The sequence below is a fragment of the Marmota flaviventris genome, chromosome 12 (assembly GCF_047511675.1).
Source record: "Marmota flaviventris isolate mMarFla1 chromosome 12, mMarFla1.hap1, whole genome shotgun sequence".
Taxonomy (NCBI): Eukaryota; Metazoa; Chordata; class Mammalia; order Rodentia; family Sciuridae; genus Marmota; species Marmota flaviventris.
Genome location: NC_092509.1, coordinates 107,812,458 through 107,952,870, shown reverse-complemented (window position 1 = coordinate 107,952,870; position 140,413 = coordinate 107,812,458). Strand labels below are relative to the sequence as shown.

Below are 140,413 nucleotides of genomic sequence, written 5' to 3'. Positions count from 1 at the left end.
GTGTCAGAGTAGTGTGGCTTGGAAACCACGGAGATGACACAGGGACTGAGTGCCGCTACTCGGGGCAGATGACGGGAAAGACAGACGCCTCCCGGGAGTGTCTGCATGGACTTCTGCTGAGTTCTCCTGGTTTAATGGTCACGGAATGACAAGAGGTGGGCAGCAGAGGGTCATCAGGTCCCAGGTGAGGGTGCTGATGTCTTTGGAGAGGGAAGGGGACTCTGCCAGGGTCGTTCAAGTGGACATGGTACACTGCTTGTCCCCTTAGCAGCCTGACAGCAAGTGAAAATGCTAAGGAGGTGGGAGAACGTGGTCAGCAGGACTGTCCACTGGCGAGCTGACTGCAAACAGGAAGGAGAGTCGAGGAGGAGCCGAGTGAGTGGGTCCCCCGCCCACACAGCGGGCGCCGAGGTGGGCTCGGGTGTGTAAAGCCGTCCATCAGCCGGCCACGCAGCCAGGGGGCGCCGGAGGTCAGTCAGCAGGAGCCGCCGCTCGCAAAAATGGTGAGGAAAAAAGAAGGCCGAGCTGAGAAGTTACCTTGAAGTTTTTTTGAGGCAAAAAACTGAGAAGGAACTGAAGGAGGCTCAGAGCTTGGGGCAGATACTGTTGGCCGGCGACAGAGGGCAGTCCTCCTGGCCTCTGCCTGCTCTAATGCCTGGGGCCGGGGACAGGCGGGGCCCGACCAGGAGGAACCCCGGTCTAAGGCAGGCACGCAGCCGAGCAGTGGCCTGAGTGAGTCCAACCCAGTGAACTCTTCCAGGGCCTGGGAGAGGCTGTCGGTGACCACAGGACCGTGTGACCACAGAACCGTGTGACCACAGGACGTGACTCACCCCCAGGGCAGCGCAGAGAGCGTGTGGACCGCACTGCCTGAGCCCCGAAGAAAAGGCTGAATTCCCAAGACGACACTGCAGGTGACGGAGTTCATGGCTGTGTCACTAGGAGCAGGGGTGGCCCTCAGAGCTGACACGAGGTCCCTAAAATAGGCAAGGCAAGGTGGCCCACGCTGTTTGTGGAGGGGCAGATTGGTAGTGGGACCGAGGACAGAGGCCACGAGGTCCATGGTTCTCCGGGGTTGGACCTGTGAATGAGAAGGGACGGGGCCCAGCGGCATCTCTGGAGGACGCAGGTCCAGTGTGCGCTTCCTGAGTGGCCGGATGGAGCCGGGTCTCTGAGGGGACGCCACTGATAGCACCCACCTGAACCTGAACCCTAGGGGCCCCTCAGGGGTTTGTGGACGTCCTTCCAGCTGCTTCAAGTGGTTTCAGGTGGAGGGTCCCCTGGTGACAGCAGGTGAGTGGACGGGAGGGAGACACCTCCGTTGTCACCAGCAAAGCCAAGCTGGAGGACTTAGTTTAGTGACCAGCCAAACTCCTTGCCTGGACCCCTGGGTGGTCAGCGGCAGGCAGTGTGGACGAGGGTGGGCTGCTGTGGAGTGGAGCAGACCTCTCCCTCCCTGCAGAGCTGGAGGAGGAGCTGAGACCAGGACGCCCCGTTGTCCCCTGCCCATCAGGTCAAGCCCCCTCCTCTCCTGGGCAGGCCAGCGAGGCGTCCACCTGCACGGGGACAGCGGGAGCTGGAGGAGGCCCTGCGGCCCTCCACGGCGCCACCAGCCCCACCTGGCCCCTGGTTCCTCGCCTGCCTGCTCGCTGGCTTCCCTCAGCCGCGCTCGGCTCCTGGACGGTCTTCACGAACGCGGAGGGTCTGTTTTAGAAGTACCCACTTTTGAACCACTGATTTTGTCCTGGTGAGTCTTGGCTGCTCTGATGTCCTCAAGGGCCCCGCCCACGGAATCAGCGGCCTCCGTGGCTTCTGAAGAGGAGTCTAAAGGCGTCACTACTTGGCTTTGCTTCAAAGTCGAGCTGAAATCTACAGCAGCGAAGGGGATGGGAAAACGAATTCGGAGAACCCCACTAACAAGGTGTGTGGCCTCCAGGGAGAGGAGCTGGCCGGTCCACCCGGGCCGGCCTGGGGGATGGAGCGCTGCGTGAGGCACGGTAGGAGAGTGCTTCCTGTGGTTCAGGGGACACGTGGGCAAAACAGGCCTCTCTGGAATGCCTCACCGGGTCACAGTCACGGGCGGGTGGCCCCAGCAGGTGCAGGTCGGGACCCAGGCTCTGCCGCGTGACCCTGGCAGTGCACGTGGACTTCACGAGATGCTTCCTTGGTAGTAAACCAGTGGCAAGGGGCTCTCAGGTAGATGCCCACCCTGCCTCCCTTTCCTGGGGCCAGTTACCCACATCGGCAGCTGTGGCCACCATCTCAGTCCAGCCCTGACCCTAGGGGCCCCTCAGGGGTTTGTGGACGTCCTTCCAGCTGCTTCAAGTGGTTTCAGGTGGAGGGTCCCCTGGGCCGCTTGCCCCCAGGCTGGATACTGCTGTCTGCTGGGCTGGCCCCGTGGGTGTGGTGGCCTTGGTCCAGCCTGTCACTGCCCCTTCAGTTACTGTGAGCCAGGCTTTCTGAATGCCCTGTCCCCGCCTGCCTGGGAGGGAACAGATGAGCGACTGGACGTGGTAGTGTTGTAGGGACAGACGAGGCCAGGCACCCAAGACAGCAGGACACAGGGACAGACGAGGCCAGGCACCCAAGACAGCAGGACACAGGGACAGACGAGGCCAGGCCCCGAAGACAGCAGGACACAGTTTTATGTGGCTGCAGCCAGGTTCAGAGGGCACAGCCTTTGCTGTAATCAGTCAATCCCCTGAACCCCGAGTTCAGGGAGTTTCAGAGTTCTACACCCAGCGTGCAAGGGGAGGGGCTCAGAAGTTCACAGTCTGCAGAAGTTCACATAAAAGCAGCTTTTGCTTTCACTGTTCTGGGAGAGTTAACCCTTCAAGGACAGCTCCTGAGGAGGGGAGAGCTTCTTCTCCCCTTTCTTTCCTCCCCTGCCAGCTGTTACCATGGGCCCAATTGTAACTGATCTTAAAAATGTAGACCTCTCTGTGAAGCCCAGCTCAAGGCCAGAGGCCTTGTTCGCACATTTCTTCAAAGTACTATACTTGGTACATTTGTGATAACTAGTAAGGGGGTGTCCAGCACCTGGAGTGCAGGTATCTTCTCGGCCAGTGGCCAAGTACACAGGGTGACATGAAAATAGGAAGTCTATCTACAGTGGACTCTTTTGCAGAGACTCTTTTGCCAACATCCTAAGATCAGCCCTGGTGAGGATTTCTGGAGAACCCAGTTCAGACTTTTCAGTGGAGAAAGGGGTGATACTTCCGTGGGGGGGTGGGCTTGGATAACGTGACCAGTGCTGTGTCTGGCGCTGTCGGAGCGGGGAGTGGGCTCCCGCCCGCTCGCAGCACCTCCCCAGGCTGTGTCCCTGGTTTTGAGAGGAACAAGCATCAAGAGTGAGCGCAGCAGGACAGGCCGCAGGACGGTGTGGTGCTTTTCTCCGCGTCCTCACGAGCCTCCTCTCAGTTAGCTACTGTGCCCACTCTCTGCTTAGTCACCTCAGGCACAGCCACCTGAGTGCTGACCACGCCGAGTGCTGACCACGCCGAGTGCTGACCACGACTGTGATTCCACGAGGAGTCGAACCACAAGGTAAAGTGAGCAGAGGCCGCAGGAGAGGAGTCCTTGGATCGGGACCCATCAGAGGAGTAAAGATGATGTTGAGAGTGGGCGGGGTGGGCTGGAGGCCAGGGGACACAGGCTGAGATCTGGTCCCGCAGGGCAGACCCTGGGTTTGGCACAGGCGAGGAGGACTGTGCCCGAGGCCCCTCCGTGCCCTGCGTCAGGCGGTCACTCAGGCAGGCTCAGGTGGTGGGCCTGTCCACAGGGCCCCTGGTGAAGGACGTCATGGGTTTCCACACAGAGCCCCTGGTGGGGGGGTCTGCCCGCACGGCCCGAGGCCCGAGTCGCACAGGACCCCCCTCGGAGGGAGCAAGCAGTGAGGAGCAGAGGCTCTGCCGGCCCCACGGGGCATTCCTAACCGGTGTGTCTCTGCAGCCTGCTTTGTGAGGACGCCTGGTGGTACAAGAGGACGTGCATGTCAGCAGGGGACACGTGGCTAAAGGCACAGGTACAAGGCAGGCCCAGGCCCTCCACACTGTGGGGCAGCAGCCGTGTGTGGTGCAGTGCCCTGGCCGCCCACCCACTCCTGGTGCCATCCGGCTGCAGCAGGGTTGGCGGGGCCAAGTCCTGGGCCCAGGCTGCTACTGGGGGCAGCACTAGCAAGGTGGTGGCTGCAGTGTGTGGCCCTGGGGAGGTGACTGGCCAGTAAAGAGGAGGGACAGCTAGCGGTAGCTCTTCCTGTTCACTTAAGACACAGTCATGTGAGGCCTACCCCGACTTGGGGAATGGTATTCAAGTCGTGATGCCACCTGTTCCTTGTGCCTCCTGCCCAGCTACAGCCAAGCTCAGGGGAAGCATTAAAACACCACTGTAAGAATCTGCATTTTAAATCAGCCAAGCTACACAAACTCAATTGTACGGAGAGTTACAGATTTTTAGAAAAATCATTTTGCAAGAACTCTCGGCTCTAGCTGTACTCAACCTTATATCTTGAAGTAATTTATCAGAAATTCATCCCAATGCAGTCACAACCTATGGAAGGCTCTTAGCAGTTTTGGTAACAGTTGCATCAGCAGAAAAATCTTTCAAAATTAAAAATCACCAACAGTTCCTCGTGATCTTGCATCTGTGAGAGGAGAGGTTGCCTGCGATCCTATCAACAGAGAGCGAAGTTGCTCGAATTCATGAGAAAATGCTCAACCTCAGTACCACCCAGAAAGTGCAGACCAAAACCACAAGGAGAGCGTACCAATCGCTGGCAAGGAGGCAGAGACAGAGAATGCTCCTGCCCCGTTGGCGGGAATGTGAATTAGCGCAGCTGATGTGGAGAAGGCGGCGTGAAGGCTCCTCAAACCACTAAAAATAGACCTATGGATGAGTCAGAAATCTCACTTTGGGGGTATATCCAAAGGAAACAAAGCCTGTCAAGAGATACCCACATGCCCACGCTTATTGCTGCACAATTCACAATAGCCAAGAGGTGGGATTAACCCAGATGCCCACCAATGAAAAGATGGCAAAGAAAATGGTATGTATGCACAGTGGAATATTATCCAGCCATAAAAAATGACACTCCATCATTTGCAGGAAATTGGATGGTGCTGAGGACATTATGTTAGTGAAATGTCAGACATGGAAGGACAAGTTCTGCTGTGTTCTCAAGGTACAAGGTGAAAAGAGTGTGTCTGAATGTAGGACAGCAATTCCTAGAGGCCGGGGAAGCAAAGAGGAGGTGGCAGATGATCAGAACTAAAACACGGGACGGGGTGCCAGGTTCTGGGTTCTGCGGGCCACCAGGTGACTAGTCTCCATACCTTCGTATCTTAGGAATAACAGAAGAGGAGCGCCAAGCCCCAAAGCAGGAAGTAAGCAGAGGGAAGCGTTAATGACCCCGACTCGATCAGAACACACAGTGCCGTGTGTCAGAACCGCCCACCGCAAATGCACAGTCACTGTCTCAACCAAAAACCAAGGGATTCAAGGAGATGCTAACTAGCCTGACCTGGTTATTACTAACTTTAAATCTTAGTGTTAGATTATCACCCGGAACACCATAAATATATACAATTAAGATAATAGTAAAAAGATGCTCTTTTATATTAAAAGAGGAAATGAAATTCCTTTAAATTTTGATAACTTAAAATAAACGAATTTCCAGAAAAGTAATCCAGGAAGTTGAAAACAGCAGTAAAGTATCCTATCAGTAAAGTGTCATTCATTGTGTTTTATAAAATTACGATTCCAACATATTACACTTTTGCCATTTTTAAATCTATATTGGGGCACATAGGTCACTACCCGCCTATTACGCTTCAAAAGTGGCCCAGTCTTTAAAGAAGAGGCTTCACCTCCCTGCTTTTTGAATATGGACCTGACACTTCTTGTTCTGCGCTGACCCCACAAAATGTAGCTTGCTCTCCGTCCACGGCTGCCGCTCCCCTGGCCTTGGGCTCTGCTGGGGAGAAATGGTCACTTCTCATCTGCTTGGTAAAGGCATGCAGTAGACTCTTAGGAAAGAGAGAGCTCTGGGGACATCTGTGCTCTGAGAGGGGAGCACAGGAGTCCTGAACCCAGGCCTGGACTAGTGGGCGAAGGCTGTGCAAGGGCAGGGGCAGGGACTGCCACACTGAGATGGGAGGCCATGTTGCTAGGAGAGTATGCGGAACCTTCCGGCGTGGAGGTGAGCCAGACGGGAGGAGGCCACGCTGTGCCTGTGCCCACCTGGTTGCCCTCCAGGGCTTCAGCTCCCCAGCTCATTCTGGGTTGTGAACGTGGCTCTCATAAGATCAGTGTTCGGGGGGAGGTCCGGGATGCGCTAGAGGAAACAAGAGCAAGGGTCTGGTTTGTTCCGACTGTGAGGGAGGTGCAGGTGGGTGCAGCCTTCAGACGCCGCCCGAGGCTCACCTGCCACCCTCCTTCCTGGTCTCCTCAGGGTGGCGTCCCTCAAGATGACTGCAGAGCACGGCCCGGGCCTGCAGGGCCACTCGAGGCTGGGCGTGAGGCTGGCCTTGCTTGGCTGAGCGTGCTCCTGGGCCCAGGCCGCGCTCTGCTCCCCTCCCCATGGGCGGGACACCAGCCCCTGGCCTGTCAGTCCTTTCCTCAGCTCTGAGCCCTCAACAGTGAAGCCTGCTGCTGTTCGTGGTGGGGCGACCGGAGCCTAGATCAGAAAACGCGTGGGACGCACAGCCCGGCTCTCCGCTGCTGGCCTGCTGTAACTCCCGTGCGGCCGGCAGGTCACTACGAAGGCGGCAGAATGGCTGGTCCAGACGACAGCCTTCAGGGAGAACTGTTCCAAGTGGGGCTGGAGCCTGAGCCCAGGGTCATTTTCTCTGGGCTCGGCTCCTTAACTCTCTGTTTAGACTTCATTTTACTGTGGTGAAGACCTGCGGTGGGTGATGGGGTGCTGGTGACTGTGGCCGTGGTCCCATGCCGTCTCTTCCGAGTCCAGTTGTCTCCTCGTCAGTCTAACAGACATCTCCGAGGCTTTTCTGAACTCCTCGTCCCCAAAGCCAGTTCCTCCTCCCATCTTTGCCATTCCAAGGAGGGGCCCTACCACCGGCCTGGTGGCTCCAGCCTCGGTCCTCTCTCCCGCTGCCCTGCACACGAAGCTCGTCAGCCCCACCCTAGCCTGTCCGTTTCTGACCAGCTCCGCCACTGCCTCCTGTTTCAAGCTGTCACTGTGGCTGACCTGCAGTGGCTGACCTGCTGTGGCTGACCTGCAGTGGCTGACCTGCTGTGGCTGACCTGCTGTGGCTGACCTGCAGTGGCAGGCGGTGTCGGTGCCCTCTCCTGTCCCTAGACCTTCCTGCCAGTTTCCTGTCTGCTATGTCTCAGTGCCACCTCAGAGAGTGCTCCCCCTCCAGCCCGCGCTCTGCCCGCCTGCTGCAGCTGGTGCGCGGGGATCAGTACCCAGTCTCCAGCAGTGAGCCGGTCAGTGCCTCCGGACCCCCGCTCCCTCGCCTTTCAGGGGGGACCTTGTGAGGAGTGCTGGGCCGGCTGCCCTGAGTGTCTCTGCGGGGTTAAGCCCGGGTCAGGGTGGCACCTGGGCTGAGAACACACCTCGGCTGCTGTGCCCTGCACTGCCCAGACACACACCTGCTCTGGACCCTCTCGGGCTTGGCTCCTGGGTGCTGAAATAGCCTCTTATCCCCTACAGATCTCGCCTGCACATGAGCCAGACTTTAATTCTAAAAGTGTCAAGTAGATCTGTCTCCCCTGCCCACCTGCCTCCGTTCCCTGTGCTCCACTTAGGCTGGTGTCCCAGTCCCCTGACGCAGCTCGGAGGGGTGCCTCGCCGGCCTGCCCCGGCCCCTCTCCCCTGCACTGCAGACACGGCCTCCCTCCTGGCCTGCGTCTTGGACACGCCACCTCGCTCCTGTCCCCCCGTCTGGGCTCCTGCCTTCTGCTGGGGATGCAGAGCCCCTGGGGCTGAGCTCCCAATCACCTTCACCCCTGGAGGCACCCTGAAGGAGCTGGCACTTCCTGCCACCGCAGGGCTTGGGACTGTCTTGACATTGGTGTGTGTGGTCTGTCTTCCCCTGTGGTTAGAGCGCAGCCGTGCCTGGTGGCACCTAGGACAGAGCACTCATCAGGGGCTGGGCGGACATGCACTGAGTGTGAGTGAGTGCACGGTGCGATGGTGTCAGATGACAGTCATATCCATTAATAATTATCATTTGTACTATATTTCATTTGAAATGTATTTAGAAAGACAATTAAATCACCACTAATAATAGAGACTCATGCGCTCGGTGGTCACTGGTATCAGAGATGAGCCAGGTGCTGTACCAGGCCCTGGAGATAAGGACGGAGGGGATCACACCTGCCTCTCACGGAGGGGCTTGGGCCGAAGTGAAGCCAGGACACTGACAGGACCGAGGTGCCCTTAACGACGGCCTGAGGGCGCTCTCACTGCCAGGTGCATTTGCTTCTGCGCGCACTTAGTGGGTCCTGCGCAGGGCTCCGTCGCCCACTCTGCCCCGAGACCCAAGTTTAAAAGGTGGAGAGCCTCGCCCAGGCTCACAGCTGGAGGTGGCAAGGGCCGCTGCGTCTCCCGCCAGCATGCAGCCTGGGCCTGGAGCAGATGCCCGTCGCCACTGTGGACGGGAAGAAGGGTGGTGACAGCACCACAGCGAGCACTGTCCCTGAGGTCTCCCGTGGGTGGCTTGATCAAGGGATGTGGCCTGGAATTTCTCGGCCACTGCGGGGGGCACATTCACTGCTGGGAATGACTAGCTGATGTGCTGCGCACCGGCGGAACCCACCTGAGGTCTAGTGCCATGTTCGAGGCACCACCAAGGAGACACCCTGCCTCCTAAGCCATCGGTGGGTGTGGTCTGCTCAGGCCGCGGGCCGGAGCGGGAGCCCCTGGCTAACGCCTGTTGAGAAAGTCGGCCATTCACGGCACAGGACAGGGGATTAATGGGCTTCTTCTTAGTTGTAAATCACAGATTGATCTTGTTCACAAAGCTGAGCCTGTGATTTACCACCAGGGAAGGAGTCCTGCTGGGCGGGGAAGCCTGCTGGGGAGCAGGAGGTAGTGAGGGATGGGGGTGTGGCACATGTCACAGGGACATGTGAGGTCCCATGGGGGGCAGTTAGACTGGCGGGGGCCACTCTCCTCTATTTTACCCCCACAAATCCAGACTACATCTGATAAAGAAGGAGCTGTTCAGCCCTGGGAGGACAATCACAGACCGAGCGGCCTCCGAGGAAGGGGCTCCGTGGTCCTGGAGTTCGGGCGATGGCCCTGTGAAGGCTGTGTCTGATGTGGGCAGGTGGAGAAGGGCTGTTGCCAGAGGATCCGTAGCATTTCCGATCACATGAGTGAGACCCAGCAGGGAGCTTGGAATTTTTATTTTTCAAGACCAAATGTTCCATCACATATCTCATATACCCTGTGTGCCCTGTTCCGGCATCCACCCCCCATCCACAGACACCTGCGCTGACTCCATCGCTTAGCCACTGTGGATAGAGCTGCCGTCACCTGGGTCTCCCTGACACTCGGCCTTAATTCCTTTGGATGTAGGCCCAGCTGTGAGGCTGCCTGGTTCTTGGAGGAAGCCCTGCTGTTTTCCATAATGGCCCTATTAATTTGCCTTCCCGCCCACTGGGCGTGAGCGTCCCCTTTCCCCAGCTCTCACCAGCATCTTGCCATGGCGTTCTAACTGGGAGAGATGACCTTCCATGCGGTTCTGACTGCATCTCCCTGGAGTTAGTGATGTGCGTGCCTTTCTCTTTCAATGCTGCTGGGCATATGTGCGTCCTATGGAGAACTTCTTCAGGCCATTCACCCGTCGTCAGTAGGATTACGGGGCGTCTTGTCTGTCTGCTGTGGGGCTGCTGGGCTCCTCACGTACTCTGGAAATGAGTCCCTTGTGGCGCAAACATCGTCTCCCATTCTCGAGGTTGTCTCACTCTGGGGACAGTTTTGTTTGCCTACAGAAGTTTGTTAGTCTCATGTAAACCACTGGTCAGTGTTTGCTCTGGTTTCCTGTCTTTTGGCATCATATGTTTTTTTTAAATCTTTGTCCAGGCCGGTCCTGAAGCCTCTGGTTTTATTCTGACAGCTTTGTAGTTTGGGGTCTTGGTCAAGCTCTTGATCTACTGGTGGCTGGTGCCAGCTGCAGGTCTGCTTTCTTCCTCCTGCAGGTGGGTATCCAGGTACAGGTGAGACTCCTCTCCCAGGTTCTTGCCCTTCTGTGGAGACTCAGCTGTGTGTGATGTGGGTTCAGCTCAGGCTCTCTGGTCTGTTCTGCTGGCCCTGGCTGCTGGTTTTTTAAAAATAATTTTTAATTGTTGATAGACCTTTATTTTATTTATTTATATGTGGTGCTAAGACTCGAACCCAGGGCCTCACACAGGCCAAGCAAGCGTGCTACCGCTGTGCCCCAGCCCCGTCCTGTGTGCTGTGTTTTGGGGTCACCTGTCCATGCCACCAGCTCTGTTCTTTCTGCTACTCAGGGTCTTCCGTGGTTCCTGAAGCTCTCAGGAATATTGTTTCTATTTCTGTGACGAAGATGATTAATATTTTTTGACAGGGATTGCATTGAATCTGCAGATTGCTTTGGGTAGTGTGGATATTTTAACAATACTAATCCTTTCAATTCATGAACATGAGATGTCTTTCTGTGTTTTGGGTACACTTCAATTTTTTCATTATTTTTAAAGTAAACTTTATCATGGAGTTCATTCACTTCCTTGGTTAAATCTGTTCATAGTTTTGGGTTTTTCTTTTTTTGGTAGCTGCTATGAGTGGGTTTGATTTTTTATTTCTTTCTTAGCAATTTAATTATTGAGGTATTAAAAACACCCACTGAGTTTTGTATATTGATTTTGCATCTTGCAGACTTACTGAAGTCATTTATTCTGGGAGAGTCTTTGTTTTTCTACATATAAAACCATGTCATCGGCTTGTAGGGGTAATTTGACCTTCCTTCGTATCACATGACCTCCTTTTCTTTCTTTTGTCTTATTGCACTGGCCAAGACTTAGACTGTTTGGTTGAGTGAGCGTGCAGAGAGTGGGCATCTGTTTCTTGTTCTTGCTCTTACAGGAAATTATTTCAGCTTTCCCCCATTCAGGGTGATATAACAGTAGGCTTGTCAAATACAGTTCTTGTCATGTGGAGTACACTCCTTCTATACCCAGTTTTTCAGGGTTTCTCTTGTGAAGGGATGTAGAATCTTATAGAAGGCTTTTTTCTGCATCTGTTGAGAGGGTCACGTGGTCTTTATTTTTATTCTATTGAAGTGACGCTTTGCATTTATTGAGCTGCATATATTGAACCATCCTTGCATTCCTGGGGTAAATACCACTTGATCACGATGCATAATCTTTCTAACGTTCGGTTAAATTTGATTTACTACAGTTTTGTTGAGAATTTTTGCTTCTGTGTTAGCCAGGGGTACTGGTGTGTGTGTGTGTGTGTGTGTGTGTGTGTGTGTGTGTGTGTGTCCTTGTTTGGTTTTGTGTGAGGGAAATGTTGGTCTTGTAGAATGAATTTGGAAGGGTTCCCTTCCTTTATGTATATTTTTGGATTAGATTAAGAAGAATTGGTATTAATTCTTCCTTTAAAATTTGGTAAAATTCAGTAATGAAGCCATTGGATCTTGAGTTTTTCTTTGTTGGGAGAATTTTTTTATTATTGTTTTAATCTCATTACTTTTTATTGGTCTGTTCAGGTTTTTCTATGTCCTCATAGTTCAAGTTTTGTCAAGTTTTATGTATCCAGAACTTTGTCCATTTCTTTAGGTTTTCCAATGTGTTGGAGTATAATTGTTCATCGTCATCCCTAATGATCCTTTGAATTTCTGTTGTATCATTTGTAGTATGTTCTTTTTCTCACTGATTTTATTTATCATTTGGGTCTTCTCTCTTTTTTCTTTTTGCTTTGTTTAGCTGAAAGTTTGTTAATTTTGTATATTCAAAAAAATAAACTCTCTGCCGCAGTCTGGCTGGGCACAAATCACGAGCCAATCAAACAGGAACAAACTTTATTTCCGAACTTCCTCGAACGCCCACGCACGCCTTCTCCCGGGACACACCACACACACCAACCGGAAATCCCTCCTCCGGCACTTCCCCAACCAACTCAAACTCCCCAGGAATCCCCGCGGGAACTCCAAAGTAGCCGGGCGCCTGAGGCGGACAGCAGAGGTCTATATACAATTGAATACACAGCTTAACATAACCATCATCATCTCAATGGCTTGCTGGCTCACCTCTCAACCTCTCCATTCTGGCAAAAATGCCATGCGTCATTCAACTTGGCTATGGCTCTCAGCACTCTCATTGTTCTTCTTTTGTAGTTTTACGCCTCCATTTTGTTTATTCTCTGATTTTTATAACTTCTACCAGTTTGGATTTGGTTTTGGTTTCTTCTTGATTTTCTAGGTCCTTGAGTGGCATTGCTGGGTTGCACATTTGAATAGGTGTGCCCCTTCATGGCTGCAAACTTTCCTCTTAGGACCGCTTTTGCTGTATGTTCTGTTTTCATTTTCATTTATTTTGTGAAATTTTAAAATTTTCCTTTTGGATTCCTTATCAATTCATTGGCCGTCCAAGAGATGCTGTTTGATGCCCATGAATCCGTACAACTTCTAAAGTTTCCCTTGTTGATTTCTAATGTATTCCGTTGTGGCTAGAGAAGACACATGCTGGGTTTTAATTGTTTGGACTTGTTGAGACTTGTTTTGGGGTCCACAATGGGTCTGTCCTGGAGGGTGCTCCAGGTGCTGATGAATACATCTCAGTCTGTGGCTCACGTGGTCTGCAGTGCGGGTTGGCTCTGCTGCCTCTTTGTTGAATGATCTGTCCACTGATGACAGTGGGTGTTGAGGTCTCCACATACTCTCCTGTTGGCGTCCATCTCTCCCTCTAGATGGCCAGTCCTTGCTTCACGTAACTGGCTGCTCCAGCACAGTGCAGCTACCCTGCAGGTGCTATTTCCTCATCTTGAGTTGGTCCCTTTGTCCTTGGTGACTTTTTTTATCTCTTTGTTTGGATTTAGAGTCTTGTTTCATCTGATGTGAATGTGGCTGCTCTGCTGGGTCTGGTTCCCATTTCCGTGCTGTGTCCTGCTCCATCCCTGTACTTCCAGATGACGCGTGTCTTTACTGGTGACGTAATTATGGGTAGCACATTATTTATCCCTTCAACCTGTCTGTGTCTCTCAATTAGGAAATTCAATACATTTGCGTTCAAGGTCATTTTTATTTTTTAAAATATTTTTTTAGTTGTAGTTGGACACAATGCCTTTATTTTATTTATTTATTGTTTTGTGTGCTGAGGATCGAACCCAGCTGGAATCTCCCACTGGTTTTTATAGATTTGTTTATTCTCTTAGTAGTTGAGTCAGATTTGGCTTCATTTATTTTGAGAGTAAATTACTAAGCACATAAAAATTTCTAAGTATCATGTCCTGCTGGTAAATTAGACACTTCGTCATGACACTTCGTCATCTCTGTCAGGCTCGCCACCCTCAGGGAGATGCTCACGACCTCCCCAGTCGGCATCTGCATGGTGTTTCCTGTCACTCACCTCAGCCTCCAGTCTCCATGCTCCCTGGCACCTCCTGTGACGAGGACGTGGCTGTGGGAGGCAGCTTCCGCCTTCCTCTGCAGGGGCTGACCTCCTGGATGGCAGGTGAGCTGGTCAAGGCTGGCATGACAGCGGCCGGCTGGGGCTGGTCTCACTGAGCTTCCCTTGTCCTCCTGCCTCAGGTCCCTCTGCCCCTCTCCTCTTCCTTTAGATGGAGTCTAGAATCCATTCCCTCCTCCGTTGGCCTCGGGGAGACCACGACACTGACTTATGGCCCACCACTAAGTGGACTTTCGCCCTCTGCCCTGCAAGTGCAATGACCCACGGCCCCCGCTCCGTTGGTCCCCTCGCGGCTCCCTTGCTGTGGGGTCGGGTATTTCCTTGAGCATATTTTGGACTCACGAGACAAGCTCATTATTGGTGCACACAGCTGACCTCACACGAGTACTTACTGTTTTGTTCCTTGTCTTTTCTTCACCCCTCTATGTCATTTCATCTGGGACAATTTTCTTCTGCTCCAAATACTTGGAGGCTTCTTTAAACGCCTGTCTGCAGGGGACACTCTCCTGGCTGGTGGCCTGAAGACGCTTGACTCTGACCTGGCTGCTGTTTTCTGCCCTTGCTGAGCCTCCTCATCTGCTCCCCCAGGCTCCTGGGCACTCGGGGTTGCCTGCCCCCTTCAGGCTGCGGGGATGTGGGAGCTGTGCCCGGTGCGTCCTCACGGTCTTCAAGGTTGTAAGTTATCCCACCGAGGTCAGTCCCCTATCGCCTGGAGCTTCCAGAACTTGTGAAATCAGCACGTCTCCCGAGGAGAGGCATTGGTCTCATTCCCTCTATGTCCAGTCCTCTAGGTCGCCACCACTAGCTCCCCCGCGCTCCCATGCCGTCACCCACCAACCCTGCCCCTCCCTCACCTCTCTCTGCCCTCCCTGCCTCCCGCTCTCCCCTTCCTGTCTGCCTTCCACACCAGGCCAGACACAAGACACAGGGGCTCCCTACGGGACAGGGGGACATGGGTGCAGCCGCCTGTCAGCCTGTTAAATCTGGACCGAGGCACCTCCGGCCACCAGTCCCCTAATCCAGTGTGACAATAAGGCTGCGAGTGAGCTAAGAGGGAGCCGGGAGGAGAGCCTGGCATGTCACCTGGTGACACCAGGGAGTTTCGCATGAAGAATCTCCACATTGACTGGCAGGTTTTCTCAGATGTACAGAATCCAACTTCTCAAGGCTGCTCCGTAATTGAAGCACAGCAGATGTTTTGGTGGAGAGCCTTCCAGTTCATCAAACTCAGGTTGAGGGGCAGAGGGGACCACAGTTCCTTGGTGCCGAGCAATCAAGATAAAAACCATAGAATTATATAAAATCACGTGTACCTAATGGAATCATTGTTGACAAGACATAGATTAGTTGTATTGAATTGTTCTTTACAGAGAAACACCCCTCTCTCAGCAGAAAAGCGCAGGCACTGAAAACCGTGCACAGCAGGCATCGGACAGCATCGCCTGCTGCTCACGGTCTTTGCTTTTCTTTGAGAACATTCTCATTCATCTTTCCAGGCTCCTCCTTAAGAGCAGGAAGAAGGAGAAGGACAGGAGAAGGGGGAGGGGTTGGGGGAGAAGCCAGGAAGGGGAAGGGGGAGGGGCTGGGGTTGGGGAAGGGGGAGGAGAGGACTTAATTTAAAACTGATTTCATTTAAGTGGCTTTAGTTGACTCTTTCAAAATAGCGAGTCTAAGATGACAGACGTGGGACCAGCACCCTGAGCTTCCCGCCATTGGAGGGGCTGGTTCTGTGGGCCCAGATTCCAGGACAGGTCATAAAGCCACTTGAGGGACAGCCACCTCTGCTCCTGTGACACATCCTGTCTCAGGCAGTAGAGCCCAATCTGCAGGAAATGGAGCGTCTCCAAGTCTAATTTCCTGCACCCGAGAGAAGCGCGTAGCGTCGTTCTGAGGATAAGTTAAAGGAGATGATGCAGGTGACAGGGCTTTGTCAATGGCAAGAGGGACTGGGGACTGAAGGGGTGCCTTGGACTTCTTCTGTTTCTGGTCATGTCAGCTCTAAATTGCACACGAGGTTCATGGCTCCAATCAGCTTGCTCTGTGGTGTGATGGACCTCGGCGAGTCTGTGGTGCTGCCGGTGCAGGATGCTCAAGGAGGTGGCCCACCCTTAAGAGCCACGGAGGCTAGACAGCAAGCTTCTGCCCTGCAGCGCTGGTGAGACTGATGGGCAGGGGGCCGGCTCCCACCCAGCGGCTCACTTCCTGCCCGGGCCTCGCCTGATTGGGTTACTGGACATTCTGGAGCTCTCCGCACACGTCTTCATCTTATTAGCATCCCTTACCTACGAGCTCTGAGAGGTCACCCTGTGTCCTCTCCCTGAGGAAATGAGGATAGCTAGCCATGCATAGTCCCTGGGCTCCTTGGGGACTTGCTAGATGTTGTAGCAGCGGTGTCAGGGCTGCCGTCTTCCTCCCCACATTTACCATGCTGGGCTAGGGACGAGAGGTCCAGGGATCACTGCCCACCACAGACCTCCTCCTGGAGACCAACCCAGGCGGCCTCTAACTCCCTTGAGCCTTCCATGTGGACTGTACCACCGGAATCTGCCTTCTGGGTGGGTGGGTGTGGACACCTGATCTGGGGAGGCAGCTGGGAGAGGCAAAGTGGATCCTTCTCTGCTTCTCTGGGCAGTGTACGCAGCAGCGGCCACTCTATGCAGTTGGTGGAAGTGAATGTCCCTTTTGTGGTAGGATCAGTTTGGGTCATTTCTGGAGTCCCTGTATGATGTGGCCACCGATCAGAGCCAGGTTCCTCATCAGCCTGGTCGAGTGGAGAGATCTCCCAGTCTCAGGCCAGAGAGGGCCAGCTGGAAGGGTGGCACATAAATGCTCTGGGATTCTGGGGTGGACACAGCTAAAGCGGGTGCTGGAGCTGGAGTCCCAGTGGGGAAGGGCTGTGAGCTGCTGGGGAGTGAGGGACTGGGGGGCCTCCGTCAGGCCTCCTCCCGGATGCACGTCCACCGTAGCAGTGCCCCCCGGCGGCCTGAGCCGAGGGGAGCTGTCCGTCTCCGCTGCACGACTTCGCCTTTCTTCTTAGAACAACGGCTTGCCCCCTGCATTCTGCTAAAGGTCCCGTGTGCACAGTCCTGGGTTTCGAATTTGTTATTGTCCTTTTGAGTTGGTTGCTACCTACAGATAAGGAAACAGGCTCAGAATGGTGAAGTAACTTGCCCACGGTCAGCATCTCATCTCTGCCTGACACGGGAAAAGTGTTACTCACTTATTCTCCCCACAAATTCTCTCTGAGATACTTACCACCTGTGAGATGGAAATCCCTAGATGCCCACCGCCCCCCTTCATTCAGACTTGGCTTCGTGTCTCTTCATTCTCCCTTCGTTTCTTGGCTCTCGAGAAGCCCCTACACAGGTAGCTATGTTGCTTCAGCAAGCCTCGGAGGAAGGGGACCTCTCGGGTTTTCTTCCAGAGCATCCAGGGCGTTCCTCAGGCTAAGCCACGACCCCATGCTCCCACCAGAGTGAAGTCCTCCTAAGAAGGGGCAGTGACCAGAGCAGTGGGAACTCTGAGAACAGCTGTCCTTGGGAGAAGACAGCTGCTGCCCGTGGGGATCAGCTGGGGTCTGAGACAAAGCTCCCGTCTCAGCTTCGCCACCACCGTGGAGTGGCCCGTTCCAGGTCTCCGTGTGGTGGCCCCAGCACCCGGCCACGCCCAGTGCTGCAGAAGACTCCAGCAGCTCCCTGCCGATTTCCTCTGGGCTCCTGGACTCACAAACCCTCACAGGTCAGCAGAGGACAAGAGGGCAGGAGAAGGATGGTTCAAGTGTGAAGAACAGGAACAGGACTGCCCCAGGGAGGAGCAGGTGGCACCCGGAGTGCGCCAGTCCAGGGCGGATGTAGCACTCGGGTCAACGGTGCTGGTCCCAGCTCAGGCTAATCAGGGTCTGGAAAAACACCAAGGCTGTTGGTCAGCCCTGGAGTCTGCACTTGCGTTCAGGTCTGCCCCGTTTCTGTCCCCCCACTTGTTGGAAAGTGGGAGGTTGAGAAGGAAGAGGATGAGGGTGTGGGATCCTGGGGGGTTCAGGGCTGCGGCGCTGCACTGGCCCTGCCTGCCCAGCTGCTGCACCATGACGGGTTGGAGTCCTTGGTCCGCCTTGGCCCTGGCTTGCTGTGCCTCAGGCCTGGGCCAGCAGGTGGCTACTGCCCGTGCTTCCTGCCGTGCTGCAGCCTGGCCAGCCGATGCTCCCCAGCTCTGTGATAAGGTCTCGGCTTCAGTGAGATAGAGCCACAGGTCAAGGTGTGAGAACCAGCTGGGACTTCTAAGGCCAAAGGCTTTCCAGGAGGGGCGGGGGAAGGGCCATCTCTCCCCACCGTGAGCTGCTGGCACACCAGAGTCTCCAGGGGTGGTGCTGTGGTAGAGATGGCCGGGGCTCTGAGGGCCAGGGGCCGGCCCTGCTCTGCACCTCCCAGCTGGGGCTGCGCCCGGCAGGTGCTCAGCTGGTAGGATCCCTTTGCCTTCCCAGGCCCTGGTCTTCCTGCCTGCTGTGTCTGTCACTGTGACACAGCACGCCCAAACACGGTGGCTTGAAGCCATCGACTCACCATCTCTCCCCCCAGTGTTGGGGCATGGAGCACCCGATGGGGAAGTGGCCCCAGCCAGAGACCTCAGTGGCACGCTGGTGGCAGGGAAGGATGAGGACTGCAGCTTGATCCTTAGCCAGATCTTGGCTCTGCCACTCGCAGGCTCGGTGGCCCCTAGAAACCGGTTCTCCCAGGTGTCCCAGCTGCTGCTGCTGTAAAAACGTAGGTGACAGTAGAGACACCGTACGAGTGGACAGAGGGATTAGAGGAGACCATCGGGCCTGGCACACGGCAAGAGGTCAGCAAGTGGCCGGAGTCCTCCGGCTGTCTGGGTCCTGCCTTTTCAACGTTTCCTGAATCACCGGCTTCTCTTCATCGGGGCCCGAGCTGCGGTCAGCGAGGCTCAGCTGTACCAGTCCTTCCTGGTGGGGATCCCTGCAGCCACAGAGAAGGCGCAGAGACCCACTGTACGTGACACCTGCCCAGGCCAGCCCCGCGCCCGTGTCCGCAGGAGAGGGAGCGGGTCCCGTGCCTGGGCAGAGGTTCTGCGGCCTTGCCCCCTCCTCTCCAGCTTGTCCCTCTGTCTCCTTTGCTGAGCTTCGTCCACTTCCTGAGGGACGGCACTGTCCAGTGTGGCCATTGAAAACCTCCCCAGAACCCCCTTTGCAGTGTCCTCTATGGCTCTCATCACTGGAAAAGAAAGGGAGAGGTGAAGTCGGACACAGGCGTCTCACCAACTCCCTTCAAGTGTCCCCCAGGCCTTCAGAGCCCCAGGCTGAGTGGCTTCTCCCTGGTCCATCCCACTGTGGATGGAAGAGTCTCAGGTCTGATCCTGGGCTTTCCTTTCCTCAGTTGTCCCGGGGGGGCTCTGGCTCTGCTGTTAGCTCTCGGGTTCGCGTCACTCCTCACCTGTCCCTGGGCCAGATGGTGAAGTTCGCCTTCTCCTTCAAGCAGTGGCCTTGGTACAGTGACGTGGCCCAGGGTCAGGCTAGCTCCACGTCCTCAGTGCCGAGTGACGTAGGAATCGTTAGGATCAGGACTTCCCAAGTCCATGTGCTATGAATCATCCAAGGGCCGCCAAGACCGTCTGTGTGCTAGTGTTTTAGTCCTACTTCAGAAATGGAGCAGAATCATGGCATTTGCAGGTAAATGGATGGAGTTAGAGAGGATAATGCTACGTGAAGTTGGCCAATCCCCAAACACCAAATGCCAAATGCTTTCTCTGATACAAGGAGGCTGATTCATAGAGGGGTAGGGAGGGGGAGCATGGGAGGAATAGACGAACTCTAGATAGGGCAGAGGGGTGGGAGGGGAAGGGAGGGCGCAGGGGTTGGTTACTAATGATGGTGGAATGTGCTGGACATTATTATCCAAAGTACAGGTATGAAGACACAAATTGGAGTGAATATAATTTGTGTACAAACAGAGATATGAAAAATTGTGCTCTATATGTGTAATAAGAATTTTAATGCATTCCATTGTCATGTATAAATAAAAAATTAATTAAAAAAAGAACTTAAAAAAAGAAATGGAGCAGAAATTAAATTCTTGAGTGTGTTTAGCATTTACTAAAAAAAAAAAAAAAACCTAAGATATCCAGAATTCCTATTTTCAACAACAAATATTTATTGAGCGTTTTCTATGTACCAGGAGATACCAAAATGTGAAGTTAAATGTGACATGGTCCCTGGCTTCCTATTGTCAGGGGAGCTTTCACTCAGGAATTAAATGAGGTATTGAGCAAACATTTGTTAAATGGGTGAATAAATAATAAATCTGAGTATTTAATCTTAAAAAAGTCAGTGCCTTTTAACTTTATAATTGTTTAGAGACAACTGAATGTGTCTTGTTTTGAATACAGAAATAGCTGCAGGTTTCTGGGTGGGAGCCACTAACCTGCCCAAACTGTGGAGAAATATTATGGGCCCTTCAAGTCCAAATGAAATGCCAACACAAAAGAGCTATTTGCAGTGCAAATGATAAGTCACCAGGCTTTGTAAAGAGCAGCCCAGGAAACCAGCCCCCAGCTGCTGTGAGGAGGGGGCTTAGCAGTGTTGATGAATTACAGAGGCAGTGAAAGTCCCAGAACTCATCTAATTTGTTGAACTGCATCAACTTGTACCTGGGAAGGGCTCTTAGGCCACTGGCCTGTTTGTAAACCGACCAGTTTCTGCCTACAGATCAGTGATTTTGAGCCTTTTTTGGAATACATTCCCTTTGGAGAACCTGCTCAAAGCGGAGCACCCTTTGCATTCATGTCCAGGGACAATTCCTGGGTGCCCAGAGTTGCCTTGCAGACTTGGAGCGGCCCTGCATGTCCATGAATGGCTCCCACGATGTTGGAGACAGAACGTGCAGGCAGGCAGAGGAGGGAGAGGTTGGGCACCATTGTGTACCGTATGTCAAAATGCATGCTACTGTCGTGTGCAACTCTTGAGAACAATTTAAAAAACAAGGATGCATGTGTGGGGAGCGACTGCAGGGGGACAGAGTGCCCGGGGTGCGGTCGGTCGGGCACCTGCTGGTTTGGCTTCTGGTGCACGGAGGGGTGCACGGGGCCGGGGGTGGGGTGCAGGCTTGCTCACGCGCTAGTCACACGGCTTCTGATTGTTAGGTTACACTGGGACCTTATTTGTTGGAGCAAAGAGACCAGGGACTCAACCTGGAGAGGGCCTCAGTCCAGATTGAGGTGGACGCAGTGTCTGCGGGGAGCACCACCAGCCAGATTCAGTGAGAAGGAGACCCCGCTGCAGCTCCTGCCTCTCCAGGCCTCTTCAGTTCTGATGCTCCCTGGGGAGGCCACGGCAGGAGAGCCACATCTCTCTGTCCATCAGCTCCCAGGCCTCAAGAGCTGTCGTCTCTATTTGCACCCCTGTTAATCACACCCGTTTCTCCTCACCCCTCCTCAAAGGGCCGAGCTGAGGTCTCCTTTCACCTGCCTCCATCTCGCAGGTGTTCAGGGTGCATTTCCCCAGCTGTTTGGTGGTCAGATGTCGGCCACCCTGGGGGTCACTGTCTCCATCAACCCAGCCACAGCCTGGCTGGCCCCGTCCTCCTCCTGGCACTCACGGATGTGCCAGGAACGGTCAGAGGTTCACGGACATGTCACTGGTCGCTCTGTGCCTGATGTCTTCAGTCCCTGGATTCCCTGGGAATTTTCCAGTCTGACTCAAAATGCACGGTGGCTTCTGTGACAGGCTGCTCCCGGCAGACCCTGACACCTCACTCTGGGTGGCGGACCTTAGGCCAGGGTGAGAGAAGGCTGCTACCAGCCAGAGCTGCCAGGTCAAGGCCTGAGACGTGCCCTCCTGGACTCTCAGCCCCTGGCCCTCACCACTCACCAGGGTACCTTCCCAGGGCTTGATGGAGCCCAACTTTTACGCTACGAGTGCTGCGTAAAACTGGCTGTTTGAAATATATTAGCAGCTGCTGCCAGATCCAGCTGCAGGGAGCCGGAGAAGGAGATCAACTTGGCACCTCCCCAGCCTCCCCACCTCCTTTTGTCCAGTTGATTCTGTCCAGTGGGTGCCCGAGAGTGCGCGTCCGCTCTTTGCCAGGACCCAGGCACTTGGAGTTCTCAGACACTTCAGGTGCCTGCCCAGCCTCTGCCAACTCGTGGACAGACTCTGGGAACCCTGATGTCATCCTTGGAGAAAGACCCTCGTTGCCCAGTGTGACCCCAGTGAGTGGGGGTGGTGGGGCCAGGGGGAGGGGCGTGGTTGCCAACATCCCAGTTTGGCTTTTTAGTTTCAGAACGTAAATGATGAAAGCCAGAGTGACATGCCAACCGTCGGGGACCAGCGAGTGCATCATGGACCACGGTTCTCTTGGGTTCATGATGGTAAAACCACAACTTTCCATGGAGAAGGTCACAAGTGTCCGAGGGCTTCGCACCCAGAGACCTACCACTGCCATGCCAGGAGCCCGTGTCCCCTCCCCAGCCATCTTGCCAGAGTGTCCCTGCGCCAGGCCTGCGAGGTCCCCAAGCTGGCAGTGGTGTAGGACTCACACGCCAGGCTGTGACCGTGTGGCTTCAGGAGGCGGCTCCAAGAGCGCGATGGTGCTCACCCATTCATCCTCGGGCTCCTGCGCTCAGGGCCTTGCTAAGCTATTGCTGTTTCCACAATGGCCTTTGCCCTCTCTGCCCTCGAGGAGCTTACACCCCGGGAGGAGGCAGGGGAAAGGGCAGCGACACCACCTCCTGCCCGTTGCTGTTCACCCTGAGCCTCCATCTCATCAGCGAAACGGAGGGAAGGGAACAGTCTCACAGGGGTGCTGGGGTGATCTAAGGCTTGGCCCGTGGGAAGTTTTACAAGGGGGAGTCAACTGGGCCTCCAGGAGGCCTGAACTTGGGCAGTCCGGCCTCCCACCTGGACATCTCTGGGACCTGACTGCTCCCTGCTGGGATCTGGGGACCTGCAATGTCAGGGCCGAGGTTCAGAGCCCTGAGCTCACCACCTGGTTCTCTGCCTGCCACACCCACCTCTGGGGACGAGTGTGCTCACCTGTGCGGCTCATGCCCTCTCCCTGCCAAGGGGTCCAAACCCCGGGGACAGGAGCACCCACAGGTGACGTGAAATCTGCAGAGAGCCTTCCTCTTACTGGTTTATGATTTGTAACTTTTATTCTGGAAGTTTCCAGACATGTTCAAAAATAGAGAAAATACAGGTAGGTGGACTAGCCCTTATCTGAAATGTTTGGAACCAAAGCTTTGTGTTTTGGAGTTTGGGTTTTTTCAGGCTGGGACGTATCTGCGTATACATGACGCGATACCCTGGAGGGATGGGACCCAAGTTTAAGCACAGGATTTCTTATGTTTCATATACACCTTGTACACACAGCCTGGGAGGTGATTTCATATGTTAATAATTCAAGGCAGGAAACCGAGTTTGCTGGTGTGGGGTTCCCCATTCTGCATCAGGTAGCTGCTCAGCGAGCTCTGGATTTTGGAGCATTTTGTGTTATAAATTTTAGATTAGGGATGCTCACGTGCCCATCCCCAGTGCCCACAAAAGTTGCCGACCTATGTGCACCTGGTTCTACTGTACACACTGCTCCTCCTGATCCTGGGTTACTTTAAAGGCGGTACTTCTTTCTTTAGGAAACATGATGGTATTATTGTGCTAGAGTTCTAAAATGTCCGCGGTAGTGTCAGGGGCACGTTTCTGTGGCTGTCGTGCAGGTCTTTATGGGGCGGATGTCTGCCATCAGGACCCGCGCAAGGCCAGGGGTTTTGGGGTCCTGGGCCTTCTGTACGCTCATTGGGGCGACCTGGACGGGGGGAGGCCGCCCAGGCCTCTGGGCTCTGGTGCCCTCGGGTGCAGGGCAGGAGTAGGAAGTGGACCTGAGGGAGGTGTGGGGACGCCCTCCCTCTCAGCCAGCTGGAGCCCGCGTGGCCTCACAGGCAGGCGGGGAAGGCAGGTGGTGCTCACCTGAGGGCTTTGTGCTCTGCAGAGTGTGATGGGAACAGAACTGCTTTGAGCTGGGGGCCGTGAGGACGGCCTGGTCACCTTGGCATTTGATACAGAATGAAAGCAAGGGCCAGAGGAGAGACTGGCCCTGGGTTCCAGAGCGAGGGCCAGGTTGAGAGTGCCCTGGCCTCCTGTCTCTGAGGCGCTCTGTGCTAACCGTGACCGCTCATAGGGGAGGACCTGGGCTCCTGGGCTCCTTCTAGGGGCTCCGGGCTGGCTCTGCTGGCTGACAGGGTGCCTGTGTCCCCCAGGGTCATTTATATCTCATGATTGGCTTGGGGGGACTCTGAATCCTGGGCAGCATGATTTAAATTGGAGAGCTTGGTGGGGAGGGACTTGGAAGAACAGAACCTCAGATTTAAAGAGGAATCTCCAGGTGGCCCCAAGATCCTGGCCTGGTGCCTCTGCAGCACCTCCAACCCCCCCATTAAAGGTCATCCAGCTACGTTTTGTATCGCTGTAATGACTGGGCACTTGTCACCTCTCAACAGTGTTCCCTGCTGTGGGCCACCTCTACAGCAGGACAACAGCAGACTGATGGGTTGAAACCTGCCTCCCTGTGATTTCTGCCCACAGGCCTGGCTCTGCCTGGGGAGCTGGTTACAGGAGACTGGAGACTCTCTCTCCTCCTGACAGCCCTTCCATTACATGGAACCGCCTCTCAGTGTCCCCTGCTGAGAAGTGACGCTGGTTCTGAGCTTGGAGCAAGGAGGGGAGGGGAGGAGGGAGAGAGAGGGGAAGACACAGAGAGACTTCATAGGACAAGCCTCTCATGTTTTGTCACTTGCTGTGTGGATTCCAAAAAATGCACTCTGCTATCTCTTCCATTCTCTATTTCTTAAAAGTGCTTTCTTTTTTTATTTCAGTTCTCTAAAATAAAACTCTCGACGACACCTGGCTTCTCTTCCACGAATCTTGCCTGCACCCCCTTGGATGCCAGGCACAGTCCGGAGCCTGCTTGGAGGGGACATGCTGCTTCCTTCTCCTGGGGGTCCCACAGGGAGCTCCCGAGCACCAAGCAGGGCCTCCTCCGTGGCTCCTTGGTAGAAAATCAATAGGCGTCTTTGGCTGAACCCTTGACCTGGTATAATTATTTCCCAAAGTGCCAGCAGTCCCCAGGGTGCATGGCTGATTGCAGAGGCGCATGGGGGAGCTGCCCCTGTGGGGGGGTCTGCTGCTGGGCATGCAGGCCTCTGGCTGGTGGTGTGAGTGGCCCCTGCAGGCTCTGTGAGGGCCACTTCCTCCTAGGCTGAGTGTGCGTGAGCAATCCCCATCAAGGGTGGACTCCCCCAGTGTTCGTTATGACCACTGTGGCCAGCCTGATCTATGGGGACAAGGTCATGTTGGGAAGTGACGTCTTTGTCTATTTATTCAGCTCATCCCCTTGTCAACACCTTCTGAGCCCTTACTATGTGCCAGCCTTTCTGCCAGAAGGCATGAGCTAACACCGGCATGAGCAGGACAGCTGCGTCCCCAGAACTGCTGACGGGGCAAAGTGACAGCCCACTGTGGGTCGAGTGTGCTGCCGCCCGCGGTTCCAGGGTGGGGGGAGCCTGCTTCTAGATGGAAAGCGGGGACCTTCTGGGAGATGGTGTGTAGGACACTTTAGCCTCAAGACGGGGTGTACCTAGTCTTTGGGAAGTGGCGGGCAGAACCAGGCTGCAGGACCCCCCAGGCCAGTTGGGGGACCTGGCTTCTGGACCCCCTCCGCCACCCTCAGGCTCACTCCCTCACTCCCCTTGAGCACTGGAGTTGGGCTCCGTGGACTGAGGCCCAAGGTCAAGTTCACAATGCCATAGGCTCTCAGCTCTGCATTGTTCCTACACAAGCTGAGGAGTCCCCACTTTCAACCCTCTTCACACCTCCCCAGGGCTGGACGGGTCACTTTAAAATTTCAGTGATGCAAAATTTTAAATGAGGATATTTAAAGGTCCTAAAGGAGCCAAGGATCTGTGCCTGGAACCAGAGATGAGGAGAGTTGGAAGTGGGTCTGTGGGTGGCACTGTCCCAGGAGAGGGCTGAGGCTCTGGTTCAGGCTGGCCAGGAGCTGCTGGCACAGTGAGTGGCAGAAAGGTGGCCCTGGAGGTGGGCATCCCGCCTGCCTCCCCACTGGTCAGGACAGGAAACGGTGGTGACTACCCTGGATAGACTCTACCTGGAACGGGGGAGTCTTCCCCAAAATAGCAGACTGACACCAGGGGCGGGGGTGGGACTCCCACCCCTCCCACCCCCACCCTAAACACCCTTGCAATCTACCTTTAAAAATAGCGGCAGCTCATGAACAACCTGTGAGTCATGAGGGGCCCCTTCCAACAGAGTCATGAATAAAACATCCCGCCCGCCGGCCCTAATGGCTCCGCCTTGGATGTTTTATTGATGGATTCCCCCTGAGTGCCAGCTGCTCACAGACTGAGTCAGGGCTCACCCCAGGCACGCCGGGTCAGCGGGCCCGCCCTTGCTGGCCAACACACTGCAGCCACTCTGCTCCACACAGGTGGGCGGCCTCGGGTCCCCTGGGGACAGAAGCGCAGTTGAAGCACATGGGAACCCTGCCTGGCCACTGAGCGGGTGGGCCCCAGGCACAGGTGGACCTGGAACTGCTGCACCCACCGTATGCTTCCTCAGAGGCGGGGAGTGTGTAGCAATGACTTCCGGGAGCCCGGGCAGAGCATTGCCCTGCAGATAAAAGCCCCTCTGAAGAGAGCTCCGTCTGCCCCAGCGCTCTGGGCGCAAAGCTAGGCCCATGCACAGGAGTGGCCACGGGGGAGGCCCCCAGTAAGAGAGGTGAGGGCTCCCTAGGTAGATGGGCTCTGGGCAGCAGCCGGGGACCCTTTTAACAGACAGCCCAGAGGCTGCCTAGGGACATTGCTGTCTGCACAGGTGTGGAAAAAGGAGTGTGTAGGGGCAACTTGCGGCCTTTATTAAAAATAAACCCTATAGGAAGGGCAGTTCCCATGGTGAGAAGGGGACACTGAGAGTAGACTCCAAGGCATCAGGTTATGTCTTGACAGAGGATGACCTTGACCTTGGTGGGCTGGGAAATCCACTGAGAGAGCAGGTGGCCACTGTGGTCCATCCTGGGACTCTGAGGGACTATTGAAGGATGTGGTGGCTTTGGGGTGGGACATGGGGACCCTCAGAATGTCTCTGACTTAGATCTCAGGTCATGTTTCAAGTTTGTTGAGAGAAGTCGTTGTAAGAAGAGAGGGAGAGAGGACGCATGGCACGAGGCCAGCGTTTTGGGAACCCCACAACAGGACGTGACATGAGGGGCCACAGCCCTTCAGACCCCAGGACACACTGAGGCCACAAGGAGCAGAAGCTCGGCTGGAGAGCCCAGGGCAGCCGTGGGGAAGCGGAGACGCTGCTGGAGGGAAGGCCAAGGGGCCTGGAGGGCGCAGTGGGCATCCCCACAGCTGGCCGGCCCCCCAGAGTTCCCAGTCCTAATGTTGGCTCCCACGCCTGTGGCTCCCATGTAAGTCCCCCTGATTTGAAGCTGCTCACGAGAATCTGGGTCTCAACAGAACGGTGGGTGGTGTGGCCACGAGCCCAGGCCTGGGCCTGGGTCAACCTGGCCACAGGGCCAGGTTCCACTCACTAGCTCTCACTGAGTGCATGTCCACTATGGGCCTCAGGCCGTGGAATACAGGGGGAGTCAGACCCAGGACTCCTCAGGGACGCCGTCTTACAGGGTGGGGATGGAGAAGCAGGACACGACAAGCCCGGGGTTCTCTGGGGAAAGCCCGTGGCTTCTGGGCAGGGAGGGTGGGGACTGCAGTTTTAGTGGGAGTGTTGGTGGAGGGCGCCCCGTCACGAAGGCTGTAAGGATTCTGGCGGTGGAGATGTGTGGACAGCGTTCCTCTGGTGAGCGAACTCCCGGGGTGGGGGGGGGTCAGGCGCCCTGCTCCCCCACTTGGGATATTGTGCAGTTTCCCCAGGAACTTGTAAGGTAACTTGTACTCGTGCAAGGCCCAGCTGCTGTGGCAATGCCCTGCGTGAGGAGCTCTGTGCTGGGGTCTTGTCAGCCTCGACCGTGATCCCAGACACTCAGCAATGAAGGGCCTCCCTGCTGGACGCCCCACTGGCTCACCAGCTCTGCTGCTCCGAACCTGCTCCCAACAGTAACTCTGAACAATGGACTTTCCTGAGAGCCACAGGAGCTCCCAACGATGCACACTGCAACTGTAGAGTGTGACTGAGGAATAAGCGGCACAGTGTTGCTGACCCCGTAACCCGCTGGTGACACAGGGAACACTCTGCACTCCTGACGCCTGTGACCTATGGGGCCTGCTGCTGTAAACAAGCTGGCAGCTTGCCTCTCTGCCGTCCCGCGTCCTGCCACCTGGCCTCTGCACCGTGCTCTGCCTGCTGTTGCTGTTTTTACAGAAGGTAACATTCTACCAGAGACCTGGGCATGAGGAAGGGTACCATGTTGGAATTTGGGGCCACGGTGTCAGAAGAAACAGCTGGGACAATGGGGGGAATGGAGTACGGTAGTCCCCCTTGTCTGCAGGGGACATGCTCCAAGACTGCAGTTGGTATCGACCTCTACGTACACTATCCTTTCTCCTCTTCACCACCCACGGTCAAGGGTAAGTTACGAATCAGGCACAGTAAGAGATCAGCAATAGCTGATGACAAAGTAGAATGATTGTACCCACAGACGGTAATAAGAGCTAATCAGAATTTATGGAACGTGTTATGGTTTGCACAAGTGGTGTCCCCCCAAAGCTCATGTGTGAGACACTGCCACAGTGTTCGGAGGAGAAACTGCAACCTAATCTGAATTAATCCACTCGAATGGCTTAACTGGGTGGTAACTGCAGGCAGGCAGGATGAGGCTGGCTGCAGGAAGTAGGTCACTGGGGGCGTGCTTTGGGGTTTATATCTGTCCCTGGTGAGCAGAGCTTCTCTGCTTCTGTTGCCGTGTCCCCAGCGGCCTTCCCCCGCCTGCCCTTCCACATCATGTTATGACTTGTCCTGGGCCCAGAGCAGTGGAGTCAGCTGACCATGGACTGAACTCTGGAACCATGAGCCACGATGAACGTTTCCTCCTGTAAGTTGCCCTTGTCTTTTGGTCACCGTGACACAAATCTGACTACAACAAATGGTTTATTTCTGGAACCTTCCATTTAATGTTTTCAGAATTCAGTGAACTGCCAGTAACTGGAGCCTTAGAAAGCGAAAGCACGAGTAGAGGGACAGGTGTGTGGCACTGTGGGCAGCTTGGGGACACTAAGGCAGGGACCTCTATAAGAGGTCATGAGGACAGTGTGTGCCTTGGAGATGGAGTGAGAGGACCTATCAAGATGGCCTCGCTGCTGGGTGACGTTGACAACCGAGAGGTCAGCGCAGCTGGTGACCCTGTTACGCCTGCTTCCAGCTGAGCGTCTGCGCTTGACCTTGGACCCCGAGTGAGCAGCACGGGCAGCCTGGCCCCGAGGTGAGGCGGGGGGGGGGGGGACGTGCTTCCCACTAGGAGGTCATGGGCTGGGGGCTTTCAGGACACAGGGGCATTCCCCTCCTCCCAGGGCCAACAGGAAGTGCAGATGAGGTCCCAGCTGTGAGGACTTTGAAGAGCTCCTCCTCCCACCCAGGCCCTCTCTGGTCCCCTGTCCCCATCTGGTCAACTAGAACGCCGGGCTAGGGTCTCCAGGCCAGGTCCACTGTTCCCATCAGGATGCAGAAAGAGGTGACGAGAGGGGGCAGCTGAAGCCAGCAGGAGCTCCTATCAACCAGGGCAGCAAGGCCAGCAGAGTGAGTCTGTCCCCTCGGGTGGGCCAGACCTTTGACGGCCCTCTGCCAGAAAATTGTCACAAAATGGGTGAATTATGGCGTTTATGGTGTAAACGCTCCCTCAGGTTGTGCAGCGCGCAGACCGTGGAACTCACACGGTGCGCGGGGCCAGTGTGGGAGGGAGGGCTCTCGCCTCTGCAGCTGGCTGCCCTCCCATGGCCTTGCCACTGGGGGTAGGAGCAAGGGGTCTTTGGGAGGCGGTGGTGCTGTTAATGGGGTTTCCTGGGGCCCTTGAAAGGAGACCGTGCATGTGTCATTAGGACGTGCGCACAGCTACGGCCGCGAGTACGGAGTCTTGTCTGTGGGTGCAGGGGCTCCCTCTGCTCTGCTCACCCCAACCCAGGGCTAGTCCCAGGCCCAAGCCTTGGTGTGAGCTGAGCTTCAGGGGAGGCGCTGGCCAGGCAGGTCTGGGTGGGCGGGAGGTCGTGGTCGCAGGTCCGCATCGTGACACCCTTGCAGGAGGGAGAGGGGCTCATGGAGGTCTTGTCCACACAGTCCAAGAGCCTCCAGGACCGGGTATCACCACGACCCCAGGGGGGGCCACCTGCCAGGGAGGTATGGCAGACGGGGAAGGCCAGAGGGGGGCCAGGTGGTTGGCCTTCACCTCCATCCCTCTCAGAATCAAACGGAGCCTCCTTTCCCTGGCAACGTTTTCCTGGTCCTCAGCTCCCCTCTGACCAGGAGGTGCCCAGCTCCACAGTCAGGTGGCCCCGATTTTAAGTCCTGCATTGGCGCTCTCCCTGTGTGCTCCCGGTAGGTCCCCACAGGTGTCCCTGGGGAACGTGGCCATCCTGTGGCCCGGCAGGGTTGACCACAGGGTGAACCGGGGAACAGGGGCAGCTGGCCCTCAGCACACTCACCAGGAGAGCGTCATTGCTTCTCAAGAAGATGGCACAGGAGTGGCACGAATGTCACCGTGCCCTCGGGGAGTGAGTTGAAACTGTCTGCAAAGCTGCTGCACAACTAGACATCATTCTCGCGTGGCGAAGGGTCTCTAGGCTCCTCCTTGACCGTCCAGCTTCCCAGGCCGCCTCTCCCTGAAGGTGGAGCGTTTCCTCCCTGTTTTCCGGCTGACAGAGCTGCCTCTGTTGCATTCCTGTGTTTTTGGTTGTCGCACCTTCAGGATTCTAATGCGACATCTCTAGCCCCAGAGCTAACTTTGCAGGAAACATGATTTGAAATGCTGAACCAAGGAACCAGCACTCCCCATCTGGGCTTCACAAAGCACTTGTTCCCTACGTCCCCGGAGCCAGACACGGCTTGCTGGCTGGACCTTGAGTGGCCGCTGCTGGGCTGGGTGGTGGCTGAGGGGCTCAGCTGGTGCTGAGCTCAGGAGGAGCGAGAGACATGGCCGGCCACGGTGGGCTTCTGTGGACGGCACCACAAACAGCACCATTGTTTCTCCTCCCTGGGGCCTGACCTACCCCGGTCATTGGGACCGTGGACAGCACATGTCACAGCTAAAATCTCACTTTGGCAAAAGATAAGCAGCCAAAGCCGCTGGGTGCCCAATGTGGCACCCGTGAGACTCCTGCAAAGGTCCAACCTGCAGGCCGAAGTACCAGTGACGGGAGCACGGCCACGGGGGCCGTGTGGCACACTTACCTGCCCGCCCACAGAACCCACGGCAAAGGAAGTAGCTCCTCCGGGAGCCTCGCCCAGGGCTGATGCTTCCTGCGCACCTGCAAGGCCAGCCCAGAGCACAGGGGGAGCAGTGGGATACCAGCGCCTGCAGTTTGAGTGCACAGCAGAGGCCGGGCAGTGCCGGGGGCACCAAGAGCACAGCGCAGTCATGGACATGGCCTTTCCGTGCGCACTTCTCCTGATTTTTCCCTTCCATCCTAGAGCAAGGACGTGTAGCTCCATTTAAGACCCACCTTGGAAGGGTTGGATAAAGTACTTCCACAGGGAAACGGGCCACCCAGCCTCCCTTCTGCTGTAGATGGATGGGCAGAGCACTCAAACGACCCCGGGTGAGCTGGCCATTTCTACTCCAGCCACTCTGGGTCCCTGTGGTTCTGCATCCATTTGGCCAGGTCAACCACAGGGCCTTTGCCCGGCTCTGGAGCTCCTCTTGCTGGCAGCCCTCCAGGTATCTGCCCATCACATTCTCCTCTTTAGGTCTGCCTCAAGGCTCTCTAGGGAACCCCCTGACCCGGTTTAAGCCCCTCCTCAGTTTGCCTGCTTACTCTCCTCCGGAGCCCGTCTCACTAACGTAGTCTGCATCTTCCTCACTAATTTTCAGATTGATTCGCTTCCTGGTCCCAGGTGGAAGGCAGACTCCTGGAGACAGAGTGACCTCCATATTCCTGGCGCTCCTTGGTCTGCTACTGGGTCCACTCTGTCTGAAATTCTGCCTGAGAATGAGACTCAGCCGCTTCCTTCCTTGTGAGCCTGGACCCTGCAGAGGTCTTTTTCTTGGGGTGGTTTGTCGAATCTGCCCTGGAATCCTGGTGGGTGGAGTCCGAGAGGCAGGGGGACGACACCCTGAACACCAAGCTGGGTGCTACGTGTCTTGTTCCACGTCCCCTGCCCTGACCAGGGAGAGGAGGGCAGGCAGCGTGTGGCCGGCGTGAGGCCTGCCTTGCTTGATGGACGACTAGCCGTTCCCTTGGGGAAGCTCAGCAGGTGGGAAGCTACCCAGGCCCTCCCTGGAGGGCGTGTGCCCCTCTGCCCCAGCTCAGAAGTGTCCCCCTGACCAGCGTGGACCCAGGCTTCCTGTGTGCTCCCCAGGGACGGGGATGGCGCAGAGGAAGACCAGGCCTGGAGCAGGGACCGACAGCCCTGCGCCCCGCGACACGCACAGGTGCACTCACATTGCACTCAGGGTGCACGAGGGTGCTCACCAGGGCTTCCTCAGCACACGTCGCGTACTGACCCGGGCCTTCAGAGAGGATCTGGGGTGGGCCGCTTTGAGTCCATTTGAATTAGGTAATTAGTTTATAGACAGAAAATATCTACAGTCTTAATTTTTTCAACTTGTGTAAGAACTGCTTTAGGAGTTGTGTGTGGTGTGTTATAAAAATATCTCCTTTTAATTGTGTTTATTTACTAGGTGAATCCCACGGGCAGTGAGTAGGTGAGCCTGGCCACGGCCTGCAGCCTTGCCCCCTCGCCTCACGTCCCCACTCTGCCTGTGACCATCTGTGATGGAATTTCACGTCCTGCCTTGACTTAGGTTTGCAGGTGGCCGTCTAAGGTTTTGTCCACCTCACAAGAGGCCAGGCTGGCTCTCAGTTTGGGATCTCTGGCTTCAGGTCTTGAGCTGTTTGCTGAGAAAACCCTACAGTGGATTCGAGGGCTGAGCTGGGCTCCTTGGTGGCACTCCGCAGCGTGTGGCCTTGGAAATCACTTGCCTTTCCTCAATTCAGGAAATGGAGCCTCCGCAGGAGTCCGGATGGCAGGAGACCATGCCCTGGTCCTACCTGGGATCTACAGACTGTCGGTCCGAAGGCTTCAGGGAGCAGGAAGCCCACTGGTGCAGACGGGGTCAGAGCGGGATCAGGCAGCGGCAGCCCCCCGCAGCCATGGCCCTGTCTGCCCCTGTTTCCCTCCCGGGACGCTTCTCCGCACACCCGTGGTCTCCTCATCTCCCTCTTCTGTCTACCTCCTCCCGCTAGAGTGGAAGCTGCTCGGGGGTGGGTTTTGAGTTTCCCAGAGAACTGCTTTCGCTCCGCAGACCACGTGGGTCTCCTTCGTCGTGCACATGTAGAGCTGGGGAGAAGGAGGGCGTGTGGGTGGGGGGACCTTCTGTAAGAAGGGGCGCAGCTCCTCTCCCCAAGGTCTGAGGTTACTCCAAGGGGCCAGAGTGTTAAAGGAAGGGCTTAGGTCTGACCCGGTGTGACAAGGTACCTGTCCCCTTGGTGTCCTGCTGTGGGCCTGGGGTGTGTCCTGTCCAACACCGTGCGTGACAGGGGACAGCTCAGGTCCTGGGCACCTGGCTGCGGCAGACCGCTGATTTCTTGCAGGGGGCGGGCAGGGAAGGCAGAACAGGCAGAGAACCATTTCTTCTGCCTGGAGTTCTGACTCTGGTGGAGTGCAGGACACAGTTTTGGAGGGATCAGGTAATTCGTTTGGAAAACAGAGAAAACACGGCCACGTCTGCAGCCCCAGTTGGCCGCACAGGCGACAGACACCCTTCTGCATGGAGTGAACAAGAAGCATGAGCTATGTTTGAAACTGTCTTTGAGCCTCCAAGTAAAATACAGGCTTTTGGTTTTTTAAAAATCAGACACGTCCTTGTTCTCTCTGTCGAGTCATTACAGAGCCAGACCCGGAGCTTTACAGTTTTCTAACCAGGGAGAAATCCTGGGTGGATTTCCGGGGTCCCTGGGCTGCCGCCCCATGCCCCAGGCTCACTCCTGTGCAGAGCAAGTTGTGTGTGCTCCCGCCCTGCAGCCGCGCCCAGTCCGCAGGGCTCCTTGCTTCAGGTGAACCAGCAAGGGAGAAAGCACAGACGCCTCCCACACCTGAGGTCACAGTCCCTATGCAGGGACACGGGGCTCCCTTTCTAAAACTGGCCCACGGTGCTGCTTCCTCCAGGGCGGAGCGTGGGCTGTGCGCCCCGGGAGGGGGGCACCTCAGGTTGTTGCTGAGTGCGTTTCCCCTCAGTGCACGGCGCGGGATTCAGGCCCTTTCCTAAATCTTCTTTGTGGACACTCCTGTTTGTTATTCTCCTTGCTCCCTCTGGACTGGTGTGTACGAGAGTGTGTGGGGAAGAGAATCTGAATCAGCAACTGCCCATCCTCTTAAAACTGCGGCACAGCACCGCAGAGGGTCTCGTCTCCGTGGCAAAGGGTCAGGGCAGAGAGCAGCTGAGGTCTGGGCAGCACCAAGCACACCCCAGCCAGGCCTGCTGTCAGGGTGGCGGGGTGGGGGGGGTGGGTCTGGGGGAGGGTGGGAGGCAGAGGCCTGGCGGGCTGGGGACAGCACAGCGGGGGCTTCCCTCCTTCCCAGGTGCACAGGATTCTCAGAATCCCAGGCCAGGTCAGGACCTCCCTCCAACCCTGTCCTTCCCACGCCCGCCCGCCTGGTGAGGTCTGGCCTTTTAAAAATGCAACGCTCAGAAAGAGACGCAAGAGACCAGGCCCACGAATGGACCTGCCCTCAGGAACTCTGACTCTTCAAACAAACGCCGGGGGCCATCAGGCAGGAAGTGCTGAGAGAAAACACCCTCATTCAGGAAAGCAGAGCAGAAGGTGGCCAAGGGTCCCAGGGAGGAGGGCTGGGGAGGGGCAGAAGGCCAGGCGCACCCTCTGCATCTCCAGGGCATTCTCGCCCATTTCACAGCACCCAGTCATGGCCTAGGGCGGTGTCCACTATGCCGTCTGTGTCCCCTCCCCAGGTTCACACCTTGAAATCCTCATCCCAGGGTGATGTATGGGGGGCTTTGGGAGGCGTAAGTCCCCGGGGTGCAGCTCTCCTGGTGGGATTAGTGTCCTTGCAGAAGAGGCCCCAGGGAGCCTCCCCCGGACCCCATGAGGAGGCAGAGGCTGTCCACGAAGTCGAAGCCATAATAGGTGCTCACCAGACCACCCTCCAGACCTGTGGCCTTGGACTTCCAGCCTCCGGAGCTGTGAGACACTTCTATTGAGGGTATGCGCCCCAGGTTGTGGCCTGGTCAGCAGCGTGGACTCGGACAGCGGTGGGTCAGGGAAGGGCCAGGACCCCTTTCCTTGCCTCGCTCTTGGGTGTCAGCCCCTTTCTCTTGTAGGATTGCCTTTGGACCAGACCTGCCGGCGACAGTCTCTCTGGGTCTCCAGAGCTTGCCTGGCTGGGAGGGACTCTCTGCCCCGTGGGCTCCAGGGCTGGCCTGTGCCCAGGGCCTTCCCCAGGATTTGTGGGAAATCAGGCACTAAATCTTTAAGGACAAATTAAAGAGAAAAGACACTTGGTTGTGTTGAATACATACTGTATTTAACTTTTTGTCTTTAATCCCAGAGAAGTGAAATGCGACATCTGTTTGAGTCTATGCAACGTCCAGACCGACGACCCAGAATCCCTAGTGAAGTCGTTTTAAGGCACTCTGCAGGGCCGGCTTCGTCTCTTCCTCCTTGGGTTTCCTCCAAACTGTAGCGGGACACCTGGGGTCTCCTTCTTCCAAGGGATACGCACATGCTCACGCTCTTCACCTGCGGGTTCGTCCCGGCCACCCTGAACACAGCGCAGCTCCAGCCGGGGCCGGGAGGGGAGGGAGCGTTGGAGGCTAGAGGCAGAGGGACTCGCAGGTGCCTGGACCCAGGGGGCAGCACAGAGGGGAGGGCGGGAGGAAGCTGGGCGGGCGGGGACCAGATGGCTGATGGCCTGTGCGAGGACAGACTGCTTCCCATGAGGTTCAGACTAACTTAGCCCGTTTCTGGGCTTTTCTCTTCCACTTTAGAGATGGGGCCGGTGCAGGGACATCTCAGAGGAAGGGAAGTGTGCTTGGTGAGTGTGCTTCTGCAGCTGGTCTCAGGACGGGTGTGACTCAGGGCTCTGAAATGCCCTTCTGATAAGAAGTAATCTCCCTGGCTGGCCTGAAGTTCCCACCGCTACAGCCACTCCTTCAGATTAAGGCATGATTCGTAGCCCCTGTTAAAACAAATGCTACCTGTGAAGCGTGACTCTCGACTCTTTAGCACCCACTGACTGAATGTCACCTATCAGAGAGCAGGACCCTGAGAGACGGGACTTGGGGCAGGACATGCTATAGCGGGGAGAGAAGGCTTGGAGGTGCCAATGCAGGCAGGGGACGGCTGGGCAGCGGCGCCGTGTCCTTGCCGTGGGAGACTGAGCCTGGGGGCCGCCCCACACCACAGGCACCCTAGGCTCTGGGTGTGTGGGGTGGCCGAGGGTCTGTGCCTATTACAGCATTCTCTGTATGTACCTAAAACGGAATGCACTGGTCCCTCGTGAAAATAGGACAGCAGATCCCTGTCGAGTCAAAGGTGACAGAAGTCCCCAACTGTCTCGTGCAGATTCTCATTACCATAAAGTCAAAATCCGGAAGCTCTGCAGGTCCAGGTCTTATGTGCAGACAGGGTGTGCACACATGCACACACACACTCACACGCACACTTGCACACACTCAGCAGTCAAGGCCTCGCCAATGTGAAGGGCGATGTCTCTTCCCGGCCATCTAGGATTCGGATGCGTGGTGGCCACTGCAAGGTCGTTGGGCGAAAGACTGGCTTGGGGGTGTCATGACCCTTCCTGGTGTCAGTTAGACCCTCTGCCAACTCAGGTGGCTCTGTGGAAATGGCCTGGCTTTGCTTACGGAGACTGGCGTGGCCTTGCTGTTAGGATTGGGGCCTGGAGACAGGGATGTCAAGACTGTGCCCTTTAAACCTTTGGAGTTTGGGAGACTGGGGGAGGTGCAGGAGGAGAGAGCGGCCAGGCCGGGAGGGGCTTCGGCTCCTAGAGAAGCTGAACTCGGGGAGCAGGCTCAGGCAGGGCCGGTGCCAGCCTCGGGGCATGACTCTGGGACTGCCCAGCTCTCCAGACATCTGCTCAGGCTGGCTGGGCTGGTGGGAATGTTCAGTGGGGAGCCAGGCTGGGGGGACAGAGGGGACTCCAGAGGAAGCCGGGAGGCAGGGACCTGAGTGGTGGGAGGGGCAAGGGGAGAAGACCCTGGAAGAACTTCTCGGCCCTGTTTTCACAGCGGAATCACCTGGTAGGTGAGGGACACCATGCCCGTCCACCGTGCGGGGACAGCCTGCCGCGACTGGTTTGGGTGGAGAGCAGGCGCGGATGCATCTGGAGTTAACGTGCTACGTCAGAGCAGCGTGAGCACCATGCTCCTCGTGGCCGGGTGGGAGCTGGGCAGCCAGGGCCTGCGGAGTCAGGAAGGAGCTGAAGGGGAGGACAGGTCAGGAGGGCCCTGGGGCTCCTGTCCAGACGGGGAGCCTCTGTGACGTGGGGTCCGACAGCCTCGCTAGCTGGTGTTTTCTGGTGGGAAATCTGGCTGGAGTGGGGGTACGTGGGCAGAGGGAGAGAATGTCTCCTCTTTTCTGTGGCTTCTGAGAGGAATAATTCACTGTTATTTGGGACCTACAAGACAAATTCTGGGGCTGATGCTTCAAAGACAGAAGTGGAGCTCCGGTATCATACATACATATTGCATAAATAAATAGGTCAGCATGTATGCCAATAAATAAACCAATAAATAAGAGCACACCCTCTAATTGCGTGGCCTCGGGTGGTTCCTCCTCACCCCACTGACCCTGGTGACACCAGGATACCCGTGGTCACAGAAGGCACCCATCCTGGCCATGGCAAGAGGCATGACTGTTGGCCCTGGCTCTCCAAGAGATCGTGGATGCTAGCTACCCGCGTGGAGGAGGGAGGAGGAGGGGAGACCAGGCGTGCGGGCGGGAGGCAGGGCGTGGGAGCCAGGGCCGGGCTACGTTAGGTGTTGGGGGTCCAGGCTGACCAGCTCGTGGTCCTCGGGGGGCTTCCCTGTAGTCTGGATGAACCCAGTGTTTCCACACAAAAAGATACAGCAGACGCGGTTCGCGTTTCCAAGTACTCCCCACAAGCCAACCAGCCGGCCCGCTGGCCTGTGCTGGGCAGGAGGTACGGTCGCCGGACAGAGGGTGTGGGAGGCAGGCAGGAGGGCGCCATCTGTGGGGTCAGCTGTCCGGGACATGAGCTCCTGGGACACCAGCCATGCTCGTCTCCTCCGCGGCTCTGCCACGCAGCTCTGCTTCTGGGCTTGCCCTGTCCCCCTAGGAGACCTGGATGTGGACACAGAAATGTGAAGGTAGAGTGGGCGTCAGAGACCAAGGACACACCAGGCCCTAAGCAGGTGTTACAATCCGGGCTGCACAAATAGGTCAAGGGGCGAGAACTCTGGAACTTCATGCGAAGTCCGAGTATTTATTTTCACATGCACTTCTACATAGAGTCTGCCGTGTTTATCTGGTTCTTTAAAAAAAGATCAAAAACTAAAATGACATTCAAGGATTCCAAGCCACGTCTATGTGTAGCTCACTAGCAAGGTGTGTGCAGAAATGGGTAGGATTCCAGGTCCTCCATGGCGTGGCTCCTGGGTGTCCTAAGGCACAGGAGGTTGGCAGGCGTCTGACTGACCACAGCCAGAGTCTCACGGAGCTCCTGTTGGGGGCTCACCCACCAATGGCGCTCAGACTTGCTTCCTGAGTTCCTCTCAGTACTATTCAGCCTTAGGTTGTCCATCAGTTTCTCTTTAAAAAGAAACCATGCTGTCACTTTTTCTGGGGCTAGCTAGTTGTATATATTGCTTATGTAATAGATGGGTCCTAAAGAAGTAGGTGAAATGAATTTTTAAAGTTAAAAACAAAAAGATGTCTTTGAATGCACAAGAGAGCTGTTCCGGGGGAGCCAAGCCCGGCCCTCCTCTCCCAGGATCTCTTCCCTCTGGGTATCTTTGAATTCGATGTGCTGGGTTTGCTTGTAAGGACCAATTGCTACCATGCAGCAGGTTTTTACAGCTGCACATTAGGTAACGCTGTTGCCTTTCCAGATTGGCTGCATGGGTTCAGTCTTACAAAGAAATACCCCAAAGTCTTACTCAGGAGGTCAAAAACCCCTTTCCAGTTGTCTGAAGTTAGAAGTCAGTCTCATCATACATAACGGGGGACAGCCTAGAGGACAATCCAGAGGTGCTCCTCTGCCCCTCGTGCCCAGCGTTGCCGCCGTGCTCTTCTGTGTCAATAAATGCCGCTTCCCCCTCCTGCCGTATGAGATGGTCAGGACTGGTCAGGGGCACAGGCTGCGCTGGGCTTTGCCAGCCTTGATCCCTCGCCTGGCACAGTGACAGATGTGGTGGGGTGGGGGTGGGGTGCACTGTGGGTAAACAGGGGCCGAGGCCTGAGGCCGGCCTCCGAGTCTGCCTGCAGCTCACAGGCCATCCTGGGGAGATGCCCCCAGCAGGTCACGTCACCAGGATAGGGTGACTGCTATTACACCACGGAGTCGTTATTAGTTTGATTCCATGTTCTACAGAGCAGTGATGCCATGGGTCAGCACGATTTTGTACAGAAACCATTTTAACTGCATGCTGAATCCTGTGCATTCACTTCTCTAAGGCAAGGCGCGGTTTCGGTCTTAGAAAGAAATAGGGGGCTCAGAGCGGTTCCTGTGTCGTCAGGAGCCTGAAATCTCTGAGGGAGTCAACGTGGCACTGGGAACACGCCTTCTTCCCATTTCACGGTTGGAAAGCGAAGGCCCCAAGGTGACTTATAGGGACCTGCGTAAAGCCAATTCATAATCAGGCCTCAGAGCCCCAGGGCCCCTGTCAAGAGGCCACCCTGAACCACACGGTGGCCTCCTTTGGTAAGGAGAGCTGCTTGGAGATGCCGCTTTCCTGCAGCTGAAAGCAGGTACTGCCTGGCTGCAGGAGGGTGGGATTCACAGCTCTTATTCCTTCACAGCACCCACTGTTCCCTGTGAACGTGCCCCAGGAAGGCGTCTGCCTCTGCTCCATCTCAGGAGCGGGGTTGGCTCTGTACAGGAAGACCCAGGAGTCCTCAAGGCCAGACCGAGGCGCGCAGCTCCCTGGTGCGCAGGGCAGGCACACGGGCAGGAGGGGGGCAGGGGCGGGGGGCTCCGGTCCCGTTCATCTGATATGCAGGCGCAGTCTTTCTTCTTTCCTAATTAATTAAAAGTAATAGCTTTCCATAGTTTCTGGTGTGTGAGGGAGTGAAGTGGGAAATAATTTAATTGGCTGTCTTGCTTTCAAAGCCCAGTTTAATGAACTAGTTCTCAGCCTGAAGTGCGTGCATTATCTCTCCTGTTATTCTTCCAATTAACATTTCATTGGCTCACGTCTGTGCAGAAGATTCTAATTGGTTTGAAGGGTGGGGGTGAAGGGACAGGAGCAGATGGAGAGAGAGCAGCAGCCTCTCCTGTCCCGAGTGCAGGGTGTACACTGACGTGGCTGCAGGGTCCTCAACTCCCTTTCCTTGGAAGAGCTCAAAGTACTAGAGATAAGTCCTGCCCTGTCACTTTACCCTCACGGGCCAGAAAGGGGCCAGGCCAGGCCCTTCAAAGGTGGACTGGCTGCTGGACGGGACAGAGAGAAGGCTGAGGGGCACCTCCCAAGGCTCTGGGCTTCCCTGGAGTGTGTGGCCCCAGCAGGGAGGGGCCCCTCAGCCTCCCGGGAGACACCAGTGTCAAGGCTCCTTGGAGAGGGATGTTCAGAGGCTCCCAGGATGCCCTCCTTGTCCTGTAGTGTCCAAGGGTAGGTGGAGCAGGGTGGGGACCCAGGAGCCGAGCCTGGTGCCTGGTGAAGCTGAGGAGGCTTGCCCTCGGTGGGGCACATGAGACCCCGCTTGGACCTTGTGTCCCAGCAGCCTGACCTGCTCACCTGAGTCCCAGGCCAGGCAGGAAGCAACAGCACCTGTCCTCCCATCTCTTCTCCCTCCTGGCCAGCTGAGGCCAGCCCACATGGCCATCCCACCTTCAGTGCGTCCCTGGTGCTGGGTCATGCCCTGCCCTCTGCCCTTAGCTGTGATTCTGAAGTCCATTCTTCCTTCCCCTGGGCATCTTTGGCCCAGCGCTGGTTGGATAACAGGAGAGATAATACACGCATGTCAGCCACGGGCCATGCCACGGGCCAACACGGGCAGAGACACAGGAGAGACACTATGTGTGAACCTGGCACAGCTAGGAATGAGGCCCGAGTTGGGGCGGGGGTCAGGGGACCAGCCCAGGAGTCCTGTGTGCTGGAGAGGTAGGACCGTGACCAGTGTGACCAGTGTACCTCCTGTGGTGGGACAGCTGGGCTGGTTGGGGGCAGAAGCACCTCCTCCTTCCCTGTGAACTCGCATGTTAAAATCTGCAATGTCACTTCAAACCATGGGGTCCCAATGCTGTAGGGACAGACGGTCCAGTGCAGACCCACGCAGGAGTTTGAACGCATATATCCCCTCTGGGTCTCTGGTCTGTCATCACCACAGGAAATGCGCTGGCGGAGAATCGAGCTGGGATTGAGACCTGCCCAGACCCGATGCTCAGCCCCCTTCCTCTCCAAAAGGCCTCTTGGAGATGGCTTCCTGCAGGCTCAGGCCTCCGGAGTAAGACGATAAGACGGCAGGGGAGAGTGCAGATCCTGAGCCAGGCCTTGATTGGCAGGAAGGGTGGGCTCCCTGAGATGCTTTTGGGCTTCCACGTAGGTGGGGCCTGAGCGTCTGCAGCTGCTCCCGGCCCCGAGGCTCCCCAAGGCATCTCAAGGTTGGTGACGGGATCTGCCCCAGAGGAGGCTCAGTTGACCAGGGCGCAGGGCCTCCCCGTTGACCCAGATGCACTCCCATAAAAGTGCCTGGGAGTGACCAAGTGACTTTGACTGTCCTCTGGCTGCAGAGATGGCCATTCTCGGGAAGGTTTCCACAGGCAGACGTCCCACCAGGGAGATGGGAACCAGATGTACTCAAGATCTCAAAAGAAATTAATGGCAATGACTGGGGTAAAAATATCTCCGACTGAGCTTGCTCACCCAGCTCCCTTTCCATCCAAGGATCACTTGGGCTTAATTATAGAGTTCAGGCGTTCACTGGGTTTTTGATTAATTTTCTTTTCAGCTTGAAAAGTGTGTGAGTGTGGTGGGTCTTTGTGTGTGTGCGTGTTTACACCGTTCTCTGCAACTCCGCTGGGAGCCGACTCTGGCGATGCTAATTGTGCCCTCGGTTATAACGCGACGACGACGTTCAGCATTCAGCCAAGGGGGCTGCAGGCCATTGTTCATCACCTCCTCCCCTGGGCTGCTCCTGCCGAGCCGCGGGGTGGCTGGTGGTGGGGCCTCACTGCGGGACGCATGATTTCCTCCAAGTCTTTGTACTTGTGGTGTTTAAGGGACTCTGAGACCAGGGGAACAGATTTCCTACCCTGCTAATTACGAGTACTGTGCTAAGAGCTGCCAGCCCTCCCACACCCAGCCCCTGACAGGCATTTCCTGGGCCAGCCTCCCCGGGAGAAGAAGGTTCTCTGCATGAGACAACGGGGTTGGATCTCCTGTTGTGCATAAGGCCACTGGGCAAAGAGGTAAGGGCTGCATGGCTGCTCCTTTCTTCTCTCCTGTGGGATTCGGAGCTCAAAGGCCTAGAGTGGACCCTGGCCCTGACCTTTTCTGCTTATGTGTCTAGGGTATGCCAATTCACCTCTCTGGTCTCAGTGGCTCTCTGTAACAAGGTCACAGTGATGATGCCATGGCGTCACACTTCCTGTGAGCCTGCCTGGGAAGGGGACGTGCCCGTGGCGGCCTGTGTACAAGAGTCTATAAGTCATGGTTCTTTATAGGATTGCTGCTTAGAGCATGCCTGTGACCTCGGAGCATCTTTCCTGGCACCAGGAGAGAGGGAGTCTGGAAAGGCCCATACTTGGAATGGCTGCCAACCTTCCCAGGTGCCATGGGTACCACAGTGACTTGGGGGTGTGAACGCAGGCTGCAAAGGGCCCGGGTCAGGGCCCACCTCATAATGGCCGCCACAGGAACTTCTGTTTTCCGACTCCACAGTAACAAGTGTTCACTGCTGTTCTTTAAAGGGTGGACCAGGGGTCTGGAGCTTCGGCCTGTGGGTAGATAGTTCTGGGGCGGTGACAAGGCTCTTCATGGAGCCAGGGAGAGCTGTGAGCCGACTAAGGCGACTGCTGTGTGACCAGGCTGCTCCTGGCCTCAGGCTGATGTGGGATGTGACCTTAATAGACGGCATTGCACAGAGACTCAAAGAGATCCTTCAAGATCACAGTCTAAGAGGTCTCCAAGGTGACCTCATCTAAGAACCTAGGGTCTGACGATCTCTTCTTTCACACACAGGAATTCAAGACTTGTGCCTCCAAGAAACCACGCAGTGCACGTAGAATCCAGACCCAGCCCCTGAGACCACCACCTGACCCTGAGGGCACCGAATGGGCCCTGGTAGCTGATGGCACCTGGCGCAGACCCAGGCACTCTCTGGGGAAGGAAGGCCCGTGGGAGGGAGGGGCGACCCCACAGAGGTTTCCAGGCTAATTCTCGCTTGTGAGAGTCTTTCATCTGGTAATATCCTGACTAGGCTGGAAGGCAACATCCACAGATCCTCATAAAACAAAGACGACTTCCAGATAATTGGCTCCAGGCGACAGAGTGTTCTCCAGGCTGACCTCAGAGACTCGACTGAAGAGTCTGGGAAGTGTCACCGACAGTGACCACGATGCATATCTGCAGAACGCCTTAAACTGTTATAAGCTCTTCCCCATATATTTTTCTTGTTTATTTTTCTATTACATAATTTCCCAGAAACTGCTGGGAGACTCCAAAAAGTGATTTTATTTTTTTTTTAAATGAAGGCACTGTCTATGCTGCCCTTGCTGTATAAATACACACATGCCTTTGAAAAAAACCACATTATGTGTAACTCTAATTGCGTAAGTCATATCTTGCTTTAATGGGCTGGGGAAATTTGAAAACTGAAACCTTGCAGAGGATTTTGTAATATAAGCCCTTGCTCATTAACCTGTGGCCACACTGATGGATTTTTAAATATCAGGTTTTCTTAAAGTGGGGCGGTTCTGGTTGGACTATAGGATCAGAATCCGCTCCCCAGAATCCCACCAAGGTGGCATCTACTTCAGTCCAAGAGAGAGGTTGCTGTTTCTGACACTGGTGTGGAAACAAGCAGCTTTATCTCAATCATGGGAAGGGACGGAGGAATCCAAGGGTAATGACTGAACCACTTCTACACCTGTGTCTCCAGGTCTCTGTGAGTCACCATGTGTGTTACTGTGCTGTATAAAAACCTGCCATCAATAGCTAATCTGCAAAAGAGCAGCTGAAGATCAGGGTGTGAGGTTGATGCTCCACAGTGTGGAGGGGGCCTGTTAACACTCTCAAGTATCCAAGAAACGTATCCTGTGACTCAGACCTGAACAAATCAGGCTAAACTGCATTTTTAATAAACTGATAAACAAGTCCTCCTGTTTTCTCTGCCGCTCTGGTAGAAGGCAGATCTTTGGCAGCAGCCGTGGGACTGTGACTGCTCTGGACTTGAGTGCACTCACCTCTGGAATCAGACTTGCCGGGCCGACCCACTAAACACACAGTGACCCTGTGGCATTTTATAGCCAGTTTGCGTGGGAGTTTGAAATGATCCCCCTCCCACAACCACAGTTTCCATTATTGAGAATAAAGGCAGAAGCTCTTTTGGTGTGTGTGGGGGGTGTGGCTGAGGTTGGAAGAGCTAGAAACATTCTCATGTAAAGTGTGGACACTGTTTAAAAAGTTTCAGAGGGCCCTGATGGAAGGACACTGGGCCTCCTGTCCCTGTGGGCTGGGTCTCAGTGACACGGGCTCGCTTAGTTTAAACCGCTCAGATTTCCATTAAGGAGCTGACACTACGCCCTGGGAAGCACTTTTCCACAAACGCTCCAAGTGGGCCTCTGTGAAGCTGAGCTAAGTGAATGTTTGTGGAAAACAGTGTTGTCACTGTGTGTGCGGAGGCCACGGTGCACGGAAGCAGGCGCTTCCGGCAAATCGGTCACATGCTGTACCCACGCCTGTGCATGTGCGTGTGTGTGCTTACGAGTGTGCATTCGTGTGTGCATTGTATGTGTTCAAATCATTCAGAGGCTAAAGAAAACCACACACCTGAAAACACCGTTCTTGCCTGTTGAAATGTTGAAACCCTCCATGGCTTCATGGCTTATCAATCTGTTTTGTAAAGTTAGGGCTGGTGATGGGAGAAGAATAAGCAGCTGTAAACAAAATCAGTTTGGGCTCCACTGAAAACACGCAGGGCCCAAACACAGGGCTGCGGCAGGCGGGACAGCACGTCCATTCTGCGGGGAGGAGGCCGGGCTCCGCCTCCTTGGAGAGGGGAAGCGGCATCTCCACCGCTTAGCGGGCCAGCACCCTGGACAGTTCCCGGGAGCTCCCTCTTCGGGTGCAGGAGCGCTCCTGGATTCCTCGGCTGGCCAGCGTTCCCTTCATTCCAGTGCGTGTCCCAAGCCGAGGTCAACTGACAAAGCACATCCTCTCCCCCACCCTCTCCTCTGCCACCTCTCACACCTGCTTCCCCAGCCCCTCCATCGACAAGGGACCGTGCCTCACAAACACTGGGGCGGCTGTTTGCACTCCATTCAGCTGGTTGGGAAGCAGCCCTCGCCACCACAGGCACTGCTTAGTTCCACTGCCGTCCCCTGCATCTCGCAGGGCAGAAATGGGCAACAGTCAAATGAGAGAACCATCCTGGTCCGCGCCGAACCATGGCTGCGTGGAGACAGTCACGGCAAGTCTGTCAATCAGCCACTTACTCCTAAGAGGAAGGGCGTTTCCTAGGGACCCTGCCGCCGAGGGGCGCTGGCTCTGCGCGGCGGCTGCGGGGGGCTGGCCGGCCGGCTGAGAGGTCTGCTTTGGCTCAGAGACCAGTGTGGCTCCTGCCACCCTGGCAACCTCGCAGAGTGCCTCGCGGTGTGTGCTCCACAGTCAGGCCGTCTGCTCTACTTGGGAGGGATCACGACCAGGGGTGGCCCCCGCTTGGGCCTCCACATGAGGACCTGGGCGTCGTTGGCGTTGGGCTTCACTAGTGCGTTGGGGGGGATGGGTTCCATCCGGCTCAGGATCCGGGGCTGCTCCTGCTGAGTCCTGCCCACCAGCCGCGCCCGCTGCCCCAAGAGCTGAAGAGGGTCCACCTCTATGTCCACCCGCATCCTCCACTTGATGGTCTGCAGAATGATCTTCTCCTTGGTGGTGGCGTTCATGGCCACCAGCCAGGTGGTGAAGCTTTGGTCCCTCTTGATTCTCGTGAGCAGTGGCACATTGCTGTCACTCACTGGCACTGCCCACGTCACACTGGGGTAGAAGTTGTCATTCATGCTGACGGAGAACCTGGAGATCTTGTTGGTGGGGCCGACCAGGGTCACGGTTTCCGTGGTGTTCCCGTACCAGGGGTAGCTCACCCCATCCGAGTCGCTGATGGCCTTGACTCTCCCTTCCCTCAGGTCGGGCAGCTCCCAGCTGGACCTGGCAAGGCACAAGAGAGAGGCCGTGTGAGTTTTTCAGCCGCTGAGAGGCGCCCACCACTTACAGACCCAGACAGCTCGGCACAGTGGCCGCCCAGAGGGGGATCAGGCCAGGAAGTTCTGCACTGTTTCAGGATCGAGTGGGAACGCAACAAAACAGAGAAAAAAAGCAATGCCCACACAGGTTAAACGAGAGCACAGATGACCAACAGAAAGCTTAGAGCTCAAGAGACAGGCATCCACCACAAGGAGGCACCAGGCAGTGGGGATGATGGTGGTCAGCGGCTCCGGGGATCCCCTGCAGGACAGGTTCCCCAGGGTCTGAGGGTGGGAAGGGCTGTTGGGGGGACAAGGTGGAGGCTGAATTTGATGTACTTGGAGGAAGGCTCGGGGAAGGAGGGCAAGGAGCCAAAGTTTCATGTCACTGCTGTTAGGAAGTCACACTAGGGGGCCTCTCTTCAACCAAGAGGGTTGTTCACACTATTGCCACCTGCAATCCAGCACTCAGCAAGTGCAGCCCTGGGAAAGGACAACTCAAGGAGACAGCAGTCACCTGGAGGCCACCTGGCCTGTGAAGCCGCACAGCTGCTGGCACCCAGTCTGACGCCCTGCTCTCCTGGGCTTCGAGGTCGGCCTGGCCGGCTTGCTGTGCAGGGTCACATCCCACCATTCTAGGCACCCCCAACCTTGTACAGAAGGACTTCAAGGACCACGTTTCCCCCCACCATGGGCCGCTGCTCGTAATCGTAATGAGAATGATAAATAGCCATGGCTGGCACCTACGGGGCACCTGCTCTATCCCAACCACCCTGCTAAGTCCTTTGGCTCAGCTAATGTTCAAAATATTCCACGGCATACACGACTCTCCTCTCCACTTTCCCAGGGAGAGCTGAAGGCTGGATGTTACGGTGCGTACCCAGGGCCCCGGGGTTGTAGAGGTGGAGCTGGGCCCGAGCTTCGCACCACCACATCATGCTGGCCCCACTGCCCCTACAGGGCGTTGGCGGAAGGCCAGGTGGAGGGACTCGGGATGTCCTGTGAGCTGGTTGCCCCAGCTTTGAGGAGTGCACTGGACCTGAGGGGGCACTCTTTGTATTTCTATCCCCAGATCCAGGGATGACACTGGGTAGTGACCTGGTAACTGCCAAGGACTTAATCATCACAGAAGAAACCAGACGGCTCCATCCCTCAACTGGGGAGGGGCTGGTCTGACATAAATTTCTCCTTCCTGGGAAGTGACAGAGGATCCTGCAGGGCCTTCTCCAAGTGGTCTGGAGTGGCCGTCAAGGGGACACTGACAGGCCAGCAGCCCTCGCCTGCGCGCTCTGGCTCCCGCAGCTGGCCCACAGCACTTCCTTGCAGCCGAGCCACTGGAGGCAGGCAGGGCTGGACTGGGGAGGTGGCGAGCCCCAGGGCACAGGCCTTCCCCTGGTCTTCATGCCCTCGTGGTCAGCAGGAACTACCACAGGACCTGAAGCGGAACCAGCGGAAGCTCAGGTGTGGCCATGCCAGGGCACCTTCCACAGAATTCCGTAGCCATTTCCTGCGGCACCGAGGAGCAACCATGGAGTGACAGCGATGCAGTCACACAGGTCAGAGGCTGGCTCTGATAATGGTTTTCAGAGAAGTCCCCGAAACGTCCCCAGGATGGTAGCATATTGGAGTCATTTGACCAAGGGAGAGGACTGCTGGGCGCGAGGCACCTGAGATGGCATGTGGCCCACAGTGAGCTCGTCTCTCCTGCCCTGAACCACGGGCGCTTCCTGGTCTCTGCTGCACCATCTTCCCGGCCAGAAGAGTGGGGTCGCCCTGGGCTCTTCCCATCCCTCTGCTGGACACCCATGGCCACCGAATCACTGCATCCCGGGAACCGTACCCATAAACAACGCCTGGATTTATCTCCTCCTCGCCATCCAACTGGGCTGACTTTGTTCGATCCACGCCCTCAGCTCCTCTTACCTGCTCCACTGTGCTATCCACAGCCCGTCTCCACATGGATCCCCGTCCTCTAGACTCACCTCTTCGGCTGCACAGGTGTTCCCCCTAGGAATACGGTCAGGCCTTTTCTACGGTAAAACCCCTGCGAGATCCCCCTGCCTGGCCAGCCCTGGTGTCACTGCGCAGGACAGCTGAGGCCCTCCCATCCGGCCTCCCTGCCATTTCCCACCCTGCCCTGGCTCAGGCCACGTCTTCTGCCTGCCCACACATTCTCCTGCTCAAGTGTCCCTGTGACTAAATATGTGTCCTTGGAGGGTCATCACGGGGCTCTACCCCTCCAGAAAGCCTTCTTCTGCTTGTGCCCATGAGTATGTCCACACCTACAGGTGACAGCTTTTAACGACTGGTTTATGTGTCTGTCCTGCCACTGGATCATGATCTCCTTGAGACAGTGGCTTATTTTGAGTCCTTGGTGTCTAGCACGTTGCTGGGACCTAGTAAAGCCTAATCAACCTTTACTGAAGGGATATCTTATTTGAACCAGCTTTGCACCCAGAGCTTCGTCACCTGTACATGACCCAGTGTTCATCCTAGTCCTGGACTCTTCCTGGAGCGTGGGTTTACAGGCTGCTCCCCGATGGAACAAGGGTGTGGTCTCCCTGTCCCTGAATTCCACACCCCGCCCTGGGTCTACCCCCCACGGCACTCAGGGCGCCAGGTCCTGCCCCTGTGGGAGGGGAGGACGGTGGTGTTGTCTCCTGGGACCAGGACACGGACCAGGCTCATGGTGCCTGCAACCACTTGCTCCTTTCTCTCTCTGTCTCTTTTGGTGTCCTCTGCCCTGCTGCTGTCTCAGGGCCGTCTTTGCTCCTCTCCTCCTGTGGCCTCACACTTCCCGGGTGACTTCCTCTGGGTTCGTGATTTCTACACTGGGACAAATGTCCAACTTTGGCCGGGATTGCTTCCTTGGGCTCCAGAACCCCATTCCCAACTGCCTGCTGACGAAAACCCTGGAGTCTCTCCCGGCCACTCTCGCGTCCCGCACACCACCCGCCGGCAAGTCCTCTGGACTTCAGCACCTCCATCACCACTGCCCGGGCCCAGCAAGGCCGTCTGCGGGATGGTGGCCATGGCCTCCTAAGGATCACTTTGCCAGTCCTCCAGCTCTGCTGCCCGGTATTTCCACATGGCGGCCACGAGGTCTTAACGTCTTTAAAACCATGTCACTCCCCTGCTCAAAAAGTCACCACTCCACATAAACCACTTAGGAAAAGTCCCAGTCCTGGAGATGGCCGTGTGACACACCCGCTCTGTTTCCCGTTCCCCCCCCCCCCGACCCCGTCTCCTCTCTGGCCCACTCTGGCCTCTGTGCTGTTCACTGGACACGCCAACTCCCCCCTCAGGGCCCCTGCACTGACTTTCAATTTGCTCGACACATCCTTCCCTCAGGTCCCTGAAAGTCCTGCCGCTTGGCCCCCTCAGTGCTGACGAGTTCCACGTTCCCAGGGCCACCTTCCCAGGTGACCTCAACCCCTGGCCCACCCCACAAGACACGGGAAGTTCCTGACTTTGCCAATGTCTGTCTCTCCCCACCCGCTGCCCAGACGCAGTCCCTCTGCAGCAGGGACGTCATAGGTCTCCAGGGCCACTGCAGCAGCCAGCAGGAGGAGCCCACATCTGCTGAGTAAGTCAGCACTGAACTGAAGCCGGAGACGTGAGGAGGCTGCGGTTCCTGCGCAGACAGGACCGCTCTGTGCGGGGGACCAGCCAGACGGATGCTGGCCGGGAGGTCCCTGCAGACTTGGGTCTAGAGCTCAGGAAGGAGTTGGGGCTAGACAGGGACACTGGCCAGCCACCCGCTGCAGAGTGGTGGGCACCGGCTGGATGCCGGGGGGCAAAGGAGCCCCAAGGAGGCTTGTTAGACGGCCAGAGACGCAGAGGAGTCTGAGAAGCAGTGAAGGGGGTGGGCTGTTTCCAAGTGAAGGGATTCCAGGGAGTCGCCTCGAGGAACAAGGTGGGGTGTGTTGATCATGGACACAGCAGTAAAGAGGAGCTGGCACAGGCCTTCTGTGAGGAGCCACGAGGGAAGAGACCCTCCCGGGAGGCAGTAGGGAGTAGGGCAGGAGGGGAGAGCGTGGAGGCTCAGGGCTGGTTGCGAGCGCGGGAAGTGGGCTTGGGAACCTGGTGCTGCCCCTTGCTAGCGTGACTCAGACACGCCACTTGCCCCTTGGCACCACGTTCCCCACCCATAAAACAGCATGCTAGCTGGGCGCAGTGGTGCCCGCCGTCATCCCGGCAACTCCACGGCCGAGGCAGGAGGATCTCGAGTTCAAGGGCGGCCTCTGAACTTGTGAGACCCCGTCTCAAAATAAAAAATAAAAAGGGCTGGGGGTGGCTCAGGGGTGAAGCACTTGCGTGGCATTTGGAGCCCCTGGGTTCTGTGCCCAGCACCAGAAACACAACCAAACAGAGCTGCTGACCCCAGGCCACCCCCTCCCCAGCCTCAGGTTCCTTACATCAAAACCAGAAGAGAGCCAACCCCAAGCCAGCACTCAGAGCTGTCTGCAGGTGATGAGGCCTAAGAGCTGACGCCCTGGAGCCACCCAGAGAGGTGCTGTCAGGTGGCCGTCACTGCACCCCCTGCCCCCACCCCTTCTCCACACTGAGCTAAATGGCGCTTTTGTCTTAGACAACTGCCCACTGACCCGAAGCTCACAGATAAGGGACTTGCCAAGGGCCCGGGGATGGGCCAGTCATTACTGCATCCCTCAGGCCTTCCTGGCCCCACGGTTAGGAGCAAGAAGCAAACCTCAGCCACACAGCTGGCGTGAAGCATTTCATTCCAGTGGCGGCCCCTGGCTTAAGGTCCGAGCTCCCCCAGACCCAGCCCGTCCCAGCACCCATGAAGGGCAGGGCCACCTCTCCAGGAGGAACCCGCTTTGCTCCTCAGGAATCCTGCAGTCACAGGGAGCTGGGGCGGGGACAGGACGCGGGGAGGGTGCTTGGCAGGTGTGAAGGAGGGCGGGAGAGAGGGGGCTGCTGGCTTCGGGTCTGCAGAGCGTCCAGGGCAGGCTTGAGATGTGGGGGGTCCAGCTTTCAGCCCCACGTGAGAGGGGCCCTGGCTGGCCTCACTTTTAAGGGCATGCCCTCCCACACTGGGCCAGGGGTCTGTGGCTGAGAGATGTGCCCCTCCTCCTAGGCCACCTCAGGGTACCTGGGGTCTCAGTATTCCCAGCCCCAAAGTTTCTGAACCTCCTGACCCATGCAGGCCTTTCCCCAGGGGTGGCCAGGGGTGGCTGTTTGTTGGGGGTTCGTGTGGAGCGTGGGCATAAGTATTGGGTGTCCACAGGCACGGGGTGCCTGTCCACAGTAGGGCACAGGGCTAGGGCTGGGAAGGGGCCATGGGCCGAGGGCCAGCGGTCCCTACGTGGCCACGTCCTGGCACCCCCTTTTGGGAGCCCGAGAGCCTGGCCTTCAGGGGATGGAGTGCTTGTCTCAGTTGGTGGATAAAACTCCATGTGGTGCCCTGCTGCTTGACCTGGGCCTCAGTGTGGACAGCACGCGCCAGGCCTTGGCTCCTTCCTCTGGAGCCTCCACTCTGACAGGGGCAGAGGCGGGGTGGGCACGGCGGGCTGGCCACTGGGCCCCTGGCACACCAGTCCCCAGCTGGGCCTAGTGCGGGCTCCCCGCTGGCTTGCCCCGGCATTACGACTGGGTTGGAGTTTCCTCATTGCTGACAGACCCAGAGGAGCCTGTGCCCAAGGCCCTGCGGCCTCCCCTGGCCCTCCTCTGACCGTCCTTTCCTCTCAGCCCTCGGGGGGCAGTCCCGCCAGGCAACCCTTGTCGCCACCCTCCTGCTCCACGCAGCCCGAACTCCAGCTCCCGATGAAGCCAGAATTAGACAGGCAGTCGGTGCAGATGGGCAGATGGAGTCAGCTCGGACCAAGGAGGCCAGTTTTGGGTGAGTCCGGGAAGTTGCAGACTGTCCCCTGGGGACTGAAATGCTGATTCCTTCAGAGCCCTCTCCACCCTTATCCAGAGCCTGCCCTGCTCCAACCTGTTGCCAAGGTGACCTGTCCCGGGAGTTGCCCTCCCTGCAGGGAGCTTTAAGGTTGTTGATGGGTCCTGGGCCGCTCCATCCTGCCCTCCCCCTCAGCCCACCCGTCTCCCACCTTTGGGCCTCCCACCCAGCATCCCTGGGCCTCCCTGGGCCTCCCTGGGCCTCCCTGGGCCTCCCTGGGCATCCCTGGGCCTCCCTGGGCATCCCTGGGCCTGGTCTCCTGGGCAGGAGGGAGAGAGACACGGGGCGGGGGGAAGGCAGGAGAACAAAGGAAGCCTAGGACACATAAAAAAGGCGGGTCGCTCTCACTTGCTGGGACACCAGGACACCAGCTATGGCCCCCTCTCCCCCCTGGGAGAAGACTGTCCCCCCTTTTTAGATAAACCCTGCTCTATACGCTTGCCTCCCTGTCCTTCTCTAATGTTAGACCTCAACATGTGGGGAAGCAGGACTCGTGCCCGATGACCGGCGTCTCACCGAGAGCCCTCTCCCTCCATTCTCACCCTGCCACATGGCGGTCAGCCGTCCAGCTGGGTCTGAGGACTGCACACGTCCTCCCACTGCCCCAGCTCTGCTCGCCCAGCCCTTCGGCCATAAATGTGGTTTATCAAAAACACTAACTGGACCCTGCTGGGTGGCCCGAGAGGTCCTGTGAGGGCCGCCTCGCACCACGACTGCGGCCCATCGGTTCTCCAGCCTCATGGCCACCGCATCCCTCCTGGCTCTCCAGGCACCAGCATCACGAGCTCTCTGCTCGAGTCCTGCCTCCTGGGGGCCTCTGGACTCGTCCCCTTCCTTTGGCACTTTAAACACCCGACACCTTTCTGCTTAACTTGCAGCTCTGAGTCCCCTGTGCTGTGTCTGTGCTCTGCAGGAGCTGGTCCCCACGCCCCTCCCTGCCCAGGCCAGGGACAGGCCTGGCCACACCTGCAGCAACACTAGCAGAGCCCAGAGCAAGTGCTGGCTCAAGCTGCTGAGATGGACGGGCCAGGGACCCTGGCCGGCACACAAGGCTCCCTGTGGGGCCAGATCAAGAGGGCAGCAGTGGGCACAGCCCTTCTGGAGTCCAGAGAGTCACAGTGACAGCCACCGGGGCTGGTGCAGACACACGGGGACGAGTGTCCCTGGGTCCCTGGCTAGGTGCTGGCACCAGGCCTAGCGGAGCAGGAGGGGCTGCAGGGCCAGGCGGTGGTGCTGGGGGCACGCGGGGGGAGACCCCCACCCCAGCCTGTGGAGCTGACCGACGGCAGGCAGAGGGAAGCGGCGTTTGTTGTGTTCTTCGTATTTCAGAATCCCGCTGTCGTACGCAGAAACTTGGCTGAAACGGCGGTTCTATGGGACAGACACACGGGATGAGGAGTGGCGATCTACCGTCATGGGTATTTTCTCTTTTTGTAAACGTTCTCACTAAAAATGATCAATTTGTACTTATAAGAGAGAGTGACGAGCTATCCCACAGAATGGCAGAGCATGGTCATGAGGCACTTGGGGAGAGGGTGGGCAGAGCAGGGCAGGCTGGGGGAGACCTGACTTGGGGAACGGCGTGCAAACTGGACGTGGCCACCTGCTGCCCACGAGGCTGTGGCAGATGTCCAGCCTCTCTGGGCTTTGTTTCTCATATGAACTCAAGTGATGATAGAACATGCCTTAAGGGTTGTTTTAAAAAATAAGTAAGAAAACCTGTGAAGAGCAACCTACCCTGACCTGGCACACAAGGTGCTTTATTAATGACAACTGTCATCGTGACATTGCTCTCTGGGAACCGAGCTTCTTCAAATGGATGGTCCCTTCCTTCACGCAGGAGACAAGGTGGCTGGGGCCGTGGTGCAGAGGGCCACACTGCCCTTACAGTGAGAAATGGCCCACTTGGGACACCCCCCACAGGTCCCCTTCACAAGGCTTTTCTGAACACCTGTTGTGTTCTCAACATTGGAGATGACACAGGACATAAGATGCACATGCGCAGCACAGCACAACCGAGGACCTAGGACTCACACGTTCTGCTCAGGAGCCCACGGAGGCTACCGTGTAAAACACCTGCTCTGGCAGCCGGCCACCTGGGCTCCTGCCCACTGGGAGGCCCCTGGACCACCTGCTTCCATGGGAGCCTGTGCACAGTGGGCCGCCTCCTCTCTACCCAAGAGGGCAGAACAGGCCAGTTCACAGCGGGGCCAGGGGAGCTCCCCGAGACTTGTGCCGCTGGTGTGGGACCTGGGGACCGCAAAGCCAAGGAGTCCATTCCCCAGGGACAAGCTGCTCCTCCCAGAAACAACCCCACAACTGGTGTCCCCAGGCCTCAGGACAGCTTCCCTGGGCTGGTTTCCTTCACAGCCCCTGCCCGGCTCTGGCTCCTCCCGGCTGAGTCTCTGGGCCACTTGGGGGCTGCTGCAGAGCATGGGCAATGCAGGGAGCCCAACCCCTGCCACACCTTGCCTGGTACCGGCTCCAAAGTTGGGCCCCCAGAGTCTCAGATCCGAAGCTCTTGTGACCATGAGGGGCCTCGGCCCGTGAACACATGGCCCCTTCTCTTCAGTCTCCTACTGCGGCGGCCACAACTGGGAGGAGGGCACTCACTCATTTCCTTCCGAGTTAACCAAGGGGGATTCCTGGCATGGAATCTTCTGGTGGGCCCCTGGGAGGACATCCCAGGGTCCTCTCTCCCCGAAGTGGTCTGCTGAGTCTGGCTGCACCCTCTGCACCTGCGGATGTGACCACTGTCTAGAGACAGGAGTAGTTTCTCAGTCCTGTGGTGGCGCATGCATCTGATGGTGACGGTGAACCCTGACAGTGGCCCTCCGGGGCCTGTGTGGCCCTGAGTACAGGGACACTCTGCATCCCTTGACCTCTGGACTTAGTGGGGGGTGTGCGTCAGGGCCACACACTCAGGATCCCTTCAGATCTGCCCACCAGCCTGCAGCTGTTACGATCTCTCCCCACCTGATTTGAAGCCATTAAGGGGAATAAATCTTCAAGGTCAAGGAGATATTGACAAGGACAGATCGTCAAAAGCTCTCAAGGTGCACAGGGAGCCACTAGACTTTGTCAGCTGAATGGGGTGAATCAGCGAGAGCAGGTGTCGGCCCAGCGTGGAGCAGGTGTCCGGGTGGCCGCAGCTCTCGTGCCCTCCTCCTGCCCTGGGGTTTACTGAAGCATCAGTGACCCAGCAAGGTGTCCACTGCCATCATGTTCAAACCTAGCCCCTCTGACCACACTGTGTGGGGATCACTGACCCTTAGATACTGCCCAGTACGGGGAAGAGAGGAGGCATGGCTTCTGCCCCTGCCCACCCCATCAGCTGCCCTGCGGAAGGGCCCAGGGGGCGCAGGCTGCACGGGCATTCGTTTTAGAGGACTGGGGTTGAGGAGGGGACAGGTAGAAAGGCTGAGGGACCAGGGAGGAGGGTGACAGACCCTGGATCTGGGCCACTGAGCCCAGGGAACAGCTCAGAAGGGACCCAGGTCTGAGCACCTGGGGTCAATGCAACCTGGGCTGGGGCTCCTTGACCTCAGAGGTCTGCGGAGGTCCAAAGCCTGGAGCCCAGGAAACAAAGCCAAAGTCAAAGAGACCTGCAAATCGGAGTGGAGCAGGCCGGGGCCGCAGGCGAAGCAGGTGCTCTCCAGGTGGAGGTGCTCCAGCGGGCAGAGGGCGGGGATCTCAAGCCAGGGCCATCGGCAAGGCCATTACTGCAGTGGCTCTGTGCCAGGCACCCTGCTGGGTGCCCCATGCCGCAGCCTCGCGGTCAGCAGATGTGGCTCCCGCTCTTTGCACAAGGGAGATCACTCAGCAACGTCACAGAGCAAGTGGTGACAGAGTGGGAGGAAGCCAGCCCGGCTCTCCAGCTCTGCGCCCTCCCCTTGGTCAGGACCAGAGGCCGCTGCAGCCCTTACTGACCAGGGCCCCCAACCTGACCCCCTACTAAAGCACTGGTTCTCTTCACAGTGACATTAGAACTGAGATATGACCCCTGGGGAGGCATGTGGCAGAGGGACAGGCTTTGCCAGTGCCACCAGCCGGCTGCTGGGAGCAGCGAGTGGCCCTGAGGTGAGAAGGTGGATGCTTCCCAGTTCTACCACAGAGCAGGGACGGAGGCGGGAGGGCCGGGTTGGTGAGCGCCGACACGGGGAGGCAGACGCAGGAAGACCAGGACGGGGTGGTCTAGTGGCCAGATGCTGAACTGAGTCTGTGGTCGCCAGTAACGTTCCACTCTGTTCCTGGCTGCCACGCTGAGCGCACGAGAGCAGGCAGCGGGTGTGAGGAGCTCCTGGCGGCAGCTGAGCCGGGGGCAGGAGGCTTGGGGACGCTGGCAGCGCAGGCTGCCCTGGGGACAGGACCCTGGCAGCGTCTTACTAGCACACAGAGGTGCCTGTCTTCAGTGAGCAGAGGTGGCCACTCGGACACACACGCAGACCGGGAGAGCCACAGGCTCCAGGGTGGAGCAGAGAGGTGGCAAGGTTTCCAGGATGCCTGAAGGTGGCCACCTACACCAGGTCCAGGGGGGATGCCATCGGCCACCGTGGACACAAGGGCTCACATACCTGCCGGTTGAATCACCACCCCCCGCTTCTCAGAGGAGGAAACGGAGTCACAGGGAGCTCGGGAGACGCCTGGTTGCCAGCTGCAGGGAGCCGCGGGGAGGTCCTCCCGGGCAGCTGCCCTCGGTCCTGACCGACACTCTTGGAGGGAACGGCTGTTCTTGAGCTCTGGCTGCCCTGGCGCCACACTTTGCTTTCTGTGGGTGGCTCAGGTGGTGGCCCCACGTCCTGGAGGGTGGGCATTGTCAGCCCACCTCACAGACGCAGCGACTTAAGACGGAGAGAGGTTAAGTGCCTGACTATATTTGCCCAGCTTGTAAGTGTCTGATTCCCACTCAACCGCCCTGTGCCTTCAGTTCCTAACAGTGACATTAGTCACCCCCATCTACTTTGCTTGGTTGAGGCTAACCTCTTTATAAGCAAAGCTGAAAGTCCTATGTGGAGGGACACAGACGCCCCGACCTGCTCCTGTGTGTGCGTATGCCACACCTGAATGGCCGCGGTGCGTGGAGGAGGAGAGTGCCCGTGGGGCCAGAGGACGTTCTGGGCAGTGGGCATGCAGATGGCCCTGGTGTGCTGCTGCCTGGCTCTGGACCCTGAGGTGGGGCCCAGAAGTCCTCTGCTGGGGGGGGGGGGAAGCAGCCTGAAGGCGCTCTGAGCCAGCTCTGCTCAGAGTCCCTTATCTCCTTCAAACACTCCAGGCGCTGGCTTTTGTCCCTGTGTCCTCTGCTCTGAGGCTCTGGTGTCAGAGTGAGGGCCAGCAGGAGAGTGGTGAGCCTCAGAGGCCTGCAGAACTGGCTTCAGATGTTGGGGTGCACAGGAGCCCTGTGAGTCTGCCTGAAGAGGGGAGCTCTGCAGCTGTGCGAGCCCCGAGGGTTCAGGAGGGATGGCACCTGAGTGGCACTGTACTCCGCCTGGCCCAGCCCCTCCGTCTGCCCTAGGAGCACCTCTCTTCTGCAGGTCCTGCTGCGTGGGGTGGAAAGAGCCCTGGCCTTGGGGTCAGAAGACCCAGGTCTGCAGTCAGGTCTGCCACTCAGCCACTTGACTGTCACTGAGGCTGTGGGGGCTCAGGCTGCAAGCTGTGTGGTGCCGGACAGTGCCTTCCCTCAGAGCCGCCGTGCGGGCCACCCAAGAAGCAGGTACAACGAAAGGTTTCCTGCATGGAGACTGCCCCAGGCTTCACCAAGTGGCACCAGCTCCAGCCAAGCCTTCCCCACCCCTTGACCCCTGAAGGGCTTCCTGGTTTCTGGAGGGCTCTGGGCTGCAGCAGGTACCAGCAGGCAGGTGGACACTGGCTAGCCTGGGGCTGGGTTGTGCCGGGCAGTGCACCCCAGGGCACAACCCTGAAGGACTTCCCACTGCGGCAGAGTGCAGCCACGCCCTGCTCCCCGCGGGCTGTGTGATCTGCCTGACTCCCGCCTTCCTCTGCACCTTCCCGCCCCCAGCTTCCCTGACCACTGGCCGGAAACACCAGAGTCTGCCTCGGGGCCGTGGCCCACGGTGTGTGGACAGTGCCCAGCCCACGAGCACATGGCTGACTGTGTCACCCGTGGGTCTAAGTGTACCACTCCTCGGGGACACCTTCCCTGACCCTGGACGTCCATCCCCTCACCCGCGGACTTTCCCATGGAGCCCTCTGTTTCCCGGGTCCACACGGCTCGCTGCCATTTGAGATCACACACCTGTGAGTCTGCTCAGGGTCTAGCGGCCCCCTTCACGCAGCCGGAACCCGTTAGCCCTGATCACTGCAGCCCAAGCCCCTGCCCAGGTGGTGCACGAAGGTCACAGGGCGGGAACGGACGGACGTCTGTGGGAAGGAGGGCAACAAGAGGCCAGAGGACGGAGGCCAGCGGGAAAGCCACGGTGCCAGTGCGGTGGGGTGGGCAAGGGACAGCAGGACTCGGTGGACCCCAGAGCGGCGCCTGAACTTGGGGCTTCAGAGGAGCAGCCATAGCTTCAGGGAAGGGCCGGCGTGGTCTTCTGGAGTCCAGTGTGGCCGGCTGTCCAGAGAGCACTGAGGCTGGGCAAAGGGCGTGAAGAAGAGGGCCCCAAGGCGGGCCCCAGGGTTGCCCATGTCCATGTGGGGGTGGCTGCCCTCCAGGTGTCAAGGGGCGTGCTATCCCTTGCTCTCAGCAGGGAGCTCTCTGGGGGAGAACGTTAAATAGCGCCTCTCCCTCTGTGGTCAGGGGCGTGGGCTCCGGCTGTCCCTGAGCCTCCCTGAGCCTTTCCAAGTTGAACAGTGAGGCAGGAGGCTGATGACCGCCCCCTGCAGAGGAGCACAGGCCAGTCAGGAACACCAGGCCCCTCCGCCCACAGAGACTCAGCTCCTTCTGCCCACGCGCCCTGACCTCACGTCCTGACCTGACGGCGCTTACACGAAAGACCTTGTGAAAACAGGGAACAAGAATCCCTGCCACACACGCACCATTCTTCAGAGCTCCTGCACACAGGACCATGAGTGACCGCTCTCCATTGTCCAGGCCACCGTGACCGTCTGCCCATGTGTCGTGGCCCTGCCCAGCCCTGGACAGGCAGAGCAGTGGCTCACCACTGACATGGTGCCCCTGCTCATCAGGACTGGGCTGAACAGTGTGTGGGCAGCGGGGGGGCATGAGCCAAAGGAGAAGCCACTTCTTGGGGGACAGCATGGCAGAAGTCACCCAAGGTATCAGTTCCACCCGACTATGGTCACGTCTGACCACCAAAGGGAACGCAGCTCAGCTGAGATCAGCAGCAAAGAAAGCCAGGTCAGAGCCAGGGCCCACGTGACATCATGTCGGACACAGGGCCCACGTGACGCCAGCTCAGACACAGGGCCCACATCACACCACGTCGGACACAGGGCCCACGTGACGCCAGCTCAGACACAGGGCCCACGTGATGCCACGTCAGACACAGGGCCCACGTGACGCCACGTCGGACACAGGGCCCACGTGACACCAGCTCAGACACAGGGCCCACGTGACACCAGCTCAGACACAGGGCCCACGTGACGCCACGTCGGACACAGGGCCCACGTGACGCCACGTCGGACACAGGGCCCACGTGACACCAGCTCAGACACAGGGCCCATGTGACACCAGCTCAGACACAGGGCCCACGTGACGCCACGTCAGACACAGGGCCCACGTGACACCACGTCGGACACAGGGCCCACGTGACACCAGCTCAGACACAGGGCCCACGTCACACCATGTCGGACACAGGGCCCACGTGACACCAGCTCAGACACAGGGCCCACGTGACACCAGCTCAGACACAGGGCCCACGTGACACCAGCTCAGACACAGGGCCCACGTCACACCATGTCGGACACAGGGCCCACGTGACGCCAGCTCAGACACAGGGCCCACGTGATGCCACGTCGGACACAGGGCCCACGTGACACCAGCTCAGACACAGGGCCCACGTGATGCCACGTCGGACACAGGGCCCATGTGACGCCACGTCGGACACAGGGCCCACGTGACACCAGCTCAGACACAGGGCCCACGTGATGCCACGTCGGACACAGGGCCCATGTGACGCCAGCTCAGACACAGGGCCCACGTGACACCAGCTCAGACACAGGGCCCACGTGATGCCAGCTCAGAGATTTCTTGACCGAGTGCAGGCGCTGTCCTGGTGCAGGGGACGAGACTCATAAGGCGGACTCCCTGCCCCGAGGGAGGACCTCTACTTAGATCTAGACTTAGATGTTTGGAGACTGAGATGCCCTCTTGGGCAGCAGCACAGCCCCGGCCAGCTGGGAAGAGCAGGACGGTGGTGACAGTGACAGCCAACGTTTACTGGAGGCCTGCTCTGCACAGGTGTCCTCCATGTCACGCCACACACACTGAGGGACATCACAGTGACCCTGTGAGGTCAGCGCTGATGTTGTCCCCGCGTTAAGGGGAGGTTTGGGAGGTGAGGGAGCGGCCTAGGGTAGCACAGGGCTGGAGCCCCGGCCAGCTGGCTCCTGCGCGGACCCTGACACGCAGAACGAGCGGCAGCGGAGCCTGGGAGAGGGGCCTCCAGGTGGGTGTCGGTGGGAGGGAAGACGTGGTTTCCATGCCTCTTGAACATCAAGCTGGGCCCAGAGAGAGGGAAGAGCCGGCCCGGGGAGCTGGTGGCCCTGACAGCCCTGTGGCTGGCCGGCTGGGTGGTGCAAGGAGGTGGACCTCATCGTGAATCACCACCTCCCAGCGCCACGAGACGCTTTGCCAGCACTTATGATGGAATGAACGGAGGAACCCTCACCAGACACTGACCGGGTGCACTTCACAACGCCCCACGGAGGGGACAGCGTGGCCTCCACTCTGTAGGCCAGGAAGCCCGGGCTCAGGAAGGTAAGTGGCTTTCCCCAGGTCCAGCAGTTGGCGAGCGAGTGGGACAGGGCTTGAGCCCGCGTCCACACTGTTATTCCCCTACCACACCCCTGCTTCCCTCTGAGGCAAGGCAGCCGGGGACCTGGTCCACCCGGGCAAGTCATCAGTGCTCAAAGAAAAGAAAAAAGAAGAAAAAGGGCGAGCACCTTATGTATCAAAAGTCTATTTTTGCAAAGAATTTTCCAGAACTTGGCTGTCAGGGAGAAGATCTCCCTGATCTGCCTATAATAACACTTGGTAAACAGGAGCCAGAAATAATTATCTAATGAGCTACATTAATGCTAATTATCTGTGCCGATGGAGCTGAGCACTGATATGCAGAGTAAGAAAGCTGGAAAGCCCCTGGGGGGGGGGCCCCTGGGAGGGTGGCCCCCGGGCGGCCTGCCCCATGTGCAGCCTGGAGTCCCGCTGCCCCTGCCCACCAGGGGCTTTCCAAGGGGCCCTGGCTCTAGGCCTGAGTGCTCTGAACGCCCCCTCCTCCCACCGCTGCCCTGCCCTGCCTCTTCTGCCCTGGAGAGCCTCACCTCGAATCCCACTCTGGCTCTGTCTGCCGCCGTCTCCAATCCTCAGGCTTTCTGGAGCAGTCTCGTAGGATGCACACCCTGAGCTGTGAGCCGCCCTTGCCCACCCAGTGCTCCACTCCTGCCCCTTCGGACCCCAGGGCCTGGCTCCTGGGGTGAGCTCTGTAATGCTCCCCAGATTTTAGTTCAGGTCCCACCACCCCAAACAGACTCTCTTAAGTTTGACGCTTGTGACAAAGGAAGGAAAATGTGACCCCATCCTTTCTGCGGCATGGTTTAGGTGGAAACGTCATCGTCCCTAGACAGGCTCACTGGACAGGAGACAGCGGAACTCACCTCGAGGAGGTCAGGCTGGAATGCGCTAAACCTGGCCCGTCTGACCCCACCCCACACTTTCAGATCTACTTGTAACTCCAGTGACAGTTCAGGATGTGTCGGGGGACAATTCAACACACGCAGATAGCACACCTCAAAGGAGTCTTGCAGAGAAGCCCCAGAACGGGAAAGATTTATAGGTTATGTAAATAAGTACCCTTTAATTATCCCTGCTTTGTTTCTTTAAGACATCAGGTCCATCTGTCTAAATCTCTCTCTATGCCCTCCTGTGAGTCGACGTATGTATCCACGTCCACTATGTATGTATGTACGTCTCTGCCATCTAGCTCTGCTTTCTCCAACAGGGGGGCACATCTGTTTGTGAGAAGGGTCTCGGAACAGGTATTAGGCGGCAGGTGGTGGGATGCCATGGCCGGTTATGCCTTAATTCCAGGTAGAAACGGGGACCACAAACTGCAGGAAAGATGCAGATGAGCTTCAATCCTCTTAAATTCTCTTCAATTCCAAGCAGCTCTTCAGTCCCCCCCATTCCCACTGCTCCCATGAAGGTGCACGGAGCTAAAAGGTCTCTTCTGGGCCAAAGGCAGCGCAAGGGCTGAACACGCTGGCCCTGGAAGACCCAGAGTTCCTGGACCCCAACTCGAAGGCCTGCTTTTACATGCAGTCTTTCCCTCGCTGCCCACTTGCAAAGGTTCCGAGAGTGAACCTGTGCCAAATTAATAGAGCACAAACTCGTGAGAGAAAGTGTGTCGGAGCAATTCTTGATAGAGTGAGAGTCCTGATCAGCAGTAGCTTCTCAGGGCCGTGAATGGCAGACAAGAGGGTCACACGGGCATCGCTCTTTATTATGTTAAAGAACGCAGCAAATTAGCAGGCGCAGATGGGGCACTGGAGGTAAGGTAGGCATCGACATTTTAGGAAAGACCTGAATTGTTCCTCAATATGTCCTGCCTGGCTGGGATGACCCAGGACAGGGCTGCTGGGGGAGGGGACCCGCGGTCCAGAATCAATCACTGAGCACAGAGGAGCCAAGGGGCCCAGGGGACAGGGAGGGGAGCTGAGCAGTGAATGAGCACACTGTGTGTGCAGCGTGCGGAGCTGAGTCCACACCTCACGGAGCCAGAGGCCCAGCAGTGGGAGGGAGCAGGCAGGGCTGATCGAGAGGTGGAGGGCTCTCACCCTGGAGCAGAAGCTGGCAGGGGCCAGCCCTAGGGAAGTGCCATGTCCAGAGCCAAGGGGGAAGGGCGGCCAGCAAGGGCAGGACCAGGGGAGCGAGCCCCAATGGAGAGGGAGACCAGAGGTGGGGACAGAAGCAGAAGGCCACCCCGCATGGGACAGGCACACAGTGAGGCCGCGCCCTGTGCTCCCTGCAGGAATGGGTCTCCAGTGGGAAGTGTGCAGGCGACGCTGACCCCTGCACTCTGCCACGGTGCAGAGTGGCATGGTGGGCCTTGTCCAATCCCGTGCCTGGGGACCCGCCCTCGGCCTCCCTGCAGCGCACTGGCTTCAGTCTGCCCTCTCCCTGGAAGACGGACAGTGTGGGAGTGCCCTCCAGTCATGCGACAGATGTGCCTTCGGTTTTCTGCAGGGAACATTCTGACATTGTAGGCTCGAGGCACCTAGGACTTGGGACAGGCACACATGCTGAGGGAGCCCTGAGAGGGGCAGAGGAGGTGGGCACCACGGAGGGCAGAGGCTGCCCTCCCTGCGTGGCAGCAGTCGCAGCACCAGTTACGCAGGCCGTGGAGCGCAGAGTGGGGAGCCATTCCGCACCCCTCAAGCCCGGAGACCTCCACCCACGTTATGTGACGCCCCACAGAGGGAGGCGCGGCTTCCAACTTGTTCAGCTCATGATGGTGCCACCCTGCCAAGGTCCCCGTGGGAGGTGCACTTTGGATGGGCCGTGAGCTCCTCCTGGGCCTTTGAAGGGCAGGGCGATGCCCTGGCGATGCTTGCAGTGGCCCCGCGGGGTGAAAGGCCACCTGGTGTTGGCTGCTGGGTGCGCTACCTGGTGTCAGCTAGGCAGATGCGCTACTGCGTCCTGGGCCCGGACGTTTCCAGCCTGAGGGTGCAACAGCCTAAGCTGAGGAAAGCCAGTGCGGTGCGGGGCTGAGGAGGGGGCTGAGGTGACTTGTCCAGGGGACTGAGTCTCGGGTGGCTGAGCTGGCAGGTCTCTGCGCACAGGACACTCCTGCTTCATTGTGAAGCGAGGGAGCTGAGTGGAGGCCCTCAGGACAGCCCACCCACGGGGGCCCAGGAGGCCCGTCCTGGCACATCTCCCCGATGCTGCAGGACCTGCCCATGCTGTGTGGGGAACGCACTCAGGACAAGCACCCAGGTACCCTCCACGCAGCAGCCCCTCCAGTGCGGCGGGCAGAGCGGTCAGCTGCAGGAAAACGTGGGTAGCCAGAGAACAAGTAGATGCCGAGACCGAGGGCAGAGTGCAGCCTGGACAAGGGGAGGTGGTGGCAGGTGGAGAGCTGGTGCACAGGGGCCAGGGCAGCTGTGGCACAGCAGGCGGAGGGTGCACAACCAGGCACCCGGCCGTGACAGGCCTGTGCGGCCAAAGTCCAGGAGGCCCGAGGCATTCCTCATAGCTGCCCAGTGCCAGGACACAGGCTTGCTAGAGCCTCTGGGGAGGGGAGACTGGGGCTGCGAGGAGCCGGCAGCCAGCACATTGCCAGGTACTGCCCTGGCGAGTGCCACTCCCCTGCCTCTGCCCTGGCCCTGAGCGACCACAGGGACCCAGACCTCCCAGGGTCCTCTCCCCAGCCAAGACGGGAAAAGATGCCCTGGGGGGCGCAGCGAGGGAAGCACGCCCTCCCAGGGAGCCTCTGGGACTCAGGAGAGGAGCCAGGAACTACGTGGAGGGGACCAGTGGCGGACCCAGAGACCACCCGACCCACCCTGCACGCGGGAAGCTGAAGGCAGAAATGTCAAAGGCAGCACCCACCAAAGCTGAGCTGCCGGAGAGCCCAGGAGCCCCACGCAGAGACGCTGTGGACGGAGGGCCAGGCTGAACACAGACGCTCTTCCCAGCAACACAACCATAGGTCTTTGGCTTGAAGTGACATCCGTGCCGTCGTCCTGTCGGTCTCTGGGAGACTCAGGCTGCCAGTGTCCAGAGAGCCTTTGCTGCTCTCCTCCCAGCAGCTCCCACCCCCAGCAGCTCTGCTGGTCGGAGGAATGCACCTTTGGATTTCAGCTCTCCCTTGGTCCTGGGGTCCCCACTGCTGCCCGGGAGCCACTGTTGGGGACTGGCTGGTGGGGCAGTGCTCAGCCTGCTCACGGCCGGCCAGCCCACAGCCCGTGTGTCCATCTGTCTTTTCTGAGAAGACAGCTGTCAGTGCACGACCTCTCTGGGCTGCCCAGCACCTCCTGGGTCTGACTCCTGGTCCTGCGGCCTGGAGTGACCAGGGTGCGTCCCTCAGCTCTTCACGCCTGTTTCTCACCTCAGAGCAGGTAGGGATTTCTGCGCCAGCCCTGGACTAGCCAGAAGTCCTGCTCGGTGTCCTCCCTGCTCTCCCATGCCCTCCGCCTCCTCTCCTTGCCCGGCCTTCCTCCCTGCACGCCTGCATCTCATCATCCTGACCTCTGACACGGAAGCCAGCTGGTTGCCGGGGGAACCAGCCTGGAGTCCTGGCATCCAGAGAAGATGAAGAGCTGTCTTCAGAAGGAAGAGAGCTGGGATTGGTCTCTGGCCTGACTCTGCTGTCCCTGGGGACCACGAGGCCCCAGCTTGGGCTGCTCGTCCTGCACAGCTGCGCATCTCTGAAGTCGGGCAGCAAGACGAGCCGCGCTCGTCCTCCTCTCGCTGGACGGTGCCCTTCATCTTCCCCTGTGGCCGAGGCAGTGGAACTGGGAAGCACTCACTGCCTTTTCGCTCAAGCGATGCTGCCGAAGTGCAGCCCAGCCGTGGACTCCAGCACCGCTTCCTGCCTGCCCACCACGGAAGCAGGGACCGTGCCACATTGTGCACTGCTGGTGGCCAGAGGGGCCAGAGGAGGCTGGGGCTAGGAAACTCTGAATGGAGCCACGCAGAGAAGCCTGCACCCCGGGTTCTGTCAGGACTCTGACCCTCCCTTGGCAGAGAAGCTGTGCACGCCCGAGGGGCAGAAGGAGTAACGGCATACAGTGGCCCCTGAGTGGTGGTCTCAGGCCGGGCGTCCATGAGTCACAAAGGTGAGCACATCCCGCACACACAGCCTGGCTCGGGAAGCCTGTGCCCTACAAATGGGCTCGGGGTCAGAGACGCCTCAAGGGCTGCTGCTGAGCAAATGTAAGGACACAGGAGTCACGGTGAGGGACCACGTGGACCACCACCTCGAGGCCACACCCGAGGCTCTGCGTGAGGACAGGCTGATGGGCCTCTGTGGAAGGGACCTCTTCACACCCCAGACCCGGCCTTCCCTCTCCCCTGGGCCCGGCAGCCATGAGGCCCTGTCCAAGGCCCAGCACCTGCTACTTTCTGCACCAGGGAGAGCCCCAATCAGTGAGTTAGTAACAGGAGCTTCCTCCACACTGAGGGTGGGGACAGGGCGGCAGGGTTACCTGGGGACCTGGTTCTCGGCACTCAGCCAGTGGCCTCTGTCTGAGCTTGGCCCCAGGTTGAGAAGCCTGATGTGCAGGATCTCATCAGGCATGGAGAGAAGGTCAGAAGTCTCCGCTGTGTCTGGAGCGGCCTGCTGGAGGCCGGACAGCTGGTACAGCAGTGACTCTGGCCTTCACGCAGGGCCCCTGCTGTGCCCGTGGTCTATTCTGGAGGCGTAATAAGCCTCTTGCTCTATCTACAAGTAACTGGGCGTCACTTCTTTTTGGCTGCCTGACATGTTAGAAATGTCAAACTCCCAAGGTCAAAGAATGTGTCCTCATAACAGAGAGCCATGGAGCAGTGATGGGACCGGAGGCCTTCTGCACAGGGCTTGGAGGGCATCGCTGAACGTGGGCCACCAAAGCTCACAGCACGATGGCTGGCACACAGCACACACCTGTCCACCTCCAGGTAACACAGCACAGCGAGCCCTGGGGCAGGGCTGTGCTGTCACCTGCGACTCTGGAGGCCTTATGACCTATCCAGGTCATGCGATTTTGCCTGAGAGAATGTACTTTAAGTTCAGCTGAGCGATGCAGGCTCTCAGAGGCTCTATTAGCACCAGGAGACATTCTGATTCTGCAACTCGGTCTGCAGAGGCGGCCGGGCTCTGCTGCCTGACTCTCCTACCTCCACGGCGCTCGGTTCTCGTTCAGCTTAGTCATCCCCACTGTTAAAACAGAAGTGCTACGGTTGGGGTTCCGGGCCATTTATCACCTTTCTATTATCACCGTGCTCACAACCCTGGTCCCTGGATAGACAGACACCAAGCAGACGGAGGCTGAGGGAACACAAATCCGGAGCCGATCCCGCGTCCCAGCGTTCTAGGCAGGCGCTCAGGTCAACGGCCTGCTCCGCGCAGGGGAGAAGGCCCAGAGCTAGGAGGCCCTTCCTAGGCCCTGCCTCTCCTCTGCAGGCCCTGCCTGGCAAAGAGCTCTCAGTGCACAGGCCTCCTGGGGTGTGAGCTCCTGGCTCTGCTCCATCCTCCCCCCAGCCACCCCATCCCCACCACCCGCAGGTGGCTCCACCAGGCGGGCATTGTCCCTGCTCCTCAACCCAAGAGTGGAGGGGACATAGCACCAAGGCCCTGCACCACCGATCCCCCAGCGTGGCACGCCCCACCTGAGCCGAGCACTCACAGCCGCAGCACCTTACAGGTGTGTAAGCATCGTGTTTTACAGATACGGAGACGGAGGCCCAGAGAGGTCAGCAATTTATCAGTCGTATCACTGGCTGAGTCCAGAGCTGGACTACAGACCCAAGCCATTAGACCCTGATGACTGGATTCCCAGGAAATCCACTTAAAGTGCAGCATTAAACTGGCTAGAGGGATGAGAAATTTTTACAATTTTATTTCCTACTTTAAAAAATAAAAATTCAGAAACACAGTGAATTAGGTTGAGTACAGCTGGTACGGCAGTGACACTGGCCTTCATGCAGGGCCCCTGCTGTGCCCGTGGTCTATTCTGGAGGCGTAATAAGCCTCTTGCTCTACCTACAAGTAACAGTGTACACCCTGTCTGAGGGTCACTCAGCCTGAAGGTGGTCTCAGCCCCCAGCCCTGCACAGCCTACCCCGATTGAGCCAGCTGTGGGATCTGGGGGACAGACAAGCAGGTGGCACCTCACCATGTGTCTGGGCCAGACCTGCTGTCCTGGGCCGGGTCCCTGCCAGGGCCCTGTCTCACGGCCTCCAAGGACCTGCTGGGAGTCAGTGCACTGTAGTGACAGGCACGGTCTGCAGGGGTCAAGTGGCTGGAGTCTCTTCACTGCTGCCTGCAGCTCTGTTGGGACCTCTGCCCAGCCCTGGGCTCCTCACGTGTGGAAGGGGCTCTCGGCTACTCCACAGAGCCACGAGGATGAGGGACCGCAGAAGCTCACGTGGACACCTCACCAACGCAGCCGTGAAGTACATGGGGAATCTATTTTCTTCAGCGTCTCTGCCCTCCAGAGATACCCGAGTTTTCACATGTACTAAATACACGATGCCCATGTCCCTGGGATGGCACGTGGCAACAGAAATCCAGGAGTCCTGCTGCCCACAGCTGGCAGCAGGACTGCACAGTGCGCAGGCTCCTCCAAGGCACTGGCCCGTCTCCTGCCGGGGGCCTTCCGACACCCTCGCCCAGCCCTGGACGGCAAGTGCGCCGTCTCTCCTGGCACAGAGCGCTGTGCACAGGCACCAGGAGGCGGGAGCTGGGAGAGGTGGCACAGCCGCAAAACCACAGGCCGTGGGTGGGGGCCGCAGGCTGGAGTAGGCCACAGAGGGTCCCACACGGGCCAGAGGGAGGCTGGCCTCCGAACCTCAGCCCTGACATGCCCACCACACCAGGGGCACGACCCGCGGGCACCTGTTAGGCACACGTATTGCCCACCAGATTCCGGCACGCCCACTTCCCACCGCTCAGGCAAGGCCCTCTGGGGTGGTGGGGTACAATGACAAGCACACTCTGTCCCACAGGGAGCTCGTACGTGGGCGTTACCTGAGGGGATGCTTGGACAACTCATGCAGAGCTCCTTAGAGGTCAGGAGATAGGGCGCCCTGGGGTCCACTTGTTAAGTGGCCAAGGTGGGCTGGAGGCCACTGGGGGTCTTTTTGATTTATTCATAAGATGGTTGGGATTTTTCAGAATTGATTTGGGTAGATCTGTCCACTTTTAGAAAGTTCCGTGGGAATTCTGAACACTGCCCCTCGCACGAGGACAGGCGCAGGGCACAGTCAAGTCCTCTGCACTGATTTTCAAGGGGAAAAGAAGAAATGCACTTGAGGCAAGAACGCTGGGCGGCCGGGAAGGTTTCCAGGCAGGAGAGTTCCAGCAGACTGGAAGGCACGCGGCTGACGGCACTGTGACAGCGGGGGTGGGGGGAGGGGGGCAGAGGTGGCCTTGGCACCCTCTGTGCTGAGCTGGGGTGGCGCTCAGGAGAGAGCTGGCTTAGCACGTCCACGGCCCTGGGTTCCATCACCAGCACCGAAAAAAATTTCCACCTTCCTGTGCTGGTCACCTTGGAGGACACAACCAAGAAACTGTGGACTGACCGGGAGGCCTAACAAGGTGGCCGTCTAAAAGAGATGACCAGGGGCCTAACAAGGTGGCCGTCTAAAAGAGATGACCAGGGGGGCCTAACAAGGTGGCCCTGTAAAAGAGATGACCAGGGGCCTAACAAGGTGGCCGTCTAAAAGAGATGACCAGGGGCCTAACAAGGTGGCTGTCTCAAAGAGATGACCAGGGGCCTAACAAGGTGGCCCTGTAAAAGAGATGACCAGGGGGGCCTAACAAGGTGGCTGTCTCAAAGAGATGACCAGGGGGGCCTAACAAGGTGGCCGTCTAAAAGAGATGACCAGGGGGGCCTAACAAGGTGGCCGTCTAAAAGAGATGACCAGGGGCCTAACAAGGTGGCCGTCTAAAAGAGATGACCGGGGGGCCTAACAAGGTGGCCGTCTAAAAGAGATGACCAGGGGCCTAACAAAGTGGCCGTCTAAAAGAGATGACAGTACGTACAGCTTAGTTTATTTTTTTTCTAAAATCTCAGAAACCCTGGTCACCACGGCCAACACCTTTCTTTCCCATTACAGGGGACGGAACCCAGGGCCTTCTGTGGGCTGGGCTAGCGCTCGGCCACCCAGCCCCCCCAGCGTCTCTGCCGAGCTGGATGACATGTGACTCAGGTTCCCCAGGAGTTCCAGCCTCCCGGGGACAGTCCAGTCCTGTAGGACAAGCTCCCTCAGGATCATCGCGGTGGACACAGAGGCAGTGACTGTGAAATTGTGGGGGCAGGTGAGGGACGAGAGGTGGGGCACAGGATGGCTTCTCAAGGGGGCAGAGGCACAGGCTGCTCACTTGCTTTGCTTATCGAGTGCCGGGGACTGTTCAAGCTTGGGTCACGTGGACGGGCTCCTGCCCCAGGAGCTGGGCTCCTGGTGGGGAGCAGACAAACCCACAGCAGTACGGGAGGGGGGTGCTTTCTAAGACAGAGAAGGGGGCACGTTGTCACTTCCAGCCAAGTCAGGTGAGCTGAGGGAGAGCACCACGCGGGTGTCTGGGGTCAGTGCCCTGCAGGTGTCCAAGACAGCAAGGTCCAAGGACCCGAGGTGGGACGTGTCGTGCTTCTGAGTCTGCGTGGAGAAGATGGGCAGAGGTGAGGGAAGGAGGCGTGGGCGCAGCAGTGGCGCGGACGCCACCACCCGGGAGCCTCGTCGAAAGGCCTTGAGCCTCTTCTACGTGTCAGGCTCGTCCTAGTGTCTGGGGCGTGCAGAACCGTCATGGCCTCTGCCGTCCAGGGCCCCGGGGCAGGGTGGGGGCACCTGGGGCCGAGGGCCAGGGGGGCTTCTGTTGTGCAGCCCCCTGGAGGCCTGCTGTGCTCTGCACCAGCTCCTTGGACCTTCCTGAGTTTCGACTCCCTTCTGCAGGCCCGAGGCACGAAGGCTCTGAAGACACGAAGCCCCCGGGAGCGGCGCTGCTTTCTCCCTCACCTGTGACCTCTGTGCTAGCACCCAGGTGGGACACGGGCTCCGGGCCCCTCTGTCCACCCACCAGAGCAGGTCACTCAGTCTATAAAGGTCCGAGCCCAGGTTGGCCTGGGGCCTGGTTGCCTCGCGCAGTGGCCATGCATGGGGCTCAGGGGGGGCCGCGGGAGGCACGCCCTTGTGCCAGAGGGGCTTCTGGGCTCCGGTCTTCTCCAACCGAACTGGAGAGGGGACCCTGGCGCTGCTCCCAGGGGTCCTGCTCTGCTGTCCGCTGCATTCCCGAGGGGGATGCCACTCCTCCCGACCCACGCGGCCCCCTTCAGAGATGCATTTATCCGCAGCAGCAGGAAGTCCTCACCATGGGGTCTGCCCTCTGTGTAAAGAAGCAAGTGTCCAGCAGCAGAGTGGCCAGGTCACAGTTGAGACCCACGGCCCCAACAATGGGGGCAGAATGACACAGGCCCACATCCCCCACAGTCCCTCAGGAGAGGAGGGACGGGGCCCTCCAGGTAGACCCCAGGCTGGCCGGGCCCTGCAGGTAGAAGGTGAGTGGTCTGGGGAAGATGGGCTCTGAACACCTGAGGGTCACTGTGTACCCTCGAGTCAGGGCCGGGCTGCCAGGGCTTCAGGGTGTCTGAGAAGAGCGAAGGCTGGGTCCAGTGGGGACTGACCGAGTTCCAGGAGCGGCTGGCTGGACGCCTGGCCGAGTGCACAGCTCTGCTCTCCCAGCGGCTGGGCGAGGGCGCGCCAAGGGCAGAGGAGCCAGGCTAGACCAGGAGGGAGGCAGGCGGCGGTGCCCTGAGGCCTCACGGCTCCCGGGAGAAAGCAGCCACAGGACCAGGGGGTCCGGGGGCAGCTCTGTCCTGGAGCTCAGAGACAAGGCAGGGTGTGGGCAGTGGGCCCTCTCCTGGGAGGACATGTGCGGAGAGCCGGGAGCTAGGAGCTGCTGAGGGGCTTCCTGAAGGGAGGGCAGTGGGACTCAGGTCCCCCAGGCCTTCGGCGCTCTAGGGGTCCCAGGTGCTGAGGATTTTTAAAAAGTGGAACCGAAGTAGCTCCTGCGGTGTAGCTGCAGCAAATCACATGGCGAACGCGAGAGCGCGCTCACGCTCTCCCAGGTGCTGTGCCCTGAGGACGAGACGCATACCTCGCTGCAGAGAACTGCGCTGGCTGTCCCCCGTGGGGTCGGAGCTGCGGCCGGCTCTCCACACAGCCTCACTGGAAGGCCCGGCCTGCTGTCCACCTGTCGTCCCGGCTGTTTTCATGCTACATGCCAGTCGAGTGCCAGGGATCTTGTGGCCCCAGGCCTCGAACATCCCCTGACCTTTAGAGGAGACGTTTTCCACGTCTCATCAAATCCAGTCCTCACTTTATAGGAGGGTACCGAGCCCGGGGTTAAGTGACCGGCTTAACAGAGCTGGTGGCTGAGGGATACCCAGGCCTGAGTGTCTCTGCTTCTGGGCTCACAGGTCCCGTCCCCGCTGCCCCGAGGGTCAGCACCCCTTTACATGGTGCCACTTGGTCATCTCACAGGCAGGGTCCCCAGGCAGAGAGGAACGGCCTGACCTGGGCACTCACCGGCTACCCTCACACGCTGGCTGCAGCCTGGCCTGGAGGCCTGCAGGCACAGTGTCCGAGAGCACCTGGCTCCCAAGCCCAGATGGCGCTCGCATTCACCTCCGCTAGCGGCCAAAGGACACCATCACAGCTGTCTGTGGGAGCCCTCCACGGCTGCCCGGGGCCTGGTGGCACCTGCCACAGACAGCAAACCCCGCACACCTGAAACGACAAGATCCAGGGGACTCACTGAGAAGGGAGAAGCGCAGGCCTGTCCCTCCACGGGACACCGAAGGAGCCAACAGCACCTGGAGGTCGTGTGAGAACCCATCAGACCACCGACCCCTGCACCTGCCCAGGAGCACACAGGTGGGCACAGCGCACGGCCCCCTTCCCCCCACGGCCGCCTCGAGGGCTGCTTCCCCTGGCCACCAATGAGCGTCCCTTCTGAATCCCTCTTGTCCCACGCTTCTCTCTTGAACAGACGGGAATGAACACTCAGCCAGGGACTAAACCAGGTCAGCATCCCAACGTGAGTGGCCATGAGAACCAACGACGGTGTCCTCAGCGGCACTCGGGCTCCCCGAGGCAGACGCTGGACATGTGTGAGGTCCCGTGTCCCCAGGGTGCCCACCAGCTCACACACAGCGTGCATTTCAAGGGTGATGTTTTCCAGCCAAGGATGTGAGAGAGAGCGGGAGAGGTGGCTCTCTGGGGGTTGGCCTGCTGCCCCCCTGCCGGGAACTCAGCCAACTAAGGCCGTGTCTTGACAGTTATCAGACCTCTGTCTGTGCCCGGTGCTGGGCTAGGAGCCTTCCACACGCCCTTTCTCCAACCTGGCACAGCCACAGGCCAGCAAGATAGCTCTCCCTTTATACACGTAGCACCCACAGGTCAGAGAGGTCTAGTAACTGCTCCTAAGGCACACAGCAAGTCATTGGTGGAGCGGGGTTCCAGCATGCTGTGCCATCTCGGAGGTCCCATGCCTTGGGTCCCCCAGGGCTGCTGGCTGACTGTGCCTCGTCACTCATCTGGGCACCCGGCAGCTGCAGGGCCAGGCGTGGAGACCCCGTGCCTTCTGTAGGTGGCACATCAGCTGGAGGAGGGGTATTGAAGCAGGAGATCATCTGCAGAGGGGAGGCCGGAGAGTGGACAGGTGCACCCCCACGGGCCAGGACGACAGAGAGCAGCTGCTGCCCCCAGGGGCCCGGCCACATCTGCAGACACCCTGCCTACACACCTGCAGGCCCCCTCCGTCCATGTGACAGAGCGCAGAAGAAGGAAGCGAGGACACAAGGTGACGGTGCGGTCCCTCCTGGGTGGCAGGGCTCCCAGTGCTCCGGGAGGCCACTCACCCCAGGGGGCCGCTCAGGGGAACTTTCTTGTGTGGCCGTGCTGGGCATCCAACTCAGGCTTCCCACGTGCTGGCAGGCCCAGTCCCCCACAAGATCATCGCCCCAGGCCCACCCTGGGGTTCCCAGGTCTGGGCAGGAACAAGAAAGCCCCGGGCCAGCACCGGGGCTCACGCCGGTCATCCCAGCAACGCAGGAGGATGGAGAGTCAGAGCCAGCCTCAGCAACTTAGTGAGGTCCTGAGCAACTCAGAAAGACTCTGTCTCCAGATAAAATATGAAGAATAATGATAAAAGGGCTGGGGATGTGGCTCGGTGGTTAAGCACCCCTGGACTTAGTCTCTGGTTAAAAGAAAAGGCTGCCATGACTAGAGATTTGAAAGTTGAGTCACCCCGCGATTGTTAAACGAGACGTGACGTCCTCCTGCCTTGACAACACTTCTCATCTGGAAGGCCACCGTCAAATTCAGAATCCTGCGACTACGGAGCTCCGTGCTGGGCTCAGGTCAGAGCGGCCATAACACAGGGTGCAGACGCCGTAAGTCCATGGGGAGAAGGCTCAGAAAAGAGCAGGTGGACAAGAGGGGCCACATGCTTATGGTGGGACAGAGGTGTCCACTGTCCACACCTCACCTCCGTCACTCTGGGGCCTCTGAGGGTGCCAGACGCTCAGAGCACTCGGGCAGGCGAGTCCAGGGTCCTGGCTACCACGGAGGAGTGGCCTGGCAGGAGGGACACGCGCATGTCTTCCTGGCCCTTCAGAGCCCACGCTGTGGAGAGGGCCACAGGAGGGGCCGGCGCAGGGCCTCTAAAGCACAGGGTCGGAGAATGGCCATGACGTTTGTGGATACCACGGGGCCAGGACCCACCAATGCCCACTCAGCGCCACGTGCTAATGCTCAGTGGCCCTGAGCGGCCTCTGCATGTCGCTCAGTGAGTTCCACAACACCCTACCAGGAGGTCCTGCTACTGCCTCACCCTACAGGCTGGGACCCGGGGGTGAGCTGCGGCCCCAGGTCCTAGAGGGCTGGCGTCTGGCTGCAGGCCTTGCTCCTGCTGACCACACCACACTCCCACCAGGGCCCACTCCAGAGGCCTAGGGCTTACACGGCAGCTGCAGAGAGCTCAGCCTTGCAGATGACCCCAGCCAGGCTCTGCTGAGTGCCGACTGTATACTCATGTCCGGCCTTCCCGAACGTTTCAACGACCTTCCTGTCAGGACTCCTTTTGCTGGACTGTGGACTGATTCTCAGGTCTGTGGGGTGGATTTGCTGAAGCATCGTTTTGGAAAGTGGGAAGTCGGTCAGGAGTGGCCCCAGCCAGGACAAGGAGGCATCCCCCGGGGGGCGGGGGGTGGGAGTCGCCTGCAGACGGTGGCCGATGCCACAGCTGACCACTGGGGAAGACCCTGCCCAGGGCACAGACCTGCCTGATGCCACAGAGGAGCAGCGTGCCCAGCAGCCAGTGGTGGAAGCTGCCCTTGAGTCGGGGAGGGGACTGGCCGAAGAGAAGAGATCAGGGTGCCCGCCTCAGACCTGCAGGCGCACCCACCGCCCCGCCAGGGGGCAGGCCCAGCAAGGCACAGGGGTGGCACACAGCCGGTGGCCCTGGGAAGCCACTCACCCCAGAGGTCCACAGGCTCCAAGCAGCCCACTCACAAACGGTAAGACCAGAGCAGAGGTGTGGGACGCAGGGCCCTGGCACCCCCCCATGGCCCCGGCCTCCACGCGGTGTCAGGCGTGTCCCCTTGCCTCTGAGTTGTGCTGTCTGTGAGATGGGGTGGAAGCAGCCACCCGACAGGATCCTGTGACAGTCAGATGTGACCAGGTGTGCAGGGCCTCTGCGTACCAATGTCTTACAGACGTCCCTTCCCCTTCCCAGGCCACGGCCAGCCTGGGCTCCTCCCCCGGGGGCTCCGCCAGGCCGTCCTCAGGACCCCTGGAGTGAGCAGGCTGTCAGGGAAAGCAGGTCGGGCTGAGGACTGAGGTACACGAGCCGCAGAGGGGCTACAAGGGACCAGGACCACCCTAAGGAAGGCGGGGACTGAACACGTCTAAAAGGAAGCCTCGGTGGCAGGGAGCAGAGGGCTGACCCCAACCTGGCAGGAGACAGTGCGGCTTGGCAGCAGGCTTTGGCTGCCGGGGGACAGACGTTTCTGGCTGCCGGCTGCCGGCTTTGGGGCTCGACCTTCGCGTCAAGCCAGGATGGCCCCCACAGACCCCAGGGGCCGGCTGGGGCCTGGTGCTGCCAGCTGCAGCAGCCGGCTCCACGGCTCGGCCACCACTCCCCAGCATCTCTCCTCTTCCACGTCAGTCACCCCTGGTCAGGCCTCACCCCTTCTCTCCTGGACAATGGGGGGGCCTCCTGATTCGCACCCCCAACCCCAACCTCTCTCTCTAATCCACCCTCCACGGAGCTGTCAGGGTGACATCGCTGAAACGCACAACCGGCCCGATTTAACACCCTTCCCCAGGCCGACGCCCAGAGGAGGAAACCAAGCTCCCGAGTCTGTGGGTGAGGCTTTTCCACTGGCACGCATCGATGCCAACCTGAAGAAACTCGGATTTTAAGGAAAGGGTCTGTGGGCAGGACACCGGGCTTGTCTCAGTCGGGGGAGAACCACGGGGCCGTCCTGGGAGGGAAGATCACGGGGCAGCTCCCAGGACTTCTGGAGTGGGCCAGGTGCTGTGGTCTGTAATGAGGCGTCCCCCAAAAGATCCCGTGTGAGTCGATGCAGGAACGAACAGAGATGACGTTAGATTACGAGGCTGTCACCGGACGGGGGTTGGTCCACTGGGATGGATCATCTGTGTGTTAACACGAGGGTGCGGCTGGAGCAGGTGGGTCCCGGGGCCAAGCCTCCTGGGTTTATGCTTTGTTCCTGAGGAGTGGTGCTCGCTGCTTCCTGGCTGTCATGTCCTGAGCTGCTCTGCTCTGCCATGATGCTCTGCCCCACCTCCAGCCCCGAGCCATGGGGTCGGCCAGCCACGCACTGAACCTCTGAAACTGTGAGCCAAAATAAACTTTTCCTCCTGTGAGCTGTTTTTGCCTGGTATTTTGGTCACAGTGATGCCAAAGTTGACTAAAACACTGGGGGGCTTCTCTGTGGGGTGAGGAAGAGGCCCCCTGTGGCACAGAACTGCCCGTGTGCCCCCTGTCACAGGGGCAGCTGGACCTGCCCCAGCTCCAGCAGAAGTGCAGGGGGCATTGGGACTGGCCAGCTTGGGCCAGATGCCCTTCCCTCCGCACTGTGGTCCACGGGAGCAGGAGGGTTGAACCTAGTACAGACTGGGGAGGGGAGGGGCCTGGGAAAGGAGTCAAGGGTGGTGCTGAGCGGACGGAGCCAAAGCCCGGAGTGTCCCTGAAGCTGCACTGCCCAGGCTGGACGAAGCCTCTCTCTGGGCCCTGAGCAGGCCTGTGCCTGTACCGTGGTTAGCCCAGAAGAGCACTAAGCCACAGTGGAGACTGGCAGAAGAACAAACACGCAGCACTCACGTACACCAACCTGTGTGGGCACCCGGCACGCGAATTCACGCGCTCCTTACACGGCAGAGACCGCCACCAGCCCCTGTTGGGATGGGAGTACACAGGCTGGCGGCTCCCGCGACCTGCCTGAGCCCAGAGCACCAACAGGAGCAGAGCCACCTCCAAACCCCAGCAACACGGCAACACGGTCTGCTCTCCAGAACCAACCTGGTGCAGCCTCGGTCCACCCCGCTGGTGAGACAGCCAGCCTCACCCCAAGGGGCCTGAGGGAGTCCCCCGCCCAGGCTGGCTGGCAGAGGCCAGCACAGTTCTCCACGGGCAGCAGGAGGAGGCGGGAGAAAAGACCCCGGGGGCCCTGGGTTTTAGAGGCCGTGCGAGGAATGTGGGCAGAGAAGTCCAGCCCCACTGGCCGTCCTGGCAGACCTGGTGCAGGGGACCCGGCCAGCACCCGGCACCCACCAGGTCGCCACAGTGACATCTCCAACCCAGCCATGCGTCAAATTCCACCTCGTCTCCACCTCGAGACTTGCCTGCAGCGGGAGAAGGGGCCCCACCCTGTTCTCTCCAGGTGTGACTCGCTGGGGCCATGCTGGGGAGCACAGGGTGGGTGACTTTCACACGAGCCGAGGTGTCCCCCAAGTCAGCCTCACTTCCGACAGGCAGGCTGGCCTCCGGCTCACGGCCTTTGCCTCGGTGAGCTTTCAGATGATGACTCAGTTTCTCTGGTTACACGGTAAGGCTGACCCCACACCTGCACCTGTGGAAGTTTCCAGCAAGACCTCTGCTGGTCCATGCTGGTCAAAGTGCCTCGCCACAGGATGTGACTGAGGCGTCCCTGGGAAGGTGCACCCTGTGCTAGGACACAACGCGGTCCTGCACAGCGGGGTCAGGCAAGTCTTGCTGTCCGGGCGTGTGAGAAGTGGCAGGAAGCCCAGCCGCGCCAGCCCAGTGCCCGGGTGGTGCTGGGGCTCCCGCCCGTCCATCACACAGACCCAGGGCACCCCACGCGTTGCCGCGACACCAGGGAAAGAGACGTAGTACGTGGGGCACACACAGCTCTGATCTCAGGTAAACCCAAGTCCCGCTCTTCCCCTTATGAAAAGATGCAGCTCACAGGGACTGTGGCCCAGGGTCATGGAAACAGGCCCTAAAAAGGACAAATGGGACGTGAAGCCCCTCTCTGGGGGAAATAAGGCCGTGAGCGACACGTGTGTGCCTTCCCCACAGGAAGCCAGCGGGGCCTTCCAGGCAGGGACGAGGACCTGCCCTTCCCAGTGGTCAGGGTCCTGACGGCGGGCTCCTCTTCCTGTGCCTGGCTCTGCTGACGGAAAGCCTGCCTCCCGCACCGCCAGGCCCCCATCCTGAGCCCACCTGGCTCTGTCCCCCCACGTCACCACCCCGGCCCACGCCCCTTGGACAGCTTGACCATGCGCTCCACGGCTCAGAAGCCGTCCAGAGCTCTCCTGCTGAGCCAAGGACAGTGTGCGAAGCGGCGTCCAGCGCCTTCGCCAACCACAGGTCTCCCTCCTGCGGGCTCCCCACCCGCTCCCCTCAGGCCAGGCGGCCGCCTCGCTGCTGAAGTCCTGCTCAGTCTCAGGCCTGTCCCAGACATCACCTCCTCCACGAAGCCCTCCTGTCTGCGCCCTGAGCCGCTCTTTGTGGCCTTACCTCTGAGCTCAGCCATCCCTCCCGGGGAGTCCCCGTCCAGGACGGACACTGCTGCTCACCTCTGAGACCTCCTTGGCAGAGAGAGGCAGCTGACTTGAGCTCTCCAGGTGAAGCCGGGCTCACCAAGTGACCTGCTGGCCCACAGGGGCGTGGGGTGAAGACGCTGGTCTTACTGCCCCTACGCCGCACTCGACCCAGACACAACCTGCTGGAGAAGCAGGGGAAGCCACTGCCCACAGTCATCGTGGCACCCGAGGAGCCCGCGAGCCGATGCAGCCCACTGGCGCAATTCTACCCCCAGGGGACGCCTGGCCACAGCTGGGAGGCACCGCCTGCATCTGGGTGTCGACCAGGGATGTGGCTGCCTGTTGGACACAGCACAGGACAGCTCATGACCAAGGACTCACCCAGGCCCAAAGCCAAGGTGCTGCCGTCGAAACCCTAACCACGAACAGTAAGTTCGCCTCCCCAGGGAGCTGAGGAACCGGCACACAAACACGTTAGCGTCTTTCCCAGAGGACAGCCAGCCAGCACAGGGGTCGGCCTGAGCCCCAGTTCCCCGATTCCCCGCCCAGCGCTCTTCTCCTGGATCACGGGTCCATCTGTGGCAGGAGCCCAGAAGCCAGGCCTGACAATGAGTGCTGTCCTACTAAGCCTGCTAGTCCTCAGGGGACACGGCTGGGGCCCAGGCAGGATCTGTGGCCTGCCAGCTCCTCCCCGAGCCCCCTGAGTGCAGCCCCTCCTAATAAACAACAGGAAGAGGCCAGGAGCCCAGGGGAAGCTAAGCCCCACCCTAGTAGTCCAGACAAGACGGCTCCGGGGGGGGGCTGGAGCAGCCAGGTGGCCCACGGTGGGGAGGGGTCAGAGAGGAAGACACCTCCCCACAGAGACAACTAAGCCCCCAGCAGAAGCGACTTTGCTGACCCAAACGCAGCAAGTCGGTCTTCCTTGGTCCAAGAGCTGGGGCAGACGGCAGTGCCGAGGGAAGGGCACACCCTCACAGCACCACAGCGCCATGCTGTGAAACCCACCGGGCTCAGGAGAGCACAGAGGTGGCTGGGGCGCTGAGGAGGAGGGCTGGACACCCAGAGGCCGCGGGGTGTGGCCCGCATCCTGGGACCTCCCACCTGCAGCCTGCAGGCAGCAGTGAGCGGGGGCAGGGCTGAGCGGACTGGCCGGAGCTGGGCAGCTGGGGGTCAGGAGCACACCCTCAAGTGTACAAGACCACCTTCAGGGCTTCGGGGGTGAGGTGGGGCTCAGGACAGGCTCGGGTTCCCTAGGAGGAGCATGAGAGCCGTCTAGAGTGGCACCGAGTCCCACGTCACGGGGCTCAGGTAAGCTGGATGACCTCTTACTGGAGACCGCCAGGATCCTGTGAGGTTCTAGGGGAGGGAAAGCACCGTTGGCCAGGGGCTAACTGCAGGCTGTGCTGAGGCCCTCCTGCAAGGGCAGATGTGGCCTGGAGAGTCCCCCACGCAGGAGAGCTCGGCGGCTGCAGGGCCGGGGCCTGAGCTGCAGTGACAGTGGCGCCCGTGCCCTCCCCACTGCGTGGAGAAGGTTCTGCTTCTAATGAGGACAGGCACAGGGCTCACCCTAGCGCTGCCTCCACCTTAAACACCGTCAGCAGATGTCTGCACAGTACGCAGACCACGCTCGTGGTAGCCGCCATTGCCCAACAGGATTTGTCACAGTGTGAGTGACATGTAGGGTGACACCCTATCACTACACCATGGCCACGAGGACCCAGCTGCTCACATAAACAAGCCAAGGGTCCCCGACTCCGCTGATCTGTCACTCGGTTCCAGGACGCCCCTTCCCCCAGCACTCAGCGGGAAGGTGGTGGCACTCTGTGCTGGACTGACATTGCCTGAGCCCTGCCACCAACAGTGTGACCCTGTGCGAGCCGTTCAGTTCTATGCTGCAGTTTCCCCCTCTGTAAAACGGGGGTAAGACACCGCTTGCCTCTGTAGCACGTGTGAGGGCGTGAGACAGCCGCGTGCCTAGCAAGGGGTGGGTGAGGGTCAGTCCTCAAGCCAGGGGCACTCCATACCTCCTGTCCTGCCTCTGCCACCTGGTGCGCCAGGGGAGGTGGCCTGCAACAGGTGAGTCCCCCCACTGCTGTCCTCTTGCCAACTCACTCGGCCAAGAAGACAAGCTGCTCCTCTCACAAAGTTCCAGACCCACTTGCCTCCAGCTGTTTCCTGTGAAGGAACCACTATGAAAACGTGCTCATCCACTGTGTGAACAGTGGCCTGCCCCAGATCACTGCTAGACCAGCCTGTCCAGGTACGGCACAGCTGCTCGCCACGAGTGGACGGCCGCTTCCCAACAGAGACCACACTGAGAGCCCACGGGCAGCCTGTCGGGCAGGGCGACCACCTCTGGGGCCAGCCTTAGGTCAGAGTGGAGGGTGTGTTGGGGGCCCGGAGCGTCCAGCGAGGAGGGAAGTACAGGCTGTTCATTATCTGGCCTGTCCAGGGGATCGCTGGCCTGGGAGAGGCCCAGTGATGCTCTGAGATCTAGATCTCCCTAGGGGCTGCACCCCAGTGCTCTGTCAGCTTCGGGGTGACGCACGAGGGCTGAGCTTTGCACGCTGCGTGCCCTGACCCAGGGTTAACCTTAGGGCTAACCTTAGGGTTAGTGTCACACTTGCCAACCATGTCCCTTAGAGGAACTTCTTAAACAAAGGAACCTGCAATTTGCGTACTCCACCAGCAGGCGACAGCCTAACAAACCAAACTGCAGTGGGGACAGTCCTCACATTCTACAAAGGTTGACCATTTCAAAGACTCACTGAAATACGCGGCATTTAAACACAGCGACCGGCAAAACCGAGAAACCCAGGGGTAAGATGTGACCTGATTGCCGGAGGCTAGAGGTGAATCCCAGCCCTGTCCAATGCCTGCTTAATCAGGACAGGTCCTGGCCCAGCTGTGGGCGGCAGGTGCGCCCTCCCAGCTGCTTCCTCTGGCCACGCTGGCCCTGGTGGTGCTCGGCCACCCCGGAGCCGGGCAGGGCGCTTCGCTCCAGCTGGCCTCATCCTCCCCAGCTCCCACCTCCAGCAGGTGACCCAGCCGCGTCTGAGCCTGACCTCCCTGACACCCACAGCTCTGCTGTCCCCAGGTTAGCAGAAAGGAGTTGGGGGCTTCCCGGGCGGCCAGGAGTCCCCTCCCCTCCCCTACAGGGTCATTCTCTCCTGCCTCCAGGGGGATGGTCTATTCCTCTGGGAAACACGACAAGCCAGCCCCGGTATTGTTCCACCCTAGGGGCCCTGGATGGGTGATGGAGTCACAGACTTCTGTCACCCGCAGGACCTTGAAGGGCACTCAGTCCGAGCCCTCTCTGCAGTAAGAACAGCCAGGCAGGAGAGGTGGTGTGTGCCTGGACGGGGCGCAGCACTGGCCGAGCAGCTGGTGAGTGGTGGCTGGGCGGGAGCCCGACAGCTTTTCCAAACCATTTCGCAGTCCTGAAGGAGCACCCACTTGAGAAATCAGAACACTAAAAACTGAAAATACAAACCACCCCAACAAAACAGGGTACAGAGACTGACTGGCTGAGGACGAGCAGAGCTGAACCATCTCTGCAGGTCAGGTCACAGTCCCCTCACACCTGTGCTGGGGGTGTCACGAGGGGACCCACCGGAGGTCCTCCTTTAGAAACTTAGGACACATCCCTTGTGCCCCTTTAGTCACCAGTCCTACCCGCCACCGTGATCTGCTCTGAATTCGTCCCTGGAGTCTATTTATAACTCTGGCCCTACGTTCCTAGGAGTAATGATCTCACCCGTTTACTACCCACGGTGTAGAGTGATACCTCCTTTTATTTGGCCTAAAACTATCGAGCTCTGGGGCTCTGCTCAGCAGGGCAGGATGAGAGCCCTTGACATCTTTCACCTGAAGAAGTATTTTTAAAGAAGCTAATTAAGTCTACCATGAAAACAGGTGTAACACTAGGCAAACACATTAACTAGGCCAATTTTGAGGTTCAGACCAGTTTCCTGAAAAAGCCTCGTCCATTTGCGAGGCCCCACTCTCCTCACGGGCTTCCGGCTACTTCAGTAGGAGTTCTCTGAGGACAGCTGGCTGGTCATGGGTCATAGCCGACCCAGAAGAAAGATGAGAGAGGTGGGACTGAGGGGCAGGAGCACGTGGAATACAGCTGAACCGTCAGCGGCGACACCGTGAAAATACATTCTCTTGTTTCCCAAGTCAACGCCGACGGCAATTCCTCTTTGGATGAGGGAGACGTTGCGGGCCAGCAGACTCTAGTGCCTGTAGTGGACAGATGGGACAGCAGGTGCCACAGCCTGAAGGAGATGCCCCTGCGACCCCGGCCCCTTGGTCAGGATTCCTCAGGAAAGCTGTGTGGCCCTGTGCGCCTCCTTAGCAGGGAACCCACCTGCTGCCTGACGAGGCACCCAGCAGCAGAGGTGTTGGGGAAGGCGTCCTCCCTACAGACGCAACAGGACACACCGGCACTCTCAAGCCCCTGAGCCACTAGGGAGGAAAGGGCTCCCGGAGAGCCCAGCCAGAGAGAGTTCCAAATGGGACAGTTTCTACCAGGGCCCCAGCCAACTCAGGCCCAGGACAGCCACCCAACACCGGGCTGTGAAGGGGACTGCATTATCACGGAGACATGGCCTGTTTTCCAAAGTTGAATCTCGAGGTATTGAGAAGAGACCTAGTTTCCCCAGGGCCTAGGAAACCCACAGAGGTCCTGCCTCCTCAGGACAGCGGAAGGAATGCGGAGCCCTGGCCAGCCTCTCCTCAGAGGCCTTGCTGAAGGGACCTGCCCCCCAGCAGTCCAGGTGTGCTGAGCACACGACTCCGCCAACCTGGCCGGTGACCTGCCGTCTCCAGGACCAGCTGGGGGTTAGCGCGGGACACAGAGGACAGAGTGGAAGGGGCTGCGAGAATCTGAGGCATGGAGCCTGTCGGGGGCTCGGGAAGAGCTCATCAGTTACGCCTGCCTTCGCAGCGGGCCCTCCTGAGGGGTGCAGGTGACACACCAACCCTGTGGCTGGCCCAGGATGACACCAATCTCACAGAGCCGGGGAAGCAGGTGGGAGGCTGGCCTCGAGCTGTGTAGGGCCCCAGAGCGCTTCAGTGACACAGTAACAGGACAGCCCACTTCAGACGCCTGGCCCCGGCCTCTCAGCCACTGCCACCGTCCCTGGTGGCTCTCACTCCCAGTGTGGTGAACAGGGACTGCTCCCTCTTCACAGCAGCATGACGTCCTGGATAAGAAATGGCACAGCATGAAGGAGCCACTGAGCAGACGAACAGGTACCAGGACCCTCCGCCAAGGGAAAGATGGGCTCACGGAAGGCAGTTAGGTGGCCTCTGCTGCGAGGTGTGACAGCGCGCTCCATGGCCTGCTCCTCCCGGGGAGGACAGAGGACCTAGCTGCCTGCAGGGGCTCGTGGTCCTGAGACCTGGTGGAGGGTGGCCCACGTGAGGTCTCTGAGCGGGCACTGGCCTTATCTGCAAACGATTGCGACCACCTCCACTTGAACACCGGACACCAGCTGGGAACGGAGGAGACAGGCCCAGGAGGCTCCTGGGCAGGCCGGGGCAGCTGCGCACCAGCAAGACCGACTCGCTGGCCGGGTTTGCTGCTGGCTGTCCCTGGAGCCCTGGGCACATCTGGCAGAGCAGGCTGCAGCTGGCCTGAGCCAGACCAGGGACCTCCAGAGGTGCGCCTGCTGCAGACAGGGCAGCCAGGCCTGCTGCAGGGGCACGGGCCACCGGCGTGGCCTTCCAGGGGAGAGTCGACGAGCTCGTGAGGGTCCTGGGCCTGTTGCTCTCCTGGAAGTCCACGGGTTCCGCTCTGGGGTAGAGGCCAAGGCTGCATGTTCCTGGGTGTGAAGCCAGGAGGCAGGCCACTCCCACCTTTCCAGGGTCCCATGGAGGTGGCATGGGCCATGGCCTCGTGGGATGTGGGGAGGGTGGAGGTGTGTGCTGCAGATCTCTCCAGAGACTGCCTAAAGTCAGCAGGAAGCAGCTCAGAGCCGGGTGCTCCTGGTGCCTCAGGCAGGGTCAGACGAGCCCTTCCGGCTCTGGCCTGCACGGCCGGGGCAGCAGCATCGCTCTCCGCCTCGCCAGCCTTCCAGGGCACAGGCAGCATCCCCTCCTTCCCACAGCCCCCCGCCCATGCCAGCCTGTGGCCCCCAGTGCTGCCACCGTCCTGAGAAGGGAGGCGACTCGCTGGGTAGCACAATGGGCCACCAGCGCCCTTGGTGGCCGCCTGGGAGGATCAGGACCAGACAGGGAGTGAGAACACGTAAATCGCACTCGGAACTGTCAGGGCTGCAGAGCGCGGCCCTGCATCAGGAGGCCAGGCAGCGGCCTCGCGGGGCTTGGGGACTGCGGGGCGCAACAGGAACCCAGTAAACCCGGAGCTTGGCTCCTTGACGGAGCTGGAGGTGGGGCCAGGGGCCAGGAGCCACTCTGCAGGAGGCCTCTCTCTTTGCTGGCGGCTGACACCAGGTGTGTGGCCATGGCGTGCCTCTGTTTCCCTGTCGCAAGTGGTGGGACAAGTGGCGGACTACCAGGAGACCGTGAGGTTGCTGCGCTTCTCCATGAAGCTGCTCAATGATAAAGCACAGCCAAGAAGCCCTCTGGGGGCATGACTTGTGTCCACCCTGACCACATGCTATGTCAGGGACAGGAGCCCCCGAGGCCCCCTGAGAGTCTGCCCACTCTTAGAGCAACCCTGCAGGCCGCTATCGTCACAATGTCCCCATTTCTCAGGTGGACAAACTGGACTTCAGAGAAGGCCAGCAACTGGCTCTGAGTTCATGCCACAGACCGCCTGAGCCTGCAGCCTGCTCTCCAGCCACTAAAGCCTGTCACCAAGAGCACTGAGTTAGAGGAGCATGAAGTGTGACAAAATGGGTGCCCTTCCTGCGAGCAGGCAGGACACTCCAGAGGCCCTGCCGAGCTGAACCTGAGTATGAAGGCAGTGGTGGGTGAGCACGTAGACCTGGGCTCTGCCCTGGTGGCCTCCAGTGGGGACACAGGCAAGCCAGTCACGTGGCGGCAGTGAGATGATGGCAGTGGACAGGTGCCCCGCTGCACAAACCGGGAGACTGGGGCGTGAGCGTTTCTGGGTTCTACTCCAGTTGTCAAGCAAGGTCTCCCCGCCACACACCCCAGCAGCATCCTCAGGGTGAGAGTGGAGCCTGGGAGCAGGGTGTTCACCTGCCACCAGCTGCCCTCGTGCCCCTGCCACCCGGTGCCCACTGCACCCACCACAGCCCTGGCTCCACCCACTGGCCACAGTCCTGTGCCTGCTGCCGCTGCACACCCCACCTGCTGGGTGGCCCACGGCTCTGCCTGTGTCGCCTTCACGGAAGCTCGGAAACCCGCACGGCAAGCCCCCGCCTGTTTTTGTAACTAGAGGAAAGAGCAGGTGGGGAGCGTCTCCGTGTTCAAATACCTCGGCAGGGAGCAGCCCTGGTAATGGCTGTGGTGTGCGACAGACTGACTGTGTCCCCCTCATCCTGTGTCTGATGAATCCAACTGGTTTTAAGTATTTTCAATTCACGGGTTTTCTGATGCCACCCTTCTTCCTGACCTCCAGTCCTCCTTGTCTGCTCCTCCCTCCAGTTCTACCCACCTCCCTCCGTCCACTGACCACTTCTCCTCGTCTCCTTTCTTTTGCTCCTTGTTCCAGTGTAACTCGGCATTAAGTCCCTCCACTGGTGTCCACTCTGCAGCCTGCTCTACGTGGCCCACTGACTTCTGCCCTGGTGAGCAGGACTGTGGAGAGCCTCGGCCGGGTTTGCAAATGTGTTGATTTGTGTTTGCCTTCAGATCACCACGATGCTGGTGGTCACTTTCTTCTCTTAAAGCAGCTCTGAGCTTAGCACCCTGAATATGCTGATGGCACGTGGTGACACTGAGACACAGTTCCAGCCAGGACTCACCATAAGCAGAGGTCCCCCCAATAAAAGAGTCAGAGAAATCCATCTCAACAAACAGGCAAAACCTACGACCCCCTAAAACAGAATCCACAGATATGGATGTGGACGGAACCACAGAGAAGGAGTCTAAGCAGCTGATGGCTAGAATTATATGTGAACTAAGAGACATCTAAGAAGTGAACAAAGAGAGCAAGTACATGAGTGAGAGCGCTGCAATAGACAGACCCTGAAGAAGGAACCAGATGAAATCCTGCAACGTTTAAGTGAAGAATTCAATTGGAAGTATCATCAATAGACTGGATCACACAGAAGTCAAATTTTCAGGCCTCAAAGACAGGGCACTCACTCATAAAGAAAAGGAGACTCTGATCACCATATTCACGAAATTTGGGACAACACTAGGGGAAAGAACGCAAGAATCATTGGAATAGAAGAGATACAAGGTAAGGGCACAGATGATCTTTTAAATGAAATAATACTTAAAAGTTCCCAAACCCTGAGAATGAGGTGAACACAGAAGGCATTTAGAACCCCAAATAGACAAGACCAAGAAGAACCTCTCTGTGACACACTGTAATTAAAATGACCAACATGGAGAACAAAAAGCCTTAACAGGAAAATGTCAGTCCACATTTAGAGGTGACCAGTGAGAATGACTTCTGATTCCTGAGAAGAAACTCTAAAAGCCAGACCCTGAAAGAAAACCACCTCTAATCAAGATTGTCACACCCAGCAGAGATGTCCTTCAGAATCAGAGAGAAAGAATATCCCACCCTGTGGGTCTTTCAGTTTTTAAAGTTCTTTTGTCTAAAACCCATTTTCCTGTGGCCACTAGAGTTGAGTGTCCCCTGTGCGCTGGGAGCTGGGCCCATGAAGGTGCTCAATGAAGGTGCAGGACTGACCAGCAGCATCTTCACCACACTCTGAAAGGTAGCCGAGCTTATCCCCGTTTAGCGGGAGAGGAAGGCACGTTCCAGCTGGCAGGGTGGCAGAAGAACATCACGTGGGGAAGGACAGAGGGTGACAGGGAAGCAGCAGCCACCTCGGGCTGTCCCGTGGTGCCAGATGTGCACTCTGTGACAGCCGCGTCACCATCTTCTGCTGCACACTGACAGGGCAGAACTGGACCCGCCCGGCACAAGCCACACACCCCGGGCCTGGAGGACTGGGTGGCTGGTGTGGGGAAGGGCCAGGCAGGCTGGCAGGCGCTGTGGGCTGCCCAGCTGGGGGGTCTCTGCGAGTCTGCAGAGCAGGCCAGCTTGAGAGAGGCCCTGAGCAGGTTCCTCTACGGTCAGACTGACTGGGAGGGAGAGTGCACGGTGGAGAGCAGCCCTGCCGACCTGGGGAATGTCTGCAGGGAAGGGGCCCGCTGCCTCATCCCTCCCCACACCCAGGTGGTCACTAGCGGACCTCTGACAATGGGACATAATCGCTAGGAGTTGGGACTGACTGCACTTCAGAGTGTCTGGTGTCCTGAACAGCTCAGGACTCTGCCCCTAGGAATCTGCTTCCAACCTGGACTTTCCCAGATGCCTGGGTCTCTGGGTCACCTCCCCACCCAGGCCTGCAAAGACTGTGTCACCGAAGCTGGCATGTGGCAGCCACAGAAGCCTGGAGCCCGTGGAGAGGCTCAAGGGCGCAGCAGGCCAGCGTTTCCTGAGTGCCAGGCATGAGTTACGTCTGGCACCTGGTCCTCCCGTCAGAGCTGGGGAAAGACGGGAACATTTTTACGTGACCTTCACCAGAAAATAAGGAAAATGGGTTTGCTTGTGAGTTGAGACATCGCTGTCATCACTTTAGGTGTGTGTATAGGTTTTTCTTTTTTTTTTTTAATGTCCTTAACCAAATTAAAAGTTTCCCTAAAGTGCAGCCGGGTCTTTAGGCTTCTGACTGCACAGCCGTAGACAGAGAAGGCTCTTGAGGTCCATCATTTATGGGGTGATGGGGGACAACGGTTGTGAGGGGGTTGTCGTGAAGTCTGCTGAGCGCCACAGCCCTGGGAGCGTGGACGGCTGGATAAAGGGTTCCTGAGAGGAGGGGCTCCTGCCCTGTGCCAGGCAGTGGGACAGGTGCCAGGCCCCCACGTGAAGGACAGGTGGCTTCTCAGTGCAGGAGCTCAGCCCAGGACAGCAGGGACGTCACAGCAAGAGGCAGGCTGGAGCCAGAGCATGTGAGCCAGGTCCCGGCTCTTCAAAGCTGTGGGTCAGATCACCTCCAGGTCTTTCTCTTCTCTGTAAGGGGCCACAGTACCAGTCACACCCAGCGCAGGCTGCCGTGAGATCAACGGGTGATGCGTGGACTACCCGGGAACGCAGGCCAGCTTCCAACGGGGTCGAGGCTGCGGCCTTGGAGGCAGGGCACCAGGGAGGCTCCCTGGGGACACAGGGGACACACAGGTGTCTTCCAGCAGAAGGGAGGTGACGTTGGCTGGGGCACGGGGGTGAGCAAGGGCCAGGGGCGTCGTGGCTAGGGACTTCCTGTCACAGGGTGTGGCTCTGGTGTGCCACCCGGGGGGACAAGACAGGTTAGAGATGGCCCTGGTTTCCTGCCAGGCTGGGTCGGAGGCTGGGGGTTACTTGTAAGGAGTGTGAATGTCCTCTTTAAGGGAAGGGGGACTTCAGGAGGCTTTTAGTGGGGTGCGTACGCGTGTGTCCGTCAGAATCAGATTTACGTTCTGAGACGCCTGCTGTGCTGTGGTGCAGAGGCCAAGGTGGTGAAGGGCAGGAGTGGGCTCGGGAGGCAGGGAGGCCAGGGAGGAGGCTGCAGCAGGAAGGCCAGTAAGAAGGGATGGCAAGGCTTCACCAAGGAGGTGGACACAGCGAAGAGGACAGGTGTGGGGAGGTCAGGAGGTCAAGAGAGAACGCTCGTCCATGAGAACGCCCCCACCAGCCCTGAACCCCACGCAGGCCCTGTGCTGGGCTCGGTGGGCACAGCCTCTCCACGGTCCTCACCCACACCCTGTGGACACAGGATGGGGAGGCAACGGGCACCCCCAGGTGCTGACGACGGGCAGGCACAACCCGAGAATCCACTTCACTAGGAACACAATGGGAAGAGCCATGAGCCAGCCACGCGGCTGGGAAAGGCCCCCGAGGTCCTGGCCCAAGTCAAGGGTCCAGGGACCAGGGCTCTAAGGGGGAAGGGCCTGGCGCATGCCCACTCTTATGATGTAGGACCCAGACCCCCAACCGCCTGACCACGTGTGTGTGTGAGTAGGTGTGTGGAGTGTGTGTGTGTGTGTGGAGGGAGTGTGTGTATGTGTGTGAGTAGGTGTGTGGAATGTGTGTGGGTATAGTGTGTGTGTGGAGTGTGTGCGTGTGGAGTGTGTGCGTGTGTGTGGAGGGAGTGTGTGGGTGTGTGCGTGTGAGTGTGTGTGTGTGTATTGTGTGCATGTGGAGGGAGTGTGTGTGTGAGTGTGTGGGTGTGTGCGTGTGTGTGTGTGTAGTGTGTGCATGTGGAGGGAGTGTGTATGTGTAGTGTGTGTGTGTGGAGGGAGTGTGTGTGAGGTGTATGTGTAGTGTGTGAGTGTGTGTGTAGTGTGTGTGTGTGGAGGGAGTGTGTGTGTGTGAGGTGTATGTGTAGTGTGTTAGTGTGTGTGTGTGTCCTCACGTGCACCTCATTTCTGCTCTGGCTCTCGGGGGACGAGGGCTGGCAGCAGGGTCTGGTTGGGTCCCACACTCCTCGGGGGTGCTCTTGATGTGTGGTCCCAGGGGTGGGATCAACAGACGGCAGTGAACTTGTCGGAAAGAGACAGATTTCAACCCAGGATTGCAAGAACCCCCAACGGCTTCTGCGCAAGGGGGGTGCAGGAACTGGAGACTCCTTTTAAAGGATCCACTCGTCTCTTGACGGATGAGCTCAGTTCTAAGCTGACTCCCTCCAAAGGCGGCTGGAGGGGGCGGAGGAGGCTGGCGGTCCTCACCTGGCAGAGGAGTCACAGAGTAACGGGTGGGCGGAGAGGGGGCCGAGCGCCCCATTCATCTTCAACTGCCGGTCCTGAGGGACAGGGAGTGGGTGGCTGTTTATCTCTCAAGTCGCAGCTATTTTCTTCAGTAATGAGGTGCGAACTAACTTTCTTGAGGGCAAAATCTCAGCTGCAGGGTTGGGCAGGGGCCAGGGGCGTCAGGTCCCGGGGGAGGGCCTGAGGGCCACTGGCACCTGAGCTCGACCTGAGGCTTCCCTGAAAACCTGTCCCTGAGGGGAGGAGGGTTGGGCTGCGGGCCTCACCACCACCTTCCGGGTTTCGGAATCTAAGCCACGCCAGGGACGACGGGGTGGGCTGTGGGGATGGGAGAAGCACCTCCAACTGGGCCGAGGGCACTGCAGTTGCCACGAGGCCCCTCTGACGCACGCCGTCCCTGCCCCACGTTCCCCTTCCTCCATCAAAGTGCTCCCATCAAGTTCCCCTCCAATCGGAGGTGCCCAGACACCGGCCACGGTGAGACTTTACAGAAGGTGCTTTCGCCTGCCTCCTGTCCTGCGGGAACCAGCCTGCCCAAGTCCCTCGGCCATCCTGGTCCAGGGCCTCCTGCAGGCTGGTGCCCTGCGGCCAGTGCTTCCCGGGACTCTCCACCGGAAGGTAGGTGTCTCAATAGGCAGGGGAGCAGAGAGGGGCCCACAGGGCACGGATGTTCACCTGCCTCTGGGCTGCCTGGGGGAGGGGAAGGGATGAGTCACCTGTGGCTCCTTTACGACTCTGAGACCACAGGGCATTATCTCAGCAGAAGTCAGCGGTCTCGGGTCTGTGCCTTATCAAAGGCAAGCGCAAGCCAGACGGTTCTTGGCACCGAACGGCCCCTCCAGGCAGGCTGGCCAAATGAAAGAGACTAAACACTCTTTCTTGGTTGGCTGCGGTCCTCGTGCTCAGATCCAGAGCCCCGAGGCTCGTGGCACGCAGAGTGGACAAGCAGTGGACAGCAGTGGACATGCCTCACAGGTCATGTCGTGACAGACCTTGTTTCTCCATGGACAGGGGAGAGATGACGACGTCCTCCCTTCCTCCCACAGTGGCTTTTGAGGAGCAGAGCGCTGTGAAGGAATGTGCCCCCCACGACCCTCCTGCTGCAGGAAGACAGGCCACCCGGCGGGGTCTCCAGCGAGGCTCGCCAGGCCCGGGCGCCCTGAGTGCCCCCCAGGGCTACGCTGGGCCACTAGCTCCGTGGTCGGACGACGGTTACGCCCCCCGAGCTTTGCAAAGGCCAACTTCTACTCCTCATCCAGAGTCTTATGGGACTCGGGACTGCGAAGAGCTGTGCGTGTGTAGGACCCTGGGAGTCACCTTCTTCTACCTCTGAATGAATCCTGCTGATTTTTATTGTCTTTGGTGCCCAGAGCAGGGCTGATGTAAAGGCCAAGCCAAGCTATGTTTGTTAAAATAGTGAATAAAGAGCTGCTGGCGAGCTCAGGACGATGGTGCCACCCTCCGGGAAGGAGGGGGCTGTCCCGCTGACTGGTGCCAGGAGATCCTGCAGCCTGCACTGGGCTGCAGGCACCAGGGTCAGAGCTCTACTTCGCCAAGGGCAAAGAGGAAAGTAACTGGCGGACCCGGAGCTGCCCATTATGGGGGCCAGATGATTCAGAAAAGGGGGGTTGGGAGGACATGATGGGTCAGGGTGCCACTAAGCTGATGTTCACATTCAGAACCCCAAAGGCCAGTAGAGTGGACAGCTCGTGGACAGTGAGTCTTAGGAGACCTCAGTCAGCCTGGTGGCCAAGACAGCAAGCCCGTGGAGTGTGGGTTCACTTCACCTGGCAGCGCCGGGTTCTCCTCCTCCCCTGGAGTCAGTGCCCGGGCTCAGTTTGCCGGTTGGTGATAATGACCTGTGACCTGTCTCGGTTGGCCTGCTCCTTGGATCCCCGTGGCATCCAGCTCACAGTCAAAGGCCACGGGGTCCCTCAAATTCTGAGCTCATGACCTGATCCCAGGGCTTCGAGTTCTGGGTCCAGTTCTGTCCTGGCTGGAGTTCAGGAGAACCAGGAGAGAATTCAGTCAGAAAGACCCTCACCTAGGAGAGGTGCTCAGGACACAGGGATGGACACAGGGAAGGGAAACAGGTGGCTGTGTGTGGTGAGTATGGCCAGAGGTCCTAGGGGCCGCGGAGGGCAACTGCTGCCCCGCCTGCCGTGTGCTGCTTCAGAGGTAAAAAGCAGGGGCGGGGCGGGGAGCAGCAGCTCCTGGAGGGGGTCAGGGTGCAGGAAGCGCGTGGAATCCGCTCAGGGCTGCAGTGGCGTGGGCCAGGCCTCTGGGCACAGAGTGCAGAGGATGACCAAGCGGGAACCCCACGGACGCCTCGGGGAGCAGCAGGCAGGGCTCCGCCAGGAGAAGGCTGCATGAAAGGCTTGGGGTCCATCAGGTTCCCCTGCTCAGAGTGAAGCCCACTGAGGACTAAGCTGCAGCCGGCAGGTCCCGACAGGGCTCCCGCAAACCACATTTTCTTCACAGTATGAAAAATTTCCTAGCACGGTTCCTGGCACACACCAGATATCCAGAGCATCTCCCACTGGGTTGTTGCTCATCGATTTTAGAGAAGCCCAACAACATGGTGCCCGCAGTGCAGTTTTAGGCACTTTGTGAATGTTGACTCTTGTAACCTCTAACAACTGCTTGAAGTGGGAAAATGGTCCCCTTCCTGCAGGCGGAGCGGCAGAGGTAGGGAGGTGGCTCTGCTGCAGTCACGCAGCCTCCAGGCAGCAGGCGCAGGACTGGACACGGCACTGAGGTTCCTGAGTCCATGCATTGACAATGTCGTCTCCCATCAGGGTGGCCCTGAATCCATGGCTGTGGTGGCGCTGGGACCTCATGCTCTTCTTCTCCACTGCAGCACCACCTCTGTGCAGCTGACCCTCACCTTCATCAACCCACGGCTCTGCAGCTCCAGGTCCACCCTCGGGACTCCTCAGAGGAATGCAAAGCGCTGTGGGGCCGGAGACCGGGGATGAAGCACCTGCCTGGTGACGGTGGTCAGAGGCACAGAGGTGGCCTCTTTGACCTGACGTTGACCCTGGCATTAAGTTCTGGTTCTAGCACCGCAAGTCTGGGCAAGTCATGTGATCTTTCAAGAGCCTGTTTCTTTTGCACGAGATGGATGCAACCCGGGTGTGAATGAGCTCTACGCAAGTCACAGTTTGTGTAAACACCTAGCCCCTCAGGCCCATGTCCTAGGTCACCTAGTAGGTGATGAAGCAGTGATGGACACATGCGTCAGGAAGGACTCAGGAGGGTCAGGTGGGTGGGTGGGATGCAGCTCAGATTTCTAATGAAACTAAATGGATGTGAGGACAAGACCCCTTCTGTCACTCTGAACCCAGGTGACACTGGGACTCAGGTCCCTCCTCCATTGAGACTGTCATGAGGCTGGGAAATGCGACTCCTGTACACTGTCATTCTGTCACAGAGGAGGTTTCTCAGAAAAAATGCAGCATAAACTTAAATTTGCTGAATTAAATGTCATTCAAAAGCAAGACATTTAAAGATAAACTCCGTCCTTTGAGTACCTCGGCTTTTCGGATGACGCTCGGCGATTCCCTCCACCCTGGCTACGCTGTTGGACGGGGCTCCGAGGTCTTTCCAGCCTCTGAAGCCCCCTCACTTTCTCTTTTCCGTCTGGCGGCCACTTCGCAGTGCGTGACCTGCCGAGTCCGCCAGCTTTCCAGCCTGGCCTTCCTACCTGATCCATGCGGGGAGGGGGTCAGAGGCCACACCCCTGGAAGCACCCTGCAGTTCTGACTGCAGCCAGGCCTCCCAGCAGGTTCTAGGTCTATCTGACCCAGCCGCCTTGTGAGCTCCGTGCCCCGCACAGGGAACCCCACGTCAGTGCCAGGTGAGAGCGGCATGTGTGCCACTGGGGGTCCTGGTGGCACCTTCCCAGGGGCATATGCTCTACCCGTGTCCCCACCCTCTGCTGGTCTGTCTCGGAGCCATCTGGAGGAGAAGGGAATGGATAGGCTACTGACCACCAGAAGCCAGAACCCCAGGCCAGTGCACCAGGAGCCTGGGGCCAAGGCCAGGGACGTGACTCCTGCTGCTGCAGGGAGACACTGAGGACACTGTGCTGCGGGGACCCAAGGGGTCTGCTCCCCCCTCTCTGGAAAACCTCTGGCTCGCCAGGCAGGTTAGCAATGTGCCCAGGAGGCTGACAGAGGCCAGTCATTCAGCAGCGTCCCTTGAAACCCTGGGGGGGCAGGTGTGCCCAGGGCAGAGTGTGCTGCTTGCACTCCCGTGGGCTTGGCCTCATCCAGACCCCCCCGGTGCCCTGGCTCCCAAGAGCACAGTGCTAAGAAACATCAGCTTTTTACCCAAGAGCACTGCCTAGACGGACTGTCTCTGAAAGGCTCACCCAAACCAGAAGCAGAGGCCCCCGAAAGCTTCCTTCTGTCTAAACCGAAGAACAGAAGAATCTAATAAGCAAATCACAGCGAACTAAATACCTTGGACAAACCCTCACTGCACATTTCTTCTTGAATGCATGGTTGAGTCTGGCGGTCAAAAATGAAGAGGAAACTGCAAACTCAAGAGGTAAGTGGGCTCAGCCTCAAGACCTATCAGGCAAAGATGGAAAAGAGCCACAAGCGTCACGAACGCCCGGCCCAGACGGGCAGCTCCAGGGTCTCCTGGAGCCCCAGGAGAGAGCGGGGTGGAGAAGGTGTGCGGGACACCGTCGGGAGCTCCCCACCCCACAGACACAGATTCTGGAGAAGCACACAGAAGCAGACCGGAAGCGTGCACCCAGTGGCGTGGCTCAGACTGAGGTCCATCTTCACCAGTGAGCTGGAGGCCAGGAAGAGCAGCCCCGCACCAACCCAGTCAGCCGGCCTCCGAGAAAGGGCCACCAAGGAGGCTGGAGAGGGTGATGCACAGGGGACCCAGCCCTGTGGGAGCAGCCGCCAGCTCTGCTGGGACTTGCCGTCTCACACCAGCCCACAGGGCAGGACTAGAGGTAAGGGCAGGCCAGCCTTGACGGGCCGGGGCTAGGCCTGCTGTGCTTCGGCCCTGTGCAGCCTGCTCACCTCTTAGGGTCTGCTCTCCTGGACCTTAGAGGCCTAGGCCGCTGAGAGCAGAAACCTCGTTCTTCAAGTTCTCTCCGACCTGCTCTGTGCTGCAGACTTACCGGGCATGAGCCAGCCCCCGAGGTTTGTCGAAGGCACCCCTCTCCTGCCCCCTCCTGGACTCCAAGTCACCAGCTCAGGGGAAGTCTTCCTCTCTCCTCTGGACAGAGTCCCCTGCTCACCAGGCGTCAGGAACCAGAGTTCAGTTGCCATTTTAAGTCACAAGTAGTTTTCTTCAACGATCACCCAGGAGGGGGTTTTCTTTAGAACAGAGTGGCTCCTGGACTCCCAGGAGGGTGGGCGATTCTGCCCGAGGGGAAGGGCCCTGCCACTCCTCCAGGTCCCTTGGCCCTCAGACTCAGAGGGCGTGGTGCACCCAGACAGGGGGCCGGGAGAGCTGGGGTCAGGTGCCTGGCTAAGGCCAGCGGCTTGAAGGGTGATGGGCCCCAGGAAGGCAGAGGGTCAGAAACCGGACAAGGGGACGCTGGGATGGACACACATAGGAGACTGGGACCGAGGCAGGCAGGAGCCTGCAAAACACACCAGCCACTCAGGCAGCAGGCCCATCAGACTGGGGTCAGGAGGCCCGGAAGTCACAGGATTTGAATGGGCCGCGCCAGGAAGTTGGCACAGGAAGGGGGCCCAAGCTGGCCAGGAGACCAAGGAGGCCCTTCTCACAAGGAGGCCTCGAGGGCAGGGGCCAGGGGTTAGGTCCAGTGCAAGTTTCAAGGGAAGGGAAGGCGAGGCTGGGCTGAGTCTCGGACGGGTGGACACCGGACAGGGCCCTGGACTTCCAGGTCCTCCTCGGGAGAGGCGGCCCGGAGTGCACGTTCGCAGCTCTGCAGTGGCCAGCCAGGAGAGGTGACAGGCCACTGGAGGAGCACGCTCGTCCCCGGCAGCCCCTCCTCTACACCTGCCCCAGGCCAACTAGGGCAGGGAACCCGTGCGCTGCCCGGCAGCTCTCCACGGTCTCCTTCAGGGTGAGCAGGGGCAGCTGGCCCAGGTCTGAGGCGAGACACTTGGTTAACAGCAAGGGACGGGCGGGAAGGAGGAGGGCGGGAGAGCCAGCAGGAAGGCTGGAAGAGGGGACTGCACACCCAACTGGAGCCAGGGCAGAGCCAGGGTCCCAGGCGGGGACACCCTCTCAGACTTGTCCCATCTGTTCTGCTCCCGGGGGCTCCCAGCTGAGCCCTGCTGGCAGGGGAGGGCCCCTGGCCCCTCACAATCTGTCATCTTTGACACCACTTGGTCGTTTCCCCTGGGGCTGCCTGTCCGTGGGCAGGGAGCCAGGGGCCCAGGCCTGCCTTTGCACCTGGACCCGAGCGGGGGACGTGGCTCTGGGCTGCCGGGCATCTCGGTGGAACCTCGTTTCTCCTTTTGCCCTCCTCCAGTGGCTGCCAAGCCCCCCACTTCCTGCCGTCTGTGTTGGGGTCTCAGAGAGACCCTCCCCCTTCTAGCTTGCTAATAGCTGCGTATGGACGCTGGGAAAAGCCTGGTCTCTGTTCCTGGCAACTGCGTGGACGTCCCTTGGGCTGATCCGAGTCCCTCTGTGTGCTGCCAAGGGAAGGGCTCGTCCTGCACACAGGACACCTTACCCCAGCTCTCCCGGCCCCCTGTCTGGGTGCACCACTCCCTCTGAGGTCTGAGGTCTAAGGGACCTGCAGGAGTGGCAGGGCCCTTCCCCTAGGGGCAGAATCGCCCACCCTCCTGGGAGTCCGGGAGCCACTCTGTTCCACCCTTGGGTCGGTGGCCATCTCTGCCTGGAGGCTACCCTCGGCAAGTGAGGGAGGGTGGCGGTGGCCCCGTGGTACGGTACTTGCCTGGCCTGTGTGAGGTCCTGGGTTCCACCCCAGGGCCATAAAAACAAGGGCGGGAAGGAGGCGGGGAGGGAGGGAAGGAGGGAGGGGGAGAAGTAAGTTCCATCAAGTCAGTGGGGACAGGGTGAAAAGGCAGAGGGGGTGGGCACTGACCACAGCTTTGCAGACAGGGTGAGGGTGTGGGGCCAAAGGTGACCAGCACTAGCATGGCATCGGGTGGGGGGGTCTGTGCCCTGACTGCCCCACTTCCATTCTTATGCTGCCCTCTGGGCCTAGGCCTGTCCCCATCTGTGAAGTGGGCAGCTGGACCAGATGGTTTCCGGCACCGCCCACCTAACACCCCAGGAGACGCAGAGGCCCTGCTGACCCAGCACTGCGATTCCTAGGGTGTTCTACTCTGAGCCGTGACGGGAGCTGGCCTTAGTCACAGCCTGTGGCAGCTGGAAGGGCAGAGCACTGACTCGGGTGCTGAGATGTCCCCGGGTCTGATCCCACGACCCGAGTCTATTAGTGCCAGCTCCCGACGGGCCTGGTGAGCGGGGTGGTGAGGAGGCAAGCCACCTCCAACGGACTCAGCCTTGGCTTCCCAGTGTCCTCAGCAGAGGAAGCCAGCACTGCACCTCGCTGCCCGACCTCCGAGCGCACGGCACACGCCAGCCACTGAATGCCTTTGATCTGGTTTCTAAATGGGGCTCTGCCACTAACTGGCTGGTGATGCTGGGCTGGTGACCAGCCCCCTTCAGTCCTCGGACACAGGAACAGTGATGGTACACAGGGAGCACCTGACAAGAGGTACGTGCTCACGCATGGTCCTTCCCGATGCTGCAGAGACTGCTGACTGGCCCCTCGGCCAGGCCTCTGACAGCCCGAGTGCCTTGCCGGACCCAGGCCCACCAGGCCTTGGAGCCTGCTGGGAAAGGCCAGGCCCCAGGAGCAAGGGCCAGCAGACCTGACAGACAGGACTGACACAGTACGCCTGCTGACGGACCACGATGGCACGTGGCCATCTTGGTTTTAATCTGACAGCCTGAAAATTTCTCTTTGCATCTGTGAAACACATTTAGATGCACCTGTCCTCTCTCTGGTCTTCAGAGGCCACGGTGCACAGCTCTGAGGATGCTTCCTTCTGCCCCAACTGCCCCCTGGGGCTGTGTTCATGCACTTGGCAGGGCACTGGGGCAGGAGCCGGAGGCTGGGCAACCAGCAGGATGACCCTGAGTACGTGGCCTGTGGGCCTCAGCCTGCTTAGCTAAGAAGGGGAACAACTGTTACCCTAAGCATGTCTCATGTATCGAGGTTAGTTACATGAGGTCCTCTTACAGGGAGAGGAAATTGAGAAAGGGACTTGGAAAGAATAACCTATATTAAAAATAGTTTTGGATACAAATGATTTCAGATGTTGGTCTCATCCATCTCCCGAGCTGGAAGCTCCGCAGCTTTCCTGAGCGTGACAGTACGGTGCCCGGGCCCCAGTATGGCCCCGTCGGAGGCACAGCCCTGGGCACAGCGTAGCGCCTTACCAGAGCCTGACCAAGACTGTCCCTAAGGGAGGACTCCGATGGGGCAGGCCCTCCCCTGAGGGTGTGCCTAAGCTGTAGGCACCGTGCCCGAGGGTTAGGAGCAGCCCAGTCCTGGGTGCAGCCCTTGGCAGAGCAGAGAGGGCGGCTTTGGGTGGGAAATGGTCTCTCTTACCCTCCTCAGTATGAGTGGGCCACAGCCCTGGCTCCAGAGGCATGAGCAAGCCTCTCTCCACCTCTAGCTCCAGGTGGGGACGCAGGGGTCGGGGCTGGCATATCAGGGACCCTCCCCAGTGTTTGAATGCCTCTCTGCCCAGGGAAGCCAGGGCCAGAGCCACAACCTCCCAGAGTTACCCTCCAACAACCGACAAGCTCTGTGGTAAGAAACAGCCTGAACACACACGCACCTCACTCGGCTCCCAACCCTGCATGGGACGCAGGACGGATCTTATTGTCCTGCAAAGAGGACACAGACTTGAAAGGGCTGGCGCTGAGCCCAGGGCTTCTGCCTCCAGCCCCTGTGCTGGGGAGCTGAGTGCGGTCTTCACCTGGCACTGCGGGGCTGTTCCCACTGGAGCTGAAGCCCAACTAACCGGAGCAGACTCCACCCAGCCAAGGTGGTGGCTGAGGGTCCTTGATGAAAGGAGCAGTATGAGGGTTCTGGGGCACTATACAGGGCCAAGGAGCTGGAGAGAGAGCCTGGTTCCTCCCACCACCAGCAGGGAGCGCTCTTCCTCCTGTTCCTCCTCCTCATCTGCTCAGAGTCTGAGGTGCACAGAACTCAGAATCCAGTCCCAGAGCGCTCTGGACTCTACCAGAGCCCATGACTGCCCTTCAGGGCTAGTGTGTGGCCACAGGAAGGTCCCAGAGGTGTAGCCATGGGACTGAAACCCAGAGCCACCTGAGCAGAGACCCCAGGCAAGTTCCCTGCTGTTTCTGCTCCAGCCCTCCCACAAAGACGCAGCTCTGACTGCTGACCTGCCACTCTCGGGAGGAAGAGGTGCACATCCATGATCTCAGCTCCACTCCAAAGGAGCAAGGGGATCGACAAATCAGAGAAAAACAGTCAGGCCAAGTGCGTTATTTTTATTTTGCAGAGCAAGGTCAGGGAGCCTCCTTCTGCCCAAGCCCATTAGAAACAGAGTATCCAGGGGACGGGGCTTGCCTCCTGCCGGGCCTGCTTGCTCAGGTCAGCCACTGACCTTCCCTGGACCTCACGAGTACGTCCCTCACGTGTGGAGGGAGCCCAGCAGAGGAGGCCCGCAGGCCTTTCGGCCCGGCCACCTGTTCTCCTCCCCTCTGCTTTCTCCCAGAGTCCCAGGCATTCCCTGGTGAGGACGACTCTCCAAGAGGGGCACGGGCACACGCCTCTACTGGTGTCCGTGACAACCCCAGGGCCACCCTGAAACACCCCCTTGGTTTGGACTAGTGAGAACGAGAGGCAGTTTGCCCCTAGCTGCCTCCGAGGGACGATGGATGCCCACTGCGGGCACCCTGCTGCTGGTGTGCAGGCTCCCGACCCCACCCCGGGCCCTCGGCACGGCCTGTGCTCTGTCTCCGTGGTGTCCACAGCAGCTCTGTGCTTGCTCGTTCACTGTTCCTTCTCTTCCTGAAGAGTCCACATTACCGGCTTCTAAACTGCAGCCCCTGGTTGGCTGGTGCCAGTGCCACAGCAGTCATGGCCCTGCCGACAACCTGACTGTCCTCGGAGGACCTCAGAGCAGGGAAGGAGGCTGCTGAGGAGGGAGCTGTGACCACCACGTGGGCCTCTGGGCAGCCAAGGCCCTCCCTCAGGAGCACTGAGCTACGGAGCTGGGGCCTGTCTACAGCAGCTGTTCAAACTGAAAATCCCAAATTGGAAATGCTCCAAAATCTGGTGCTGTCTGAGCTCCAACCTGTCACAAGTGGACACTGCCCGATCTGACGTGAGGGGTCCAGGCAAAATGCAGGCTCACTAAAAAGACTCTACAACCACGCCAGCCACGAATGTGAGACATCGTGAGTTTCACCAGCAGACGTGGGTCCCTTCCCCAAGATACCTCGCTATATTCCAAAACCCAAAAAAGTCCCAAGACTGAAACACTTCTGCTCCCAAGGATTTTGGATAATGGACATGCAACGCGACACGAGGCTTTCTAGTGCTGACAGGAATGAAGGGACCTGTCCCTGTCACAGGCCAACCTGGCCCCAGTGCAGACAGGCAGGACACAGGGTCAGAAGCCATGGTGTATAATCCCAGCTCAGCTGCAGAACAGGTATTGGCCTCAGGCAGGCTGTCTGACCTCTCTGAGCCTCTGTAAGAAGGGATGATAATGGTACCTGTCTCCCAGGACGGCTGGGTCAGACGAGATCAAAATACACAAAGGGGAGAACGGGACCGTGCGCCCTACACGGAGCCTGCATTTCCTTGATCAACTGCCAGCCTTCGCCCTTCACCGGGATGCTGATGCCCTGCAGATCTGGCTCCAAGACAGCATCTGCCCCACTGTCCTGCAGGCACCAATGCCCTCTATCCCTCGAGGCTCATCTCCTGTTCTGATGCCCCCTGCTCACCCCAGCCTGGGCAGCTGCAGACTGGCCCCTCAGCCCCACGAGCTGAGGTGCTTCTTCCTTCTCCCTTTCCCTGACCATCTGTCTCCTCGCGCCCCTGCAGTCCCTCCACCTCTGGAGTGGGCTTTACCTCCAGCAAGCTTAATGCTGCGCTGATAAGACCAGTTAATCCTCTGCTTTCCTCTTTCGCAGAGATGGAGATTAGAGGCAAAGGGTTAGGCCATCCCCCCTTCAAGGGCACTCAGGACGTGCACTGGGGAGCGGGATCCTGCCTTCCCCCTGATGCTCTAGACAGGGCCCCAGGGTCCCTGGTGAGCAGCAGCACTGGTCCTTCCAGACGGAGAGCCTCCTGGTGGAATGTAACAGGAAGGGGGCATGGGCGTTGGTCAAGTGGCCAGAGCTCACCAGGCTCCCTGGGTCGATGGGCTGATCTCGTCCTCAGGAGCGGAGTGCCCAAAGGAGGCATCTCTACCACAGCAAGGCCCCTCATTCTGCCCATGCAAGAAGAAGGTGGGTTCTGGCCCAGCTGGGAGGTGACCAGGGAAAGCCTTGAAGCTGGGCCCTTAAGCCGGTGCACAAGTCCCAGGGCTCATGGAATCAGGATGCAGGAGGCACGGGGCTAACAAGGTTTCTACATCACGTTTCCTTGACCAGACACCACATGCTGTGTGTTAGCAGGCAGGTGACAGGAGGGTGAGGCTTCTGTGTTTGCTGAACAGCTCTCCTGGAGTACAGCACACTGCAGGGAGACAGCGAGTGGCAGGCGCACGGCCCGTGCTGCGGTGCAGGCCAACCAGGGTGATGCAGAGGACCCAGACACAACAGCATGCTGCACGGAGCTGACCGTGTTGGTCCTGAGCAACTGTGGGGGTCAACAGTTCAAGACTACAGCTCACAGGAAGAGCCAAGGTCCAAGAGACAGGACTTGTGGGAGAGGACACCAACACCTCGGTCATAATAATGGCTCATTTATTTACTTGTATCACATGTTTATTGAATATCTGCTTCGGTGACCCCAGTCCAAAGAAAAAAGTGAATACAATATTTGATTTCATTGGTGCTTATATTGTAGTGGCAAGTCAGAAGTTGAATACACCATTATGTTCTCACTAACTGTAACAAGTAAAGGAACAGTGTGTTATGAAAGGCAAGAACAGAGGACCCTGCTGAAACTGCAACCAGGAACCGCCGTCGGAGGGGTGGCTGGGGCAAGAACCGGCTAGAACAGGGTAGCAGGAAGAGCACTTCAGGCAGAGAGCGGCCCGTGGGAAAGTTCTGAGCAGACAAAGTGGGTGGCTTTGAAAAGCTGGAGAAGGCTGACATAGATGGGGAACCTCGGTGGGGAAGAGACTTCTGAATTCTACCTTCATTGTGATAGAAAGTCACTAGAAAGTTTAGACAGGCTTTAACGTAAGATCACCTGCTCTGTGGGAAACAGACCGGAGGGGGGCAAGAATGGGGGGGCAAGTTCAGTTAGGAAGCTCCTGCAGGCATAGGTGGGGAGGGAGATGCGGCCTGTGACGGTGACGGGGCAGGTGGTGGCCTGATCCTAGCTGTGTCCCCCAGATAGGATCAGTAGGGTTGGCTGATGGACTGGATATGTGGGGAAACACTTGGGGTGACGCAGATTTGAGCCTGAGAAACTCAGGGAGTAGGGGTGACATTTACTGGGAGAGGAGGGATGCCAGACGTGTGACTTCGTGTGGGAGCTACAGTGGAGAGTTCAGGTGGGGACACCTGGAGCCAGAGATGTCTCTCCGACAGCCACAGACACGCGTACCTGGACAGGGTGTGTATCACGAGCACGTCCTACCACTGGGGTGGGTGGGACCGCCCAGGCAGAGTCCAGGTGTGATAAACCGTGGTAAGACCCAGAGAACCGTGGGAAAATGGAGTGGAGGCTAAAGACGGGTGATTGGAGACAGAGGAAGCTGCTGACCACCTGGGATGGTGGTGAAAAGGCTGGAGAGGACCGGCCTGGAAGGCAGGGGACAGGCAGCAGTGGTGGAGTCAGACCCTCACCCACTGGCTCTGAAGGAGGCGCAGAGACACAGACAAGAGCTGGCTCCCGAAGGCGGAGTGAGCAATGACGTCCTCAAGTCTTGCCCAGGCCAAAGGTCTTCAAACTGCAGCCTGTGGAGAGTCCCTTCCTGCCCTAGAAGACCACGTGGAAGGTCCTCGGCTCCTGTCGGCACTCCCTGAACCTCTGCTTCATCCCCTGACAGAGAGCCCCACTCCTTGTTCACACCTCACTCAGGAAACCCCTGGGTACGGTCGGTCGTGGAAGTGCTCATGACAGTGTTCGGCAGTGTTCTTCCACACACGGGACTGGCAGCTAGCAGACCACAGCAACCTTCCTGCAGCATGAGCTTCTGTTAATATGAGTCTCTGTTGGAAAGCTCCTGGTACCCGAGGGGCTCGGAGAAGGCAGACAGCCTCCCAACACCCTCTGTCTGGTCAACATCTGCCCGAAACCTTCTCTTCCAGGCCCTCCCTGCAGACCCTACCTACCTGGCACACTCCACCTGCCTGCCTCCCCCCCCAGCTTCCTCCTACCCCAGTGGGGAGCACCAGCCTCTCGTCATGGGGCGGGGGAGTGAGGTTATGGTGCCTGTGTCTCAGAAGCACCTGGTAAGTGTGTGTCCACTGATGGCACCTGTCCTGCCTGAGGGTGCCAACTTGTGTCGGTCTGCTTAAGGACACACTGATGGACTCCAGCAGGCCCAGGTAGGAGGAGAGCAGGTGCCTGGGGCATCTACCAGCCTGCCTTCTGTACAGTCATTCAAGAAAGTGCCAAGTCACTTGAGTTCAGGTTCCAATTAAGCCACGGCCACCAACTATTCCAAAGGCTCTTTAAAAAGCCTCCCTCTTCTTGGAAATTTAGACCATAAGAGCTCCTGTCTTCCATCAACCTTGTAAACAGAGGTCTTGCCATTTTAAGCTGTGGGTATCCTCTGGCAAAATCCTTTTTAAAATATTAAAAAGGCAGGTTTCTCACCCAAACCTTTCACCACGTCATGCTTCAGGGTCAGAACACTACAAGGAGTGAAAATGTGGCCTGCAGTGTCCCCCCCCACCCAAGGCACTGGCTACAGTGAACATAATAACTAACACATCACCGTAACTCTCTTGCAATATGAGTTTCTATTAAAAAGTTTCCACTGGCAAAGTTTTCAGGGTATAAACGTTTTGTGGAAATTGGTTCAATAAAGTCTGGGCTCCTCAGTGGCCTTAAGCACCCTCAATAACTGCAGCCATGAAGAGACAGGAGGGCTCCGAGCACAGATCTAAAACACAGTTTAGTATTCTTGGGGCCTATTTTTGTTCCCCTGCACAAACAACATGAAAATCAGGAATCTTAAAATATCAAAAGTTGCAGTTAAAAATCCAAAAATCTCTTCCAAAACCCCAAATGCAAGAATTCAGTGATGAAAGGTCAGAGAACATTCTGTCTCTGATTTACACCCGTGAAAACTGGTTCCAATGTGAACCCACCCTCCTCAAGATTCATTGCCCATTTTCTGGAGAGTTATTTATTTATATATTTACTTTAACTTATAAGAGATGTGAGGCCACAGAGAGCCCCACTGTGCAGTCTTGGGAACAGTGTGGCTGCTTCTGCTCAGTCTCTCCTGGCCTCCTCCCGCTCCAGGCTGGGGGGGGGGTGGGGGGGTATGGTTACTATCCCCTGGCAAGATCACCTCACTGCCATCAGGGTGAGGCCCCGGGATGAGACAGGCCTTTGCCCTGTTCATGGCTTTCTCTGACTTGGCTGGAAAGAATGAATTCCATAAAAAACAAAAGCAGTTTTAAGACACATGTGTTAAGATGTAATTATTCTTTTGAGGGTGTGTCTTTTTAAATGGCATGATTCACCCAAAATAACATGTCCCCCATTTCTCACATCTAACTGTCTTCCAGAAAGACAGGAACACAGTGTGCAGAGGCATATTGGAAACTGGGATTCACATTTCTTCACCAGGAATGAGCTTTCTCCAGCACTGAGCTTTTATGCTTAAAGAGAAAAGTGCAAACTCCGGGAGGAATAAAGGAAACAAAACGATCTGTCAAAATTCCTTTTAGCGCCTCTGACTAGTGCTAACTTACATGCTCTCAGAGTGCAATGAAAAGCCTGCGAACTGCTGCTAAAAAGATGCCTTGACCTTTTAAAACGAGAACTCCCCCACCCCATATCCATATTAAATAGGTAAACCCTGGAGCCCTAGAGTTTTAGGTTAAGAAATGAAATGAGGTTGAATTTCCAGAAAAAGGGATCCCCTACAGGCCACAGGCTAATTAGGGTGCTCTAGACCTACATTGTACAGCAGGTAGAATACAGGCCCCGGACCCTTTAGCCACTGTAGTCACCAACTGCTCAGGGTACACACCTGCAAGGAGGCGGGCGGGAGTTATGAAAATTCAGTAATTAAAAACGTCCTGGCCGAGACAGCCTGAAGCCTGCAGTTCCAGGGCCGGCTGTCGGCCCCTGGCGGCCAAGGAACCAACGGCGGAGATCCTGGGTCTCCATCGCAGCCGCCAAACCCCGCGCGCACCCACCCGCGTGGTTGAAAGAAGTTGGAGAGCTTGCAGCTTGACAACCGGACTCAGCGGTGGGCATCGGGGAATTCCTTCCAGCACAGCAATCAGGAAAGTTTTGAAAAGTAAAGACCCCAGACAGAAGAGACTCATCCTTTCTTTATCATAAAAAACACCCAGCGCTGCGCCAGCCGGCTGCTTGCACAAGGCCGCCAGCCCTGTTGGGGACCCGCCCGGCACCTCCCAGCTCCCCACGCCCCAGAACTCATCGCAGGGCCAGAGAGGCGGCTGGCTTAGCTGGGCTTGCGCTTACAGAGGGTAATGCCTCGGGGATCCCCGGCCTAGGGCACAGGGCTCGAATTCAAGAGCTACCAACTCCCGCTCCGACGCCCTGGACCTTCTCCTCCAAGCCGGCTCGGGTTTCTCCAAAGGACGCGCGGCACAGCCCTCGCGCCCCCCGCGCTCCATTCCATTCCTCTCTACGTTTCTCCCCCAAACTCTTCCCGGGGAGCCCCGCAAACACCGACGACGCCCCGAAACTTCCAGGGCACTCTCCAGCTACCCCACACCTCTGCGCCTCGAACCCTCCTTGTCGCTTTCTTTCCGCCCCGCACGGTTCTCCCTGCGTTTCTGAGGAGTCAGAAGCAAGCCACGAAAAAAATGCCTTCGCGAGAAGCCTCCTTACCCCCGCCCAGTCACCGAGACAAAAGCGCAGGGAGGAGGGAGGTGGGTGGGGAGGCGGGATGAAGGTTCAGAAAGAGGATGGGGACAGCGGTAAGAAGGAACTGGGGAGGGGGTCGCGGTGGAGGGCAGAGATGGGGGCCAGCACCCCGCTCCGGCGCCGCGCGGCGGGTCGCTTACATGCCCAGGTCGCTGTAGGTGTTGAAGAACTCCATCTGGTTGCACGCCTGGATCCAGCCCACCACCCAGGTCTCGTGGCGGGGGATGGGGGGCATGACCACGCGGGCCGAGGCTTTGAAGTAGGGGGTCTTGTAGCGCAGGACGATGGGCGAGGTCTCCTCGATGCGCGTGGGGCACTGGTCGATGGTGGCGCACACATCGTACACCACGATGTTCTCGCGCCGGATCCGCGCCTTGCAGGTGATGCTTTGGATACAGCCCATCCTGCCGCCCGGCGCCGGCGCGGCTCGGCGTGGGGCAGTGTGGGGGCCCGCGCGGGCAGCCGGGGGCGCCCGTCACGCCGGCATGGCGACGCGCCGCTCGATCCAGGTCCGCTCAGCTCGCGCCTCCGGGCGAGGTGCGGCCGCCGGGCATCCTCGGGGAAGCCCCCTCCTCTAGCCGGCTGCCCGGACGCCCGCCCACGCCCGCCCCCTCGCTCCAGCGGGGCGCGCGGAGCGTGCGCTCCTAGGAGGCGGCGGGCGCCCTCGCCGGCTCCGGCGCCCAGGCGGAGGGCAGGGAGGGGAGCGGCGCTGCGCGGAGTGGCGCCCACCCGGGGCCGGAGCCCCCCGCCCCTCGCCGGAGAGGAGGTGGCGGCGGCGGCATGGAGCCGGGGGAGGGCGGCGGCGGCAGCGCCCGGTCTGTCTGCCTCCGCGGCGGCAGCAGCAGCAGCCGCCGCCGCCGCCGCCGCTGCTGCATGAACCTCTGCACCGCGCTGCCCCCCGCGTGCAGCGCACCCAGCGGCGGCGAGCGGGCGGCCCGAGCGGCAGGCGGAGGCAGCGGCGGCGGCGGAGATCGCGCTCCCGCCGGCCCCGCCCCGCGGCCGGGCCTCGCCGACTCTCCTCGCCGGGCGCCGCGGCCTGGGGGCGCCAGGGGCCGCGGCCGGGTGGAGGGCCCGCGGCTGGGGCCGCCCGGGACGAGCTGCGCGGAAGACACTGGCTTTGCGCCATGCGTTTTGTCCCTCGCCGGCTGCCGTCCGGGTGGGGGGCGGGGGTGTTTAAAGGGCCGCGAGCCCAGCGGCCGCGCGCGGGGCGGGGCGCGGCGCAGGTGGCGGGCGCTGTCCGGGGTCTGCGGGCGCCGGCGCCGGCGGGCAGCGGGGTCGCGAGCCCGCCAGCCGGGGGAAGTGCGGCCCGGGCCGGGGGCGCTCCTCGGCCGGCCCGCGCCGCTCGGGAGCTCCTCCTCCCGCCCGAGCGCGCGCGCGGGCACCGCGGCCCGGAGCGCCGGGTCCGGGTGGGCGCGAGCCCGGCTCCGCCTCCGCGGTGGCCCGCCGCGTCCGAACCTCGGCCTCTCCAAACGGTCCCCAGCAGGACCGCGCGCTCGCCCGGCCCGGGAGCCCCGGGAGCCCGTGCCCCGCGCGGAGCCGGGTGGGAACGCTCGCGGCCTCCTGGGGGTGGCCGCCTCGGCCTCTGCCGAGGACAGGGGAAACTCAGAGCGTTTGGGAACCAGGCAGGATCCAATAGTAACCTATTAATTATACGAATGTCCCCGCCCCCCACACACAGACGCCCGTGCTGGGCATTGGACCTGGGGTCTGGTGCATGCCATGGCCGACCACTGACCTATGTCCCCAACCCTGACATTCTGGGTACCATTGGTAGCAGCCCATATACCCCACAGAAAGCCTGGCCTCTTAGGGTTCCGTTTTAGTCTTGCTTCTCCAGTGCTGCAGAGTGACTGGCACAGGTGACCACCCAACAGTTGTCTGTGAACATGAATGAAGGGTCTGGCTGCCGCTGACCTGTGGGAACTGCCACCACAGACCATGGATGTTGTGTGTCGTTGGGCTACTGCTGTGTGCCTGTTACTGCTAACGTGCCATCAGGAAGAAAATTTAGCAGACACTTTTACTGGGCATCTTCTTACACTGAGGTTTCAAAGCCAATAGCTTCTTTTTATGTATTTCTTCCATGAGCATTGAACATTGCTGGACCTAATGCCCAAGTGTGAAATACACTAACAGGCTGCAGGAGGCTGCTAGACTTAGTCTTTAGGACAGATGTGACCAGTAATTTAAAAATTGGTTGTGATCTAAAACCACTCTTCATCCTTATTTTAACTTTTCTGTTACCTTGGTTCACTTTATAGTTAACAGAAAAGCAGTTTCCCTCTTTGATGGCTTGACTCTCAGTTTATTGTAGACCTCCATGTAAGTCCTTTTATCATCCACACTGGCTTGCTGCCTGGCAGGAGCCACGCACTGTGCTGGGTACCAGGAATTCAAAGCTGGACAAGAGCACACGGAAAGCTGGAGAAGACAGACTTGTTAACAACTTGTTACAGTCAACTGTGACACATGCTTAATAGGGACATCTGTCCAGTGCCACGGAAGACCAGACAAGAGAGTCTGAGATTTACATATGTCTCTCCTGAAGCAGTGACAGCTGAAATGGATCTGAAGAACTGATGGAGGCTTGCCAAGAAAACAAGGATGAAAGGGTAGGGTTGGATGAGAGGTTGGGAACGCCACACACATAGGTGTGAAAGGTGGCGTGTTCAGTGGAGGAAACAGCTCACAGTCCAGGTGCGTCTCCATGTGGTGTGTGGACCTACACAGCAGAACCATCGTCCAAGAACCAGCTGTTGATAGGACCAGAGGTGGACCTTCTGCAAAAGCTGTTGAAAGCAAGAGTTGGCTTTTGAGAAGAATTAGTCTGTATCATTGTGGAGGATAGGAAAGCAGGGTCTCAGGCATGATTTGGCTCTGTGCTGGGTAGCACTGTGGGGCTGCAGGGGTCTGGATGCCTTGGAGAGTCATTTAGGAGGTAGATTTGATTTACTTGCTGATTAGATGCTGGAGGAAGGTATGAATCAACTCTGTTTCCAAGACTTGGTAATTAAGTATATGTGGGCAGAAGGAGACAAACAGACGCAAGTTGGGTTTGTGGACGAATCGTGTTAAGTTTGAGGTGCTTGGGGGTCATTTTGGTAAGGGGTCAGACTTTGAGTTTTAGTGGTTGTTAGGTCCTAGGAAATAGACCAAAAGAAAAGCATTCAGTTAAGAAATTAGGTCATATTTCCAATTAAGTTACTTGTCCATTGCATAATTGTGGATAAATATCTCCTTTGTCTTCTCTCGGCTTCTGCTAAGTCTCTTAAATGAAAAGAGAACAATAGCTTTCCCCAGATTATAGGGAAATCATGTAAGGGAGAATATACCTTATTTTTTGAACTTTAGACCTTATTATATCCAGTAGAGTGTCAATAAAATGAATTCATTATCCACAGACTTGCCCCCTTGACTTTCTTGAAGGGTTGGTTCATTCATGACCTTAGTGAGTCTTCAAAATCATAAGTGTCACCACGACATATGATTTCCAATATATAATGCAGTAATATGTAACTGGAAAATATAAGGAGTTCTCTCAGATTCTTCTTGGCTCTATAAATACGGGGCCAAGGTAATTTCTAAAGATATTCAAATTTTCCCATTGAAATAAACTCCTTATTTCATTGTCTTATATCCTACCTCATTAATTCCGTCTTTCCCTGGCTGTAAGCCCACGACGACAACCTGACGAGAATTGCCGTGTAGAGCTGAACTGTGCTGGACACAATGCCAGTTTGGGGTAGGGTCCACACACGAGCTGTGTTGCTGGCAAGTGCTCTCTGGCCTCAAAGCAGCCCATCCAAATTTGTGTCTCAGCAAATTGCCTCATGGCAGGAACCTTTCAAGTCACTCACTGGAGACTGTCATCATTCTTGAACGTTCAGTTCTCAGATGCCACCGTAGCGCTGCATGTAGCCTAGAGAAAGTCCTCAGAAATGTGGGAGCTGCGTGAGCTTCCCACGCGGCTCTTCCCTCCCCGCTTTCTCCCCTTCCTTTCTTCCTACAGTCCTGGGGTTCACATCCAGGGCCTCCGGGTGCTAGGCAGGTGCTCCCCTCTGAGCTGCGACCCAGCCCTCTGGATTTTTCTGCCTCTGTGGGCACCTTTCTCACGCTGCTGCAGTCGCTCACACCTGTCTGCCCCGCTGGGCGGTTCCCTCTGTAGGGGTTCTGCTATTGTGTCCAGGTGCCCATCTAGAGCCTGGCCCCAAGAGCTGCTCGACAGGTATTCTGCTGACTAAGGTGTTCTCAGAAACCTGCTAAAGGTCCTTCCCCACACATCCTGTGGGCCTCCAGGCGGTCCCGATAGCTGCGGGCATTTGCTTCCTCCTGGTTCTTTCTGCATGGTGCCTCTTTGCCCTCCCACTCTTTTCTCTGCGTGCCTCCCTGAGGTCAGGTGGCGCCCTTTGTCTCTGAGCACTATGCCCTTTCTCAAGGATCATCCGTTCTAGGACGGGATGCTGACGGCAGTGGATCCTCATGAACAACTTCCTGGCGTTCCTTCTAGAGTGCGGCACAAATGCCCTTTGTCCATCACTGTGCATGCTCTTGGGCCGGGTAGAGCCCCTCAGTGCCAAGCAAGGCTCTCGAGCACTCTCCAGGGTGCTGGCCTGCTGCCACCTCCACAATGCACTCCCTCAGCTGCAGATGACCCTGCCCTCTGTCCTTTAGGAAGCAGAGTCATCTCTGACTTTATTTTTCCTATTGATTGACTCATTACTCAATTTTTCAAGAGTGCTTTTTAGAAACTCGGGTCATAGGGGCCCATTTTCTGGTTGACCTTGGCAAGGATTTTCTAAAATCACAGAACAGACCACCAAAACCTGAGGAATGGCCCCTGATGCTGTTTCAAATAAAGATGGGTTTTGATCTAATTTAGATGGCCTCATGGCAGGTAAGAGGCTAAATGAGATGTTCCAAGACTGCAAAGTGAAAGACGAATCCTGTTTGAGAGTTGTGCAGACCACCACCCTGGGGCAGAGCAGCCAGTTTCTCTCCAGGACAGTCTGAGAGCTCAGCATGGAGAGAGCAAGGCAAGAGTCTCCAGCTGCTCTGCCAGAGCCATTTAGCCCCAGATGTGGGAGCTGCTTCAAGCAGCGCACATTTACAGTCTTGGATTATATTAGGCTGTGGAAACTACAGAAAAGAGTGCCAGTTCCTCAGCTGTCCCGTTGAAGTTCCCCTTCCTGTCTGGCACATTCAAAGTCCTATTCTCAGTCCCGGGTGGTGGCAGTTGATGCCCTTTCTTCCGTTATCCCTGGAGTCCGACATCTGGCTCTTCTCTTGGCTCCCAGGCTGCTTGCTTTCCCTGTTTCCCAGGGTGGCATCTCCTAGGTGTCCCCTGTCCAGCCTGAAACCCCTCGGGCAACTTACCTGTGGTATTGGTTCTGACTGATTTTTCGGAGCTGTTCTGCGAGTCCCACCAGCCCCGCAGCCCAGGCAGCTCGAGCGTGGCCTCCCCATCTGCTCGCTGGACGTTTCCATCCGGCTGTACTGCCATCCCGCCATCTCAGGGGCTGACGACCTCCTCCACCAGCCTACGTCTCCTCCCACACCCTTGTTTCTGGCTGAAGCCCCCGGGGTCATCCCAGTCTTAAAAGTCTGAGCCACACTGGCTCCTGCGTCTGCTTCGTGGCCACTCTCATCTGACACATCACGTCAGGGATCTTGATGACGCAGCTTCTGGCTGGAGAAACCCTCGTGTTTCCCCTTTGCCCTCAATCTTGCCACCCATCCCTCAGGTTGGCATTCAGTGGGGCCCGGTGGGAGCCAGCCAAGCCGCCTCTACCGTTCTTTCCCTCTGCTTCCCAGCCATGGAGGCCGCGGCCAGAGCAGAGGGCCCATTTCCCTGAGAGGCCCCTTCTCGGTTTTGGTGAAGCCCTGTCCTCTGATTGTGCGCTCCATGACAGTCACAAGTACCAGTGGTGTGCGGCTCATTCACTCCTTACCCAGCCTGTGAGGTAATGTCCTTACCCTCTTTTACAGATGTGGGTACAGTGGCAAAGAGAGCAAGAGATGCCCCAGGGTCCCAACTGGTGAATGGTCAGGCCAACTCCAGACTCTGACCACACACTAGTGACCCTCTGGGTCCCATGAGAACCCCTGCTAGGACACACGGTGGACATGAGTAGCTGGTGGATGGACGAATGGAACAATATGGTTTTGTGGCAGGCTTATGATAAGCCCCAGGAGAAGGAGGAGCCGGGAAAATCCAAGAACCTAGAATAACAGCCCCCTGGAGGAGGATACCGTAAGGAAATCACACGAGAAGAGCTGAGTCTGGGGGAGCTGCGGCGACCTGGGTCTTAGGCAGCAGGTGTTCCAGTGACCATGGCCTGTGGGGACCGGCTGGGGGATGTTTTGTCTGATTGTCAGTTTAGAAGTCACGGCTTACTGTTCTGCGGTTTCTCCCTCCCTCCTTCCTTCCTGGGCCCTCTGAGCCTTTTCTCGGTGCCGCCTCGTGAGTGCCCAGAGTGTCCAAAGCACGTAGGCAGCAGGTGCTGCCCTGCTCTCCACAGCTCGTGCCCTTTCAGGACACAGTTGTTTTGTGTGTCTCTCCTGTGCATATGTGACCATCGTCTCACATTTGTGTGTCACATTTATTGCAGTCTATGCACAGACCTGGCACTTTTTATATACTCCAGTGACGATGAGTGAGAGGTGGCCTGGTGAGACGTGAGGACCGGGTGCAAATGATGGCCACACAGCTCCCTGGGGTCTCGTGATGATGCCAACTCTACCGGGGTCCCTCTGCGATGCAGCGTGAGAGCTGGCACTTCCCTGTGCTCTGAGGACCAGCGGCCTTGGCGTTGGAGTTGGGCAAGCGCAATGGGAGTATGTTGTCCAGGGAGCAGCAGGAAGCATAGTGAGGCCAAGCGTGGCACCTGGTGCAGGGAGGAGAGAGGCCCACAGGGAGCCTGGGTCCCCAGCCTCCAAACCCAGGGTCTACACCAGGTAGGGGCAGTGAAAAGGGAAAGCATTGGAACGGACATATCTGGGTCTCAGCTGGATTACACAAGTACCAGGTCTACACCCCTGCTGTCCCTAGGCCTCATTTTCTTCCTGAGGCTGCTGTTGCATTGACTAAGTGATAACCCAGTGCCACACCTGCCCGTGGTCCCTCAGCGAATGCTAATCAACAGTGGCCATAACATGGTGGCCACGTGAAGTCTGGGCAGATGGAGACAGCACAGTTCCTCCTGTAGGAATTTCCAGAGTGGTCGGATCAGCAAGTGGACGGGCCTGGCTGTGGCTCCTCCATTTTCTGTTTCCCTTCATGTCTCGAGGGGATAAACCTGAGGTCATTGCACAGCTTGACCACCTTCTTGCTGCACCCTGGGGTTTTCCTGCCTGACCCCGGGGATCTTGGACAAGGTGTTGATCACCATGCCTCTCATGGTCAGACGGTGGGATTGGCTGTAGGATGTGTCCAGCTCCCTGCAGGAGCAGCAGCGTGGTGCTCAGGAGTCTGGAGGGCTTCTCGTCTGTGGGGCTGCTGCTGTCCAGCCATGATGCCCACGGGGGCACAGCCAACCCTCTCCTCGTGAGTAGAGCTCTGATCTCCAAACGATCTCCACTGGAGCATAGGAAGAACATAATGGAATTTTTATTCTTCCATCATTTTGGAGGTTTCCTGTTAAAAATGTGTACTTTATGTATGTTTTGTTAGCGGCTGTGTTAGAACCGATAAACACATAAGCAAGCCTAACTGGTCGCCACCGATCTGGACAGTGGCGGGCCCTTCCGGATGGTTCTCTCTCTCAGTCCCTCTTTTACTTATGTAAAAGATCTTGTTGTTTGCTGGCCCTTCCGAAGGCATTTGTTCTCCCCGTTAGCCCTTCCTTCATGTGCCGGGAAGCTGCTGCGGTCAGGCCTTGTAGGAAGGGCTGGGGAAGGAGGACACAAAGGGCGCTGCCCTTGGCCTGACCTCGGCTCCCCATGACGCAGTGAACTGTGATCTGGCCCCTCCCTGGCCTGCCGCCTGAACTCCTTCCTGAGGCTCATGTTTAGCCAACTGAGGTCCTTTGCACCCCAAAAAGCTTGCACCCCGGCTGCTTGTTGTGTTCCCATCCTGTGGGCGTGGCAGCTCCCTGAGGGTGGAGGTCTTTCCTGGGATCTGGCCCTCAGGTACATCAAGTTTCAGCTCACCAGGGGCTGCCAAGGAGGCCGACTCTGAGCCTCAGTGGAGCCGGGGTGCCCCAACTGTGGGATGAACCTGACCTTGGGCGTGTGCCCAAGACCCAGGGCTCACTTTAGCCTCTGGCGCTGAGCCCAGAGTCTCGGCTCCTTCCCTAGGACCCACTCCAAGCTCCATGTCCCACCTCTGCAGTGGCTCTCTCCGATTCTCCCGAGCCTTCTAGCTGGTCCCCTACATTTCCCTCTCACCCCTGCCTACAAACTATTTTTTAAAACTATGATAATGGTCCTTAAAAATTTCCACTTTTTCTGGAAAACAGTAGTAACACCCCCCCACACACACACACACCCTGTTCTTGGGACCCCTTTACCAGCCTTGCCACAACCGTGACTGTGACAGGCCCCTGGTGACCTGGCTCCTGGCTCCCTTGCGGGCACCATGCTGCTCCATCTCCCTCCCTCGTTTCGAGCCACAGAACAAGCCCAGCTCACCCACCCCAGGCCCCTGTGCCAGGCCCTGCTTCTGATGGGGTCGCCCCTCCTGCCTCTCCCTGCCGGGACCTTTCCCAGAGCAGCTCAGCCTTCAAAGTCCAGCCCGAGTGCGGCCCCGACTGCTCTCCATCCCCCAGCCCCAGCTGGGGGCTGCTGTGTTCTCTTCCTGCGCCTCTTCCTCGGGCACCTGTCAGATGAGGAGGCGATGTCCTCTGCCACTGTTGGATCAGGATCTGTCTTCCTGTCTGGGTCACAGGCTCCATGAGGACAGGGTCTCTGTTGGTCATTTTCATTGCCTTTAAGGCCTTGCCTGGCACAGAGCGGTTGTTCAAAAAATATTTATTGCATAAACGAATGAGCTTGAGTCCTTGCTCTGGTGACGCTCACGGCGTCCCAGTCCTTCTAGAGAGACTGCCCTATCTCACCTTGACCCCTCCACCCCATGGCTGGGCGGGAGGTTCCTGAACTCTGCTCACTCACCTTGGTGAGCCCCGCCTGCCTTCTCTGGCCCCTGCTGGACACATCTGTCCCCCCGGCGGGGGCTTGGTGCTGAGGCCAGTCTTCCTCTTCCTGGGATATGTGGGCACCCTGGGACACGTGAGATACCAGACACATCTCTGCCAGCTCCTGCTTTGAGATCTCATGTGCGTTCCAGGTCCCTCTCCAGTACTGCCCCCCCCCCCCCAGGTCCTTGGGGACAGGTGTCTGCAAACCCACAGGTGAAATGGGGCTCCGAGAGGGGCTTCAGGGGGTGGCGTCTGGGAAGCGCTGCTGAGTGCTGTGTGTTCTTAGGAAGCCCAACGCGGCCTTGGTCCAGGCTGGGTGAACACACCACGGAAGGGCTCTTGAGCATGTTTATTATTGCCGTAAACGATTGGTTATGAGTAGACAGCCCGTCTGAACCACGAATAAGAGAGGAAATGAGCAGTACAGGAGGGAGGGAAAGAGAAAGCCAAGGATCCCTTTAGGTGGATAGAAACTCATTCTATCTGTATCGCTCAGTAAGTGTCACACACCACAGGCAAGATGACACTGGTGGTCACACTTCCTAGACCATTGCCGATGACTCCCACGGCCCTGCGCCCACACGAGTGGAGCACCAAGCAGCCCCACATCCGATTCCTTCCCCAGGTCCCTGGGGCTGGGTGGAGAGCACCAGGCTGTCTCCCTAGAATGTTCAAAGCACATTGAGCGCGTCTTAAAGTAGGCCACAGCCTGACCCCTGTTCATACTGGGTTCAGATGGCAGGTCTGTGCCACTCTTGTGGGTAGGAACTTGTGTCTCTGAGCTTTGAGCCTCCGCTTGGGTCCTCTGGGCTCAGGCAGGTTACTTGAATTCTCTGAGCCTCAGTTTCCCTGTTCATATTGTGATTTACGTCTCGAAGCTGTCCTCAGACCCCCTCCTGCTTTCCCTCTTGGGAGCTCCGTGTGGCTAGAAGGGTCCGAGATGAGCGTTAGTGACGAGCAGCTGAGAGCTGCAGGAAGCTGCTGCGTGGTTCTCGTGGACCTGAGCGTGGCTTTGGAGAAGGGAGAGACGGAGCGAAGAGCGGAGGGTGGACGCAGCTGTCCGGCTCACAGAGGTGAAAGGTCAGCCCTGTGGCAGAGCAGCTCACTGTGGCAGGACCCCGGGATCCAGTAGAGCCCTCCCCTCATCATGGCAGGGGTGAGGCAGGAGTATCAGGGTCCCAGTCCCCTCTGGGGAGTGCCTGCAGTGACCAAGGCCACCCCCTGGGCCCCGCCTCTTGAAGACTCTGCCACTTCCCAGTTATGCCCAGCGGTGGTCCTTGGGGGACCCTCAATGCAAGTCCCACAATGCGAATCCAGCTCTTTACAGGCTGGATCTGGTGAAGCTGAGTAATGGTACATGGTACAAGGACGATCTGACGTTCAGATGGGGGTCTGTGCCAGTCTTTCATGTCAGAGGACTGCTCCTCTTGTCTGCAGACGGCACACAGCCGTGTTGACACAGGAGGGCCGTGTGTGTGTGTGTGAGAGAGAGAGTGTGCGTGAGTGTGAGAGAGTGTGTGTGTGAGAGTGTGTGTGTGTGAGTGTGTTTGTGTGTGAGTGTGTGTGTGTGTGAGTGTGTGTGTGTCTGTGTGTGTGTGGGAGTGTGTGTGTGTGAGAGTGTGTGTCTGTGTGTGTGGTGTGTGTGTGTGAGAGAGAGTGTGTGTGTGTGAGAGTGTGTGTGTTTGTGTGTGAATGTGTGAGTGTGTGTGAGAGTGTGTGTGAGAGTGTGTGTGTGTGAGAGTGTGTGTGGGAGTGTGTGTGTGTGAGAGTGTGTGTCTGTGTGTGTGTGGTGTGTGTGTGTGAGAGAGAGTGTGTGTGTGTGAGAGTGTGTGTGTTTGTGTGTGAATGTGTGAGTGTGTGTGAGAGTGTGTGTGAGTGTGTGTGTGAGAGTGTGTGTGTGAGTATGTGTGTGTGAGAGTGTGTATGTGTTTGTGTGTGAGTGAGTGTGTGTGTGTGTGAGAGTGTGTGTGTGAGTATGTGTGTGTGAGAGTGTGTGTGTGTGTCTGTGTGTGTGAGAGTGTGTGTGTGTGAGAGTGTGTGTGTGTGTGAGAGAGAGAGTGTGTGTGAGTGTGAGAGAGTGTGTGTGAGAGTGTTTGTGTGTGAGTGTGTGTGTGAGTGTGTGAGTGTGTGTGTGTCTGTGTGTGTGTGGTGTGTGTGTGTGAGAGAGAGTGTGTGTGTGTGAGAGTGTGTGTGTTTGTGTGTGAATGTGTGAGTGTGTGTGAGAGTGTGTGTGAGAGTGTGTGTGTGAGTATGTGTGTGTGAGAGTGTGTATGTGTTTGTGTGTGAGTGAGTGTGTGAGTGTGTGTGAGAGTGTGTGTGTGTGAGAGAGTGTGTGTGTGAGTATGTGTGTGTGAGAGTGTGTGTGTGTGTCTGTGTGTGTGAGAGTGTGTGTGTGTGAGAGTGTGTGTGTCTCTGTGTGTGTGTGAGTGTGTGTGTGAGAGTGTGTGTGTGTGAGAGTGTGTCTGTGTGTGTGTGAGAGTGTGTGTGTGAGAGTGTGTGTGTGTCTGTGTGTGTGTGTGGGAGTGTGTGTGTGTGTTTGTGAAGAGTGGCCCTCTTCCACGTCGGGGCCATTCTAGGGCAGAGGCACAGGAATGACGATGACAGAGTGGAGCTGATACAGACAGGTGGGAAGGTCCCCTCTGCTAGTGAGGACAGCCTCCAGAGCCAGAGTGAGTGGACGTAAGTCCTCAAGAGGGACGGACATCTTGAGGGGGAAGGGGTTTCTGAGGGCATGGCATGGGCATTTGAACAGTCCAGCTCTGAGTACACCTGGGTCACACGTGAGCTGGGGAAGGAGCCCAGCAGCAGACCAGACACCCTCGTGGGCCATCGTGGTCAGAGCAGATCACTGTGTTGGCTACTTGGGGAAGCGCCCAGCCCTGACTGCCCCTGTGTCGCCCTGAGATGGAGGATGCGGGAGAAGCTTGAGCCACTGCCAGATACTGTCTTTACCATTCAAGGGGCTCAGTGTCCCCTCTGCTTGTCCCCAGACTTTGTGACTCTGTGTCCACCTTGGAAAAGTGATTGTTCTCGGAGATCAAGGGCCATCTGCTGGGCAGCATCTTCCTGAACATGCTGTGGTGATAGCTAAAATAAATGCAGATCTGAGCAATTTGGCAAAGGCCTAAGGAGATTGTGCAATTCCCTGCTCAAAAAGGAAGAAATTAAAATATGACATCAAACAAATGGAAAAATGAATGATCAATGGGAAGCAACTCACTCCTTTTCCAGATGACAGAGCCGGGACCCAATCAGGGACTTAGGCAGCTCTCACAGTGAAGGGTCGCGGCCCCAGCAAAGGAGGCCTCGCCACTGCCCCTTCTGGGATGCGGTGACAACCCAGCAGGTGTGAAGGAGACCCGAGCAGAAACAGAAACGCAGGCTCAGGGCAGCCGCTGGGATGAGATGCAGCCGATGGGGCCCGAGACCCCAGTCACGCCAACACAGAGGGCACCGTCCTGGTGGGCAGGGGCTTGTCTTAGAGGCCGGGTGTCGGCTAGGACGTGAGTGGGAAATGTTCACGGGACTGCTGACTGCGTTCCTATTAGGTTCTCATTCAGACACACCCCCTTTTCCATGTTTGTTCTCTTTTAGGGAAAGACATCAGGGGCCAGGGCAGGGGGCAAGAAGGGTGGCTGTGGGGCTTCCAGCACTGTCTGCAGGGATCCTCAGGGGCGCGCAGAGAGCCCTGCTGAGGTGTCTTCTGCAGGCAGCGGGCAGTGTGGCATTGCTCAGAGGCACAGTCAGGGTGGGCACTGGACAGTGAGTGGGCTGGGCGAGGACCAGCCCTGGCACTGTCTCACACCAGGATCTTGGGCAGACAATCCATCCTCCTGAGCTCCAGTTTCCTCATCAGAGAAACAGGGGGCCACATCCTCTTGGTGCCTCAGGTGCGCTGGCGCGTGTGTAAGTGCTCTGACCTGCTGAGGCTCTGACACGGAGTCGCATGGAGAGGTTTTGAGTGGCGGACATGGTGTGCTGTGTCTGCACACCTCCATCCCTCTGACGACCACTTCTGCCTTGGGGTTCGTTTTTTCTCCCCCGGGACACTGGGTTTTATCCCAAGGAAGTGCCGACTCTTCTCCACTGAAGTGTCTACTGAGCAATGGTTTACGAAGGCTCCACCCCATGCCAGGCCCTGCGGGGCACTGGGGACTCCAAGAAGCCCGGGACACCGTTCCTGCCCTGTGGGACCCGCAGTCCAGGAAGAGAGCAGTCGTTCAAGAGAAGAGGGAGTCCCCGGGGGAGGCTTACTGGAGTGCCGTGGGGCAGAGGAGCAGGGAGCCCGCACAGGACGGGGAGCGTCCCGGAGCACAGGCCGCTGTCCACGCTGGGACGTGAGCCAGGAAGATCCCCCGGGAGATCTGAAGGAAGAGACGGTGTGAGCAGGGGCCTGGCGTGAGCACAGGAGGTGCTTCACACAGGAAGCAGAAAGACGCAGGTGCCAGGGGCCCGAGCTGGGGGGGAGTGGGAAGATGAGGGTGACCAAACGGGAGGCTGGAGGCGGATCCGCTAAAGGAACCGGGTGTGGGAAGAGCAGTGGGGTCTGAACTCGTGGTAGCCGTCCTGGGACAAGTCCCATTTGGCACGATGAGTCTCCTCTTTACAGGCTGGGTTTGCTGAAGCTGAGTAACGACGTCCGTTTTAACGTGCTGTGGGCTCCTTGGTTGCCATGCTGTTGTCTGGTCTCAGTACCAAGATGCTGCTGGGATCCCAGAACGAATTGGAAGGTTCCTTTCCTGGATTGGTTTCCTACTGCTGCTGTAACGAATTAACACAAAGTCAGTGACTTAAAACAACAAAAACTTATTGCCCTCGAGTTGTTGAGGTCAAAAGTCTCAAGGGAACTTTACTGGCTAAAATCCAGGTGTCGGCAGGGCTGGTCCCTGGTGGGGGCCCCAGGAGGGACTGCCCTTACTTCTTCTGGTTTCTAGAGGTTTCCTCAATTCCTTGCCTCATGGCCACCTTCTCCTTAAGAGAAGGCCGGTGGGTATCTCCCAGCGCCTCGTTCTTCCCACTGCTGCCCCCTCTGCCACCGAGAGGACCCGGGGCTGCAGTGGGCTCACCTGGGTGGGGCAGGGCACACAGTCTGCTCAAGGTCTTTAACTCAATCACGTTTACACATTCCCTTCTCCCACGTGAGGTGACACACACAGAGGACGGGACACGGGCATTGGTGGGGACCATTATTGTGCCTGCTAGGCTTTATTTTGGTGGGGGGAGGGTACCAGGGATTGAACTCAGGGCACTCGACCACCGAGCCACGTCCCCAGCCCTATTTTGTACTTTATTTAGAGTCGGGGTCTCACCGAGTTGCTTAGGGCCTCACCGATGCGGAGGCTGGCTTTGAACTCACGATCCTCCTGTCTCAGCTTCCCGGGCTGCTGGAATTTCAGGCGTGTGCCACCCACCTGCCCTGCTACCCTCTTCTTCAACTCCTGGGGAGAGTTTGTGAAGGACGGGTGTCGTTTCTCCCATAAATGTTGGGTAGAATCTGCGGTGACATCATCTGGGCCTGGAGTTCTCTTTCTGGAACCATGTTTGTGTCGGGGCTCCCCGATGTCCCTGTGTACACAGGCTCGAGTTCTCCCTGACCATGACATCGCACTTTTGGATGGGAGACTCCTCAACCGTGAGACCTTTAAGCAATTCACCTATTCTACATCTGTCTCCACTTCCACTTTACCAGATGGGGTAAGAATGACCCCAGCCTTAAAGAACCCCAAACAAAGGAAGTGCACAGACATTCAGACAGTGGAAGAAGAGGCAAGGGAGGGCCGGGTCCCCACAAGAGGAAACCACAAAGGGGAGAAGGAAACGTAGGCCCAAATCTCCATCGTGTTGGCTTAGGAACCAAATTCCTCAACAAGACTCCTAAAGCACAAGAAGTAAAATCAAGGATCAATAAATGGGTTGACAGCAAAGTAAAAAGCTTTTTCACAGCAAAAGAAACGATCAAGAATGTAAAGAAATAACCTACAGAATGGAAGAAAATCTTTGCCACCTGCACCTCAGATACAGCATTAATCTCCAGGGTATACAAAAATTAAAAAAAAAAAAACCCAACACCATAAAAGCAAGTAACCGAATCACTAAGTGGGCAAAGGAACTGAACAGATATGTCACAAAAAAAGAAATAGGAATGGTCCACAAATATATGAGAAAATGCTTAACATCACTAGTGATTAGAGAGATGCAGATTAAAACTACACCGAGATTCCAGCTCATCCCTGTCTACTTTCTTCAGACAGAAGCTGGTAATGGATTTGAGAACTTCCTGTTTGTCTAACTCAAGTGCTGGCTGCTGTGCTTTTTCCTCTGAGCAGTTTCCACACACTTTGGCATGTTGGGTTCCATTGTATTTCACTCCACAGTCCTCTGGGTGGGTTTGTTGGTAGGTGAGTTATTTAATGTATAAATGTCAGGGAGTTCGAGGTGGGTGGTGTTTTCTTCTGGCCCCTTTGAGATGTTACCCATTTCTTCTGACTTGCTTGGTTTCCAGGGAGAAGTCTGTTGTTCTCGTATCTGTCCTATAGAGGACAGATGTGACATACCTTTTTATAAATGTGGCTTTAAAAACATTTTTCCTGGATCTTCAGTTTTAAACAATGTGATTCCGATGTGCCTTGATGTGTCTGTGTCTTGTTTCTTCTTTTGAACTTCTTGAGTCTGGTTTATAGTTTTCTTCAAATTTGGGGACATTTTTCATAATTTCTTGCCATATTTCTCCTGTTTCCTCTTCCTGTTTTCTCCCCCTCTCTTCCAGGGCCACCGGTGACACGTTGCTAGCTGGCTTGAAGCTCGTTCATGATCTGTTCACTCTTTCAATATTTCCTCTCGATTTTAACCTTTGAGTATTTTTATTGCTGCCCAGGGACCTTTCTATATAGGTCTGATCTCTTAATACTTTCTGTTGTTTTTAATCTTAGATGTGTTTTTCATCTATAAAAGTTTCCATTTGGATTTTAAGACACCTCTCCTGTCTCTCTTGATCATGTTCACGATTCGTTATCATCCTGAGCCTATGGATATGTTTATAACGTTGTTTTAATGTCCTTGTTAATCATGTTATGGTCTGTGCCGTTTCTGGTTGTTTACTTGACTGGTTTTCCTCCTCGTGTATCATATTTTCCTGCCTCCGTTTTTCTCTGGATGCCAAACACTGTACATCTTATGTTTGGGGTGTTGGATTGTTTTTTTTACTCCTTTAAATGCTTCTGTGCTTGTTTTGGGACCCAGTAAGGATCCAATCACACGATCCTTTTGAGACTTGCTTCTCGGCGTTGTCTGGGGAGGCCAGGCCACCTTTCACGGGGCCAGTTTGGCGGTGTTCTCTTGACCACTCTTCCTGACCCCTGCGGGTCAGGATGTCTGCACTCTGATGGTCGGAACGTGAACTGTGCCGGGTCCTGTGTGAGCGTCAGCAATTGTTTCCCGTGTTCTTCTCCACGGTCCTTCTCCTACTCAGGTAGTGTCCTCACGAACAGGGACGCACCCTGCAGGTGGCCCTCTGTGCCCTGGCGTCCCACCTCCGTGGGGTCATCGACCCTGAGAGTGTCTGGGGAGCAGTTGTGTCTGTAACACCCACACAGGCCTTGCTGCTGTCTCCATCGTCCCTAGACAACACAGAGGACAACTGTTCACACACTTTTACACCGACTCCCGTATCACAGTCACCTGCAGGTGACGCAGGGCATGGGAGAGGAGGGGGCAAGTGATGTGCGAATCCTGTGCCTTTCATAGAGGGACTTCGGCGTCCGCCTCTGTGGGTGTCCTGGAGCCCACTCCTGTGGACACCCGTGGACGGCTGTACTCAGCCAACACGCAGGAGGAGTGCTCTCAGACCCTGAGCTCGGTCACCCCTGGCCTGTCGTCCCCGTGAGTGGAGCACTGGGACACAGCTTCTAAGGAGCACGGGTCACTTTGGCTCATGGCTTGAGAGGCTTCAGTCCCTGGCCAGTTGGCCATCGAGTTGGGCCTGTGGGGAGGCGGAGCACCACGGCAGGAGCAGCTGTGCGCAGAGCTGCCCACCTCGTGGGGTTGGGAAGCAGAGAGGAAGTGAGCGGCCCGGGTTCCAGTGTCCCCTCAAGGACACTCCTCCAGGGGCCTAACCTCCTTGGCTAGGCCATCGCTTAAAGGTCCCACTGCTCAGGACAGAGCCGGGGCTGGACCAAGGCCGGGACGCGCACGCCTTTGGGAGTGTTCAGATCTGAACCACAGCATCGCTCTCTCTGTTCATCGGATCTAGCTGCCTCGGCCCCCAGTGCCCAGTCCACCTCCCCAGCTCAGGGAAACCCCTTTGCCTGGGACCCTCTCCCCCTCTTTTATGTCCAGAAGCTTTCCAGGTGTGAATCGGGACCCACTGTAGGGCTCCCTTTGTGGTTTCCTCTTGTGGGGACCCGGCCCTCCCTTGCCTCTTCTTCCACTGTCTGAATGTCTGTGAACTTCCTTTGTTTGGGGTTCTTTAAGGCTGGGGTCATTCTTACCCCATCTGGTAAAGTGGAAGTGGAGACAGATGTAGAATAGGTGAATTGCTTAAAGATCTCACGGTTGAGGAGTCTCCCATCCGAAAGTGTGATGTCATGGTCAGGGAGAACTCGAGCCTGTGTACACAGGGACATCGGGGAGCCCCGACACGCCTAACACCCAGTGGTCAGCCCCACCTGCCGCAGACCAGCCGCCCCCGCCTCTGGACTCTGTCAGCATGTGCCGGAGGAGCCGGGAGGCCGGGCCCCCCTCACCATGGTCTCCCGAATCCAGCTGCTCCGGTCATGGTGGATCTGCCTGGTTTCCTTGAAACTATTTCTGACCCGGTTTCCAGGGAAACAGCCCAGGGCCATGGGCCTCTGCCCACCTGGACCTCAAACTCAAGACTGAGAATGGAGCCACCCAGCAGGGCCTCGCCTCTGCCCCTTGGGACCAGGACGAGGGACTTTCTCTCTGTACAGCCGTTCAGATTTCCGAGCACAGCGGACTGTGGACATGAGGAAGAGTGGGCAGCTCCCGCTGCGGTCGAGGCCGGCCGCCTGGACGTGCATCTGACAGCCTCCCTCTGGAGAAAGAGCTGGAGTGGAGTCCTCGGGCCTCTCCCAGACTCTCCCAGCCCAGGCCTCCTTTCAGAGTCTGCCAGCGGGCTGCCGGCTTTTCCTTTCATCTCCTTGGCTCAGCCGTTCCCCTGGTTTCTTTTTATGGTGACAGAGTCCGCGGGAGCCCATTCCAAGGAGCAGAGCCAGGTGTGCTGCTGCACCTGCCTAGGGTGGCCCTCGCCTCCCCGAGTGACCAGAGGGCCTCTCTGCAGGGCAACCCGTGACTGCCTCTGCACGGATGGTAGGTGGTCACAGAGACGACAGGCGCCGCAGCATCTCTGCACTCACGCGGGCCTGGGGGCGGGGCAGCCTGAGCACAGGTGTGTCCAGTACTTCTGCTGAATGCCCGCAGGTCGGGAGGCGCAGCAGCCCAGGAAGTGCTCATGGAGCAAGCCACGCTCGCTGGTGGTCATGGAGCCGTCTGTTGAGGTGAGAACAGCCCTCACCCACCTCAGGGAGCTCACCCACCAGCCCTCGCCCACCAGCCCTCACCCACCACAGGGAGATTCCCGTCTGAGTGGAGGAACCGCAGGACAAAGTTGGAAGCTGCCCGGTGGACACTCACTGTGTCGCACAGCCCAGGAGGCACGGGTCACTGGGTTCCAGGTCTGTCCTAGTGGGGCCTCGTCCTGAACCTGCCCCGTGTGGGCGTTTCTGCACTTGGGTCTCACTGTCCAAGAGGAAGCCAGCCACTGGCGTTCCCCCTCCTTCCAGCGCGGCCACATCTGCAGAACCGGGTTCTGCCATCCGATATGCTCGAGGGAAGACTGACGCGGTGTCCACCGTCTCCTGGTGAAGGCAGCGTGCAGCAAAGGGGGAGACACGAGTGTGGTCCTCCCCGGTCATGCCACTGCCAGGCCTGGCCTTTCAGCCCCGCTCGTGATTTTAGGAGCCATCCAGTGGATTTTAATAGCTCTTCTTTTCTGCTGGGTGCTCTGCCGTGGGCAGCAGGACCTGGCAGCCTTGGAGGGTCAGGGCCGGGGCTTCCTGCCTGTGTGAGTGGCACTGATCTCCTGTGATCTGTGGCTGAGTTGGGAGGTTGCAAGGAGAACCTGTTGGAGGGAGTGGGTGGAGGTCTCCCGGATGCTGTCCTGCGTTTCTGCTGCTCCTGGGAGTGGACAGCACTAGCACCCTCCGCCTGCACCACCGTTTTAGAAAGGACTCCTGTGAACTCCAGCTGGAGGTGTGCAGCCTTCCCAGACCCTGCCTCGGTCCCTCGCAGTCCCGGGCTCTAGAGTTCCACCTCATTACTATTGCCCAGTCTCTGCCCTTCTCTCCATTCCGCAGCGGAGGCCCCAGGTTTGCACGTCCCCCGTGGTGTGTGTGACCCGGCTCAGCCCTTGCCTCCAGTCCTTTCACACTTCAGGTGTCCTCCAGGCCATCCAGGGTGAAGCCCTTCAGTAGCCAATGATGCCCTCTGCTCTGGGGCCTCACCTTGCCCCGGCGACTGTTCTAAAGTGACGTCCTCCTGCTCCCCATCGTGCCCGCGCCCAGCAGTCTGCAGACTCGGGACCTCATTGCTGATCCTTCCCGCTGCTCTGTCTTCTTGAGACGCCCTGCCTGACATCAGGCCTTGGGCAAACCCTGACACGTCCCGAGTTTCCTTGAGAATGCCACCAACTCTGGGAGCGGTTCCTGGCATTTCTAGCAGAACCAGGTGGTTCTTTGTGCTCCCAAGCTGCCTTTCTCCACCTGGGACAGCACTGGCCACCTGGTGTGTTGGTTTGCAGTTGATCGTCCCACTAGACGGCCAGCATGGGAGGGTAGAGCTGAGGCCTCTTCACCTCCACCTCCAGGCTGAGGACAGCGACTGACACGTAGTCGGGCTCCATCAACGCTTATGCAATAAATTAATTAATCATCAATGAAAGCAATTGCTGGAGGGAACCTTGAAGCTCATGCAAGACTCCAGCAACTTTCTTCCCCCAATAGAGGCTGTTGTTAAAGTGATGTGATTCTAGTCACTCCAGCCACAGCTGTCCCCCTCTAGTGACCCAAGTGCACCCACAGAGGCATCTCTTTCTGTGCAGGCAGCCTAAAGCAGACCCAGCAAAGCACCTGCTATTTTACAAACACCTAGGTACCCAGAGTAGTAATTAACACAGAGCTCACTAATAGGAGTAATTAGTAGTCAAAGGTTGGCATTTGGCAAAATGCTGTCCCCCCCCCCACTTTTTTTTCCCCCCGAAGCAATGATTTTAAGTTGAGGATGCTCACAATGGACTGGGTGGGGGGAGATCATTCCAGACACCATGTGCATTCCACAGGCAGTGTCCCTGTGGGCGTCCTGTATTGTCACCATGAACCATGAAGCAGTGGGACTGGGGAGCATTACTGGGCCCCACAGCCAAGGCAGGGCGTAGGATCCAGGGCAGACCCACATTCAGGAAAATCTCTCCTAGGAAGAGAAGTTTACACTTGCAAAACAAATGAATTTGGAGGGAGGCAGGTGATCATTCGCACCCTGAAAGACCCTGGGCTATACCAAGGGTCTCCCACAGAGCTCTTTTAAATAGGAGCACCCGGGAGCACTCAGTGTTTATAAGGAATCAATTAAGAACCAATTCTTTGAGCAGATAATCTATTGCACCGTGGGTGCAGCTACCTTTAAAATGGCAGCTCCGGTCTTTGTCTGCAAACTTCCACAACAGCTCTGTGCAGAGGAAAGTGCAGGGCAGCCTGGGGCCCTGGGTTGGGGTCTGCTCAGGGCCATGCTGGCTGAGCCGGGCAGAGCCTGTGTCTGCGTTCTCACCTGGGTCTGGGGCCAGCAGTCTTGGGGTAGGAAGTGACAAAAGCTGAGTGTGAAGCGGTGGGTGGCGTGGGTGCTTGTTCTGCACTAGTTTGCTGAGGCCACATGACAAAGGCCACGGATGGGTGTCTTGGGCAACGGACACTCCCTGCCTCACAGTCCTGGCGCTCGGTGTTGGAGGACGCGGACTGGCAGCTGCTCTGCACCCCTCTCTGGCTTCCTCTGGTTTGCTGGAGATCCTCGCCGTCCTTGGCTCGACTGTGTGGCCCTGGAGTCTGACTTCATCGTCTGGTGGCGATCTCTTTGTGTGCATGACCAGTGCCACCCCCTCTCAGCTCGTTGCATCTGCAATGACCCTCTCTCCGAGTCAGGTCAGGTTCTGGGGTACTTGGGGTCAGAACTTCAATGTGAATTTGGAGGCAGATAATTAAGCCATAACAACTCGTCATTGCTCTGGCCTTAAGTCACTGAATGACAGACAAGCTGTGTTTTTTTCCAGTTAGATATTTTCCTTTCTTGTCTAAGATGTTGCCAAGCGAAAGGTATTTTTATAGAAACAACAGCAAGCCGCAAAGAGAAGCTCTCGGATGTAGAAATCAAGGCGAAGGGAGACCTGGAGGAGTGCAGACGGGCTGACCTGTGCCGCTGCCCTAGGGTAGCTTTCTTTTATCCTTCTCCTTTTAGGAAAGGGGACACACTCACCGCGGACGGTCACCTCCTCCTTGCCACGTGGAGGAGGCCGAGGGAGGCCTGGAACACATCTTCCCCATGATTCACGGGGAGGATGCCTCACATCCCGCGGAAGCTGCTTCTGTCAGATGGAGTCGGCTTTCTCCTCTGGGCTCTGCCAAACCAGACGTGGCAACACGGAATCGGTCACTTCTCTCCAAGCCAGCCTCCCAGCACACTCCGAGAGCCAGCTGGGGCTGCTGTCCTGTGATCTGTTACCCTTGGATTGCTGGGGGTCCGCAGGTCAGAGGAAAGGACTTAGAGACATCCTGGTTTGTGCTCTGGTTCCGCAGCTGACCCTGGCCTGCTGGCGTAGACCGGTCGTAGGAATGACCCCATTGGGTCTGCCTTGGAGACCACACAGGTGGCCACGCCTTCCACACTTCCTTTTGGTAACCATGTGACTTGGCTTAAAAAGTGCTTTGCTTTAGAGACTGTCCTCTTGCTGCCCCTCTGCCACCACCATCACCTGGTCAAGCTCAGCTATCTTGCTAGCCTGCTCGTAGCCAACACTGCCAGGGCCCAGATGTTTGAGTGAGCCCAGATGGTAACGGCAGAGTCTGGCCCAGGCGGGCAGAATTGCCCTTCTGAGACCAGACAAGGCTTCGGCCTCTCCAGTTTGTGAGCTGCAATAATGTTTGCTGTTGTTGAAAGCACTTGGTTGAGGATGGCTAAAGCTTGCCAATGCAGATATTTCCCGAGGGTTTTTCTAGAGTCTAGTGCTACTGGTGGGATGGTGTGTGTAGGGAATTTGGGGAGGATTTCCTGTACAATCAGCTCACATTTGGGCCATCTTGGCTGTCGCAGGCTGTGCCCTTTGGGATTACTGGCTTTGGAGCTAAATGCTGCCAGTTCAGACTGCAGCACCGTGTAACAACGCACCAAGTCTCAGCCTTCACACAATAAAGATGCCTCTCTCTCCCACGTGGTGGGCCATTCGTGTATTTTTGGTGTCTCGTACATCTGTGATCAGCTGCACTGCTGGCTGGGGCTGGCTCACCCGAGGTGGCTCAGTTGGGACCGCGTGTCTGTTCCCGTGCCGTCTCATACTCCAGAGGACCAGCCCTCATTCCACGTGTCCATGAAGATCTCAGTGGATCTGTGTGTCCACTTGACCTGATCACAGGATGCCTAGATATCTTCTGGGGTCTCCCAGGGAGGGTGTTTTCTGAAGAGATCAGCATTTGCATGGCGGCCTAGGGAGAAGATCCCCTCCCCAGTGGGGTGGGTCTCATCCAGGCTGAGGGCTAGAGCAGGTCCAGAGGCAGGGCAAGGGAGAGGCGCTTGCTGCTGGAGCTGAGTGGACTGCACTGCTCCGCCCTGGACACCTGCTCAGGTGTCCGCCTGCCACGCCAGCTCTCCTGGGGCCCCAGCTGCAGACGGCAGATCAGGGGGCTTCTCAGCCTCCACAGCTGGGTGAGCCATTAAATTATGGCAGCTCTGTGTGCCTGTGTAACACTCACGGGTCTATTTCCGTGTATGTCTATGTGCCCTGTCTGTTCTACTTCTGTGGAGAACCCTGACTAACACAGGGCCCAGGCCCCTTGTATCCAGTGTCCCCTTGTCCTCCACTGTATTCTCTGCACCCAAACAGACAACGAAGGAGACAGAGCAGGGGAACTGGCGGAACTTGCCTTAGGGGCAGGGCTGGGGTGACTGGCGCTAAGTGGCTGCCCTGCTCCTGTGGGAATCAACAGGCCCCTTAGGTGAGGTGGTCAGCTCGGGGTTTGCACAGGAGGGGTTGAAACGACAGCTCTTCCTCTTTGGATGGTTGTAGGACAAGGGGACTGGGACGGTGCTCACTCTTGGATCTTAAAGGCAGTGAGAACAGCCCTCTGGTGGTGTGCAATCTGCGCAGAAGGGGACTTGCTCCAACCTGTCCCTTCATCTGGTGTGTGGCCCTTCACACTGGGGAAACCAAGGCCGCTGAGCGCCACTTCACTGTGCTGCTGCCAGACCAGAGTCCAGGCAGCGACACGGTGTGGGCACAACTGGGTGCATTTCTGCAGGGAATCTTTAAACCACAGTGAAACCCACTGACAGTTGGTGTATTTTTAACTATCATCCTGGGCAACACTGACTCCTGCCTAAAAGAAACCCCTTTGTCCTCTAAGTGATGGACAATTGTTTCTGTTGAGATGTCACGATCTCTGGGGAGGCTACAGTTGGCTCCTAACAGGGGTGGGGGCTCGGCTCTGTGTTGGGTTTGAAGAGTCCACGACAGAGACATCTGGAGTCCAGATTCTTTGGAGCGTGGGTTTCAAATGATCACTCCGGTCGCTCTGCCTACCGTTGAAACTCGGGAACACGGGGGGTGGGGGCTGGGGTTCAGCTCACTCACTGTCATTTCCCAGGCCCTGGGTTTGACTCCCAGCACCAGAGAAACAAGCCATCACAAACTTTCCGAACACAGTGAAAACAAGTGGTCACGTGGGACAGCAGAACCAAAGCACTCGGCAGTGAGGAACTCGGCTCTGAACCGTCACTGTCCCAAGCGTCACTTACCTTTCACCTGTGGCCCACATGTAGGAATGTGTGGTCCCACCTGATCCCAGGTTCCATCCCAGCCTTCCTCTCCCCACGGCCTGCTCAGCCTTCATTACCACAGATCCCCGGAGACAGCCCTGTTCTCAGGGGCATCCCGATGTGCAAGTCCACGTCTGGGTGGACCTCCCTGCCCAGCTCCTCCTCCCAAGCTCCCACACTCTTGCATTTTTATGCTCACGCAATCACTTTCTTCCAGGTCTCGGCAATCTTTGACTTTCTGTCGTTAATAAGGCTCTATAATTCTCCCTTTTCTACCAGCCCGGTTTGGACTAGGGTCTACTTAGATCACACCGCTGCCAGCCATCTGCGCTCTGCTGCCAAAATGAGCCTCCCAAACACCACTCTGTCCATGTCACCTCTTCCCTGAGACCCTGCAGAGGCTTCTGATACTGCTGCCTCAAGACCACCTCCCCTAAGGGCTGGTGCGCCTGGCACGGAGACTCCAGCTTTCAACCGGAGACTTTTCTTAACTCCAAGTGTAAGCCTGGTTCTCTGGGGCGGAATGCGCAAGTGCTTTCATAGGGGAGAGGACACACGGCCAATGTAAAGGCGTGACAAGTGTTTCTTGGATGGAGCGCAGTGTGTGGATGGGATGTGAAAACACGTCTTGCTTACGGTGCTTTGCTGGTGCTCAGGGGCTGCTTCTGCATTGGTGAACTCCTAAAATGTAGTACCTGAAAACAGCGACTGCCTTTCATGCTCCTCTAGGTCCTGGGCTGGCCTCTCTGGGGTCCTCTGGGTGACAGCTGGGCCTTTCCTCTTCCCGTGGGCTCAGGACTCCCTCTCCATGTGGCTGCTCTGTGGTGTCTCTCTATGTTGTGTTTCCAGAAAGGCCGCCGGGCTTCTTACATGGAGCTCAGCAGCTTCCAGTCCTCCGCTCGGTCCTCTGCTGGTACAGGATCAGCTCTGCCTGGCCTCTTAGTTAAATCAAGTCCTGTAGCTGCGCTCAGGGAAGGGGACCCATGCAGAAGTGTGCAGTTGGGTGGGTTCGCAGGGCGCCATCTCTGGAGCCTGGCTGCTGCTCTCTGGCCTTGATGGTCACGTCCTTCCCACATGAAAATAAGCTCGGTCCTGAAGTCCCCCTGCACTTATCAGCTGGGATTCCAGGATGTCTGTCCACTAAACCAGGCCCCGTTGGTGTGGAGGGGGTGGACGCAATCCCTCACAGGCACCGCCTCACGGGTGAGGGTAAAGGACAGGTGACCTGCCCCTCCCTGTCCTGCACTTGTGGTGAAAGAAGGCGGGAGAGCTCCCACCACCCCCCTGTGCAGAAGGAGGCACCGTCCTGGCTGGTTCTGAACCCAGCCTGACATGGCGGCTTTCTCTGCCCCAAGGCCTGGGGAGATCTCTGGCTGAGGCTCACCTTTGTTTCTTAGGAGAGGGTCTCTTGGGAGCTTGGGCGCACGCTCTGGGATCTAGGCCTGTCTGGGACCTGCTTTCTCTGTACTCAGAATGGCCTGTTGGTAGGTGCCTGGCTCTAAGCCTGCTTCCTGCTCTCTGGGAAATTGGGGCCCTCGGGGAGAGCCCACTGTGGTGTCAAGTCTACGTCCCTCCGGGGTTGACGACCTTCTCTGGCTACCTCGGTAGCTCATTGAGCCTGGCTGGTCTAAACAGTGGGATGAGGCAGGAGAGACGCCACGCCAGCCCTGGGCAGAGCCTTAGGAGCCCTGGGAGCTCCTGACTTTGTACTGCCGGGAACTGCAGCCACTTTCCTACTGGAAAGCCCCCTGGGCTCAATGGACGTGGAGCGGGAGACAGGCCACCGGGCTGCAGCACACCAGAGGACTCCACACCAGGTTCCGGCCTGACGGCAAGCACATGAGGCAGCCAACCAAGACCCCCAGCAGAACTTCCCGGAGCCTATTCCACCGGTGGATCTGTGAGAGGAAAGTGGCTGTTGCTCAAAGTCATTAAATCGGGAAGCAGCAGATGACAACCAAGACCTGCGGCCATTCATTGGGGGTCGTTTATCTGTGCATCTGTGCCTGATGCTGTCAGGTCAAGTGGAGGCAAGTCTGAATCTACAGCAGGGATTCTGAACTCTGTCTTCTTTATAGATGCTGGGAAAGTCTTTGCTAATGGAAGTATTTTAATTTTACACTTTAAATGCATGCACAAGAGTTTTGCCTGAGATATACTTACAGTGAATCCTTTTGTGAAGAATAATTATTGTGGTATTCCTCATACTTTTCATTTTCTTCAAGTTAAGGTTTTCTAGTAGTGAAGCACTCCTGAGCTTTTATGAATATAATTCAACAAATATTTTCTGGGCACTTCCTATGTGCTTTTTAGTGTATTTTCAATCTCTGTAGGTAAGTGAGACTGGGCTCCGTCCGATGCTGTTTTCCACTGGCCATCAGTGAGCCTGTTGGGGGTCACTGTCCTGAGTTCCTTGGGGACCCTGCTTCTGTCCGTTAGCATATATCCTTGTTACGGTCGAGCACCCCTGGCTGTTTTCTTGCTGCTTCAGTAGGAATTACATTCAGTTGCTCAGTTTCTAATGATCTAATTAGCAACACTTGCCAGCTCCCTCGTTGCTCCCTGTCTCCAGGCCGCTCCCCGTCACCACCCTCTGTTCCTCTCCGAGCTTCACTCAACCTTCTGTAACAGGTTCGCGTCCCACAGTTGGCCCGCCGTGGACTGCTGCCCAGGCATTCGAGACTCTGGCCTTAACTACTGGGGGAAATCTCTTCTTGACCTTTCTTTGCCAAGCTCTGCAGGTTCTGAGTTTCCAGTCACGTTTCTCGTGTCTTTGTTTTTCACAGAAAGAGAAATCAGAAGGCAGAAAGGAGTCCCGCGGATGGTGTGATGTGACAGAGGAGCCTGCTGTGGACGAGAGCCAGGTGACGTGCTCAGAGTCACAGCTGGCTGGTGGAGAGCCAGGAGCCCACACCAACGACCAAGAAGCCTCGCCTTCCCCAGATGAGATCGTGAGTGCAAACTGACCCGCTGATGATCCACGAACCAGCTCTTACTTATGATCATTAGTGGCCGTGGTCAGGTCTCTGTTTTGCTGTCCACATTGGGCTAAAACTGGAGAAAATATGAGGAAAAACAGGAAAGTGTGCTGGGCCCAGAAGCTGTGAGGTGCCCAGTAGCAAGTCAGAGTCTCAGTGTTTGTGATTTCAAACACATTATTATCCAATAAATATCCATTGAGCACCTACTATATGCATACATGTATGCATGCATGGACATAGATGCACACTTCCTCCAGAAATGTGTCCTGTTCTCATACATATCTTTACCATATAACCCACCACAAGTTTCGTGCCTGTTGCAATATACCATAGAGCCTTGCTTTGGGGGGAAAATGGATACTGTGATTCTTTATAGATACTTTGCATGTTCCCAGTCTCAGCACCATCTTGTCATCAGCCTTCATGGGAGGAGTTCTCAGTGCAGACACAGATCGGGGCCATGCAGTTACTGGGAGTAAATGAAACAGGCTTAGCACTGCCCAGGTGGAGGGACAGGGACTGGGGCAGCCTCAAGACGGAGAGTCCCAGTCGAAGGGGGCAGTTGCTGCTCTATGTCAGGTGACTGCTGTCATGTGGGAATTCTAAGCCCAATATTTCCAGAACTTCTGAATTTTCAAGAGATGCTAGACACCTCTATTTTATGTGAAATCTCCTGATTTAAACAAACAAAAACCACTGGTGACTAATTTAAAACCACAGCACGGGCCCAGCTAAACATGCTCCCCAGATCTGACCCCAGTAACAATTTGCTCTGCCACCTGGTGTGTCCCTGCCCCTGTCCTGAGATGGCAGGTCCCCAACGCCCAGCCGGGGGCCTCCCTGGACCTTCCCCGGGCTCCTGCAGCCGAGGGCCTCAGGGCAGTGGTGCTGGCTGCTGGCTTCTGTGGGGCAGTCAGTGGCCCAGCTTGGTCAGTCCTCTACCTGATGTCCAGACGTCACCGTGCCTCGCGAGAATGAATGAGGTGAGCAGCTGTGTTGAGGTTCACGTAAGAGGTTGCCCTGGCCTAGTTCATATTAGCTCAAAAGTGTATTGACTATTCTGAACTTTGGATGTACCCCCGGCGGTGCCACCTGGTGAGTGGGGGGTGTATCCCACGTGGAGCCTGAATCAAGCACTTTTGTGCAACCCCGATGCGGCTGGTATTAGCCCGAGCTGTCCGGCTCAGGTCTCCAGTAGCCTCCTGATATTCCAGTCTAATTTCCGGTTCTTATTGCTTGTCTTATTTCATTTACTTAATTGTCAAATATTTATAGAGTACATTCTGGGTGTCGGACACGGTTTAAACACTGACGGCACCGCGGTGAAGCACAGGGCCGTGGTCTCTGCTTCACGGCACTTGCTTTCTGCGGAGGAGGGACAGACGACAGCAGGTGAAGAAGGGAGTGACCCGCAGGCGTGGGGGGGTGGTGGTCCTGGTTGTGATGAAGGAGCAAGTGAGGGAATGGGAGGGTGACGCTTTCCCGAGGCGTCACGGGAGGAGACTGGACGGTGAGAGGTGGACAGTGAGGCAGCTCTGAAGGCGGGGGGTCCAGGGGCAGCAGCCCTGGCGAGGGACGGAGCAGCCCACCAGTGCTCTCTCCAGCGTTGGGCCCTGCAGGGCCCGGCCGGTCACTGCAGGCACCTCTAGGTCTGGGCCTGGTGGTCGCTCTCCAGGGTCCTGACTTGGAAAGCTCAGCCACGCTGGGGTTCCAGGTGGGCTCAGGGTTCTCACGCGGGTAACTCTCCCCTGACGACTTCAGCTTTGTGTCCACGTGAGGGGCAAAAATGCCCACACAGGCAGCTTTCTTTTCTCTGACACCCAGAGACACTTTGCAGTAAGTGATCCAGGAAGATGAAGCAGCAGCCAGGGTAGAACTGGGGAGCCTGGCGCCTCCGCGACGTGGGCGTGAGGGGGTGTGGCTAGGGCGACAGGTGCCGGCTGGAGGTCCCAGGTGTCAGACTTGAGAAATGGCACGTTCCCCGAGATTCAGGAGGAGGAGCTGGGCATCATTTGGATGCAGAGCAGGGAACATGGGGGAGGGCAGTGGAAGGGGGAGGAGGTCCCGGATCTGAAGCTGGGGTTCCATCAGAAAGGAGAAAGCCTCTTTTTGCTATTTCAGAAAGTTGCTAATTAGACGTATTACAATAAGAAGATTGTTCTACCATCCTCGGGTAGTATCATTCTTCTGTATTAGGATAAAAGGATTTTATAGGTTGTCTTAGGAACATACCTACTGATAACAGAATCGCTCCTTGAAATCAGGATGCTACAAGATCTGTCAAAGTCAAGTGCCAAAAAGGTAAAAGTCGAGGCAATTCCCTGAGGAATTAGACCAGAGTTGTTTGGGTCATTTAAATTTCTCCTCTGTCCAGTGTTAACATGAAACAACAGCTCGCTTTAAAAGAAATAAGAAAATCACTTATTCTGAGTGAAACATGAAGACCAGGTCCTGGAAACGTGGACTCCAGTTACTGGAGAGCCATGCTGCACCGAGGAAAAGTCGTATGAACTTTCATGGCGACAGAATCAAAGAAAGTCATAGGTCAACACACGGCCCACGTCTGTCGGCGGGAGCCTCGGGAAGGCAGGCTCTGTGCGGGGAGGGACCTCTGCTCTAGGTTTCAGATGCAGCACACTCCGTCCAGGCTAGAGGGCTGCTAAGCTTAGTGACACATTTCAAGAAGTCCACAGAACAGTCCCCAGAAGGTAGCCTGAAGTAGGACAGAGGAGGCTGGCACCTGAGGAGTGTCCAGGAAGCAGGTTTATTGACTGCAGAGTTCAGAAGTGGCTCTCGCCTAAGAATCCTTCCTCTGAACAAAGATTTGGAAGTTCTTGGAACTTTATGCCCAGTGGGTGCAGGGCTTAGAGGGTCACATGGCAAGTACTCTCTGTTCCATCTTCTAGACCAGGAACGGGTTTCACAAGTTTTTGTTTTAACCAATAAACACAGAGATAATATCTTTTTGTACAACAAGTTTGCAGACTCTGTCACACTTTTTGTGTGCAAATTGGCATTTACAAGAAAGAAGACACTGCCACCCACAGTAACCTCTACGGAGGTCCTACTGATCTGACAAGCGGAGAAGCTTAATTATGGCAAGGGTCTTTAGGTGGGGGTCCCTGGCCTGCTTCAAGCCCAGACACAACGGTCAAGGTGAATGGCTATTGAGGACCCAAGAGGACCCAGACCATTTTGAATGCCAGCCTACAGGGTTCCACCTCTGCCCTGCAGTGATGGTCGGTCAGCGACCAGTGTCTGCAGGTTCCTTGAGCTTCTTCAGAGACTCGCTTCACCAGACAGGTGGATTCTATAGGAGTGAATCGTGAGGACTGGGGCACAGGTGGAAGACATGGCCACCGCCTCATCTTAGATGATGTTCATCAATCATTAAGTAAAATCTGTGGGCACTTGCTATGTGCCGGACATTGTGCTGGGTGCCAGGGACACCGGAAAACAAGACACAGCTCTTGCCTCCAAATTGTCAGCAAATCACACCTGGGCTGCCATTTTTACATCAAACTAGTGGCTCCCCTCCCTCCCTCCCTCCCTCCCTCCTTTCTTTCTTTCTTTCTTTCTTTCTTTCTTCCTTCCTTTCTTTCTTTCCTTGTTTCTCTCTTTCTTTCTCTTTCTTTTTATCAGGGATTGAACCCAGAGATGCTTAACCACATCCACAGCCCTTTTTCATATTTTATGTAAAGACAGGGTCTCACTAAATTGTTTAGGACTTTGCTAAGTTGCCGAGGCTGGCCTTGCACCTCACGATCCTCCTGCCTCAGCCTCTTGAGCCGCTGGGGTTACAGGTGTGTGCCACCGTGCCCATCTCCTCTTGTCAACTGATAATGCTGTGTGTTAATGGGTTGGGAACGTGTGGCCTTTACTCACGTTGGTTCTTTTATCCCTGAGGCTAATGGCAAGTTACTATCTTGCCAGAGAGCCCTACGATTTGCTGAAGAACAAAATCACATCTCTAAAGATCTTGGTTGGCTTTCCTTTGCACTCTAGCCCCAGGGCACATTGTGTCCCATGGCAGAGACCAAGTGAGGAGCCAAGCTGATGTTGGTTTTGTGGACAGAAAAGGGCTTAAATCAGGCAGAAAGAAAAGACAAAGCTGTTTGGTTGTTACACAGTTACTTTTCATGTAAGGTGGGGACAGGAAGATAGAACAATAAGGAAATGTCTGATTAGCTCCTCGAGTTACCGTTATGTGTAAGGATGGAGGCAGAGCAGCCACATGATCACACTGGGTGACAGTGGCTCCTTGGGGCCAGGCTGCTCCCTCTCCGGTACCGACTCCTGGTGGGTCCGGGTGAGCGCTAGGTTTCTGCGTGGCGAGCTGCCGTCAGCGTCAGTGACTGCATTTAGAGTTGTGGTCAGGTCTACTGCAGCCTAGTGCAGGTGATTAGTCCAAAACAATGGCCTCCATAATTTTTATTTAACAGATTTCAAGAGACTCACTGTATGTCCCTTTGAAGAGGGAGAAGTTTAGTGGTAGCCAAGACCTGCTTTATTTATTTTTTAAAGAGATTCTTTCAGAAGTCATTTCCTTGGCTATTCCTTATGAATTCTTTTCCCTGGGGGCCCCGAGAAAGCAGCTTGGTTCTGGCATTTGATGGGATGGACACCCTGGACCTTGGGTGCTATTGCTAAAGACAGTCGAGGATGGAGTCTCTCCCCTTATGAGTCCTGGTAGCTCTGCAGAAATGGGCCACCGAGCTGGTGTGGTCTCCGTGAGTTCCCTCCTCCCTATGGGTGTGGCTGGGGGGATGTGACCATGTTTTGATTTCGCTATCTCATATGTTATTTTTTCATGAGGTTGTTTTGAAAGTGAAATAATCCAAAATAGGACAATGAATTTGGGGGTGCCTGGAAAAGCTAGTCAGGACATTGCAAGGTACTGGTGACGCCATCTCTATTGCATCTCCGGGAGAGGCTCTCATCTAGGGGCACTTGATGACCGTGTGATCTTGGGTAAGTTAATTAATCTCTCTGAGCCTAGACTTTTTAACCTATGAAGGAAAGATAACAGCTCTGCCTACTTCACATGGTCACTGTGAGGGTCAAATAGCTCCTTGTCAGTCAAGTGCGGCTCCAGAGTCCTGCATACGGAAAACATTTGCTTAATCAAGCCTTGGCTTTCCTTGTTCCTCCTGCCAGAGAGGGCGTCGCAGCTCTCTCCAACTGTTTGTGCACAAACCATCACCTGTATCATCCTTGAAAACCAAGAACATTTGCAGAGGGGAGAGGCATCATGAACCCAAGCAAATGAGGAGTCGAAGGGCCTAGTTTTCTGTTCCGGGTGACCGTGGCAGACTGTTCATGGAGAGCAACACCACTGGGCAGACAAAGGAGCTGAGGGAGATCCTTCCCCAGAGCTAAGTGCTCGGGTCTCTCCCACCCTCACACCATCACCGGGACCACCTGGTGTCCAGGCTGATTGGACAGGATTTCCTCTTTTCAGCCACAGTCCAGCTTCTCAAGAGCTGTGCACCCAATTTCTACACCTTTCACCCATGTTCACTTCATAGTGATGCCTTAGTAAGGCATGCTCCCTGCCTCTGTCCCCCTCACACCCACTGGGGTTAAAAATCACCTTGTCGTCACCAGAGGTCACCTTTCAACTTCACGTCCTTAACTTGTGGCCACAGAGAAAACAAGGCAGATGACCTTCCTGGATGATAAACAGCACTTTCAAGTTTGAGTCCAGACCCATCGACCCTGGATGCTGAAATCAGAATTGCCATTGGAAGCGATTTTGCTCTGCTGAAAACACCCCATCACCAGAAAGAGAATGTGAATTATTCAAGTAATCAGGGAAGCTAGGTCTGCTCAAATATCTCACTGTGACATCAGGC

General features: G+C 57.5%; 1 protein-coding gene across 1 annotated transcript; it reads right to left on the bottom strand.

The window, feature by feature from the left end:
* Nucleotides 1-45,850: 45,850 nt before the first annotated feature.
* Nucleotides 45,851-107,756, bottom strand: Fam78b (family with sequence similarity 78 member B). The gene is made up of 2 exons (XM_027922860.3): nt 107,494-107,756; nt 45,851-46,373 (listed from the first exon to the last, which is right to left on the bottom strand). Exons 1-2 carry the CDS (start codon nt 107,754-107,756, stop codon nt 45,851-45,853), a joined length of 786 nt encoding a protein of 261 aa, XP_027778661.1.
* Between the last annotated feature and the right edge of the window lie 32,657 nt (nt 107,757-140,413).

Excerpts from the sequence above, each read along its gene's own strand:
- Fam78b (XM_027922860.3), bottom strand. The coding sequence starts at position 107,756 with ATGGGCTGTATCCAAAGCATCACCTGCAAGGCGCGGATCCGGCGCGAG. Across the intron at positions 46,374-107,493 it reads ACCTACAGCGACCTGGGCAT|GTCCAGCTGGGAGCTGCCCG; the intron begins GTAAGCGACCCG and ends GTGCCTTGCCAG.